Genomic DNA, 144,179 nt, shown 5'->3' with positions numbered 1-144,179 from the left:
AAAGGGACACATTCTGAGTTTCTTTTACAGGCAGTCAACAGGAAGAATGAGGGTTAAGTGTTCCCCATAAAATTCCCCTACTTTTTTCTTCAAAACCTATTAAACCTTTGGTAAAGCCTATACTCAAGCAGGAGTGTGACTGTCCTCTTTGAGGGGATCAACAGTCTATCAGAGAAATACATTAGACTGCCTCTCCATTCCCAACCACTGCTCTTTAGGAATCATCCTGGAACCACTGATACTTCAGATTTTGCTAAAATTGATAAGAACAAAGCACCATCTAGGTCTGCTCCAAGGCCACTCTGTACCCAAGGGTAAAAACCCAGTTCCTATTTAGTTTTCCATCCCAATCACAGCATCCACGTAGTATTCCAGAAATTCTGCAAGGACATCGAATGTATTCAAATAAAAATACCCTCGAATAGGGACATCCCAATGGGAATAAAAAACACTCTCCCAGTATTAAATTCCAAGGGAGAATGGTTAAATCCACTTGCAAGTTAAAATGCCCGAATATGGAAGTTCCACTGCCTATTTAGATTCAAATCATTCTGCCCTTTGGTCTGTGGTCCAAACCTCCAAATTTTTAAGTTAAGTCCAAACCCCATCATTTTCAGCAAAACGCTGGTGTGAAATCGAGGTTCTCGATTCTCAGAAAAGAGATGATGTTCCTTCGGGATCACAAACTGCAAAGCCAGTTCTTGGGTACAGTCTGGTGTTTAACACCTGAGGGAGTGAATGGGGCATGTGGGACAATGAAGAGCTGCCCCTGCTATCACCACATCAAGGAGGTGAGCCACACGGAGGCCTGGGAGTCAAGGCCCAGCAAACACATTCCCCGCCGTGCATACACGTACTTAATATGGGAAGGCCACAGCAAAGGCAGGTGGAGGTCTCCCCGCTCTCAGCCATTTGGAGATGCCAGTCGTTGGTGGATGCCCAATTGTCCGGAGTCTCACACTGGGGAGTCCATGCCCAGGTGTCTGGAGTCCCACCCTGAGGAGTCGATGCCCAGATATCTAGAGTCTCACTCTAAGGAGTCGATGCCCAGGTGTCTGGAGTCCCACCCTGGGGAGTCATGCCCATATATCTAGAGTCTCACACTGAGGAGTCAACGGCCAGATATCTAGAGTCCCACCTGGAGGAGTCGATGCCCAGATATCTAGTATGCCCAGATATCTAGAGTGTCACACGGAGGAGTTGCCCAGTACCTGGAGTCCCACCCTGGGGAAGGGAGGCTAGACCGGAGAGGACAGATGTCCCCGCCGACGGCTGCAGGGCGTCCTGTCCCGAGGCCCGACAGGCCGCCGCCTCCAGGCAGCCCTCCGGCCGCCCACGGCCAATAGTCGCGGTGCGCGCTTGCTGGCGTCCGGGTCCCACGGCCTCGCCCGGGATCCTGGAGCCTTGACGCCCGGGCCCGGAGCCTTCCCCGCCAATCTCTCCAGGACGCGGCACATGCAGAGGCCGGCGGGCAGGGGGGCGGGGGGGCAGGGGGGCAGGGGAGTAGGGGGGCAGGGGGGCACCTCCTCCCTCCCTCCCGCCTGCGAGGGCGGCGAAGGCGGCGGGTTCCGCGGGGCCCGGGAGGCTGTGAATGCGCCACGGCCGGAGCTGCGCGACTGGCCACAGCAGGAACGATGCTCACGCGTGGGCCTCGAGGCTCAGGGCGACGGCCTCGGCTGGGTGGGCCTGTAACCGAAGAGGCACCAGAGGGACGTGCCCCCTCCGTGCCCCCCCCCTGCAGCCCCCACCCTGGAACCTGGCTGGCCGCGTGACAGGTGCACCTGGGCCCTGCGCCTGGGCTTCCCGCAGCCTCGGGGGCCGCGCTCCCCGTGCAGCCGGCGCCCACCCAGCCCTCCCACTGAGTTGCCCAGAACACTTACTCAGGTTTTCTCATTTGTACCATTTCTTCACAGGAAACAATTTGGTATCCCTCGCCTCCAAGGAAAAAAAAAAAAAGGAGAGAGAGAGAGAGAGAGAGAGAGAGAGAGAAAGAGAGAGAGAAAAAAAATCCTCCAGAACCTGACTCATTTTGTCTGAACACATGGACCCCATTTGGAAGAAGGATCAAGTGGGTGAAGGAGACTTTTTTCCCATACAGCATATATTCCTTCCATTTGTTAATGCCCGTTTCCTCGTGGACATGCATGATTTTCGAATCCTGGTACTTGAGGAAGTGTGAACTCCATCCAATGACCTGGTTCTTCATGATTAGTATTATTATTACCTGCTCTTTTCTGTTCTCTTCTTTTCTTCCCTTTTCCGTTGCTGCCACTACCTCTTGAGATGGATACTTAGACCTGAGGCTTTCACCACATTTCCACAAAAGGTTTGGTTTGACCTTTGCAGATTATAGAAATTGCTATTGTTGCTTCTGAAGCTTGTGGGTAAGGAAGAGTTTCTCGAAACGCTGTCTCCAGCCCAGCAGCATCACCATCACTGAGAATTTGCTAGAAATACAAATTAGAGACCTAATGGAAACATCGGAGTCAGAGAGTTTGGAGATGAGACCTTGTAATCCGTAAATTAGCAAATCCTCCAGGCAATTCGAATGTATGTTCGAGTTTGAAACTCATTGCCCTCTTCTAGGAAAGGTGGCGAATTTTTTCTGTAAAAAGTCAATGGACTCCTACCTTCTCTGTCACGACTACTCAACTCTGCCACTGTGGAGTGAAGATTAATGACTGTGGCTGTGTTCCAATAAAATTTTGTTTACAAAAATAGCCCAGATTGACCCATGGCTATAGTTTGATGACTCCTGCCCTAGGGGATTAGAATAGAACAATACAGCCTTTTATCCCTCAAGACACTATCTTCCTTCCATTCTTCAGTTCCGTCTAGCTGTGAAATATGTTCTCTCGGGGCATAATACCACCCATAATAATTCAATCATCTCGAAATATATCCACTAATTTTTTGAGAATTATTCATTCATTCATATGTATATATACATATATATACATACACAAATATACATATACATCTCTAGCTGCATTAAAGAGATGAGATTAATTACACCCAACAGTTTTTCCTTGGCTCTGAAAATATGATAGGATTTGGAACAGTCATCTGGCATTGACTTTAAACTAGATTTTGTGAACTGTAAATCACAGAATTATAAGAACTTGGCTTCCTTAATGTTTAAATGTAACAACTATTTTATACTCACCAACACCAAGGACACAAAGATTCTCTTTTTTTCTGTAATATAATCTTTGCCACAGATTTATGTCTGTTACGAAGAGCCAAGTCTATGAATTAAAACTGGTTACACATACCTATTAGAAGCCAATCCGGACCACCGATAGCAGAGCTAAGAAGCTTTGCCCAGGCAACTCTGTGATTCCCATATATCTCTGCTTAGAACACTTCTATGTGCCATGTGCTTTTGCTGGGACTCTCTCTTGCTTTTACCAGACCCTTTTGTGTCCTTGGTTAAGGCCTACACACGAGAGTACAGTTAAGTCAGGCTTAGTCCAGCCTGCAATGTGAGAGCAAGTGGTGACAGCTAAAAACTGATAATAAGCCTCAATAATAATAAGTTCCCCTCAAAGGTTAGAACACTATGGTAACATATGAAAGCCCAGGGTCCAGAGATACATTCATGGCCTTCTCTAATATACTTTCCCTTCAGAATTCTGCTCCTTGTATTTAATGCCCCTAGCCAATGCACCAATTGTTGAAGCCTTTCAGGGGACTTAAGAAACAGCTTCCCTTCTCCCTATTGAAGTTCCAAAAACATGGAAAATTAATATAGAGAGTAACAATCCGCCTTACTGCTTATAAATGCAGGGTCAGAGAAATTAGCTTGGGTGTCAGAGCCTTGGGTGTGGGCTTTCTAACATTGATTCTCCAGAACTGTGTAGAGTTAGACAGAGTCTTGATAACTGAAGACTGGGGAAGTCCTCCCTGTGCTCACATCCTTTCCCCTTGGAGGCGAAGCCTCCCCCTGGTAGAGCAGCAGGTCTGGCTCCTCTAAAAGAAGGTCACTCACTGCTGAGCTAACATAGCCTGTTTCTTCTTCCCAAATTTACCCAACAACTAAGTCACTTCCTACCATCTGGGGCAGAATGAGTAAAAGGATAAAGAATAGAAGGAGTTTAATCAGTTGAAGTCCTTCCCCGTGGGGGGAAAAATATCAGGAGTGGGAAGTAAGTATCTCATCTTAACAGAAGTTAGGCAAGGAAGATGTGTGCGTGAGATACTGCTCATTAGCAACCATCAGTGTAACTGTCAAACCCAACTTCAAAATTTGCCCTATGAAATGAACCCTGATTTTATGGTAGGATGAGGAGATGTTTTGGTCTCAGAAAGGGAAGCTCCTACACAGGCCAAAACAATGGTTCAAATAAATCACAACATCCCTATTCCACTCAAACTGAAATTGGTCTAAGGGTGTCCAAAGACCTTCTAGACAATGAGAAGTAAGACAATATTTTTACCCCCTGAGGGCTTCCTTTTCCTGATAAAAATAAAAATATCAATAGGAAAATTTTTGTTCCCAGTCCTTTCTTGATGTGGCTGACTGGAAGGGCACCAACCATATCTTGAAAGGGAGGACAAAGTGTGAGATTTCAAGCTGAGTTATACCAGGAATGAATAATCCTATTGATGGATTTATTGTTAACAAAGTCTTTACTGAGCTTTCTGTCACTTGTGCCCAAAGCATTCCTGATACAAATGAAAGCAATATATTCAACTACCTTGACCCTATTGTTGTTTAGTTCACTATGGCTAGCTTTGACTTATAGATCCATAAGCAAATTATGTGTCTTGAAACATATGAATTAGAGATTGTTTGAGCCTCTTCACTTGAAATACTGACCCCCCAATTTTAAATTTCTTGCAAATTAAGGCATAATTTAAATACAGTGAATTGCCCTAATGCTAAAATGTAGTTTGATGGATTTTTAGAGATGAATAAACCCAGGTACCCTTATCCCTATCAAGATGAAGAATTTTGTCACTGCCCTTAGGAATATCCATCATTTACCTTTGTATTCAATCTTGGCCCTGCACTCAGAGGCAGCCACTGTTCTTATTTCTAGTACCATAGATTAATTTACCTATTTTAAAATTTCATAGAGGGCAGCCCGGGTGGCTCAGTGGTTTAGCTCCGCCTTCAGCCCAGGGCCTGATCCTGGAGACCTGGGATCGAGTCTCATGTCGGGATCCCTGCATGGAGCCTGCTTCTCCCTCTGCCTTTGTCTCTGCCTCTCTCTCTCTCTCTGTTATCACTCATAAATAAATAAAATCTTTTAAAAAAATTAAAAAAATAAAATTCCACAGAAAAGGAATCATTCATTATGTACTCTTGTGTCTGGGTTCTCACAAGTAGCATAACGTTTTTGAGAACCATCCATTTTGTACTTACCTACATTTGGAAAAGTTCCATTTTACAAGTATAGCACAAATTATTTATACATTTACTTGTTGATGAACACTTGTTTTTTTTTTTTCTTTTCTTCCTTGTTTTCCCCCTTTGCTATCATAACTAAAGCCACTATTAGCAAACATGTAACAGTGTTTTCACAGGACATGTGTTTCCCTTTCTCTTGGATAGCTAAGAGTGGAATGCTAGTCATAGCATTTGTGTATGTTTAACTTTAAAAGAAAATGTCAAGACGTTTTTCCAACACGATTGTATTATTCTACTCTTTTTCAGCACTGTATGAGAATATCTTTTCCAATATTTGGTATCCTCTGTCATTTGAATATTATTCATTCTGGAGAGTGTGCAGTGTTATCTCCTTGTTATTTTAATATGTAACTTCTCAGATGACAAACCATGTTGGGCATTTTTTCATATGCTTACTGGCCACTTGTAAATCATCTGTTATGAAGAGTCTGTTCAAATCCTTTGCTTATTGTAATTGGATTATTGGACTTCTTATTGTCAATTTGTAGCAGTTATTTATATATCTTGCAAATGAGTTCTTTGTCAGCTATATATGTAGTAAATATTTTCTCCTAGTCTGTGACTGCTCTGTTCTTTTTGTAATGACATTTGTTTTGGTGAGCAGAAGCTTTAAATTTTTGATCAAGTTATTGTTTCATCTTTTTTTTTTCTTCTGCCAGTTATCACTTTTTGTTTACAAAACCTTTTTAAAGCACCTATCATGAAAGTATTCTGTTATGTTTTCTTCCAGAAGATTAATACTTTTAACTTAGTCATTTGGGCCACTGTTCATCCCAAATTAATTTTTTGTATGGTGCAAGGTAGACATCATATGGATATGCAGGAGTTGTTGAAGAGACTTTCCTTCCGTTATTCCACTGAATCATTTTCACACTTTGTCAGAAATGGACTGCACATGAGGTTACTTTTGACCTCTCTATTCTCTTCCATTTATCTATTTTTACATCAATAACATGTCTTAATTAGTATAGTTTAATAATAAATCTTAAAATCAGGTAGTACAGATCCTCCAACTTTGAACTTCATTTATTTTACTTTTTTTTTTTTTTGGCTATTCAAGTCCTTTTCATTTCCATATAAAGTTTAGAATAAGTTTGTCAATGTCTACAAGAAAATAAGTGTGCCAGGTTTCTTATGGGGATTGAATAATACCTGTAAATCAGCATGGAGGAAATTGACTTTTGAACAATTTTGTTTTGCAAACCATAGATATGGTATACCTCTCCATTTAGGTTTTGTTTACTATTCCTTAGAAGCAATGTTTTGTGGTTTTCAGTGTAAAAGTTTTCTAAACTTACATTAAGTTTATCCTTGCACATTTAATAGTTTACCATGCAGCTACACATTATATTGATTTCATCATTTTAACTTTGTTACTCATATATAAAAGTCCAATTGCTTTTTGTATATTGACATTTATTCCATAAACTTGTTGAATTTATTTATTTGTTTTTGTTTTGTGGGTTACTTAAAATTTTCTATACACATAGTCATGTTGTCTGCATATAGAATTGGTTTTACTTCTCCCTTTCTAATTTTGATGCTTCGTGTTTATTTCACTTGCATTGTGCCATCAGTACAATGATGAATGAAAGTGGTAAGTGGCTAATTGTTCTTCCAAATTTTCCAATCTTAGAGGGAGGACTTTGACTCTCTAATTGTAATGTTAGCTCTAAGTTCTTCATATATGCGCTATTTTATTTTGTGGAAATTCATTTCCATTGCTAGTCTGTTGAGAGCATGTATCATGAATGTGGATATTTTTCCCCAAAAGCTAATTTCACATCTATTGAGATTAGTTTTCTTTTTAATTTTAAATAAATACTTCCCTTAGAATAGATGTGAGGAGAAGAGATGTGGCTTTATTATTTGTCTGCCATATTTCAGTAGGTTTTATTTTTTCTAAGTTGGGTTTTGGATCTCTTTAAATGGAACTGGACTGATAAATTAAAAGCCCAAGACTTGGTGAAGTAGCCAAAGAAAATTAGAATGATGAGAACAAAGTAGTGAAATATTAACAACAGTTTAAATGAAACAAATGACTAATCTTTGAAACAAAATATATTCTCAATCAGATTGGAGTCACCAACAGTTACTTTTTCCTTCCTTCATCTATATATTCAAGTAAAATCTATCAAGTATTTATTACATATTAGGTATAAATAGATGTATATGTGCATGTATGTGCATACTTATAGAGAAAAGATTGCCATAATGTACATCCAAATCATAACAGTTATCACCAGGTGATATGATCGCTTGCATGTGGCTTATTTTTTTCTCTAAATAACTATATTTTATGAATTCTCTTCAAATGGATGTCTAATTTTTAAAACTGGAAGAAAGTGATTATTTTTAAATCATTTGGAGATAAAGACAGTGTAACCTATGAATCTTAACATTACTCACCCATGACAGCAGTTTATATGGCACAGATTGGCAAACTGCCATGTACAATGCATAGTCTCTTCAGGCCCAAGATCAATTCATGTGGAGCAGCATTTATTATGTCAGTGCTGGATATCGCACAACAGTTTTTTTCCCTTATACCATTATGCCTGCTAATAAATGAAATGTTCAGCATATCATAAAAAACAGAATGAAGGGAAGGGAGCATCTGTTTCTAATGTCCAAACTCAGCTTCAATGCATGCTTTTCAATACGTTCACCTGATTATATATATCCCTAAGGCAAATGGACTTTCAGGGGAGAAAATCATGATGCCCATTTACTAATGTCTGATTTAGGTCAATTCCTTAGAGCCCTCATCATCTCAGTCTGTTAGATCTAATGGTAGTATTACAGGTATCAAGAATGGGTGGAAACTATTCATTCCTTCAACACAGAGTTAATACCTTCCTGGCAATATTCTAAGTATTGAGAATACATATACACCAGTGAACAGCATAGACAAGACTCTTGCTTCCATAGAGTTTCCATCTCCCGAGGGGAGAGATAGACAATTAACAACAAAAAAATAAATGGCAATGCATCATAAATGTTAAGAATAAAATTAAGCATGTAACTGAAAGTTACTGTCCTTTCTAGATTAGGAGATTAGTAAAGGTCTAAATAGTGAAACTTAAGCTAAATTATAAGAAAAAAAATTAGGCATGGAGAAATCCAGGTGACAACTTTCTGGACAAAAGGAATGTTAGATATAAAAGTACTGAGTTGGGAAAGAGCTCAGTGTGTCAAGACACAGAAAGAGAATGAAACTAAAACACAATGGACAAGAAAGAACTGGAGGAGCTATGGTTTAAGAGGTAGACAAGGGTGGCCCCATAGGATTCTAAAATTACTACAGATCATGACATTTTACTAATTTCCCTTGCCAGATTTTAAGATTCTTTACAAAAATGATCTCTCTCACACTTTCTAAATGAAACTCACGATACTAATTCTGGGAATAATTATACGAATGTATAAAATATGACAAAGGGTTACATTCATTCTAAGGTGACTTAGACATAAAGAGCAACCAATATTGGATGCTCCAGATGTCTGTTTCATCTCTCTCTGCTCTTAGTTTTAGACTGCACTGTGTGTCCTCTACTATATCATGAACGTGAGTCACTGAACCTCTATACCCTCAATTTCCTCAGCAGTTCAATGCAGATAATAGCAACTGGATGGTCATGATGTTAGATTTTAGTGAGATAATGGCTGTGAAAGAACTTTAAAGAACTGGAAGCACTAAGCCTCGAGTGAGGAACTTGATTTTAAGTAGAAAATGCTAACCTATAAAATATCTTTTATGGGCACACCTGAGTGGCTCAGTGGCTGGGCATCTGCCTTTGGCTCAGGGCGTGATCCTGGGATCGAGTCCTACATCCAGCTCCTTGCAGGGAGCCTGCTTCTCCCTCTGCCTGTGTCTCTGCCTCTCTCTCTCTCTCTCTCTCTCTCTCTCTCATAAACAAATAAAATAAAATCTTAAAAAAAATAAAAGATCTTCTATGAAACAGGAATTAGAGTTCTTTTCCCTTTCCATTGGTGGGGGGTTGTTCAAACAAATCAGTGAAATCACCCACTTGTATTACTTTCCTATTTCTGCAATAGCAGATTACCGCAAAGTTAGTGGCTTAAAGCAACACAATACAAATTTATTTTCTACATTCTGGAGATTAGAAGTCAGAAATGGATCTCACTGAGCTAAAATCAGTTGGCCAGCCTCCTTCTGAAGCTTCTAGGGGCTACTGCATTCCTTGATTCATGGGACTGTTACTCCATCTTTAAAGCCAGCAACTTTGGGTGGAGTCTTTCCGACGCTGCCATCTCTCTGACTCTCTCCTCTGCCTCCCTCTTCCACTTTTACGTATCTGGGGCCACCCAGATAATCCAGGATCAACTTTCCATCTCAAGACCAGCTGATGAGCAACCTAAATTCTAGCTCCAATACTACTTCTGTCTTGCATATAATACATTCTCAGGTTCCAGAGATTAGGCTGTAGAAATCTTCGGGGAATGATTTTTCTGCATATCATACCACTATTGATAGTTTGTTAAGGAATTCATAGGTAGACAGTGATGGTAACATCTGTTTCCAGGGAAGAAGGAAGCAATTTCCCATAGGTTCTAGTACAATCTATTAAAAAATAGCACACATTCTCTAGTGTCTAGGCTTTCCTAACAAAGGTCATATGAGGTGAGAATGAAAAAACCTGGATTCCACCAATCAGAGGTTTGTTTCCATAGCATTTCCATTCCTTTTAGACAAATGCCATGTAGTTTAAACTCAATCAAGCTCTGCTATTTCTATAAATATCTCCTTGTTTAGTCAAGAATTCTTCCTGTTGGTATTTATTTTACAGGTCATTATTAGAAAAATTATTTTGGACAGAAACATCTACAGTTGTTTTGCCTGTCTTAACATAGAGTCATGACAAAAACTCTCCCTAATGCCAAGAATGTGACAGACAAGGAACTTAAGTGTGACATATGATCTGTGCATAACTAAATTTATTAAAATCATCAGCATCCAATATTAATCATGAGCACACTACCTACAGGGCTTTCTATATTAGGCAATGAAGATAAATAGTTATGAGACATGGTTTCTACTCTTAAAGGCCTGACAAGCTCTTTTGGGTGACAGGATCCATACATAAAATGATAGGTAAAAATGCAGGGCAAAGTGCCAAGAGAGTGGTTGAGGCAATGAGTGCTGTAGAATTTCAGAGAATGAAAAGAATCCTGGAAGAGAGAACATTTATTGCAGGCTTTATGGAGCTTGAATTCAGTTTGCTTTGCATAGGTATAGAGAAGCAAATCGGTCATTCCAGATGAGGAGGATACAGTTATAGGAGTATTTCACACAAGTAAAATCATATATGATTTTTCTGGGGGGCAATGAGAAATCTATTTTGACTAGCCCAGGTGATGTGTTAGGCAATAGAGGGAGGTCAACTTGAAGCTTGACTGCACAAGACTTTCTACATCAAGGTGATTAGGTTGATCCTTAAGCTTAGACAAGAGGAGAGTTTTGATTAAGGGGATATCAGTGAGAAGAGCCAGTTCAGGAAGAAAACTAGCAGAATACATTAGCCAGAGGGTATTATTATAATAATGTGACTCTTATTATATCATCTATCTCACTATTTCTATTTTTCTATCTATGCCTATATCTGTATCCATAAGCATCACACATCTGTATAATTTCACCTATTTCTCCCATTAAATAGTCTCTGGTCCAAAGAGTGCTCTTTTATTTTATGAAGCTGAACCATGGCACCAATAAGGTACTAAGAAAAGACATTGGTATTCAATATGTTTGTATATTGTCTAATATTGCTGCAGTTGAAAACTGTAGAAACAATGCCTTCTGAAGCTGACTGCTTTACTGAAAAAACAAAAAACAAAAACAAATACTTCTCCAGTGAATACATTTAAGTGAACATCAGTCTCCTGGGAGCAAGCAGAAAAACTATATCCTTAGTACCAGGTTTCAGCTGGCTACCTGACACACTCCTCTGAATTTATGCACCTCACCATCTTCCAATGCTAATGCAGCTGTGCAGGTGTGTCAGCATGGGTTTTAATATCACAAGGATGCCTTCAGCTCAGGTGGTTTGGCTCTAGAAAAGATAGGGAGGTGGCCCAAAGGAATAAATGTGGTAAGAATCAAGCCAGCACTCAACAGTGGTTGAAAACACAAGCTGAATGTTAATGGATATCGAGAATAAATGAACAGGCAGTGAAAAACACTACAACATTTTCAGTGCCTCTGAGTTTGTGCCTTCAAATTGGAGGAAGATTATTGTGCTCTTACATGTGCCACTTCTCACCAGTACTGATGGCAAAATGAATTAGCAAAATTAGAGGAGCAGCAAGTGCACTGATGAAAACATTTAAGTAAGAGACATTTCATTTCTAGTTCAAAACAAAAGGTTTATGCTTTGCACTTGTAGCTAAGATATGGTTTTCACATCATACGTATATCTGATTTTAGGCTACACAGGGTACTTTATGCATGCCTAAGATCATCATAAAAAATCAGTTTTGTTTCATGAATGAGAAAAACGTTTACAAAGAGAGTTAATAACTCATCCAGGTTATGAGGTCATTTAATAAAATTATATTAAAGTAGATAATAAAGAGTGTGGATTTTAACATATTTCTATAGGATTCTCTTCTCAGTCCCCTTTTAGCCAGAAAACGTCCTAACTTAACCTTAAAGTGGGAGTAAAATCTGACGTATAAATTTTGGTGAAGATTTAATGAGATAATGAATATAAAGTGTCCCCCACAGAGTGTGGCACATAATAAGAACTCAATAAATGAAGATATTTTGGTTTGCTTTTACTGCATAACAAAATACCCAAAAGTCAGTAGCTTACAACAAAAAGTCATATATTATTCCTCACCAATCTGTACATTGACTGCGTTCACTTGCGTGCTTCTGGGGCAATCCTCCTAGGCTTCAGCTGGTTGGAATGTCCAAGATCACTTATTCCATGACCAGCAGTTAACGTTTGCTGTAGTAGCTCGCCTTCAACCAGATCACCTCCTCAGTCCTCCATGTGGTCTCTCCGTGAGATCTGGGCTTCTCTCAACATGCCGAAAGAGAAAATATTCACAGAGGGCTGCCAGACTGAATAGGAAAAGGAACAAACTACACCTCCTATTGGAGGATATCCAAAACTGTATAGTAATTTCTAATCTACCATAGTGTTCCCTCTGGACACAGGTTATTTACAACCTTCTCCCAGGCAAAAAATACATGCGTCTAGCATCAGTTTCCTAGGACTTCCACAAAAAAGTACCACGAACTGGGGGTCTTAAAACAACAGAAATGTTGTTCACAGTAGTTCTGGAGACTTGCAACAAGAAGTCAAGGTATTGGTAGGGCTGTGACTTCCTCTGAAGCTAGGAGTGTCCTTTATTGCCTCTTCTGGCTTCTGGAGTTTGCTAGAAATCCTGAATATTCTTTGCCTTGGAGGTGCTTCCTCACAATCTCTGCCTCCATCATCACATGGCTATCTTCTCTCTGTGCTCCTCTTCTCTTCTGAAAATATACCAGTCCTATTGGATTAAGGGCCCACCTACGCTACCCCTCTGTGACCTTAACTAATGATATATATATAGATATATATATAACAATTTTCTTGCCACACAAGGTCACGTTCTGAAGTACTGGCAGTTAGGACTTCAACATTTTCTTTAAATTATCCTTTCCTTGTTTTTTAAAACAGCTCAAGGATACTGATTGCATGAATCACTTTGTAATATTCCTTCCAAATCTATAACTATATGGTTCTGTTAGCCTATTGTAAAATTATCGGATATTTATCTTAATCTCAAGGAAATTATATGTATTCCTCTTGATGTTTGGGTACAACGTAGCATTCTTTCAACAGATATAATTGTAAAATGATAATAATAATAATAATAATAATAATAGTAATAATAATAGTTGATGAGAAACAAATTCATACTATGCTCCAGACACTGTTAGTTGCACGTACTTCGTACTAATACACTTAATCTTCAATATAACCTGTGAGATATCCGTTATTATTACTATTATTACTACTACTAGGTAGCCGCTCTTACTGTCCTCTACAACCAATGAGGTGGCTGAGCACAGGGAAGCAACACTTCCAAGCTCACACAGGTAAGAAGTGGCAAGACCAGGATTTCAAGACAGATATTATAGCTACAGGATTTATAACTATGACTAATTTTACTGAAGAACATTTCCGTGCTGTTAAACACTTTGCCAAAATCAGTAATGCGAAGGAATGATTAAACACATTTCCTACTCTCCAGGAGTTTATACACATATGAAGCCAATTTTAGTTCAGTGTATTACTTGAGGAAATAGAGGTAGACGTCTCAGTCACTTCAGGCTGCTGTAACAAAATATCATAGACTGGGTGGCTTAAACAACTGGCTTTTTTTTTAAAGATTTTATTCATTTATTCATGAGAGACAGAGAGAAGAAGAGAGAGAGAGAGAGAGAGAGAGAGAGAGAGGCAGAGACACAGGCAGAGGGAGAAGCAGGCTCCATGCAGGGAGCCCAATGTGGGACTCAGTCCCAGGTCTCCAGGATCACACCCTGGGCTGACAGCAGCACTAAACTGCTAAGCCACTGGGGCTGCCCACAACTGGCATTTCTTTTTCACAGGTTTGGAGCCTGGGAGTCCGAGAACGAAGTGCCAGCAGATTTAGTCCTGGTTGAGACCATGCTTTCTGACTTACAGATTGTTGCCTTCTGGTTGTGTCCTCACAAGGTTTACCCTCAACGTGTATGCAGAAGGCACAGATTGTTAGCTCTCTCTCCTTAGAAGAACTAATCTCATCATAAGTGCCCTGTGCTTGTGACTTCATCGAAACCTAGTTACCTCCCAAAGGCCCCCACATCCAAATACCATCAACATTGAAGGTCAGGGCTTCAGCCTATGAATTTTGAGGGGAATGCATCTGGTCCATACCCGGGGGTATAGACAGGGTTACAGAAGTACAGAAAAGGTAGGGCAAACCCTTCTGGAATAATAAGCTGGGGATTTGGGGTCAGAAAACCTTTGTATGAAAGAAATTATGTTTAAATTGAATCTTGGAGACTGAATAGAATTTAATAAGCCTGAGTGTGGTAATGAGAACAGTTCAATAAAAAAAATAAACAAAACCAAATATTATTTCAAGAGTCATGTATTAAGAATAGCCCAAATATCAATTAGCACACATCCATTCAAAAATATTATAGGAAATCATTGTAAATTATGACTCTAAACCTAAGAAACTCCATGAAAAATAGTCATAAGTGCAGTAAATTTTAAAAAATGAATGTAAAATTATACATTAATTGTTTATGAAAATAAAAAACAAATCCATGGAAAAATAGATTGGAAATAATCATTAAGTATAGAGTAAGAGACTTACTTTGCTTTTTTAAATTTAAAATGTATAATGGTGTAGTATTTATAAGGTAAAATATATACACAGTAAAAATATTGATGAGTACAGAGGAACATTGTTATATCCATCTCTCAAAAATCCCTGTTTCTCATTTACTGCAATAGTATAAACTTAAAAATATCAAGAATATTAAAATCTATTACAAAACAAAAATTTTACAGGGGGTGTGGATTGAAGAAGAAATCATAATAGAAAATTATAGACTCCATAGTATAAAACATGATACATAAGTGAAGCACTACAAAATAATGCAAATGAACACAGGATATCTGTAAAACAAATAAAACTCATTGAAGTAGTGACTTTATACCCATTACTTAAATCATATTTATGTGATAATTCCATAAGGAGCAGTGACATACATGTAAAAATAATCAATTTGAATTTTGGAGATTATAGAAACTAGTATAAACCAAATAGTATATGATTATCTTCCTACAGGGGTCAACATGAACTAAGGTTCATGTTATTCTATCAGTGATACGTTTCATGGGCTTAGAATATATTCTGGAATCTATGACATATATATGTATATTTAATCTATATTGACATAGTTGATATATGATATATTTACAAATTTATTTTACCTTTATTTAATTGTACGTTTAATGTAATTTAATAATGTAATATATAATATAACCAAATACTAAATATTTAAAATAGTAAGTTCTTTTAATATTTAAAATGTTAAATTATCAAATGTTAATACATATAAATATGCATTGAATATAAGTAAATAATAATATAAATAAAATATTATATAAATATACACATATTTTAAAAGCAATGTCTGGGACTTACTTATCTTTCGAAACACTTCTCAGCAATATCTGGACTATAATTACTTAATGGGAATTCAGTACTCCATGGGAAAGTAGTCCTTTCTTAGTCTTAGAACAACTTGGAGGATGTAGTCTTGGGCATAACATCTTAAAAACCAATTCACTCTATTTAACTAGTACTTCGGGAAACTTAAAAAATGTGGGACTACTGATAAAGGATTTATTTATGTATTTACTATGAAATGATATTAAGTCAAGTCTGGGAATTTTGAGACCAATATGTAAAACAGTATATTCCAGGAGATGGGGGGGGGCAGGAAAAGTCATGGAAGGGGGCACATCGCAAAGAGGCAAAAAATAAGTTTTGGTCCTGATGAATATGTTCACTATATTGATTGTAGTGGTGCTTTCATGGTTGTGATCACATGTGTACATTTTGCATATTTCCAGTCTATTGCCTATCAACTATACCCCAAAAAGTAAAAAATAAACTATACAGATTAGACATGCACATTTGGGTGATAAAACTAAGGAAGTTAAAGTGATTTCCATAGAAGTCAGAATGCTATAATCCTTAACAAGAGAGAGGATGTTATGCGTGAGAGGCACGTCGAGGGCCTCTGAGATTATGGATGATGTCCTATCTACTAACATGGTGGTAGCTACTTGGCATTTTTCTTACTTTAATTCATTAAGATGTACACTTTTAATGTAGCTTTTAGTATTATTTTTAAAGAATCTTAAACATACAAAATTTAAGAATTACATATATAATGTAGACATTCAATTAAATCAAGAATGTATTTTGGAAGTTTTGACGAGAATTAAATGGAGGGTGAGGGGTTTTTTGTATATTATTTTTTTGGAGTTCCATTTGCCAACATATAGTATAACACCCAGTGCTCATCCTATCAAGTGCCCCCCCTCAGTGCCTGTCACCCAGTCACCCCATCCCCCTGCCCACCTCCCCTTCCCCATCCCTTGTTTGTTCCCAGTTAGGAGTCTCTGATTTTATTTGTCACTCTCTCTGATTTTTCCCACTCATTTTCTCTCCTTTCCCCTATGATCCCTCTCACTATTTTTTATATTTTTCAAGTATTTTGGAAACATATCTTGTCCCCACATTTTTCTTATCACAACAGTTATACTATTTTTTCCTCTCTGCTTTATTTGCCATTGCTATAAGGGGTTCCAGTATTGTGAGATAAAATCTGCCTGGTCTAGAGACATGAACTTAGTTAAGCTGTCTTATTTACTTTTCTTCTATCCTGAATTTAAATTTCTTCATAATAATGTCTGTTCTATACTTAACAACATTTTCTATTGAATTAAAATTTTTAATGCATCACCAAAAGAGTCTGAGTCAAAACAGAATGTTTCTTTGGTGTGACCATTGCTCCTGAGTTTTGTTTTTTACTATTTTTTTTTTTACTTTTCATTGTTCAAATTGTTTTGAAAAATCTCAAAAGGATCAGTTTTTATGAAAAGTAATTATAAAATATACCTTCTTTCTTTGTAATTTTCAAACCTCCTATAAAGTTCCTATGACATTGATGATAATATTTGTAAAAGTTCATAAGGAAGAACATCACAGAATATTGTTCAGTTATTAATTGATTACCAATTGCCAACTAAAAGCTGGATCTGTGCTATGATGACAACTCTATAAAATACTTCATGGGCATAGACAAGATCTAGAAAACAGTATTTTGCGTATGACTGTTCTTACTTCAGAATGGGCAATTAGTTCCAAAGTTGATAAATAAGGGGAGCTAAATGCTCCACAATGTACAACTGGATTCAGGTGTTACCCTCAGAGGAATATTAATAAGTTGCCCAACATATTTTTTAACCCCAAACACCAGGCCAGCCAACCCTTGCCTAGTTTCTCCAAAAATAATGGAGAGCAGAAAGAGAGAAATTGATTGCATTATAGGATATACCATCTTAAGAGAATCCCTGCTACCACCACCACCACCACCCAGTCAGGTAAGAGTAATCTCTAAGAGGCTAATTTGTTAAGATTAGAGGTGCCTGAAAAATGAGAAGACAGACTGTCCACACCTGCCAGGAGGGTCACTGACCAGAGGTTTACAGGCCCATCATGGAGTTGTCCTTGGTGGAGTCATGGGGCCAGAGTAGGAGTGATAGTATTGTTAGAAGAGCTTGACGGTTGCTTCCAGAAGTTCAGGGCCATATATGAAGATAGAGTGTATAACATATTACTCAGCTGAAAGTTTCTAAAGATGGGAGGTTTGAGGGGATAGACCTCTGCCTTGGGCCAATAAGGAAGGGATCATAGTATAGTGGGCCCAGAAAAAGAGTTCTCCATGTTCCTAGGGTATAGAAGAGGAACTTAGTGGTCCCCATGGTTCCATGTAAAGGAGAAGAGCACAGAGTTTGAGGAGATGAAAACAATGTGGAAGATACCATCAGATATCCAACAACATATGGTTCCCATTAGTCCATAGCATGGAGTTGAGGCTGGAATATAGCCACAGATAAGGACTCCATTTCCTAACTCCTCTTGTAAGTAGTCATGTAACTGAAGTCTGGTTGATAAAATGTAAGCCAAAGTGATGTATACTTGTGCCTCACTCCCTTTAGAGGAGATTTCTGAGACTAGTCCTTGATTTGGCAAGATAGCAGTGACCATGAACACATGAACCTTAAGTCGTATATTGATGGCACATCAACCTGTGTGTCTAAATGACAGTACAGAGCTGACTTGTAATACCCACACTGAGTTACACTGGACCACTGTGTGAAAGGGAAATAAATTTTGTTGTTGTTGTTAGAACTCTTGAAGTTTCTTCACTGGAGCACCTTTTAGTATGCAGCCTTTCTAATCAGACAGCATCCACTGTAGGCCAAAAATCTGACAAGATAATTGGACTACCAGCAGGAGACAAAAAAGACATAACTGGCTGTTCAAAGTGATATATACTTTGGTGCTTCTAGCAAAGCGAGTCCACTTATGAAATCAAACAACCAAGATACACATATTCTCTTGAATATTCAAATATTCTCTTGCCTCCAGTTAATACGATTATTGTAAGAGTATCTGAAACTCTTGAGAGTATATATACCCTAAGTGCTGACTTGGTTTGCTCCACAAGATTATGGAGAATTCCAGGAGCAGGGGAGGAAGGAGAATGAAAATCTCCAGGGAGGATACCAATCATTAAACTGAGATTTTGTGTTTCCAGAGCCAAGACATAGCTACGGGGGAATACCACCAAGGAACATTAAAGAAACATCAGGCTGACTAATAATAAGAATTTCCATCCAAATCCATCTACCAAATCAAGTGAATCTGCAATAAATATAAACCCACATGCAGTAGTCTATCTCCAGGGAAATCTAGCATTTCCCCACCAGACAGAATTGTTCTGCATAGCAGCCGTTTTACAGGGAGGATGACAGCTTGTCTGTCTTTGCCTGCTGGGATCACATCAGAATGTCAGCTATGCTCCCAGTCAAGGCCCCTCTTCAGACTAACTGAGGTGACAATTTGCCAAAAGGAAACATTCTCTCAGCCATACCATCCAAGGGCAGGACAATAAGCATAAGTTCAGCCAACACAAATGATATGGGAAATTTCTCAATACATGTGTAGGAAACTTTAAAAATTCAAAGTGCCAAAGAAACACAGTGTTCAACAGGGTCATTAGTATCAAGATATTATCCTGAGTAGAATTAGGGATTAGCAACAATATTATGCTTTTTTTTTTCATTGAAGTATAATTGACAGACAATAATATGCTATTAGTTTCAGGTGTGTATCATAGTGATTCAATATTTTTATACATTATGAAATGACCCCCATGTCTCGTTACCATCTGTCACTACACAAGGTTACAGTATTATTGACTATGTTCCTCATACTGTACATTACACTCCTCATTACCTACTTCTTCCATAATTGGAAGTTTGTACCTCTTAAGCCCTTTGCCTGTTTGCCTGCCCCCCTCCCCCCCGACACTTCCCCATTCTGGTAACCAACAATTTGTTTCCTATGCCTGTGAGTCTGTATCTGTTTGTTTGTTCATCTGTTTTGTTTTTTGGATCCCACATATAAGCGAAATCATGATATTTGTCTTTCTCTGATTTATTTCACTTTTAGCATAACACTTCTAGGTCCATCCATGTTGTTGCAAATAGCCAAATTTCATTCTTTTTGTGGCCAGGTAATATTTCAGAGAGTGTGCGTGTGTATGTGTGTGTGAGAGAGAGAGAGAGCAAGCGAGATCTTCTGTATCCACTTATCTGTTGATGGATAGTAGGTTGCTTCCATATCTTAACTATTGCAACTAAAGCTGCAATGAACACGGAGGTGCATGTATCTCTTTGAATTGGTGTTTTTGTTTTCTTTGCATAAATATTCAGAAGTGGAATTGCAGATCAGATGGTAGCTCTATGTTTAATTTTTGAGGAACCTCCATAATGTTTTCCATAGTGGCTGCACCAATTTACATTCCCACCAAGGGCACGAAGGTTTATTTTTTTTTCCCCACATCCCCACCAACGTTTTTTTTTTCTTGTCTTTTTGTTGGTAGGTAATCTTATAGGTATGAAGTGATATCTCATTGTGGTTTTGGTTTGCATTTGCCTGTGTTCTGAAGAAAAGAGTCACAGCCACTGTACTCTCAGTTTCGAAGGAGAACACCTCTATTGATACTACAAAAATCTAATAGAAACAGAAAAAAAGGGAAATAAGAAGGAGAATAAGACAGAGTTACATCAAATCAGGTACTTACAACATCCACCCTCAATCACTAGGGAAGCCCTGTGGAGACAGCCAGGCTGGAGTCCTGATGGAAAGGCCTGAGCAGAGCATCCTCCCCTCAGGGGAGACTTCCAACTGATCCTCCCCATAAGGGCTGTATTTATAGGCCAAATGACGGGGTCTGAATTTAAATATTTGTTTGTTTACGTGCAATTTGGAGTGGGCTGCGTTTCTATGTTTACATACTCATGGAGCCCGGGCTAGGTGTGCTTGCCTCCCTTCTCAGATTCCAATCTGAGGGGAGCAGTCCATCCCGGAGCCAGAAGGGACGTTAGACAAAATTTACAGCTCTTAGTGTCCAGACCAGAAGGGCCAATTCTGACATGGAGGTCAGCTAATGTCAACTAGGGTGCCAAGGTCACTTAAGAAGTACAAGTCTCACAAACGACATTCTTTAGCCAGCCTGTGTATGGGCAGGTCGGGGTAGTCAGTTATGCAGGACAAATCATAGAAACCTCTATCCATACGATAACCCTGATGATTAGTGATGTTGAGTATCTTGACATTGCCTGTTGGCAATGTCAATTTTTGCCTTCTTTGAAAAATATATCTGTCGATCTCTGCTTATTTTTTAAAAGATTTTATTTATTTATTTATTTATTTATTTATTTATTTGAGAGATTGAGAGAGAGAGAGCACATAAGTGAGGGTAGGGACAGAGAGAGAGGGAGAACCAGACTCCCCCCCTGAACTGGGAGTTTGATATGGGACTTGATCCCAGGACCCTGAGATCATGATGTGAGCTGATGGCAGACACTTAACCAACTGAGCCACCCAGGTGCCCCTCCTTTGCTTATTTTTTAGTTAGTTTTTTTTTTCCTATAAAGTCGTGTAAGGACTTTGTATTTTTGGATATTTAACCCATATTGAATGTATGATTTGTAAATATCTTCTCCCATTTAATAGGCTGCTCTTTCATTTTGTTGATGGTTTGCTGTGTAAAAGCTTTTTAATTTGATGTAATCTTATTTATTTTAGTTTTTGTTGCCCTTACAAGAATAATTTATTATTTTATCACTTGGTCAGACATAGTGAGCCAGAAATTGAGCTGTAACTAATTTCCTAAAGGCTTGCAAGTTTGAATTGTTTTGTACCTTCAGCCAAGGATCTTTTTGTCTAATATAATAATAAACCAGTAATAATAGTGGTAATTATTTTGATGTTTGAGAGTTAGTTGTTACTGAAATAAAGATGGATGGCTCAACTGGTTCTTTACATTATTCATATCCACAGGACAGCTCTTCCCTTGTGATTATTCTGAGAATCTCAATATATTTTAGGTTTTCTAGATTCAACATTCATTAAAGCAATGATACAGTCATATATTGTGTGTCAATACCCTAATGGCTTGTTGTTTGTTCAATATGCCAGTGAACAAAATAAAACAGAAATTTTTAAAATAAAATAAAACTTTTCTGGAAACCCCTTTCATCCAAATTACATTGTGATATAAGGATTCAGTTAGGAAAAAACCAATTTACACTAATGTATTTCCTACAACAGTGGTACGAAGGTATCAAATTATGATGCTTTGTAGATTCTTAATTTGCCATGGAGAAGTATGCATCCAATAAGAAATTGAACTAGCATTACTATTCATTTTGGGGTTTTGCTTGTTTTGTTTTTCATAATCTTTGATGAGATGTTTTCCTCATGGAAGAACAAGTATCACTCTCTTTCAAATAATAGAAAATCATCCATCATATATACATTTTCCCCTAAGTAATACTATGAAGCAAAAACATTTGTACTAACACACTGGATCCATTGGGTACTGAGAACCTATCAATTCACTTGATTAAGTGAAGATGTGGGCAAAAAGCTAGACCTCAAGCTTAGGCAGAGCTCACTAGAGATTATATATAAGGAAAACTACATCTCATTCTGGAGAAATTTATCAGCATATGTCAATATGCTGGAATACAAAGTTGTTAGCTAATAGAAGAAGTAATATTCAGAATGTAATTATATACTTTTTAAAGTTTTCAGCAGTGTTACTAAACAAAGTAAGTTAAAAAAATATCAAACTTTTCCAAAGTTGGACAAAGTGATGACTTGACAATTGATAAGGCTATAATATTTTATTTGTATTAATACTATCCTTAGTTATATATCTCCTCCTTACCTGTCACTTGATAATGTTCGCATTCAGAGTGAATGCGAGTGGTTCTTAGCACCACTTTGGAGACACCTTTAAAATCACTCACCCACAAGGAGATTAGAATCACCTTCATTGGTGCACTTTTTCTTGGAAAACAGTCCTTATCACTTTCTTGATAGCATCCTTTGAGCACGAAACTTCTAATTTTGATGAATTCCAAGTTATTTACTGAATACTTTACTGTGGGGACTAAAAAAGTGGGGAGGAAGAAAAGTATGGAGGCCACAGCATAGCAACAAGGACAAAAAAGAACTTTAGAAGTGCCTAAATTCTGTCCTCACTTAAGATTTTGCAAATGTAAATATGACTAAGCATTTCTGTACTTAGTGTCTCAACTTTACAAAGCTCCTAGAAAAACGTTAGTATAAATGTTAATTTATGTACTCTAACTGAAGTAAATTTTGTTCATTTTTGAAAAAAATGTGAAGCAAAAACAAGCAATATATAAACAGTACAGCATCTCAAATATCTTCCACTTTGATTATTAAGACTTATGCTTGAACTGTCCATTAGAAGGAAACCCTTTTCACCTCTCCTGGTTTTCTAGAGGAGAAATTCACCAAGCATATACTTCTATCTTCTTTCTAGAGCTTTCTCTAGACCTTTCTCTATTCCCTTTCTGGACAGAATTATTGATAAATATGGGAAGAATATGCTGGCATGTTTGGCTCAGACACTCCCATCTCCAGCTATCTGCCCCTCTTGGGAGCGGTAGGGGTGCTGCCCTGCTGCAGTTGGTAAATCTGCTTAATCACAAGGTTCGGTTAACAGGTCCAAGGGCTGATACTAAACCACAGTTTCCCACTGAATCATTACCAACACTGAGAAAGCTTCCATCTACTGCTCCTGATTTTGACAACAACTCTATTTGTTTAAGATATTATTTATTTATTTGAGAAAGAGAAGAAGAGTGCAAGAGAGCACAAGCAGAGGGAGGTGCAGAGGGGAAAGTAGAAGCAGGCTCCCCGCTGAGCAGGGAGCCCAACTCAGGGCTATACCTCACGACCCTGAGATCATGACCTGAGCTGAAGGCAGATGCTTAACTGACTAAGACACTCAGGGGCTGCTACTGTTTCCAGTTTTGTTTCTCAACTTGTTCAGAGGCCTAGAAGACTACAGGGGTGCCATTTATTTGACCTTCTAAGAGATCTACACTCTTAGCTACTTTTTATGCAAACTTTCCCCACAAAGAGCCAAAGAGAACATTTTAGTTCCTTTTTAGACTTTTGGGACTGTAGGGACTTTGTCACAACTACTCACCTCTGTCTTTTTAGTTAAAAAGAAGTTATAGACAATAAACAAATGCATGTAGCTTTGTGCCAACAAAACCAAAATAAGTGGCCTGCAGATTTGGCCTATTGCCAAATTCACATTCCTAAATAAAACTGTTACTCTGTTCCTGAATTTTTAGTTTTCCTTTTTTTTTTTTTGTCTATATTATTTTTATTGAAGTAGTAGCTAAATAAATGTGATATGTAAGAAATTATAGTGCATAGCACGTAGGATCCTATCTCTTCAAGAGAAATTATACAACTCAGTTATGAGTACAAAGTTCTGCTATAAATAATTCTTGATCTAGCTGAGAGATCCAAACCCATAAAGTAGTTTGTTGTCTGCTCCATCTATATTGGACAATATCGGGCCCTAGGATGACTGATATTTCCAGGATAGGGTTATGATAATTTCAGGAAACTCTCTCTTAGCTGGCACTTACTTTCGAAGATTGGATCTTATAAAGCTGATGGAATGAGCCACCCCTCCACCTCTCTGCTTCCCTAGATAAGGTTATCTGGGTTTTCTTTGGCCAGAGAAGTCTTCCACTTTAAGCCCATTTCTTGGCCCCTGTAGAATATGCCTTTAAGTTCTTGATTTAAAGCAGAAACTGAGGGGATCCCTGGGTGGCGCAGCGGTTTGGCGCCTGCCTTTGGCCCAGGGCGCGATCCTGGAGATCCGGGATCGAATCCCACGTCGGGCTCCCGGTGCATGGAGCCTGCTTCTCCCCCTGCCTGTGTCTCTGCCTCTCTCTCTCTCTCTCTCTGTGACTATCATAAATAAAAAAAATAAATAAATAAAGCAGAAACTGAGCAAGGGGCGGGGACTACCAAAGAAAGGGAGGACATTAGTAGGGAGGTTGATCAATAGGATGGGTTGAACACATGGAGTTATTCCTAGATTTGCAAATGTTTTCTGTCTGATAGATCATCTATGTTTGCTGATTGATGCCTGCTAATTTCCTACACTCCCACAGAAACTTGGAGATAGGGGCTCCTTTTTGCATGATTACACTTCAAAGAGATGGCTACCAGGTCCATGAGAAAGACACTTCTGGGTTACAAAACTGGCAAGAGGCTGGGAGATTATATAAATTTCAAAGGGGTAGAAAATAATTTTCAATTTAAGTGTTTTAAAGTAAACGCTCTAAGGACCTACAGTTAGGAAGATGCCTATCTAAAGTTTAGTTAGGCTAAAGGGAATATTAATCTGTGGCTCTGGCCACAACAGCATTCTTAAAGAATTTTACTACATATATATCTGCCAATAGGTGAGATTTTATGTTTGTTTCCTATTTGCATAATCAAACAAATAGCTAAACAAATATATTTTGTAATTATTTCTAATAGTAATTCAATAAATTGGTATTACTATCTCCATTTTCCAAAGGAGGAAACAGAAAGATAAAGGAACATCCCAAGACTAAAGAGAGAATAATTAGAAGGATCAAAATTTAACTCAGATCTAATTTCTTATCTTCTTTCTAAACCAGGATGTTTCTCAAAGAAAAAAAAATGTGCCCTTTTAGAAACAAAGAAAAATAATACCCACAGTAATGTAAAATCAATATTTTCCAGCACTTCAAAAGAGAATTTAGAGCTGTTATGGAAATCATAGCTCTGTTTTAGAGCTGGGTTTTTCAACCACAGCACTATTGACACTTTGGGTCAGGTAATTTTTTTGTTGTTGTAGGAAACTGTCCTATCCTGTGCACCTTAGGATGCTTACTAGAATTTCTGACCTCTACCAATAAGATGCCTATAGCACTACCAAGTTGCGATAACCAAAAAAATATCTGTAGACATTATCAAATACCCTTTGGAGACAAAAGAGCCCCTGTGAGAATCACTGGTGTAGAGGAATTTTCTTGTACAGTATTTTTAGCAGTGGAATTCTATGAATAAAAAAGAATTAAGGAACATTGATTTTTAAAAACTGGATAAAAATGAGGGAGGTTCTCCAGAAGATAGAGGTCTACCCACTTCATTTTGCCCTCCCCTCCCCACGAAACACCTGAGATCCTTATATCAGTCCTAAGATTTCAACACAACAATGTAGAAATGGCTGCTCAAATAGAACTTACATCATTCTCTTGAGATGTTGCCAAACATGGTTCTCCAATACATTCTATCTACCTTTCATCTCATTAAACATAGATTTGCCAGTCATACTTTTGGCAAGGTAGATAAGCAGAGCTATTGTTATTGTTTTTGTTTTTAAGACCTCATTCTGGCCAGGAAAATGACTCCAACTGTTCAGGAAAATGGCTGTTAGATCCACTTGGGTGAACAGAGCAACTCATTTGCCACAAAGATATCTCCAACAGTAATGTTCCCAGCATGCAAGAGATCTGGCTCAGGTTTCATTAGGAGTAAGATACATCCTTAACTCAGCTGGTCCCAAACTTAGTCTGCAAGTTATGAGCATTCTAATTGCAAATCTACCTTTTCTTTGTGGTTATCGTTCTATAATGGTTATTTGTTTCATGACAATTGAAATATTCCATCACTCTGTTTAACAACTGGGAAAAATTCATAGTGTAGGTTAATTCCTATGGAGAGGATGTTTTACACTTCACCAAATCTTCAGGCAAAGTGGTATAATTGACATTTCATGCTAGCTGGCTGAAGTCAGAAGGGTCAATGATGTTTGGTAGTTAGCTAATTTTGTCCAAAGCTCACATACTTTACTAAATTCATGTTGAATATTCCTACTATGAAAAAAGAAATTATTTAAATATACCTCGTACAGACCTAAAAGTACTTCAAGCTGTATAAAGACCAGAGAATAAATATTGTGAGTTACACAGTACAGAGGTTATGTACTGTACAGAATAACATCAGCCTAGATGATGTAATTTGGGGGTCAATGAAAATGTTTATGTTGACCCCAAAACAGCAGACATTGCATTGCCAGGGTACTTGCAACCCCACCATTATTCATTAAAAGCTTCTTTCAAGGAAGGGACAATACCGTTAGTCATTAACAATTCAGAGTAAATGAATGCATTATTTTTTTTTAATTTTATCAAATACTTGATAAAATAGAACAATGTTTTAAAAAAACAAAACAGGTTGTTTTGAAAGTAAAGGCACACTTACTAAGTCCTTACAAAAGTCCTAAACACTTGTTTGAGATAAAATTTAAAATTCTAGAAAATTCTTTTCTAAATTCATCAAAAATTAAAGACCTTCATCTATTTTCCCCTATCTTTTTAAATTAAAAACTAATGCCAATTCTTAAAACATATATGCCAAAATTTGAGTCACTTGAAAATTCTTTTTTTTTTTACTTGAAAATTCTTGAGTATGATACTATTTTTGTGTTGTTAACCTAGACAAGACAGACAGAGTGGAAAAAAACAGTGAAAGAGAATGATGTTCCTCTGAATTTAGGACTCTATGCACAACATATAAATTAGCTTTTGATAAATTTGATAATATTTTTCTACGGCTACTTTTTTCTGCAAGTTTGTTGGTAAGTTGTTTTATTATTTTGATTTATTTAAATCTCAGATGTTTCAATGAAACATCTCCTATCCTAACTACTGATTTTATTTATACTAATAAAGCAGCTCTGGGTGAGACCAAATCAGATACAAAGTCAAGTCAAAATTTTATTTTACCTATTAACCTCAGAAGCTTTCAACTGTTAACCAATACTTCAGAGTCCATCACAGTTCTCATAGAACTCCTAAATCAATACATCAAAGACTTTGTTTAACTCGTTAGTGAAGGAATGAAGCAATAAACTGTTACAATTGGTTGAAACAAAAGTTGAAAATGCCATACATATATTGGCAGATAAGAACTTACAGATACATGGGAATCTGATAGATTATACAGTAGAAGTAGGAGAGGTGTTAATTCCACCAAACATAAATTATTTGTATGTTTATAGACAAGTATTATTTGCATTCACATCAGTTAATTACAACTTAAAAAGTTATAAAATAGCTCAATAATAATGAAAGCTGGAGGAGTTAGGATGGCAGAGTAGTAGGGGAGCCCTGAGCTTGCCTTGTCCCTCAAACACAGCTAGATCAACATCAAATCATTTTTAAACAACTAGAAAATTGATCTAAGGATTAAGAATACAATCTGTACAATTGGAAGGAGAGAATGTGTCAGATAGCAACATTCAGAGGTATGAACTGAGGGAAAGAAAAACCTTGGTGCCCAAAGAGGAAACCTTTTCTCAGAGAAAAGTCAAGGAGAGGCTGTCATTTAGAATAGGAGAGATAATAAGTTGCCAACACAAGCAAAAACTAAAGGAGGGCATAAACCCTAAACCAGCTCTGCAAGAAATATCAAAGGGGATCCTTGGAATGGGAAAGAGAGACCAAAAGCAACCAAAACTAGAAAGGAACAGAGGCAAAATACAGGAACACACTGACATTACAGGAAATATAACGGCACTAAATTCATATCTACCAATATTTACTCTGAGTGTAAATGGACTCAATGCTCCAATCAAAAGACATAAGTCGACAGAATGGATTAAATAAAAACAAGATACATTGATATGCTGCTTATAGGAGACTCATTTTAGACCCAAAGACACCTCTAGATTGAAAGTGAGGGTGGGGAACCATCTATCATGTTAATGGCCATCTAAACAAAGCTGGAGTACCCATATTTATGTCAGACAAACTGACATAAATTTTAGATTTTAAACCAAAGACAGTCATAAGAGATGAAGGGCACCATATCAGGAAAGACTCATAAAGGGGTCTATCCAATAAGAAGATCTAACAATTATAAATATTTATGCTTCCAACCTGAGAGCACCTAAACATACAAATCAATTAATAAGAAACATAAACTTGTTGATAATAATACAATAATACCCCACTTACAGCAATGGACACATCATCTAAACAGAAGACCAACAAGGAAACAATAGCTTTGAATGACACTCTGGACCAGATGGACTTCATAGACATATTCAGAACATTTCATCCTAGCAGCAGAATACACATTCTTATTGCTATATACACTGCACATGGAACATTCTCCAGAATAGATCACATAATGTGTCACAAATCAGGCCTCAACTGGAACAAAAAGATCGAGATCACACTATCCATATTTTCAGGCCACAATACTATGAAACTTGAAATCAACCACATGAAAAAATTTGAAAAGACCACAAATACATGGAAGTTTAAGAACATCCTACTAAAGAATGAATGTGTTAACCAGGAAATTAAAGGAGAAATTAAAAAAATGCATGGAACCAAATGAAAATGAAAGCACAACAGTCCAAAATCTTTGGGACACACAAAGGCAGTCATAGAGAGAAGGATATAGCAATACAGGCTGCCTTTAAGAAGCAAGAAAAGTCTCAAATACACAACCTAATCTTAGAGCTAAAGGAACTGGAAAAAGAACAGCGAATAAAGCCAAAATCCAGCAGAAGAAGAGAAATAATAAAGATTAGAGCAGAAATCAATGATATAGAAATCAGAAAAAACAGTAGAAAATCATAAATAGGAGCTTGTTCTTTGAAAGAATTAATAAGATTTATAAATCCCTAGCCAGACTTACCAAATATAAAAGAGAAAGGACTCAAATAAAGAAAATCACAAGTGAAAGAGGAGAGATCACAAGCAACACCACAGAAACTCAAACAATTATAAGAGAATATTATGAACAATTATATGCCAACAAATTGGCAATTGGGAAGGATTGGATAAATATCTAGAAACATATAAACTAACAAAACTGGAACAAGAAAAACAGACCAATAGCCATCAAAGAAATTGAATCAATAATCAAAAATCTCCCAACAAACAAGACTCCAGGGCCCAGAGGAATTCTATCAAACATTTAAAGAATTAATATCTATTCTGAAGCTGTTCCAAAAAGTGGAAATGGATGGAAAACTTCCAAACGCATTCTAAGAGGCCAGCATTATCTTGATTCCAAACCAGACAAAGATCCCACTAAAAAGGAGAATTACAAACCAACATCCCTGATGAACATGGATATAAAAATTCTCAACAAGATACTAGTTAATTGAATCCAACAGTATATTAAAAGGATAATTCACCATGATCAAGTGGATTTATTCTTGGGTTGCAGGGGTGGCTCAATATCTGCAAATGAAGCAACATGATATACCACATTAATAAAAGACAGGACAAGGATCATATGATCTTCTCAATAGATGCAGAAAAAGCATTAGACAAAATACAGCATCCTTTCTTGATAAAAACCCTCCACCATGTAGAGATAGAAGGAACATACTTCAGTATCATCATAAAGGTCACATATGAAAGACCCACAGCTAATATCCTCAGCGGGGAAAAACTGAGAGCTTTTCCCTGAAGGTCAGTCAGGAACACATAAGGGATGTTCGCTCTCATCACTATGTTCAACATAGTACTGGAAGTCCTATCCTCAGCAATAAGACAACAAAAATAAGTAAAAGGCATCCAAATTGCAAAGGAAAAAGTCAAAACTTCACTCTTCACAAGACAACATGACGCTCCATGTAGAAAACTTGAAAGATTTCACCAAAACAATTGCTAGAACTGATACAGGAATTCAGCAGAGTCACAGAGTATAAAATTAATGTACAGAAGCCTGACGCATTTCTATATACCAAGAATGAAGCAGCAGAAAGAGAAATTAAGGAATCAATCCCCTTTATAATTGCATCAAAAGCTATAAGATACCTAGGAATAAATCTAACCAAAGAGATAAAAGATCTGTATGCTGAAAAAACTATAGAATACTTATGGAAGAAACTGAAGACAAAAAATGGGAAAACAGGACGACTGGGTGGATCAGTGGTCTGATCATCTGCCTTTGGCTCAGGGCATGATCCCAGAGTCCTGGGATTGAGTCTCACAAGTGGGTCCCTGCAGGGAGCCTGCTCCTCCCTCTGCCTATGTCTCTACCTCTTTCTCTATGTGTCTTTCATGAATAAATAAATAAAATCGTTTTTAAAAAAGGGAAACATTCTATGCTCATGGATTGGAAGAATATTGTTAAAATGTGTATATTACCCAAAGCAATCTTCATATTTAATGAAATCCCTATCAAAATACCACCAGCATTTTTCACAGAACTAGAACAAACAAGCCTAAAATTTGTATGGAAACAGAAAAGACTGCAAATAGTTGAAGGAATGTTGAAAAAGAAAAAAAATCAGAGGCATCTCAATCCCAGCCTTCAAACTGTATTACAAAGTCACAATCATCAAGATAGTATGGTATTGGCATAAAAACAGACACATAGATTGATAGAACAGAACAGAGAACCCAGAAATGGATCCACAACTATATGGTCAACTAATCTTTAACAAAGCAGGAAAGAATATCCAATGGAAAAAATAGTTTCTTCAACTAATAGCTTTGGGAAAACTGGACAGCTACATGCAGAACAATGAAACTGGATCACCTTACGTCATACACAAAAATAAATTCAAAATGGATAAAAGACCTAAATGTGAGACAGGAAACCATCCAAATCCTAGAGGAAAAAACAGGCAGCAACCTCTGTGACCTTGGCCATAGCAACTTACTAGACGCATCTCCAGAGGCAAGGGAAATGAAAGCAAAAATAAATATTGGGACCTCATCAAGATAAAAAGCTACTGCATAATGAGTGCAACAATCAACAAAACCAAAAGGCAACCTACAGAATGGCAGATGTATTTGCAAATGACATATCAGATAAAGGGCTAGTACGCAGAAACTATGAAGGACTCACCAAAATCAACATCTCCCAAATAATTAATCCAGTGGGCAGAAGATAAGAAGAGACATTTCTGCGAAGAAGATATACAAATGGCTAACAGATACACGAAAAAAAATGCTCAACATCATTCATCATCAGGGAAATACAAATCAAAACCACAATGAGAGGTGTGTGGGTAACTGAGTCCGTTAAGCATCCAACTCTTGATATCAGCTCAGATCATGACCTCAGAGTCATGAGATTGAGCCCCCCATCAGGGCTCTGTGCTTGGCATGGAGCCTGCTTAAAATTCTCTCTCTCCCTCTCTCTCCCTCTGTCCCTCCCTACTCTCTCTCTCTAAATAAACAAATAAAAAACACAATGAAATGACCTCACACCTGTCAGAATGGCTAAAATGAACAACTCAGGAAACAACAGATGTTGGTGAGGATGCAGAGAAAGGGGAACCCTTTTGCACTGTTGGTGGGAATGCAAACTGGTGCAGTCACTCTGGGAAACAGTATGGAAATTATTCAAAAAGTTAAAAATAAAACCATCCTATGACTCAGCAACTATACTACTTGGTGTGTTTCCAAATGATAACAAATGCTGATTCGAAGGAACACATGTGCTCCAATATTTATAGCAGCCCTATCAGCAATAGCCAAATTTGGAAAGAGCCCAAATGTCCACTGACCAAAGAATGGAAAAAGAAGAGGTGGTGTACACACACACACATATGTGTGTGTACATATATATGTATATATAATTATATATACACACACGATGGAATATTATTGAAACATCAAAAAAGAATGAAATCATGCCATTTGCAACAATGTAGATGGAACTAGAGAGTATTATGCTAAACAAAATAAGTCAGAGAAATATAAATATTACATGATTTCACTCATATGTGGAATTTAAGAAACAAAATAGTTGAACACAGGGGAAGGGAAGGAAAAATAAGATAAAAACAGAGAGGGAGGCAAACCACAAAAGACTGAACTATAGAGAAAAAGCTGAAGGTTTCTGGAGGGGAGATGCATGGGAGGATGAACTAAGTGGGTGATGGGCATTAAGGAGGGCACTTGTTGGGATGAGCACTGGGTGTTTTTCTTTTTTTTTTTTAATTTTTATTTATTTATGATAGTCAGAGAGAGAGAGAGAGAGAGAGAGAGGCGCAGAGACATAGGCAGAGGGAGAAGCAGGCTCCATGCACCGGGAGCCCGACGTGGGATTCGATCCCAGGTCTCCAGGATCGCGCCCTGGGCCAAAGGCAGGCGCTAAACCGCTGCGCCACCCAGGGATCCCATTTAATGTTTTTTTTCTTTTTTTTTTTTTAATTTTTATTTATTTATGATAGTCAGAGAGAGAGAGAGAGAGAGAGAGAGAGAGAGGCGCAGAGAGAGCACTGGGTGTTATATGTAACTCATGCATCACTAAATTTTACTCTTGAAACCAATACTACAGTATATATTAACTAACTTGAATTTAAATTTTAAAAAAATAATGAAAGGCATAGAGGTCTATAGGATCAGATAACCTAAGAGGATATTCCTAGATAGCACTGAATTTTCGGTGGAAGAAAGATAATAATTTTAGTACATTTCAAATTTTTTCAGTTTTCTCCTATAAAAAAATCTTATTTCATATTTCTAGACCAGCATGATGATAATTGAAATGAATATTTGTTCCTCTTCATTGTTTTTTATGAAGAAAGTAGTTTGATTAAGCAATTAAATGTCTTGCTGGCAGCTAACAGGAAAAGGCTAGGATGACATGAGAAAGAAGAACTTTTTAGTTTGGAATCACTAAAAGAATTTTCTGATTTTTGTCAATGACTGTTTTCCATTTCTTACCTAGCCACAAGACCGACATATATCTTTCATATTTTAGAACACTAGTTGACAGCCATTGATATAAGTGAGCAGCCAAGTTTAAGAACCATTGGACTAAATCATTTGTGGTACTCAAGTTCCTCCCTTTATCATAGCGCTTTGAATCTAGAAGTGACCACATGATCCATTTCTGGTCAAGGAGACATAAAGTCAATTCTGAGAGAACAATTCTGGGAAAGCTTTTGCCTTCCTCTTTGAGGATCCCAGATATGGCTGGTATTCCTCAATCTCTTTCTTTTGCCTTAAATTCAGATGTAATGGTTAAGTCTGTTGTAGCCTTCTTATTACTGTGATAAACACAAGGATAAAAACTGATAATCCAAACATGGCACAGCAGAGACATGGAAGGAAATTGGGGCCCTCACAGCAATGCTCGGTCACTAAATCAATGCCAGAAACGAACACCAACATTCAGATTTTTTTCTTAGAACAAGCATTTCTCTAAGTCACATTTATTCTGTTTAAACAACTGTTACCGTTAACTGAAAGCATCTCTAGGTGATGCGTGCCATTTTCTACAAAGGATGGTTGCTTGCAATCTGTAATTGCCACTGACAACATTACTGCCATTTGGTCTCTCTCTCTCTCTCTCTCTCGCACTCCCCTCTCTTTATCTTCTGTCTGTATATATACACACACACAGAAATCACATTGATAAATCCTATTATAAATATCATCTTGCAACTTTTGTTTACCTTTTATTTGATATATCCCTCATATTCTTCTAAATTCTACAACACAACTGTTAACCATGCCTAGTATTCTATTAGATGGATGAATTTTAGATTGTCTAATCTCCCATAGGATCTTTGTTTCCAATTATTTTTTTTATCATTATTGCTGTGAAGATAAATCTTGTATTTAATCACTATGAGTATCTGAGATTATATTTCTTAGAATAAATTTTTAGAAGTATAATGCCTTGAAGAAAGGACCTACTGGTATCAGTTATCAAATTGAGTTCCAAAAAGTTAGGAACATTTGTATAAGAAATTTCCATATTTTCTTGATCTGTACCAATAGAGAGTAATATAATTTTCCCATCATTTTGTAACTGAACTATCTTTCCAAAAAACCTCTTTTTACAAAACTACCTAAAAAAAACTTCACATAATAAAAATCCCTATTTGCTTATTGAAATTCATTAAAAATGAGTTACTTTGGATAAAATTTTTATCTTTATAATACTTAATGTTCATGAGGGGTCCCTGGGTGGCTCAGTCGGTTAGGTATCCAACTCTTGATTTCAGCTTAGATCATGATCTCAGGGTCCTGGGATGGGGCCCATTTCAGACTCTCCACTCAGCAGAGAGTCTGCTTGTCTCTCTCTCCTTCTGACCCTCCCCCTGCTCTCTCTCTCTTAAAAAAGAATAAACCTTTAAAAATATACTTAATGAAATACAGGAACTTGTCTGTTTGTCTTTTTGTTTGTTTACTTTTATCCCATAGATCCTAAACATATTTTCTCTTGTTCATCTTTTGTTTTTTTTTTTTATCCTTTTGTTCTATTTTATATTTCAGCCTAAAGAATGTTTTGATGGGAACATTGTTTTCTCATATATTTTTCTATTTTCAGGAAATGGATTGTTTACCCCTTCAGTGCCAATGAGTACTCATCTAATCCTCTCAGAACATGAGAGATAGGACTAACAATATACATGTAAAATGGCCCTGCCACCTGATAACATCTGTAGGTACATATAGTCTCAGCAGGATAACTTCCACCACTATTTTGCATCCATAATTTTTCATCCCTTTCTTCTCAGTATAATAAAAATATTATTCTCAAAAATGTTTTTAAATTAATGTATTTGTTTGATTTCTACCAAAAAGTCTATTGTCCTAAAAATATGTCCAAACTTTAACCTCTGTAGACAAAGGATAATCTACCATAACCTGAATTTTGTTTTTCAAAATGTAAGAATATAATCTAATGCCAGAGGTTGAGTTGGAAAAGCTTGTTGACTTCACTTTTACTTCAAAGCACTGTAAGTTTTCAGAAGGCTTGCCTATCTTAAAGCTCAACTCTGTGCACTCTTTCCACATGCTAAGTACTTTTCTTATAATGCAGGTGTCATCTTCAACATTATTGATGGAAGAGCTCTATCAAAGTGAGACCTCATGAATATTTAGCAAGGATGGCATTGTAATGGAAATTGGCTTGCTTGCCTCTTCCTGGACTCATCAAGACTCATTTGAGGACATTCCTTTAAGTAAATAAGCATTCATATTGATCTCAGTAATAAAGTTTTGTTTGTTTGTATTTCTGACCGGATTTGAAACCAAAGCTAAGAGGTTTTTTATTTGTTTGGTTTTGTTTTTGTGTTTTCCCCCAAGTAATAGAGAATCATTGAAAGTTTTTGAGCAATGGAGTTGATTGCTCAGAACAACAACATATGTTCAGGACTATTTATCTGTTTTAAAAGTATGGAAAATGGATTCTCTGAGGCAGTAAGACTTATAGTAAGAAAGAATGTGTGGAAGATACTTGAAGGTTGCATTCCTCAAGACAAAGGATAATCGTGGTGGATGAGCTCCCTTGGTTGCAGATAATAAATTATATTTTAATTGTGACAATAGTTGATATGAAAAGTTTTATTAAACTAAACTGTTGTTAAAAGTGGGCATAATTAGAACTTCAGATAACAGTGTTTCTATAATTTAGGATCTGATAATTTTATGATAATTCTTTAATTCTATGTTGAAGACTGAAAGCAGGTATTACTACTTTTTTATTCATGATTTTGGAAAGCATGAAAAACTAAAGTATTAATTCCAAGATTATGAAGTTTTGAAATCATGATACAACTATTCATATTTCAAAATTAATGCTTCCTTATTTTGCACACTTCTGCAACTTGATTTTTTAACCTTAAATCGTTCCATTTTGGTATTGCCAACCTTTAAAGTTTTTATATTTTGAAGTTTTTAATACCTCGCACAAACATAAATAAGGATATGTACTTTCTCTCTCTTTTTTCTTTCTCTCTCTGTCTACCTATAAATATCTCCAAAATTCCAGTTGTGAGATTTTTAAAGGAATAAATGAGACCAGCAGACAAGATCTACTGGAATATCTACTTGCAATACACACATGAAAAGTGACTTCCTGAGGAATATTCTCAGGACATATATGAATCAGAACCATGAGTAACTATGATTAATCCACGTAGAAAGATTTACCATCAGTAGGCTGCTTGAGCTTTTTTTTTTTTTTTTTTTTTTTTTTTTTAAAGATTTTATTTATTTATGCATGATAGTCAGAGAGAGAGAGAGAGGCAGAGACACAGGCAGAGGGAGAAGCAGGCTCCATGCACCGGGAGCCCGATGTGGGATTCGATCCCGGGTCTCCAGGATTGCGCCCTGGGCCAAAGGCAGGCGCCAAACCGCTGAGCCACCCAGGGATCCCATGCTTGAGCTTTTTTAAATCTAAAATTAACAATTTCATTCCAAAATTCTAAAATAGCCCTAATGTAAAATTAAATTATTTTAGCTATCAGAAAATTCCAGTATTCTAGTTAATAAAAATATATTATTTAATTAATAATTTTTTTCACATATAGAATATATATAGCATATATACCAGCTAACTCCTTGAAGGAATTTGAAATAGTTGCACCAATGACCTCATCTAACTCAAACAATAATCTGCTCAAAACCAAAAATAAGTAAACAGGTAAGGTGATAAATTGCAAAAATGGACATAGTGTTTCTCCCCTCCCTTTTCACTGTAACTATGATACTCTCAACAAAAGACAGCCTATTGGCTTTATGTTAGGACTTACTTTGACCATAAGAATGAAGCAGAATGAAACTGTGCCAGTTCTGAGTCTAGGACTCTGCAAACTTTGCATGCTTCCTTTCTCTCTCCCTCTCCTTCACCCCACTCTCTCTCCCCCAACCACAGTCTTCTGAACAATCTCTGACTGGCTTCCAGAGAGTAAGAGACTAGTGGAACTAAGGCCAGTATGGGTCCACCATTCTTCACCCAAGCTGTCTGCTGATTGCCGATATATGAGTGAACTCAGCTGAGGACCAGGAGAAATTCATAGTTTAATCCAGCCCAAATTGCCCAGAATTATGTAAATGGTTTTTTTAAACCACTAGGTTTTGGAATATTTTGTTACACAGTAATAGCTAACTGCTATGGGAAATAAACAGATAAAACACAGAATAGATGCCTTTAAATAAAGTAGCTTTGATTCCCAAATCTATAAATTCATGGCAAATAAAGCCATATTATTAAAACACCCATGAAATTTTACCTAAACTAAGAAAATGAGATCAATTTTGGTAAGTAACCTCAAAGTTATATTCATTGGAAATTATATTTTTCTGATTCCCATTAAAAACATACTTCTCATCTCCCCAAAATGATCATTATCATTCTTTTTTGTAACTTACAAATAATATAATTACAAATTATATAAAAATGCAGGTCCAGTTTTTTGTTTAGTTTAAAAATTGTTGCAATTTTAACTATAGCAAATAGTTTCTACAGTTTAGACAATTTCACCTAAGCAAATATGAAACCAATATACAGATGTTGGAAGGAAATAGTAGATTCTAATCTCAGTCCTAACAAATGACAAGATAGTAGTAAATTCATCTTCCCTCTGTTGTCCCACCTATGAGTGAAAGAGAATGAGGCTCTACTCACTATCCTTAGAGACTGGGTAGCCATTAAGATGAGGCCTGATGCTTCATCTTAAAACACATCATAAACTATAAAGCACTATATAAATGTGAGGTGATAACACTATTGTCAGGGGAATAGCCTTTCTTCTGGGCTACATAAACATTGAGAAACAAGATAAAAAGTCTGTGATTAAAAATTAATCCATTTGTTCTGTGAGATATGGAAAGCATTTTCTTGCCTTTCCTTGAGAAGTTGAGGGAAGACTATCTGGGGGGCCCTCCAAGCATTTCACAATCAATCTCACATTTCATTAATCAACTGTGGGCATTTAACAAGGCCACCTGTCCTCTTCTCATTGTCGCTTAACATGAAAAATGCTACCCTGGATGACTATTTTCTGATTACTCTGAATATTTATGACACTATTTCTCATATTGTCATCAATCCTCCACATATATATTTTCTAAATATATAAAGTCAAAGGAGGTTTATAAAAATATTATGTTTAGTAAAGACCTAAGGGGGAATGAAGGGAAAGATAGTGGAGGAGAAAGAGGTAGAAATCGAGATAATAGAATCAGGGGAGAGAGATAAGTGTTCTGGAGTAGAAAACTTTTCAAAAGCATTTCTCCTTGTAAATCATGGCTTTAATTTTTTAGAAGAACAGCAGTAATCCTTTGTTAACTTTGTTAACTTCGCAGATTTCATAACTTACTTTGTTGTTTTTGGGTTTTTTTCTCCTTCTTTAGCATATCTACTTCAGAATGAAGTACTAATAAAATTAGGGTTTGGGGTTCTATGTCCACATGGTTATACACTGAGCTGAGAACCTAACATTAACCAGCTGTAGGGGTTTGGGTTATGGGTCCCACTGCAATGTAGTGAAATAGTCACATAAGCAGCTAAACAGCCTGTGAGTCCAGGGGTTTATGTTCTTACTCCTTCTCTTTCTCTCTTTTTCTCTGTTTCTCTCTTCCCTCCACCCCATCCCTTCCAGATCACTAAGTTCAAGATTCCTTGATTGCTTTAAGAGAGGCAAATCTTTTAGGACACACTTAAAATAACACTTCAAACTAAGACGTCCCTGAGAAGTTCATAAAATTTCATTTTGACAGTTGCTTAAGTGACCACTAATAAATCCTTTCTGAAAGAAGAATATCATAGGCTGGAGGCAGTCAAAAAGTTGTTAAATATCTCAATAGGAAATTGAGAGAAGGAAAATGATAGTAAGAAAATGATATGGGTTTTGATTTCAAAGATGGACTTAATAGATGTCATGGTTTAGGCAAAGTATTACCCTACATAGGAGGTAATGGGGATGGATCAAATTAAAACAATATCCAATAAGTCAAAAGGAATGTGCTCCTAACGGTGCTCCTAACGGTGAATCAGTCAAGCCATTTTGATTTTGAGCATGGTATAGAGCTTAGTGGCTTCTGATTTGTACTTAAAGTCCACTCGTTTCATGGCATAAACCCAGTTCTCCACCTTCAATTCCAATGGGTTAAAAGTTTGCCTTCAGTTACACAGAGTACTTTCATTTTATTTTATGAAGAAGCTGGACCTGGGGAAAAGTCAAATTGTATATTGGTCTAAAAGGTTAAATCACTAGCAGAAGATTAAAAGGCAATGGAAGAGAAGGGTCCTCTGAGGATATTTTGTGTGAGATGACCTGGAACAGATCCTCTTACTCACAATAACCAATTACTGTCTACACCTTGCTCTTTTCTAGCAGATAGTATCAGCAGGATTACTGCAGGATTCAGTCATTTCAGCAGAGACAGCCAGATGTGAAATGGGTGCTGATTATGGTAGGCATGTGAATGGGATATTCTCAAATATGACCTAAAACAATTCCAAATTCAAGGTTTGGAAGCCCATGGAAATATATCAAAATCAGACAAAAAGTCTCATCTTTGTTAAAATGTTGCTAACTGGATCACAGCTATCCTTTCTTGTGGCAGTTCTAATGGCTGCCAATTAGAAGAAAAGTGTAGCCTCCCTATTGTATCTGAACAGTAATCTACAGGGTAATTACAAGAGCCCTATGGTAAAAGTTTAGCTAACAAGCTTCTGCAGGGTGAAAAATTTATTATTTTGCTTGTGGCAAGGTCTCGATATAATCTCAAAAAATGAATCCCATGTATTCTGTGTTTGAATTAATATAACCATTTGAAACTATAATTCTGCCTGTGAAAGAAATAGGCCCTTTTCATTTACATCTTGTGATGTTTTGCCAATTTTTCATTCAACTCCATACTACAACTTTATGTAAAGCAGAGACTTTAGAATAATATATGGACTGTCACTTCACTTCAAAAAGGGAATGATTAAAATAGGCCCCAAAGAATTAATCATCTCTGCCCGTAATAAAACCTTATGTGCAATTTTTGGTAAATACTGACATATTTTGAACTACACCAGAAAGTTGACTTGACAGAAAATAAGTAATATTTCTTAGTAGATCATTAAAAAAAAAAAGATTGGGGGGATGAAGATGTGTTTACTTTACCTACAGTCACTTTGGTTTCATAATCTGTTCTTTATAATTCACATAGAAAAACGGACTTACCTTAATACATGGTTCCATTGACACATGGATAACTCTGCTATCTAAAAGGTACTTTGGGGGATCCCTGGGTGGCTCAGCAGTTTAGCACCTGCCTTTGGCCCAGGGCATGGTCCTAGAGTCCCAGGATTGAGTCCCACATTCGGCTCCCTGCATGGAGCCTGCTTCTCCCTCTGCCTGTGTCTCTACCTCTCTCTCTCTCTCTCTCTCTCTCTCTTTGTCTCTCATGAATAAATAAATAAAATCTTATAAAAAAATGTTTAAAAGGTACTTCGGGCCAATTGAAAATATTTGAAGTTAGAAGTTAAACCTACATTTCAAATTGGGTGGTGTCAAAACCAGAGAATGTCCTTGTGTTCAAATGCCTCATCTGAATAATGAAAAAAAAAATAATGCCAGAAATGTTGTGGGAAGTAAATGGGATATCTTTTAAAACATATTTTAAAATTAAAAATGTAATATAAATATTGGTTAAAATGTTAGTGATATCACTTTAAAAAACACAATATTCTTTTGATGAAAAAAGGAACAAGCAATCACATTTCTTACCTTTTAACTGGAACATACATCATGCTAGAGTTCACTGGATGACTATACTCAATAACAAACAAATGCACAGCCTCTGTGTTCATATATTATACAAGAACATATTCTTTGAGTAACTTACATATCACAACTACATTTTGAAAACAAATTTCACCATTCTGTTCAAGTCATGATTAATTAGACAAAGGATGGGCACCCTAGCAATAGCAGCCATTATTAAGTTTACCAAGGGCACAAGATGACTTGACATTAGAAATCTGCCCTGTTTAGGTTTCTCTATATTACATAGAAACCATTAGATCCATCCATACAATATTAAAAAGAGTTTGAAATGAGTCATGGAGAAACAGGTCACAGAAAAATGACATGGAAGCTGAGTGATGTATATTAACAGAGATCAGAGGCAGTAGAAGGTACCTGTCATAAGAAAATTGAAGCCCTAGGTTAGCAAAAGTCAGATGCTAAGAAAGGAGTGGAGAGTTCAGTGTTTGACAGTGAGAACATAAGCCATGAGATAAATGTAAATGGTTGTAGGAAAAAAGAAGTGGAAGCAGAGATAGAAAGTTATCATTGTGTAACAGAATAAGGGGTTACAGATTCTTGGTGCTAAAGGGCCAATAAGGTAACTTTTTTTTTTCCAATAAGGTAACTTAATTCAAAGACCAAAACATATCATAAACCATGTCCAATTTAATCTAATAGGATGGCTTTTGAGCCAATTCATTTTTCTTCATTGTTACTTTCCCTTTGTCTTCTAGTATTAGACAATTATCCCTGTAAATTGAGGCAAGGTCTCCATTTTTCTCCAATCTGTTAAACTTAGCTTGACACAATGGAAACTTAGCAGTGATCTATATTCTTTCCTCTGCAGTCAGACAATTCACAAGTGGTAGAAACATCAGTTCATGGCTTTTCCAAGACTCTTGTCTTCCTTTTAGTTAAATTAAAAAAAAATAACTGAAGCCTCAAAATATATAATCCAATAATATCTAACAACAAAATATCTAATCTATAAATTCTGAACTGATCTTTCAGTTTATGGATTTTCTTTCTCTCTCTTTCTTTTAATTTCTCACTAATCCGAATTCAGACCACTACATTTTGGAGAATGGAAAATCAAAAAAAAAATATGATTTAAGCCTAATTTCCTGCACCACCAAACTGACAATTATTCAAAAGTAGTCTTTTCAAAGTGTTAAAATATGGATCAAGCTTGAAAAATATAATGTCTAATATTTATATCCCATTATATTATTTCAATGCCAATACACACACCCACACTATACACACCCACATACCCACACTCTCATACACATATGCGATATTTGACCCTTATTTGCTTCTCACAACCTATATAAGGAGACAGATTGGATTACCTTTATTGTCTAATGATGAACAAAGCAGCATAAGTTTAAGTGCTCTGTCCAAGGTCTTAGAACAACTCAGGAGAAATAGAATTAAGTCCAGTGTCACACACAGCAGAATCCTTTATATAGTGTCACACTCCTCAGTCATGCTTGCAACATATGTGCAAGCTTTAGAAGGACTTCAGAGATTTATTGGTCGAAGTATAGTGTATTTGAAGATGCCTGGATTTGGGGAGGTAAGTGAGAAGACACTAAGAAAAGTGTAATGTGTGGGAGGTGTTGGAGACACAGTGCTCTGTGGGATGGGAGATAAAAGGTTCTGCTCTCAAAAATTTCCATCCCTTTACTCACTATATAATAGCCACTGTGCTGTGGGCTGGCTGCACTTTCTTCAGATTAGTCATTCTAAGTCTTGTGGGTGGTGGTCTCAAGACTAGGGCAGTCAATCAATTTCAGGCCTGGGGATATTTTCCCAGCCCTCAACTAGTGCTTGTTTCCCAAAGGCAGGAAAAGAATACAATTTATTATTGAAAAGACAATCAAGTATATTTTTCACAGTGATGTGACTTTGTAGATGTAGACTACTGTCCAGGAATCACAAATAACTACTGTGAACTGATGATGAGAAACCTTAGGAATCAAAATAAAATGCTAAACTACCATTCTAGACAAAAAAAACTCACAGCATAATATTTAAAAATAGACACCAGACATGAATTTTTCATTACTTTTGAAGGCAACGGTATAGATTTTTGGCAAATGAATTCTATTGTTATAATTTCACTATCTTTCAAATACATGAATGGATAAAAATGTTAAATTATTTTGTGGATGAATGATCAAGTTATGTGAGATTTCTCTATGAAAAGCTGAACTCTAAACATACAGGAGACTGGAATATTCCACCAAATCAACATGTGGTGTGGAGAACTTTTCTTGAGCCTTACTAGTCATCAAGCAGTCTCTCCAACATGGGGTAGTGAGTTGATGTCTGGATCTGCTATAAAGCTACTAACTTAGACCTTCTTTATCATCAACCTGGAGCTTGTCTTTACCTTTCTGGTATTGGATCCTGAGTGGGTTTTTGTTGTTGTTGTTTTTGTCTGTTTGTTTTCCTTAGTTACTCTCTTACTGTTGTCTAATCGCTTCTTGAGGAAGTATTCTTGGGAGGTAATGCTTTAGTTCTTTCATATATGACAATACTTTAATTCTACTTTATGGTTATTTCTGCTATCAATTATGATAAGCAAGGTATGTTAAAGTGTTATATGACACCAAAATCTTGTTTTAATGTGAGTCATTCTGGCTTGTTAATTTTCTTTCTTCCATCTCTTTGTCTTTAACTGGTACTTTTTGCAAGACCCCAAAACTTACTGAATACCATTGAATTTTTCACATTTGTCATCATATTTTTTATTTCCTACAGCTCTTGTTTATTCTCTTATTAATGTTCTTTAACAGCAGCCTGGCAAACTGTTCTTGATTCATGGATACATTTTCTCTTATCTCTCTGAGGATATTAATAATTTCTTTTAGGTTTATTATAAATTCATTGCCTGCATTTTTTCACAGTGTATTATTCCGCTTGTTTGCTTTGGTGTCTGACTTCAATATTACAGACCTTCCTCGGGATCTCTAGTCCTTGGTTGACTACTAATACTGAAGAAGGGATATTGAAAAGTTGTACTGGAAAACTGGAGTGCTCCATGAGTTTTGTCAACCATGGGTCTTTGAGAGGTGATTGGAATAAAAAGTATGTATGTACCACTGTACATAGCTGTAGGTCTTTTTTCCTTGGGCTTTTTTAATTTCCCAAGGTTTAATAATAATAATAAACACTTATCATATGCTTATTGGGTACTAGTTCTAAGTACTTGTAACATATTATTTTATTTAATCCTCACAACTCTATAAGAAATGCACGATTTTTATTTTAGTGTTACAGATGAAGGCATTGAGACAAAAAGAAGTTAAGTAACTTGTTTAAGGTTACACAGCCAACTAGTGGTACACAAAGAGGCAGCCTAGTTCATGTTCACTACATCATATTGCCTCTTGAATTCCTACTAGAAAGATAACACTGTGTGTTACATGGGTAAAAAGAACTGTGATATCAATATTCCGCATGTACACACTTAATCTGTTTTCCATGAAGTATCCCTGCCTTTAACACTGTCTCCTCTTATACTCACTCACCTACTCACCAATGCTTGCCTTGGGAAATTTAGTTACAAGATATCACATCACACCTGGGATTTTGGAGGGAGAATTATTATTCACTAAGTATTCACCTATATACTGGCAACAGGATAAACAATTTAATCATCCTCACCAATTTCATTCATTCATTCATTCATTCATTCAATAAATATTTATGTTCCAGGCATTATGCATGAAATTCCAATAAACAGTAATTTTAACTGTGGGGGGTATTACCTCAGGAGGCACTTGCCAATGTCTGGAGACATTTTGGTTGTCACAACTTTGGAGGTAAGGGGTTTCTACAGGTGTCCATCTAGTGGATATAGACTAGAGGTACTACCAAATATTCCACAATGCACAAAACAGTCCCCACAACAAAAAATTATCTAGTCCCAAATGTCAGTAGCACCAAGGATGAGATACTCTGAAATAAAGTCTTATGAAAATTCTTACCAATTGAAGTTATAAAGACCTATCTTCTTGTACCAGCGCCTATTCAGCTCTTTTGATTCTTGTGCCTTGGTTCTTGAGCCTCAACTACATTTCTGTTAGTTTGCTAATTTCTCTACATGATCTTTTGGGTGAAAGGAGGAAAATTTTTCTTGTTTACTTTATTTTTCATTATCAGCTTTTATCAGAATGGAGTAGAAGACTGTTCTCCTATAGTTAAAGATTGGCCACAGCAGTAGCAATAAAGATCTAGAAGAACAACCAAAGATAGTCTACCTCTAGCCTCGAGAACACCAGCAAAAGGTGCAGGGAGTGACTACAGTCATACTTCTGTTCGCAGATATGGGAGGAAGCAGCTTTTTTCACAAAAGAAAGTTGACTCTCCACAGGGATGTGAATGTCCATGTTCCCTTTGTGAATTAAAAAATTGGTCTCATTGTGCCAAAACTGTAAAACTGATCCCATAACTGAAGGTTTCTAAGGTTGTTACACTTTTTGAAGAATATCTCATAGGAAGAATTTTATTTAGGAAAAAAAAATACAGTTTTCTTGAGGCATAAAAGATTTATTGCATGAGGGTATTTGTTATACCAGAGACTGAAGATACTGTAACAGAATTCATCTGCCATAAAAATGTACCACTACTCTCAAAAATAATAAAAAATTCATAGCTCAATTTTTTTCAACAGAGTTGGTATCATTTCCAAGAAGAGTGAGAAGTCATGTTCTATATTACCTTCAGTTTTAATGTGGCAGAAAAGAAGGTTTTAGTTTTCTGTGAAATCAGATGACAGTTTGATTGTGTCTCTTCACCATTTTGTTCTGACCAATCTTCCCCTTCTATTTCACCTGCATCCTAAAGGCCTTCTAAGCCTTTACTATTATGACTTTTGGGCTGTGTGTCTTCATCACAAGCTTGTGTGTGTGTCTGTGTGTGTGTGTGCACATGTGTGTGTTGGGAGGGGGAAAGTGTTTCTTTCAGAATTTTAAAAAGACCAGGAACTAAGTGTTGAAAAATTACAGCTTTGTCCATGTTGTCCTATTTCTCTTAGGTTTTAAAATAGAGGCTCATTAGATTGACCAATTTTCACAATACTACCAGCAATTTTCAAAATAGTGTGGTCACTTTTTTTTTTTTATGAGACCTCAATTAAAGTAAATACTTCTATAATTATGTCATTCACTTTTGGCCCATTTTCTAACAGAACTATAAAAATGAACATGAAATTACCTTCTACTATCTTGTCTAAATCTTTATATTTTTAACTGAATATACTACTAATATTGTGAGTGCTTTTGCCCATTTAAATATGATAAGAAGTAGTCAATTTTCTCCCACAGAATAGATATTTAAAATAACACAATGGATACTTAGACTGAGCCCATTATGTTCTCCAAGTTGAACTAGAGAGTTGCCAGACCCAGCAGGAAACAAGAAAGCAGATTGGTGAGCATTTATGCCTCAGTTCAAATATACTTAAATACTTAATCACTTCAAAATTTCAGCTAATTCTTTGAAAAGGAAAAGAATTTCCTGGGGTCTTTTATAACTGAAGTAATACAGCCTTTCTTAAGACCTTTTGGTACTTAAGTGAGCATGAACATTTTCCTCAAATATTTTATAAACTTCAATAAGGCTCAGTTAAAACTTTCCATAAAATTAATAGAAGTGATCCCAAGGGTTCTTTTTATATAATTAGAATGTCTTATAATCATACTTGAATGGCAAGATACCTTGTTTTACCACTTTTGTATTATATGACCTTGAGAATCATTATTCTTTCTCATCCCCACTGAGGTGACTGGCATGCCAATCACCTTAAAACTTGTGGGTTTTGCAAGTTGACAATTGAACCAATGACACTGCTTTTGGCTTGATTAGTTTTGTACAATTCACGTCTATTTCTTCTCTACGGTTTATAATGTTAAACTCAGCCTTTGTGATTGCTTCATTTAAGAGGGAGTCTGGAATAATTACTTTGTCAACCCTAAGACAAGCAACCCAACCACTGAGTAAAAATTCTGAAAGACACACATAAGATGTCGAGATGAATTAAATCTTTTTCTGAGAAAAGTGGTTGATTGAATATAAAATTAAAAATAGCAACAACAACATAAAATTTCCAAGGGGGAATAAGGTAAATTGACAATAAAAGCTCTGAGATCCTGCTCAGATCCTCATAAGAAGGAATAGGGAAGAAACACTGAATGTGCTTCCTTGATAGCAATAATCTTATGCGTAGGAGCACAGATTCTGAACCTGGGGTTAAATTTCCATTCCTACTACTCAACTAATTATGTAACCTTAGGTGAGTTAATTTAACCTCTCTTGGCTCAGTTTCTTCATTTAAAACATGAAGAAGATAATAGGAATACTTACTTTGGAAGTTCTTGTGAGGATCAAACATGGTAATATATGTAAAGTGGATAGAACAATGCCTGGCACAGAGCACAAGTCCTGTGAGTGTTTGTTATTATTATATCAGCTTGAGGTGAAAAGACAAAATGACCAAGGGTCTGGCTGATGCAGTGTGCACTGGTTAAGCCTGGATGTTTCAACTCCCTGAGTGTTTTTACAGTATGGGTAAGGGGGGGGGGGAAGAAAAAGAAAAAGAAAGAAAAAGAAAAAAGAAAGAAAGTGGATAAGACCAGGAATGAAGCAATAGAGCAAAATACACTTGTTGAATCCCAATACTGAGGCTGTTTGCCCCAAGGACAATAACCACCTTCCATGAGACAATACTTCCTCTCCCTCTACCACAAAGCTATATAAATCCAAACTCTCTTATTAATTTTCTTTAAACATAGGAAGCCATAGTATTTGATTTATCCTTTTTTAAGTGCCAGGCTTTGGGGAAGTTTCTTGGTTATTTATTTTCTCTAGAGAGTAAAATAGAGTTAAACAATGCCAGGTGAAAATAATCAGACCAAATTGGCCATAGTTCCAGATTTGTACTCAATAGCTCTGTGCCTTTGGGGAAAGTACTTATCCTGCCTGAATATTTCCAATACCTATGTCATAGTTTGTGGGGAGGATTGAATGATTTGTTCTACATAAAATACCTAATACAGGGTCTTTTTGAACAGTGCCTGGCACATAGGAGGTACTCCATAAATATTAAATGATCTTTACCTTCAGAAAAAAAGGTAAGGCAGGGTTTTTGTAACCTAGAGTAAAAGACTGGAGTTCCCTAAGCTCAGGATTCCTCAGCTGTGATACAAAGCTACCTCTGTGAGCAGCATATACCTGGACTGCTCTACTTCACTCCCTGGGGAATTAGGGATGGAAAGGCAACCAGCCCAAACATGAAGCTAATTACTGTGCTATAAGTAATAAAGTCCTTTCTTTCTGGCCCATGAGTCTCATGTCTTTTTCCAGCATCCATAAAATTGTGAAAATTGAGCTCGTTAGGTTTCAATTATGGTAAAATCTCAACAATTTTCAGCTCTTGATGACAATTTGCCCTTTTTCGGTAAAGAAGTCAGAAGAAACCTACCTCATAGTCCCTGCCCATTTTGAGTTCTAGAACCTGGGTCAGGGAAGCAGAAGCTTTGAATTAGGTGACAGGTTGAGGCCCTGACATCAGATTGGAATTGACTTCTTAGTTTCTGAAAAAGAAACTTTTTTTATGCCTGAAATTGCCTGGGGAAGTTATGGGATCTACCTAAGATATTCTAAGGGCAAGAAAGGTGGCTTTTACAGGTCATGGTTGAAATTTAGCAGGAATACAAGGGTTTAGGTTCATGCCTACCTTTCTATCTAATCCAGTTTGTTCTAAACACTGATAACATGCTTATAACTGTAAATATATGTACAAATAGCTAATACTTATCAAATGACTAATCGAGGATACACACACATACACACACAGAAGGTACTGTTCTAAGAGTTTTGCACACATTGATTTATCCAACAACTACATAAACTAGGTATGGGTGAAGCATAGAACAGTTAAAATACATAATCATAGTCATGCAGTTAGAAGATAGTGGAGCCGGTGTCTGAACAATTTTATTTAAAAAAATTTTATTCTACAAATGTGGCTTTATAATAAAGATATTTCCCTTTAATGAATTACACTTGTCATCAATAACATTTTTTATAACTTAAAAATAATCTTATAACGTCTTTTTGAGTTTAGTTAACCTTGATCCTATTCTTGTTCCCTCCAACCTTTAAGGTTTTACTTTTCTTTTAAAATTTTATTTATTTATTTATTTATTTATTTATTTATTTATTTATGAGAGAGACAGAGACAGAGAGAGCACAAGTGGGTGGAAAGGCATAGGAAGAGGAAAAAACAGAATCCTTGCTGAGTGCCCAACAAGGGGCTCAATCCCAGGACCCTGGGTTCATGACCCAAGCCAAAGGCAGATGCTTAACCTACTGAGCCACCCAGGCACCCCAATCTCCATGGTTTTAAGGAAGCAGTTGATCAAGGCAGGCTCACCAATAGAATGCTAACTACATTACTATTATATATTATAGTAACCCAAATAATACATTACAAAATTATCAATGAATTGTGAATGAATGTTTCAGCTATTTTTTGCCACCTAATACACTACTATAAAACTTATTGGCTTAAAACTGTACATTATCACTACCTTTTGCAGTATGCTGGATTGACTGGGCTAAGCTGGATAGATCTTGCCTGATGTCTCTCATGCAGGTACAATCTGATAATGACTAAGCTGACATCATCTGAAGACTCCACTAGTCTGGACTTCCAAAACAGCTTCTCACATGGTTGACAGTTAATATTGGCTGACGTGTGTGAGCTCATCTGCAGCTGTTAACTAGAATGACCTTTTGGTTTAGCTTGGGTATATCATAGACTGGTGGCTGGATTTTAAGATAGAATATCCCAAGGGCAAATATTCCAAATAGCAAGAAGCAGAAGTTTCCTGGCCGATTATGAGGTGGCATTATATTATTTCTTCCAAGGCTGAATTATGATTTTAATGAGCCCTTGACACTTTTGCTTTCATGGGCCTCTTCTTCCATAAAATAAATCAACAAATGAACAAAATTAAATATATATATTTTATGTGATGGCATTAGTAGAAAGATGAATATATAAACCTATGTTCAAACATTTTCTTAAACCTAAATATTCATTTTTTATTCTGATTTTAAAAGAAATTAAAACATTTTCATGGGCTCCTAAAAGTATCATGGCCCCAGATGTTGTGCTAGTTGTATGTGATGGACAAGTTGACTTCTGCCATTGTCTGTCTATTGGTCAAAGCAATCACGAGGCTCACCAGATTGAATGGGGTAGAGAGATTAACTCCGCTTTTTAATGGGAGGGGACTAGGTTACATTGCAGGAGAATATGTACGTGAGAGATAACATTACAACCATCTTCAGAAAATAAATTCTGTCTAAATGAACAAGCTTCTGAAAAACATAAGCCATTTTTGCTTTCTTTCTTGAAAAGTGTGCATGCAATAAACATTAAGCTCTATTACTTCAACAGTCACTGGGAAGGCTTAAAGTAATATTTGTTATAATTCAGAGTTTTTAAGAAATTGTAAAACAGCCACACTATTTTCAAAATTCTGGTGTAAAAATATAAAGAATTGTAGGGTAAGGAAATTGTTTTTGAAGCAATGATAACTTTGCAGAAATTTTCAAGAAATGTAAATGGGTTCATGAAGAAATATTCACCTCTATGGGCAAATCAAAAACACAATACTAAGGAAATTGATGTTACACTAGATTGTTTCAATTTCAATGCAAGGTGGAACCTAATGGAGTAAACATGTATTCATACCATGACATCAAATGAATAAATGAGTTATGAGCGAGTATCCATGTTGGTTTAATGGACCCAGTTGTTCTCTACCTCAAAGATTGATATACTTTGGTGCAGAAGGCAACTCCTGCCATGTTCTGAGAAATTTCTCTGTCACACACACACACACACACACACACACACACACATCTATTATACCAGTTTGAGTTTCAGTAACATTTTCTAAATAATAGAAGTACCAGATGTAGGTGACAAAGTGCAAATTCAGTGTAGTTAAGATTAGCCAGGATATTTTTCTCTTTCTTCCATAGAAATATGAGGCCATTTTTATGCTGGTTAATATACTAGACTGCAGTCTTAGAAGTCCACTTACTCAAAGCTATTTCAAAATACCAATTATAGCAGCACAGGGCTAGCTTGAAAGGCTAGAATGAGTAGATTGCCTGGTCTGTGGAAGATTGATTTTACATGTATAAGACAATAACTCTTTGAATCAAATGAGAACGAGACAATTTCATACAAAATAGTTAATGCAAAAACAAAACATATAAGAATAGACCAGACTACTATTCAATTTTTAAAACATTATGAAACATAAGCTAATGCTTATACTAGTAGCTGTGAGTTATACACAAATTTTGATATTACAAATGTAGGAGAAATCAGTCTTTTACCTATCCAGAATCCATTCTTTTGGAAATTTCATCCTGACTATTGTTTGTGGGGAGATTGAATTCTCCATCAACCCCTCTAGCCCTCAGGATATCATTCAAATTCAAGTTTTCATCTTATCACCTCACCTTTCCTACCATAGAATTGGTCTCTTGTGGAGCTCAACTCCAACTGATTTTACTTAGGGAATTTTCTGAAATAAATCTAAGGAAAGGATAATTGCAGTGAATATGTGTTAGTATTGTATTATGTACCAAATACTGTCCTAAAGCATTCTGTACATATTAATTCATTTAATTTTTCCAAAACCTCAATAGGAAGCAACATTATTAGCCATATTTTACAAATGGGGAAAAGGAGGCACAGAGAACATATAACTTGCTTAGGAATTCACAGCTAGTAAGTGTAATATTCACATCAAGATTAAAACCAGACAGCCTAAGACCAGAGCCTGTTATCTTTATTATGTTATCTTACCTTTGTGGCATCAAAATTGGAAAGAGCACACATGGTTCCAGGAAATTTCCAGGGGGACTATTAGCAATGGTTACTTTTAATTCATTTAGGAGGCTTATGTTCATTACCAAAGATACAAAAATAATGCTTATAATAATTAAGTCCTTATAATTACAAATATATTCATAAAGGTAAAGTTCAAATTTTCAAATATTTAAAAGATACAAATTGCACATCTTTCTTGAAGTCATTTACCATATCCATACATATCATGAAATTTTTATTAGAAACTTATCCATAAAAACACCACTTCATTGTACTAGAATTATGATAGAAATTAGTTTCTAAGCTTATTATAAAAGTTGTATCTTACTTGCTACAAAAGTACTATAGGGATCTTCAGCATTCATTAATGGCAGATCTATGTCTGATTCTAGCCCTTACTAGACTCTAGGATTTTGGGAATGGACAACCTCACTTGTCTTCAAGGTTCTTCAAAATAGAAACCACTCTAATTTCTAAAGGGCTATTTTGAGAGTGGCCAGAGGCCTACACTAGTTCTGTCAATAAATCTCAAGCCCCAGTCTCCTGGTATATCAGTCCTGTGTCTTTCCCAGCTTCCACATTCACCCTAAGTGATAAATCAATAGGCCTATCCTAAAATGTTTCAGCTGCTACAAAAAGCAGTGTATTTGTTGGTGCCAGACTTTGTGCTCCTTGCAGGCTCTCTGGGTACAAATAATAGAGCTCTCACTTTGATATGTGAGGTTAAGAGAGAATACCCTGTAAGTATATATGACACATCAGAGTCTATAAAATAAAGTTGTTTCTTTCCTTGAAATTGGTCCTAAAATTCAAGTTGTATAGTCAGAGTGCAAAACAGTCTATAGGTCCTGAATAGCCCAACTCTGGTGCCTCTTTTGATCTTTTTATTCCATAAGGCTTTTTATATTGTATATCACACCTACCCCTTTTCATTGAGGTCAAACTTCTTGACCCTTGGCTGAGCTCCAAAATTGCAGACTGAGTCAAGGAATGATTAAGATTGATTTTTTTCCCTTATGATTACCTTCCACATTGAAGATACTTGGAATTGTTATCCATTGTTATACTTGAAAGGAATTAAAACATAAAATAGTTCTCTGAAACATTTTTCCCCTCTAGTTGCCCATCTAAATGTTCAATTTCACAGTGGCTGTACATAGTTGCAATTCTCCTTAGGCATCTAGGTTCTTGAAAAAGTGGCTTGTCTCTCTAGAGAAGAATTTTCTCTGTAATTTTAAATGTCATATACAAATATCCTGCTAACAAAAACAATACAATTTATTTTTACAGTACATTCTGAATTCAGACTAAAATAAAAAAAAAAAAAAGAGGGTGGGGTGGGGTAGAAACCAAAGAGAAAGCCTTTAAATATTAGTATTTCAGAGTAGGGTTAGGGACAGGCCAGAAGAGCTAGAAAACTGACCAACTGAATATACTGATGATTATAAGAGGCTTTGTTCTGAAAAATCTATTCTTGGCCTGTCTTATCCAAGTGATTTCTGTAGGACTTTATATCTTAAATTACTTCGATAACATTAGTAAATAAAGTACATCCCTCAAGATACTCATATTTGTCATCTGTTTTAAAGGTTTTTCTTCTCAGGTCTAATCAGGGAAAAGCAAGGAGAAAAGAAGTTGTCCTCTTTCCCCCTTGGTTGTCAGTAGCAAAGAAGGAAGAAGAAATGAGGAAGGAAAAGGAAATAAGAATGTAGATTGATTGGTAAATATATCCTTCTTCCTCTGCTATGTAGTACTGGTTGGATTGCCACTAAGAATTATGAACTGATATTATTGATATGAGCCATACAGAAAGAATTGAGACATAAATGAGGCCTTGGGGTTGATTTAAAAAAAAGTCACTTTGAAACAAAATCATGTTCTAATAGGGAATGAGGATTTGTTTTCACAAACACAGGATACTGAAAAAAGGCATGTTTAGCTGGTTTAATTTAGAAGATCCTCCAATAAAGCAATCAGAAGGAAGCTTCCAAAATGACATTATGATTGTGACAATGCAGGAAAGTCAACATTAATGATGGGTACAAAGATGAGCTTAGTATGAATATATCTATAAAAATTGATCAATTTCAGGTTCAATCAAGTGATTCTATGACCAGTCACCAACTCCCATCAATTAATTGATAATTAGGCAATTAGTTCTTCAGTTATTATTATTTGGGGATAATTGTATCATATACTCTAGGAAGACAGTGGAGATATCCAGAAGGTAAGTATAGGTAACATCGCAACAAAGAATCTTATATCCTATCATTAACCTATCCTTTTTGTATTGAAACTCTCCTTGACGTTAATGCAACTTTTTGCTTGATGAGAACATAGCGGGATTGATCTTGTTTGTATGAATCATTTACTGGCACCTCATCCATTACCATTAATTTACTACATAAAACTCAGAAGAACACATTCATGATTTGATTTTTATCTCCATATGTTGAAATCGATCTATTTCTGGCAGGTTATATCCAGGCATAAGTGTTATGGATCAACTAAGCTCAATCTCTAATACAATAGAAAAAAGATAATACCTCATCATTCCGCATGTCTGTCAAGTACTATATTTTGCTATTTGCTCTCTTCAGCACAAACACAGAGCTATTGTAGGCAAAGTAACTGTTTTTCTCTCTTTTACTTTTTCAAAGTAACTGTTTTTGCTCTCTTCAGCACAAACACAGAGGTATTGTAGGCAAAGTATCACTTCATATTCAAGTTTGCTTTATTAATACAAAATTATATTTCCCAATTCATGGTCATGCCAGACAAAGCTTCAGGATGGACCTTTTTTTTTTAGGGTATGAAAATTTAGTTCTGCATGCTAAAAGTAAATACAATTCACTGCCAAATATATTAAAATAGTCACTTTTAGGGGGTTCTGAAGAGTTTGAAGTCTACATGGCTTGGAAGACATGCAAGCCTTAGATAAACATGTTTAAGATAATATTTATTATTTTAAATAGCATCTTGCAGCTCTTATGTTCATGAATCAAAGCATAGGATTTTATAAATGGCTATTGAAAATCTTCTAAAATATAAGAATGATAGTGATGCTGTTTTTAACTGCCTACACATTTAGAACCTGGCATTTTGCAAAGCACCATACATAACAACCTTTGGAGTTTGTTATCTAATAGGAAACTGAGTCAGAAAGGGCTCATGGGCAGTATAAAGTAAAATCAAGATAACAGTCTGGCTCCAGAGTTTAAACTAAATTTTTATGATGCAAAAATATTAACTAATATTTATAGAGTGGTTATTATGTGCTGGTTCTATTCTAAGTGATTTACATGTATTCACTCATTCAATCCTTACAATAACCTTACAGAGATAGGTAGTACTATTATTTCTACTTTACAGATGAGGAAACTATGGTGAAGAGAATTTAAGTAACCTGCCCAAAGTCAGACACTTAGTAAGTTGTGGTTTCAGAACTTAGATCTAGTTCTGGAGCCCCGAAGCTTAACCACTATGCTCTACTGCCTGAACTTTTCTAAATTTCCTGCAGCTCAAAGCCATCTAGCAATTTTGGCACCACAAGAATATACATTGTTGTATAATTGGCAATGTCCTTGTTTTTTCTTAAAGATGAAGGGGGATATGTTTCATCAAACCCCACCCAATAAAGTGCAAAAATATAAAGGAACAAAACTAAGGTAATTCAAGGAGTCTCACCTCTTCAAAACTTCAGAGCAATGAGCAGTTTATGGGTGCCATTGCCATTGGTCCCCAAAAGTTCTTCAAATTAAATGACTTTGAATTTTGATTAGCACTCTGATGTCTCTTCCCCAGTTCTAGGCCAACTTAATGATCAGGGCCAATCATTCTGCCTACCAGAAAGGTGAAACCCTCATCAAATGTCTACCTAGCTATGAAGTAGCCTTAGGCTTGGTGTATGCTGACATTTTTAAAATCATACATGTATAATCATACAATAGCTTATAATCATATATCTGTAAACTCTCTTATCCAACAAATCTTCCAAGTATATATTGAATTAATGTCCCTATTCTTTGATGTGCAACTTAAACACACACACACACACACACACACACACATTTGCACACACAAATTCTCTCTCCCTTTTGATTACTTATTTTACTTTTCCTTCCTTCAATTCCAGTGTCTCTTCTATGATGCTAACTCACAGTTACATCCTACATACAATTTGTTTTGTAGTTTTGGTACTTGTATAATTTCACAATGTTGTTTTCCAGGGATTCATATGTACTTTCATATTCCTGAAGGCTAATACAATTCCTATAAGATAAAGCACACAGTAAAGAAAAAAGATAGTCGATCGAGAAACTATCCTTTCCTGAATGTTTTTAATCAGATCTCCTGTTTTTATTTCAGTTTTCAAACAAATGATTTTTATTTTCTACATACCTTAGAGAGTGTTAATTCTCTTGCCTATTAAAGGCATTTTTGAAGTGTTTCTGCATAATTCATACTGAATGTAGTGCTCAGAAGCTGGCATTATTGGGGTATGCATATTAATTATTCATATGTAAATTAAGAACCATGGGACCCAGCACAGCTGGAATATATAACTCTTGCTGCCTTTTCTAAAGTAGTACATTTCTTGTACCCTTGTGTTATCATTTCTTTATATAACATTTTCCAATTCACCCAAACAAATGTCTAATCATATTAAGATCTTCACTTTTGCATTAGCTAAAGCAATTATGAAAGTGAGAAGATGGAAATTGTTAATATAAAACAATTACACTTTATGGCTCATCTTTTGCAGTCCACAGAAGCAGAAATATATGCCTTTTGGATGCTGTCCTTTATGAACCGTGTATTTCCAACACTTCACCTTAAGTCTATTTTTCTCATACTTGAACATTTTTTATTTATATTCATTGATTTCCCCCTAAAGCAATATTTAGAGAAACATAATTCCAAACTAAAGATGCAATAAGAGTTCACTTGATTATGACCTCCATCCTGACAATCCTCTTTTCCTCACTTGTGACTCCTTCACTGATATAGATAAAGGGAATAGATACAGAGGCAGAGGGGTAATCATTAAAAGCAGTGGTCTCAGGATACATTATATTTCAAATATCAAAAGCATCCTTTAAAATAGATTCAGGGGTGAAACTATTTGCTTGAACTTTGGAATCGGCACAATCTCTCATTCTTAATATAACAAGTCATCCTAGACCATGGATCCCTGAAACAGGGAGAGATGTCACGAGGTACTTTAGTCTTGTAGCCCCTGGAAGGCTTACATGACAATTATCAAATTGAAGTCAAGGGTGACAGAAAAAGAAACAAATCGTGAAAACATCAGCCATGGATCTTCTGTTTCAAGAAGACATACTTAGAAAAATGCTGCCATTTTTCTGGATTAATATCTGAGATCATAATTCACTTCTGACTAAAACTATATGGAATGAATAAATCATGGGAATAAAGGGCACCAGCATAGGGGATGTAGTCAATGGTACTGTAATAGTGTTGTATGGTGACAGATGGCAGCTATACTTATGGGGAGCATAGCATAATGTATAAAGAAGTTGAATCAATATGTTGTACAACTGAAATTGATGTAACATTGTATGTCAAGTATACTCAAAAAATTTTTTTTAGAACTATATGGAATTTTAAATTGAAAAAAAGTTGGTCTTTGGCAGCGATGCTGCTGTCACTCCACTTGGTATTCATTTCCTCTCTTCTCAGGGTGCCTTTGCCAATTCCCCAGGCCTCCAGCCATTTGTTTCCTTTCTCCCACCACCGTTCTCCTATTAAAAGCTATACTCCAGAAAGATCTACACTTAGACATTTAGAGTAACAATCAGATTGAAATGTATCACATCTCTCAGACCATTTTCACAGAAACAAAAGGCAAAGCCTTAAGAAGAGAAAAATATCTGCGCTGCTAGAATTCCAAGGAGCAACATGCGTATGAGAGATATGTGTTACTCAGGTAGAGCCTACAAAGCTGCTTCCCACAGGATGGATGACCACCTACTCACTCATAAGACGTGGTCTGTTTAGGAAAAAAAAAGAATTAGTCTTGTTAATTGGACATATGAAGATGAAGACCAGTATCTCCAGATTCCTAATGGCCTACATGTGTTGAAAAGTCATACCATTAAATTTGGGAAACAAATGTATTAGTTATAGGACATGAAAGCAAGAAGCTAAACTTAAAAACAAAAATCTAAGCACAAAGATTATCCTATCTTGTCTCTTAACTACTACGTCCTTATCTAACACTGGGAGTGTCTTCATACCTGATAAGGCGTCTTCTCTTTTTATTTAGAGTTATTACCTAGTCTAGGCTTTTCTTCATCGCTTGAGAGTTAGATCCTATACCTGTCCTTACACTGGTCTCCTTGAGCCCATTCCCTGAACTTCAGCAAGCAATTCCAGAGTATGGCTCTTTAATAGAACAAAAATAAAAACAAATAACAGAACCACAAAAAACTTAGGTGGAAAGAGAAATTGAAAACAGGTAGAGGTGTACTAAACTGGAATGTACATCTCTCATTCCTGCTTTCGATTGTGCCATTGGGAATGAAGATTTCAAGATCAAGATCTGGAATTCCTGGGCTGATTCTGGTTTCTGTTACTATCTCCCAACACAGCCATTCTTCAGGAGGCTTGACATAAATTTTCTGAAGTATCATGTTCATCATCATCTTCCCTGGATTAGGTGGTCCTCTGTTTCCATATATTTTCAAGCTGTTGATAATGCAAATTTCCCTAGTCAGTTCATGCTTCTCCACAGGTCCCTGTACTTCTTCCACAACAGACCCACTGCCACTCCAGGAAGAACAATCTCTTAATGAAATCTGAGAGTTTTCTGGGATCCCAAAAATTCTTTTCTTTCACTTAAATTCTTTTTCTTCCCTTTCTTTTAAATTCTTATGCACTCTTCAGAAAGGATTATATCCATACAATTTTCTACATTTATCAGGGCCCTGGCAAAACCCATAGTCTAGCCGGTTTTTCTATATTGCCTTGACTTGTTTCACATTTTGGGGTCTTCTTTCTCTAACTACACTGAAAGTTGAATAAAGCTCTTTGGACAAGTTATCTTGGGAAACTGAACACATGTCTTTATCTCTATTTTCTTGAAGCCCATTAAATTGAAATTAGACAAATTAAAGAGATACACACTCATAAGGATAAAGATGGGAGAAGAGGGGGGCAATCAAGAACTTTGAAAGATGGATACATAAAATTTTGAATTGCCAGAATGGGTAAAACCAAAATCTGAGTGCTTGCACCAGAAAAAGTTAAGAAAGGAATTGACACATGGTATACAAAGAATTGGAGGCACCAGGAAGCTTGAGAGAAGGAACTTAACAGGAGCATAATGGATTACATTCTGGATAAGGAGTAGTAAGATACATCAGACATCCTCTAAGGCCCACATCACCAGGCAACTCCCCTTCCCCATCCCAAATGGAGGGAGCCTGGAGTTTTGCTCATGGCAACAACTGAACCAGAGATACTCCATGCTTATGATTGCCAGACAGTAGATGATGGAAACAAACACTCAGTTAATAAAGGAATTATAACAAACACTGAAATGAATCATGACCTTCTTCATCACCTTCCACAGGTTAGAATCCAAATTTTTTTATATCCTCCTCTTCAGCACCTGAAAGTATATATTTACTATTTCTCTTTAATTTATAATGCCTCCCCCAAATACAACGACATTTAGAGATACAGCAATGAAACAGTAATTTTCTCAGTATCTTAAAAATTTCTTAAAAATTAATCAAAAGCCAAGGAGAATTTGAAATTTTGAGGAAAGCCTTCCGCATCAAAGACAGGCACCAATAAATAAATAGGAAAACAAAAGAATGATTACAGCAGAAACAAGAAGAAAGCAGAATTAAACATCAAAACAAAATTATAATTCATGTACTAATTTTTATACAGAATATTACAATAAAAAATTAAGAAATAGGATAATTCTTTGGTCTCTTCTAATTATAATTATCTTAAACAAATAGTATCTTACTTTGTTTATCAAGTAAATGAAAGGTAAATTATTTCTCTTTTATTTTTATTGAATTAAGTCTGCTATATAATCTCTTGCATATCTAGATTTCAAGGAATTGTTAAGGGTCTTATTTAATACTACTACGAGCTTCCTTGTAAAGCAAAACTCCTGCATTTTTCTAAGCAATGCTCTGAGGTCTCTGAAGCAGCTTCATATCTGTTTTCTTTTTCTTGCTAACCAGCTTTACTTCCTAGAAGACCTGTTTTAGACAGTGCTATTATTACCTGAGATCACTCTAACAACACTTTTTCAACCCTCTGTTCAATCATCTCTTGTAAACTGTTTTTTGATGGAATATTTCAGAACAAATATCATAAGTTAAATACAGTTAAACCATATATTTCTTTACACTGACACCCAGCTGTCCCACCAGTAACTTTACAGATGACATACATAATCTAACTCTGGTTTTTCTTCAGGAATCTGGTAATTTAGACATCATCCTGAATTAACAAGCCCCAATTTTTTTGCTCATCATAATTATATATAAGCCTTGATCACATAAAATTTGGACATTTTCAGTTCATTGTCAATGAACTTTTTAATAGACACTGGGTTGAATTCTAATCAAACCACATTATGTTTTTGTGATTTGGTTAATCAAATTGTAAAGGAAAGAACAGTTTAATGTTTAGATTTCTTCTATGAAAAATGGCTATCTTCTTCAAGTATGAGTGGGCTTAGGTGAGCAGCTGCCATGGCATGTAGGCTTTCATGGAATTACACATTTACTAACTGGAGAGTCCGAGCTTTGTTTTCTGATACAAATTTAATAGCACTTAAATTCCTGGGGTTTAGTCATCAGAATTTGGTGTTTATGGTCAAAACCTGAGCAGCTAGCTCATTAGGAGAATGAATGAAAAGGCTTTACCTTGAATTTTAAAAAATGTCAATACTTGCAAATAAAATATCTAAAAAGCAAAAACAAAACAAAAAAAATGGAGGATGTAAAAAATGTATTTTTATTATGTTTAATGCCCGAAGTTATTGTCTGATTCTCATCAGCAGATTAGCTTCAACACTATTTCTTTAGCCAACTAAGATTTTGGAGTTTAAGATCAATTTTAATTAACAGTTGAAAAGTGCACCCAAAACATACAAAACAAGAGATGCTCTGAGAGGATTTTTCTTGTGTGTAGTTTCCAATTTGATATCTCAGATTTGTCCTGACATTTTGTGGGGTTTATTTTATTTTATTTTATTTTATTTATTTTATTTTATTTTATTTTAATTTTTCAGGAAGCAACACTAAAGAAAAACATTGCTGGTATCAAAATTCCGGCTGAGCTTTATTCACTTTGATTTACCCCATAACTAGATTCCATGTCTGCAAGCAATTTGAACTGGAGAGTTGAACAATTAGCTACTAAATACTGTCCCTGAAGCTACCTTTCTCAGAGTTGTTTCTTACTGTCATGATTATCAGAGCAATTACTTCCTCTTTTCTATTGTAAGCTGTAGCCATATCTCAGTCCCTGTGGCACAAATATTTAATAAAATGGTCTTGGTGTGTTAGAATTTCATTGCTGGGAAAACACAGCATCTAATCAGGCTACTAAAATAAAGGCATTAATTTTATGTATATAATATCTTGCTTGAAAGCTACAACAGAGGAGGCGTGCAATTTCTGACAAGAGTTTCAAGTTATGTCTCTGAATGTATTTTCGGTGGAGGATATAAAAGGGTTTGAATTTATATTTTAGTCACTTTGTAAAAATGAGATAGAATCCTTACCATTCACAGTTTGGTTCAGATGGCAATACTGATGACAGCATACATTCAAAATAGGTATGAAAAGGTTTAATGCTTACATAATGAGCTTTCTAGGGAGAACAGGGTGGCTCCTAACGAGGTCCAAAAATAGGTTGAAGGAGACTGGCTTGGGTTTTCATGGTGGTTCAGGATGGTGGATGGGGTGAGGGGATTGGTGTGTGCCAGCAGAGTTTTTGTGGTTTGAATTTCTTGTCAGAGGAAGCACTGTGCTTTCTTATCCACTTATGCAGATGTGGGGCAGAAGGGGAAGAAAGAGGGGTATAGCTTAAAGGCGTCCAGCAGCCAAACATCAAAATGAAATCAAACTATTTCTTGTAATTTCATATAACATTCCCTTCCTAATGAATATTTGTTATCAACTTACTGATCATAATTCGCAAGGTTCCTACACTTCATTGGTTGTTGATTAAGACTGATACATTTTTGGGATGCCTGGGTGGCTCAGTGGTTAAGCCTCTGCCTTCAGCTCAGGGAGTGATCCTGGGGGTCCAGGTATTGTCTCTCATCGGGCTCCCTGCAGGGAGCCTGCTTCTCCCTCTGCCTATGTCTCTGCTTATCTCTTTGTGTCTCTCATGAAAAAATAACTAAAATCTTAAAAAAAAAAAAAAAGACTGATAGTTTTTCTTAAAGGTGAGTGCTTCATTAATATGGCTTGTCAGATAGAATGACCAATCCAGAGTCTTTGAAGGTTTTTTTTTTGTTTGAACTTTCGGGTTTTAATAATTTGTTTCCCAGAATCTTGTCCCTTTGAGGGTTTTCAGCTCTTTGAGTATCATTGAATAATGAGTTTGGGCTGTTCATATTAAAAAGCAAAGGCCCTTTTAACAGCTAAAGAGATATTTTGTTACTTTCTAGTGTAGATGTAGCCCATGCTAGAACAGCCTCCTAATTATCACTATTTTATGATTTTTTATATTAAAATATAGTATTATAGCTTAATAAATGTAACTGTGACATTGGATAAATATTCATAAAAATTATATGATCTGTGGCATTTTTTCTGCAGTAATACTGAAGACCGCATAATTAAATTGAACTAGTAGCTCTTGGAAACTTTAGTGGAACTGAATAAATTCCATGTGTTCTTGTAACTACTTTCTTCTTATCACTTTTGGATTTAGTCTTCAATTTCAACATTAGATTATTGGACTTAGTGAGATAGGATGGTAGAATGAAAACACATGAAGCTAAAAGTCAGGAAATACAGATTCTGGACTAATTTTTCCACTAATTTTTCATGTGATCCTGGGAAAACTATCTAAACTAGTTGGCAAATTTTTCTGAAAAGGCAAGATAGTAAATGAAATATTTTACACTTTGAAAATTACTTGGTCTCTGTCAAAATACTCCACTCCAGTCCTATAGCACAAAAGAGCCACAGACAATTATTTATTTTAAAAAAATGAGTGTCTAGATTTAGTCCTGGGTATAATTTGCCCGCTTTTAATTTAATCACAGTTTTTTTTGTTTTTGTTTTTGTTCTTATCTGTGAAATGAATAGGTTGGATTAGATGGTTCTTTGTTCCTCTTTAGCAGCAAACTTTCTGTGGTACTGTAACTTGTGAGCCTTGCTCATTGCTTACAGATTCTATTCTCACCCAACAGAAAGAAGCACTTACTTATCAGACTCACTCTTTGTATAAACTGCATCATCCAACTGGAAAGGGAAATTTAAGCTATCGTTTCTGATGGAGACAATGCCTTATATTCCAACTCAATCTAGATGGGTAGACAACAGTAAAACATAAAAGTAATTAGAAATGGTTATAAGTAGATAGAATATATAATGTCAGAAAATGATACTATTTTATCATTTATTAACTATTAGCTGCTATATAATTATTTTTATTGTTATAGCAGAAAGTTACATGAGGGTTACTCCATAGAACTAGAGATTGGGTTTGGAGTAGAGAGGAGTTTTTGTTGTTATTTTTTAATATGATCTCCTATGACTGAACAGCAATATTTAGAGTCTCAGAAGAAGAAAAAAAAACAACACACCAGTAGCATTTCAGCAAAGAGCGAAAGTAACAGAACTGGAAGCCATTCTTCAGAGCCAGTGTCCAGATGTAGAGATTGGTTCAAAGGGGGCATACACATGCCACATTTTACCTAGAGAATGAATTCATAAACAATACAAGTACCAGAATTTAGAAATAAGGAATTGGAACAACTTCTCAGATGAATTCCTATTGGAAAGTAGAGAGTGATGTGAGGAACTGGGGTATAACTGTTGGATTTCTTATAAGAGTTGCCTTCTGTCTACCTCTACTGGTTTCAAAGATCATTTTACATATGGTACATAAGGGTTAATAAATGCTTGAATATGGGAAGTAATGAACCACGCAGTGTGCAGCCTGTGACCTCTGAAGAAGAGGCATTGTCTTCTTCAGGGTGCTCTATGGAGTCAACTCCATTTTAATACCTCCATGTCACTTCCCTACCAGCCTTCTCTATTCTTAGCAAAGTAGGCCTTTTATTTTCTATCTACACTTCCTTTAATGGTACAGGAAAATATCTATCTCTCCTCTGAATTATTACTATTATTATTATTTTAAGATTTTATTCATACATTCATGAAAGACAGACAGAGAGAGAGAGAGAGAGAGAGGCAGAGACACAGGCAGAGGGAAAGCAGGCTCCCTGTGGGGAGCCCAATGTGGGACTCGATCCAGGATCCCAGGATCACAACCTGGGCCCAAGGCAGGCTCTAAACCGCTGAGCCACCTGAGCTGCCCTCTCCTCTGAATTATTAAAGACATTTACAACTTTAGGTTCCTATCTTTTATGTATGTGAGAGCCAGTAATGTGCCTTAATTTTTTTCATATATATAGATATTATAGACATATAATATCTATCTATCTATATCTATATAGATATAGATGATATATAGATATAGATATAGATATAGATATAGATATAGATATCCCGTGTATCTAACATAAAACCCAGTATTTCATAACTGTTAATTAGCTTGGTCAAATGTTTTAAATTATCTTAAAAGTCTTGATAGGGTAACTGGGTGATGGGCATTAAAGAAGGATGAACACTGGGTGTTACACTATATGCTGCCAAATTGAATTTAAATTTTAAAAAGTTTGTGAATTAAAGTAAATTGAAAGGTGCATTTTGCCCTCTCTGTCCAGCATTCCTGCATTTTCACTTTGGCCTTGGTTTGAACCTTGGGTTAGTCTTGTCATCTGCCATGGAAAACATAGCCTGGCAGCCTAACTTGTTATTCTCTAGAGAATCTTCCTTCACCCCCAAGATTTAGATGTCTGTTGCAGTAGTTTTAGCATGAAACATATGCTGAAAAGGAAGGCTTTTCATCTGATACTCTAGTTAAATTAAAACGGAAACATGTTTCTTCACGTTGTATAGAATTCATTCGATTATTTAAATATATTTTCTCATGATGGGGCAAAATGCAATCCAATTTATGTTAGATGACAAAAACTTTGGATCTGCTTTACAAATCCATTTCTACTAAAATATGAGGTAATTACATATAATTGATTTTTAACATAAAGCTCTCTAATTCCAGATCCTGGCACGATCTACAACATGGACCTAAGAATGATTAGGTTCCCATGGAAGGCAGGTTTAGAGCTAAGAATGTTTGGCATTAACCTAAATATAATCTGTGTAAATAACAATATCAAGTTCATCTAAGAGTCAATATATCGTAGATTTTAAAAGTCATGGTTCAAAAGAGGAATTTTTTCCCAGTTTCCTTAGTTTCCTTGCTTCTAGCATGAAACCTCAGCAATTTTTGCCAGAGAATTCATTCTGGCTTGATAATGTGATTTTTTTTTCTTGACCAGCATTTTTCAGTGTTTATACATTGCCAAAAAAATAATGTCCAGATAATTTTCACATTATTCAATGCTCTTCACGATATAGCTTCTGTCTCTGTCTTCATTCTCCTCTCTCACCATATTCTGTCCCCTTTCACTTCATAAGAGAAGAATCTGCAACTACTTCCCATTCACCAAGGAACCTGCTCTTTCCAAATTCCTTTGCAATGGGCATATTAATACTTCTACTTGAAATGCTCTTCATATCAACCAACTTAGATATTTCTTAACCATTCTTTCTATTTCAGTTCAGATATTTTGCCTTCTGTGGAACACTCTGATTTTCACTAACAGACTAGAATTTCTTTTTTCCTTTGTTTCTATGGTTTTAGTACAAATAAACATTCAAAATAAGTATCTCAAATTTTGATTATTTTAATACGATATATAGAAATATAGAGATCGTTTTTTCTAGTAGTTTATGTTGGGAGAAAATTCTCTATGGCTTAACCATATGCCTGCCTCGTCAGATCTGAGCAAAGGGCACTGAAAGGATGTTTGCATAACAAACAGCTAGTTTGTGCCCTTCCAAAGATAAAATCTCCCTCTCTAGAGATGTCTTTTCTCTCTCCTGCAGAGATTTGTTTAACAGATAATCTCTTTCTCTGGGGCAGAGGATGGGCATGTGTGTCAGCAGCGTATAAAAGCTAACAGCCTCCTAATTTGGAGATCCTCCTCCTGTAATGAAAATCCAATGCATGCACAGATAAACACTGGCCTTCAACACATTGTCCTACAGGGATAGTGGCTTTGGTGCCAGAGTTAAAGTATTGTTCTTGTTATTGTTCTTCATTGTGAGTAATATCTGTGCTTTTGACACAGTGCAGTGGTCCACAGTGCATGGTGGTCCCCATATATATATGAAACTGTGGCAGGTCAACATTTTAGTTTGCATGAGGTATAAAATCATATTGTCTTCACAGTTTCTAACTTTATAAGGTTGAGATCTGGCACAGTGGCTGCTATGTAGCAAATTCTTAATAAATATATACTGAATGAGTGATTGGGCTGGTCAATGAAGGCCAGACGAAGGTTTTCATCGATAAACCCAGTATCAGTAAAAATTATGAATGACATTGCAATTGACTATAAAGATCCCTGATGTACTATTTAGCATATACTCTTCTGGATATCTGCACATTTCATCATATTTGAGCTATTTTATTAATCTGAACTGAAAATTGATAGAAATGCAAATGATTCTTCACCCATTAAAAAAGCAAATGAAATCTGCCTTGTGGGTATTGACCAGTTTTACATATATTTGTTAATTCATGTCAGCTTTGTAGGTTGCCTAAATTACCTACAGTATGTATTGCCTACATACATACATACACTTGTTTGGATTTTCCTTTGAATTGGTTTTAACATTTGATTGGCTCCATCATTAATGTGTTAGAAAAATTCTGGATGTTTGTGTTTATAGTTATATTAAAGTTATGATTTAAAAACATTATACTCTAATACCAGTGAGATATCCTGAAACATCATGAAGTATTGTGCAAGAATTTCCAATGTGTGTGTGCATGCTTGTGTGTGTGTGTGTGTGTGTGTATGGGTGTGTGTGGAAAAGCTATTCTATTTTGCTGTTTTAGACTTTCTCCATTTTCCTATCTTTCCTATTTTTTTGGCATTTTCCAAATCATGGAATACCCATAGTCATTGCAAAATCTAAACTACTTTGTGTTTTTAGTATGGGCCACAGATTTTGAAATATTTAAAAGGTGCTGGAAAAAATATAGTGGTAAGGTAGACAAAGGAATCTCCAAACCTGACCAATCCTCTGCTTTATAAGTTATTTAAAAATAACAGATTTTAGGTTTGTAAAATAAATAAGTGAACTTTTATTATTATATTTTATAAAGGGAATCTAAATATAGCCAGCATGGGAAATACCTTGGTAGAACGAGTCATACCCATTGCCATGCCATGACCAAGAACCCAGAAGGTACAGCCGCTAAGAAGATTCACACTGTTCACTGAACATCTTGCCAAAAGTGAACTTACCTCTAGGAAATTATGAACTTCTTTAAATCAAGTTCCCTTAAATAGAAAACTGGAAAACTTTTATTCAGAACATGAAATTAAAGTGAAAATGTCCTTACTTGGTATCACCTATTCAGATTTACCCTTCTACGTACAAGAAATCAATCCACAAAAATAGAAATCCATATATACAGAAAAATTCTTATATTGCAAAACAATAGAAACAAGCAACAAAACCACCTTTAAAAAAGAAACTAGGACTTTATTCAGATTTCATCTGTTTTTTTTTTTTCACTAATGTCCTTTATTTCAGAATCCAATTGAGGATCTGATTGCATTTTGATATTTTGTTCCCACAGCATCCTCTGAACTCTGACCATTACTCAGTCTTTCATGATTTTGAGGTATCTGAAGAGCCCTAGTCTAGAATTTGGAGAATGTCCCTCAGTTTGGGGTTGTGTGATGTTTTCTCGTGATTAGACTACACCTGCGCACAGTAACACCTTATTGGGAAGAATACCACAGAGGAGACTTGACTTAGGTTCATCACATCAGGTAGTTCACCATGATGATATGTTTTCTTACTGGTATTTTTAATCTTAATTACTTGTCTATGGTGGTGTCTCCCAGATTCCTTCACTGTGTAGTTAGTATTCCTCTCCTTGTAATTGGGGAGATAAATAGTGGAAGAGAGCTCATTTAAGACATGCAAATATCTTGCTTTCTCATAAAATTTTGGCTCACTAATTTTAGCATCTACTGATATATCTTGCCTACAGCCAACATTGCTGGGGTGATTTTCTATTTTCCTCATTCCTTCTACATATATTAATTGGAATCCTTTTCTAAGAGTTGGTCCTTGTCACCCATTTATTTCTTTATATAGATATTTTATACTTTGAGTTAGAATCCAAAACCATCAAAATTAATTTAGTTGCTCAAATGGAGCCAGTTTTGGCCATTTGGAGCTCTATCGAGTTGGTGTCTACACTATTCAACTTATTCTCATTTTTTTTCTCCTAGCACAATATGCTCCAGGATCATTTCATATTTCCTCTGCCTCAGCCTGAAATCAATCACCTCTCCAAAGAGCCCTGGTCCTTTTATTAGAGCGTAACAGCTACCATTTCTTAAACTAAAAAATTTGATAAATGATTGTCTACAAGGTTTTAGGCCAGAATTCCCTAGTATTTCATAATGGGATATGATCATACCGAATGCTTTTGTATATTTCCATTAGAAAAAATGTAAATAGGCTAATATACATGAAGATGTAACTGATTTCATGTGTGGTCTTCTGTGAGGCAATGTACTCCTCAAGAAAAAAAAAAGCAATAAAAAAAGAAAAGAAATTACCAGTTTCTAGAAAAGCAGTCAATATTTATTGAATTCTAACTTATAAAGAATACTGTGCGAAGTGCTGCAATAAGGAAAAGATGTGGCCGCTGCCCTTAAGAAGTTGTGCTCTCCTAGTGAGACGAGGAGGATAAACATTTAACAAATGAACAAGTGCTAGTGTACCATGGGATCACATAGGTCATATGCTACATTGTATTCCAATGTTTCAACATCATATTTCTCCTTCAATTACTTTTATTAGATCTCTTCTCCTATAAAATAAATCCCACTATTTTTAAATACCATGTAAAATCGAATTCCTTCAAGAATTTTTTTCTTTATGAGTCTTACTCCTTAGAAAGTTATTGAACATCTACCATCTGCAACGCAAGCACAAGATAGCAACAAGATAACTAAGTCATCTTCCTTAATTCTAAGAAATTTTCAATTCAAAGGGACCAATCCCCCATGACCTCTCAAGTCCACATCATATTGTTTCGTTTTTGGATTTGTTTTGCATCTTAAATTCTGAAAAATGTCTATGTACAGTAATACATCTCTGAGAAAATGTGTAATATTTTCAGTTTGCAATATTTTTAGTTAGCTTATGTGGGTTTATGCTGTTCTATCATCATAGAGGTTTAATTTGCTTGAGTGAAAGGTCTTTAGCATCATTTCATTTATCTTCACAGCTCTGTCTAGGGTTTCAGATTATAGATATAAGATACTTAATATCATTGTCAACATCAAATCCATTTAGTAAACAGAATACAAGTCTCCTAGATTCCAAGAACCACTCTACTTTCCTCATTGCTGAAAAGTTGGCCATATTTCATAGGGTTGTGATGTAGAAGAAATGAGCTCCTACATGTAGCATTTAGACAGGAACTTGGAACATAGTAAATGCTTGATGCTATTAATTTTTAACATGAGTTTATGAATAATATTAATATTGTATGTGATAAAGAGCATTGAGTATTTACGATGCAATAGTAGCACTGAAGAGGAGAGTAATATAGTCAGATTTGGATAACTGAAGTTTAAATTGTGGACCACATGCTAACGTCACTCTTCTTGACTGACCATTCTTCTGTCTCTGTTCAGCATCCTCACACAAATGTAACTTTTCTTGCTGTAAAAGCATTTGAAGAAATGAATTTTCAAATAAATTTAAGTTGATTGCCACCCCTGAGCTCCATCTAATTAGTGAGAAGTCAGTGCTGTTAGGCTCAGCAAATAAACTGCAAATGCCTTCATCCTTTCAGCCTCCTCTCTCCATAAGTGTTTGGATCCTTTTGTACAACCCATGTTTTCACAGATGCACTCAATGGTATTCAAGTTTAAATAATTTTCAATTACTATTTAATATTAAAAGATACAAATAAAAATGTTTAAAAGTATTTATCAAGGATACATAAAGGATGAAAAATGCCTACTAACTGCCTCAGTTAGGTAAATAATAAATTATAATTTGGTAAAGTCATTCATACGATCATCAAGCATTACATTGCTTCCCTTCTCTATTATTTCTAAGTTGTGTCTATTCTTTGGTTGCTTTTCCTCATAGTTTTACAAATTAAATCTGTGTGCCTGAGTTTGTCAAGTTCTGCATCTTCTTTGATCTTGTATAAATGAAAACACTGTACTATAACTTGCACATTTACTAAAAAAAATAATGTCAAAATTTATCCATTTTGTTGTGTGCTGCTATATTTTATTCATTTTCCTGAGGTATAAGAAATCTAATGTATGAATATACCACAGTTTATTGTTCCAATCTACTAAAAGATAGAGACTCTGTTTTTAATGTTTTTTTTTTTTTTTGTCTTGTTTTAGTTTTGGCTCATCTGCTTATTGCCTTACTTCATGTGATTTTAGTACTCACAGGTTAAGAGTTTTAGTGTGAGTGTGTAGAAGTAGCACAAAATTAAGTTATCCACATCTTTGACTTTACCATATAATGCCAAATTCGTTTTGGCATGCCAATCTGCAATACCAAAAGTAAAAAATAATTATTTCTGTTATTCCCCATTCTTGTCATTAGCATCTCATTTTTGTCAATATGTGAAGTGTGAAATTATATTTTATGTTATTTTAAATTTATGCATAACTAATCATGATGTAAAGAAAGTATGTTTATTGGTCAATCAGATTTACTTTTCTATGGATGATTCAAAGTTTTTATCAGTGTACGAATTTCATTAGAAATGCATTTAAATAATAAATCATTCAGCATTCATATTGAGAATTTATCTTTCTGGGCTGCATTCTAAATAATTAACTCAAATTTATATTTTAGTTTATCAATTACGTATTCAGCTGCTTTTTAAAAAAGATTTTATTTATTTATTCATGAAAGACACACAAAGAGAGAAAGAGAGAGAGAGAGAGAGAGAGAGAGAGAAAGAGAGGCAGAGACACAGGCAGAGGGAGAAACAGGCTCCACGCAGGGAGCCGGATGTGGGACTCGATCCCGGGTCTCCAGGATCACACCCTGGGCTGAAGGTCAGTTACTAGGGGATCTCTGGGTGGCTCAGTGGTTGGGCATCTGCCTTCTGCTCAGGGCGTGGTCCTGGAGACCGGGGATCGAGTCCCACGTCGGGCTTCTGCATGGAGCCTGCTTCTCCCTCTGCCTGTCTCTCTGCCTCTCTCTGTGTGTCTCTCATGAATAAATAAAATCTTTAAAAAAATGTTGTGTACAATTTACTTCTATTTTCACTCACCTCTAATATTTTGTTAAATCTATTAAACAAATCAATTTTATAATCTTTGTCTAATTATTCCAAGGTGCAGAGTGTCCATGGGTTTGATACTGCTATTTGTGGCTTTCACTCATGGTGCCTTGTTTCTTTGTGTTTTGTGATTTTTATTGTAGTATCATGGTTTTTGAAACTTTGTGGGGATTACTTGAGGTCTGATTTGAAGGTGAGCATGTCAGCTTCTGCCATGGAGACCAGCAGTCAGAGGCCATCTCAAGCCAAATTCTCTACGTGAGCTCCCTTAGGCCACTCAGGTAAGGTGAAAAAAAAAATGCTGCAGTATCTTTGAAAGTCAGATTATAGTTATAATTTTTCAAGGGAAATGCCCTTTTTTCCATTCACTGAGCACCAACACAGGGATTTCCTCATTTGGAGGCAAGTGTGGGTTTCACTGTGGTTCATCCCTCTAGGTCATTTCTACCAATGAACCCACTTTGGGTAGCCCTAAAAGGAAATGAAAAACCCAAGCTCAAGTTTCTCTGCTTTGGCAAAGGCCAAAATACCCTCCACAGAATATCTATTTCTGCTTTAGGTTTCTCCTCTAACTTAGTTTGGCGCCTCTGAGATTTATCTTACTTATGTTCCTGTTCATGTAAAGGCGTCAATGTGTGCCTGTGTGTAATATCTACTCCAATATTACTTGTTTTCAGTGGACAAGTCTTCCAGCCTCTTAGCAACCATAGTAGGAGAAATGGAAGACTCTTCATTATTTTTCTAGCGTGGGTGGACTTGTATTCAATTCAAAGAGAAATTAGCTCTGCTGCCCCAAAGCACAGATCCACATGTCAGTAAAAAGAACTGAAATGAGATTGTTGCTGACAATTTGACACTGAGAAAAAAGCATGTTTCTAAAATATTAGGATCAAGATATTGGATTCCAAACTAGCTAGGCTCTCCTGCTGCTACCTGTTCCCATGCAATGTTTACTTAGAGTCTTAGGGAACAGTGAGTGATGTTTATTATGGGAATCTGTCCTATTATGAAATCAGTGTTTTCCTTTGCTCTGGATCCCTTTGTGTGGGAGTAGCTTTTATTCCACTTCATTCCCCTGCATGTTTTCTATTTTTTTTAAAAAAGATTTTATTTATTTATTCATGAGAGGCACACACACACACACACAGAGAGAGAGAGAGAGAGAGCAGGGGGTGGGGGGCAGAGACATAGGTAGAGGGAGAAGCAGGCTCCATACAGGGAGCCCGACGTGGGACTCAATCCTGGGACTCCAGGATCACACCCTGAGCTGAAGGCAGGCACTAAACCGCTAAGCTACCCAGGGATCCCCCCTGCCCCCTGCATGTTTTCTAAAAAACAGATTAGAGAGTTAGTTTTTGTGTGTACATCTTTTGTCTTTACCTAAACAGAGGGAAACCTGCTGAAATTACACCATGCAATGAATATTAAATTTCTAAATGCTTTCCAAATTATCTGGAAATAATAAAGAAGAACAGATCAAAAGAGTTTAATATCGTTCATTAAAGACCTCAAGGTCGTTTTCTTAAATACTTCATAGTCACAAGATAAAAATCTATAATGACTCAACCCCAGTAAGAAACCAGAAGATTCTCTAGGCAGTGTCATGGCAAAAATATCTGACTCTATTAATAAAAGATGCCGTGTAATAGGCATTATCTTAAATGGACACTATGAAAGACATTGAAACTGTCTCGCCAGCATCCTTCACTGATGGTCATGATTTGTTTTTTTAAAAGGCTATGTTAGGGGACGCCTGGGTGGCTCAGGGGTTGAGCATCTGCCTTTGGCCCAGGGTCTGATTCCCAACTCCCAGGATCAGGTCCAGCATTGCAGAGAGTTGACCTCTCCCTCTACCTATGTCTCTGCCTCTCTGTGTCTCTCATGAATAAATAAATAGATAGAGAGATAGATAGATAATAAATAAATATATATATATATATATTTTTTTTTTAAAAAGGGCAATGTTAGATTTTTACAATGGTCATTACTGAGTTTTAGAACAGTAAAGGACTTGGAGGCCAATTTTCTCCGTATCTGTCTGGCTAATCATTAGAATTAACTGGCAAGACTTCTGGGAATTCAGGAATTCAGATTTCTGCCCTTCCCCTCCAAATATTATTGTAATAGTGGGACAAGGCCTTGGCATCTGTAGTTTTAAGTAGCATCCCAGTAAATCTTGGTGAAGAAATGATAAATCGTATCTAGTTATCTAACTACCAATGAAGAAATTGAGGCCTTTGTAGAATATTTGTAGAGGCCACATATTTTTCTTTCTGCATGCTAAATTGATGCTTTTTCACTGCTCATATGACTTGTAATATTGTTCCTAGTATATCACTATAACAGGCATATTCAAAAGATGACTTGGGAGAAATGGGTTTTAGTCCATTGGCAGTAGTTGTATTTAAAAGTTTGTATTACTGTTAAGTCTAATTTGTCCCATCTTAGTTCTTCTGAACATGAAAAAGCAAAAGATAATAATAGGGTTGAGAGTTGCCCTTTATTACAGAGCAGATTCATTTTCAAAATATTATAGAACTAAAAAAATTATATATATATTGTAGAACTGCTTTGAGTGTTAACACTTCTGGGAATGTAATCAATTTCTTAGACACCTGTTTATTGTGATTCAGGTCTCTAACATCCACGGTATGTACGCAGAAAAAAACTATTAAGATTGCTTAAGTTTATATTACATTCAATATCTTCAAATTATAACCTAAATGATCTAAATTTTTATAAGCTCTAAGTTTATTAGTTATTTTGTTCCTTTCACAGATGTAGTCAATTTAGTATTAAAAGAAGATATACACTTTTCATTTTTGTCTCTGATAAATTATTGATTTTTAAATTTTAACAGATTAAAACTGCTTAACAAACTAGGTCTTATTGGGATGCCTGGGTGGCTCAGTAGTTGAGTGTCTGCCTTGGCCTCAGGTCTTGATCCCAGGGTTCTGGAATTTAGTTCCACACTGGGCTCCCATGGGGAGCCTGCTTCTCCCTCTGCCTATGTTTCTGCCTTTGTCTCTGTGTCTCTCATGAGTAAATAAATAAAATATTTAAAAAAAACTAGTCTTATTTGTATGTATAGTTTTACTCTTGTGAACATACTAAACATTCTAGATTTAATAATACATTAAAATTTTTAAAAAGCATTTTTAACAATTGCAGGGCAGCCATAATAATCTAACAATCAAGTGCATCCTAGGTCTTACTGCAGTGAATCTATTAATTAAAACTGAACAAGGTAATATAACAATTTCTCGTACACTGTTAAACACAGTGAACCAAAATGATCAAGTCCTCTTGCATCTTCCAAATTAAAATCAACAGGCTGAATTTTAAAAATAATAATACTTAAAAAATTAATAAATAATACTAATAGATTATCCAAAAATGTTAATGTTATGAGTTTTGATTATTTCATCATCTATTATTTCCATCCTTTTTTTGATTTGCAAAATTATGCATCCACTTAACCAGGAGCAATTTTACTACCTTAGGCTAGTTGAAATTACTGGGTGACAAGGTGAGCCAGCTACAAAGTTATCTGTATGTCAAAGGCTTCCATTTAGAACCTGGGTCTGGGCAGTACAGACTGGACTTTTTTTTAGCGCACGTGAATGTGCTCAGTACCTTTCATAGCAAAATTCTGATCGTCATGTCATGTAGAGGTTCCAAGCCAAGATTTTAATATGGGATTAGTTTCGCATTCACCCAGATGCCAATCTTCTTTTTTTTTTTTTACATTTTATTTTTTATTTTTTATTTTTTTAATTAATTTTTATTGGTGTTCAATTTACCAACATACAGAAAAACACCCAGTGCTCATCCCGTCAAGTGTCCACCTCAGTGCCCGTCACCCATTCCCCTCCAACACCCGCCCTCCTCCCCTTCCACCACCCCTAGTTTGTTTCCCCGAGTTAGGAGTCTTTATGTTCTGTCTCCCTTCCTGATATTTCCCAACATTTCTTTTCCCTTCCTTTATATTCCCTTTCACTATTATTCATATTCCCCAAATGAATGAGAACATACACTGTTTGTCCTTCTCCGATTGACTTATTTCACTCAGCATAATACCCTCCAGTTCCATCCACGTTGAAGCAAATGGTGGGTATTTGTCGTTTCTAATTGCTGAGTAATATTCCATTGTATACATAAACCACATCTTCTTTATCCATTCATCTTTCGATGGACACCAAGGCTCCTTCCACAGTTTGGCTATTGTGGCCATTGCTGATAGAAACATCGGGGTGCAGGTGTCCCGACGTTTCATTGCATCTGAATCTTTCGGGGTAAATCCCAACAGTGCAATTGCTGGGTCGGTAGGGCAGGTCTATTTTTAACTCTTTGAGGAACCTCCACACAGTTTTCCAGAGTGGCTGCACCAGTTCACATTCCCACCAACAGTGTAAGAGGGTTCCCTTTTCTCCGCATCCTCTCCAACATTTGTTGTTTCCTGCCTTGTTAATTTTCCCCATTCTCAGATGCCAATCTTCTTAACCATTGTTATTGGTTAAATGAGTCTCTTTGTTACTTAAATAGATCTTCTGTTTTTTTCCCTATCTTCTCTCTTTTATCAATCACTATTCTATGCTCCCTTTACTTCTATTTTGTACTAAGCACTGGCTTGAAAATCATACCTTGGTAGGATTGCCAGAAGAACCATTGAAGAGCCAGTTAAATTTACATTCCAGATTAATGACAAATAATTTTTAGTATATTTCATGCAATATTTAGAACATACTTACACTAAAGAAAAGATTCATTGTCTAGCTGGAATTAAAATTTAATTGGATATTCTGTATTTTTATCTGCTAAATCTAGTAATCCTGATACTTGACACAGATTTCCAGAAGCTACTGTGCAAATTTTGCTTCTATTAATAATAAGTTATTCCTTTACCTTTTCTGTAGACTCAGTGAGGTTAAAACCCTGTCATTCTTTCCCATTTCCCTCTGGCAGAGCACACTGCTTCAAGTAGATGTTCAGTGAATATTTGTTTTATGAGGGCTTCATCTCAGAATCTAAATGATGTCAATCTCCAAATCAGCTTGGAAAGTGTAAAACTGTTGTACTGGCTGATATGAGCCCGTAGAAACAAACATACATACAGGATGGGAATTCACTGGAAGGTATGATGTACCCTCACATCTTCTCAGGCAGTAACACAATGTGACAGGGAGGAGAGATGCTGCCTTTTACTCAACAAAAGTAACTAATTGGAGAGGAGTCTTTTTTTCTTTCAACAGATGAGATATTCATATTTTTGTGTTACAATTGGTTTATACACCATTGCTCCTGAAGGCCCATTTAAGACCTATTTTGAGCAAGGCTTGCTGTTAAGATGTTCAGGAATCTGTTCATTCTCTTCTCCAGGCAGGTCATGCTCTGCTGGATGTGGTTTGCAGGGACTCTCATCAGGGGTTAAAAGTCATGCTTCATTAGCAGGCTTGTACTGCTGGGGCTCTCACCTCTGCTCTCTCCACTGTAAAATGCATGCAGGCTATCCAGTGGCTCTGATTCCTGAGTGGCATTTATATGCTTGATTTAAGAGACTAATGACAAGGAGAATGATCTTTAGAATACATTACAGATAAAATGCAGGACAGTCAAGGAGACAGCCCCCAGAATGCCCAAAGCTGAATGAGAATCTCAGATTTGGGGTATTTAGAAGACTTTTCCCCTATGCAGTTTAGTTTGAAACTCTTCGGGGATCCCAGAGTTACTTCTCTTGGGATTTCAGAGAATTGAAGAGATGGCCTGGGAATCAACATTTTTTCTAGAAACATCCCAGATCACAATCAAATGACTGTGTGGATCAGTTTGACACTATAACAATTGTGGGGATGGAGGGACTTTTATGAAGTTATAAAATCCTCACTATGAAAAAAAAATCCTCACTATGGAATTTATAATGAGAGAGATCACAAATATAAGTTAGAAAAAGTGTCTAACTATAAAAATGCTTTTTTCTTCATTGTCCAAGTAGAATATATTAATTGTGGAGTAACTTAAATTTCAGTGAACAAATAATTGAACCTACTCCAACTCCATGTATGAAGACACAAGCACACTGCTAACAAATTTGGATCATTTATCTTTGCAGTTTGTATACACACATATGTATATATTAAAATATACATATATATATATATATATATATATAACAAAATGGGATCATCCAACATGTGCCATTTTATTATGCAATTAGTAGTTATGTAAGTGTCATTAACATTTATACTTAAAATTCATTTATATATAGACAAATATAAATATGTATTACCAATTGCCTAGAAACCATTTTTTGATTTTTCAAGACTTGTTGAACCAATCCGAAGTGGTGAAACATTAGGATTTTTTCTTTTTTCTCAATGTGTAATTAACATTTCAAATAATATTTTTGTGTTTACATCTTTGAACACATTTCATTTTCTTAAGATAAATTCCTGGTACATGCCCTTAAGTTTTTTCATACATATTTCAAAATTGCCCTGCTGAAAGTCTGCTCTGAGTAATGCTGACACCAGAGTGTGAAAGAGCCTCTCTCCACAAAGGAAGATTTTAAGGTAAGAAGGGAAGGAATTCTGTGTTTGTAAGTGGGAATGGAAAGGTTTGTGGAGAATATGGATGTTAATCCAGGATTAAAGAATAAGCATTTCATGAGAAAAGAGGAGATGAGCTGTAGTTAATGTTTTAATATTGTTGTTATTCCTCTTTGAAATCACATCTGAATTGAAAGAATCTTAGTGTGCAAACTGGAGAGAAACCTTATGCTTTTCACTGCAAAAATCACTCTTTCAGGGGCACCTGGGGGGCTCAGTCAGTTAAGCATTAGACTCTTGATTCCAACTCAGGTCATGATCTCGGGGTCATGAGATAGAGTGGCAGCAACACATCAGACTCCAGGCTCAGTTTGGGGTCTGCTTGAGATTCTCATTCTCCCTCTGTCTCTGCCCCTCCCTCATTCTCTAAATAAATAAATAAATAAATAAATAAATAAATAAATAAATAAATAAAACCTTAAAAATAATCACTCCTTCATTTCTCCAGGGACACCATGAGATGGACACCCAACTCTCCTGCAGATTCAAACTCCTGCACACAGTTTCTGGGCCACATTTTCATTTCTACAACTGTAATTCATCTATTAACCAAATCAATTTAAATGACAAAAACAAGCGTTTTCTCATATTCAGGTAAATGAAATAAAATGATCAGCTCAAATGTGGTTCTCCTGGGCACTCATTCACAGTAGTACTTCATGCCCACATTCTGTCCCTTGCTCTTATAGTTTCTCTTCTCCTTGCCTGTCAGCAGTACAGACTTCCCTGACTTTTTGCATAAAGAAAATGCACTCCTGGAAAATGAGAAGGGTCCCTGTGGTAATAATAGTTCTCTACTAATTACAGATTGGTCCTGTCCCCAATACATGTTTCCTTCTATTAAGAACCAAAGAATGTGTCCCAAGTGGTATTTGATTGGGAGGGTGAAGAAGAATATTTTTTAAGCCTAAATAATTTTGCCATTTCTGGTTTCCTTTTTGTACCAAAAATGCCGTTACTTGGTGAGTTTCTAAAAGTCTCCTTTCTCTACTGGCGGTATATTCAAAGAAAGTAGAACAACAGACAGCCTTTGCAGCTCTTTTGCAATTTTAACAAATTGCCTTTTGTATGTGTCTAGGCAAATGCAAAACTCCTCCTTCTGCAGTGATCAAAACCTAAAAACAGAGGCCTGTTGATTGACTAAGTTTTTCAATTTCTAATTAGCAAATTTTGTTCTTACTTTTGTAGACACCATAAATCAACCCCTTTCACTTCGAAGCTAAAAGGCAAAGATCCTTTGAATCTCTAAGTTATGACACATACTAAACAAAGACAGGCTGGGCTTTGATGTTTTCTTTGGTTTAAACTTATGCTGCCAACAAGAAGAAATAACAACTCAGCCATCAGCTCCTGAATCTTTCAAAAGGAAATTAACCCCTCTGAAGAAGGATTGCCATTTTCTTCCAAGGGAATGTTTTATTAAAAGCATGTTAACAAACAACAACAAGAAGCAAAAATCAAAACAAAACAAAACAAGAGCTTCCATTAAAGAGGATCTACTACGGTCAAAGCATAGCAGATGGTATAGCAGATACATAAAGAAAACAAGTTTCTCATAGAACTCTTACCATAATTCAACAAGTTGACTTTTATTAGCCCTCATTTTAAAAATAATAAACTGAACATTAAAGAGACTTAGAAATTTGCTCATGGTCACAAGTGATGAGGCCAATATTTGAACTGAGATATATTTCACTCCAACATCCTTGTCCTCCCTACTATGTACATTGGAATTTTATAGAATTGGGTATAACAGAGTGACTTCAGGCTCAAGATGACTCAATGAATTCATTTTCCTCTGGGCAATTTTTAGGGAAAGAGAGTAAAGGTGAATGGAAGAAACTGAGGCACTTTCTTTACATGGTAAAACAAAAAAGTGCTCACTCAGGTTATCGGAGAATGTTTTATCAATGCTATAGAATAATGATTTATTCTTGAACATGACAACATGGTGAAAGTTGCATTTTAAAATGTTGATCCTTATCCTATGCAAGATGAATGTAGTGTGTCAACAAAGTAAGAAGGTTCTAGACTTGGTCTTGGTAACGGGAAGCAGTTGGGAATCCAAGAGATATATCTCAGGAAAATAGAATGGGATTTGATGGTAGATTAACTGGGGAAGTAAAAGAAGATGACATAATTAAATATGAGTTTTCTATTCTTAAAAATCTAACAGAATGTGCCTGTCACTATTAGAAGTCAGGAGACAATAGACCAGAGAATGCATATCTCTGGCAGTTCTCACCAGGGAAAATCCTAGGGCTTGATATCTCAAGGTAGTTGGGAAATATTATTTAGGTATTAGTACTTGAAATTTGGTGAGAGGCTGTGGGATTATTGACAAGGATCTAAAGTTAATCCATTCTAGAACAGAAGGTAAAAATTATAGTGCTCTTATTCATGGAAACTCTGCCTGCAAGGATTTCATCTGTATGTCCTGCAAATGTGTGAAAGTGAAGTTTGTCTAGAAGAACAATCACTTTCTTATCAGAAGTCCAACACTCTGCTATATACACTCTGCTATTATTTCATAAGATGAGGACTTTTCATTCAATCAATAAAAGAAACCAATCTGAACCAGTTAGGATCCTAACCCTTTCTTCTTAATTAGCAGTGTCAGCTTGCCTTCATTTATCTAGATAAATATTGAGGTCGACTGCTTGACTTAGGTTAGGTTCCAGAAGTGACAAATTCATCCATCTTTGTTTGTCCCTTTATATTCCATATTGTTGGCAAGTTGACTCCAAAGTAGTGATTTCAATCACATTTGAATAATTTTAGATGAAATGAGAAGAAAGGAAAAAAAACCCCAATGCTCAGTCAGGTCACCCCTGAGATATATTAAATCAGGATCTCTGCTGATGACATCAGGACATGAAATTTTAAAAATGCTCTCCAGGTGATAATGACCTATAGCCAGAGTTGAAAACCAATACTTAAGGAATAATCATTCTGAAAAAATATTCCCCATATTTTTTAATCCCCCCTTTTTAACACTCATGACTGTGAGTTAATGCATTTTCATTTACATTTCAATAGGGCCACCATGTTTTGTTTTAAAAAACATTTAACATGGAGTTTTATGTTTTGCAGAATTGAATCTACAGCGTGGATCCATCAGCAGGCTGCCCCCACCTCCTGGGGTTTGATTGGCAGGAACATGTTTTCCTGTGGAGTTCTGCCAATAGCATTTGTGTACAACAAACAAGGCCAAGTTTCGGGAAAGGTTTGGGCTGGATAACATGACAGACACTTTGGCAGAAGCTTTCATTATTTAGCACACTCTCTCTGCTCCCACTATTGTGAATTATTAATAAAATTGTATTGTGAGGACCTAGAAAAGTTGAAATGGTACTGTGAGTTTTACAAATGATTAGGTTCAATATATTATTAATTAGATCATTAAATAATATAATATGCAAATATTGTATTGGAGTTAGTCAACCAAGGCCAACCATAGCAAACTTTACTTGATAATCTGCATGTTATACACCAGGTGTAGAAATAAATAGATCAGGAATGGCTGGCCTTGCTACGCGAGAGAAGATTTCAGGCACACAAACCCTAAGAGCACAACAAGCATTACTCCTAGAGCTTCAGAATGACCTTATAGGGAACTCTTCTTGAAAAACGTCAAAGCAGGCTCTGATATGCCAGTATGGACTTCTTATTCACTATGTGTAATTCTGATTTTCCTCCTTTCTCCTTTTTAAAGCAAAGGAACAAAATGTGTCCCAACCTAAGGTTTCCTTTCCTTCTATGGTAATATTTTCATCCAGGCCTCTGTTCCAACTTCACCACAGACCATTAAAAAGCAATGACCTGAAAGTCTAATGACCTAGGCTTTTGCCACTGATAAATGGTCTAACATCTTAAGCCTCCATTTCCTCATGTGAATAAATAGATACATTCCTTTTTTCCACTGCATATTATGCAATGTAGGTGTGAGTATAAAAGGAGTCAAAATGTACAAACATGTGACTCTTAGCATATGTATGAACCTAATTCAGAGGTATGTTCCCTACTGCCACTTCCAGACTACTGCTCTCCTACATGCTCACTGGAATTCTCTCACTGGTATTCGAATATGCTCAATCTCCCTGACTCCAGCATACACTTTTACATACACCAATACTTCTTCAGAAGTGACAGCCCCTGTATCTGTTACCTCAACTCCTTCATCCCCAATTATAGTCAAATTTATTAGAAGTTGGCTATATGTATTGAATCCACACTTCCTACTCCAGTCTGGCTTCTGCTTCCATAAGTTTGTTGATACTGGTGTCACTAGGGATTTTTATGTCATCAAATCTAAGGAATTTTTTTTTTTTGGTTCTAGTCTTAATTCTTAGATTTTAATGCTCGAGACCATATATCTTTCTTCTTGATATCTCTCTTTCTTTGGATTCATTTTCTGACTTCTTCTTACTGTCTTGAAAGATCATCATTTTCATTCTAATTTAGATGCCCACCCACTTTCACCTGTCTATTAGCTGTTGACATAGTGACAAATTTGGGATACTCGCATTTTCTTTACTGTAACATATTATCATATATGAGATAATCATATATATTGTCAATCTTCCTACCTTACCCTCTAGACATGCAATAAATGTATTATATGGTCTGGCTTTCAGATACATATCCTCAGCAGACATACCTTCTCTAGTTCATACCCACAAAACTAACCAAAATGATCTCAAAATCTTCAATGCCCAATTTTTTTTTCAATGCCCAATTTAAACTCATAGGATTCTCCCTAAAATCCTTGCATAGTCTTCTATCTCAATAAATGGAACCCTCTTCATCCAGTTCCGTGGATCAGAAATTATGATCACATCTGCTACCCTGTTTCTTTTATACTCTATATTTAATTCATTTTGTTTCATTTAAACTTCCTAAATCTCTGGATTTCATCCACTTCTCTGTATTCTCAGGGCCTATACCCTAGTCCTACATACTGTCCTTTCTCATCTGAATTATTAAAACAGTTTTCAAAATATCCCCCCACATCCACTCTGCCATCCTGTTCTCCATTCTCCATATTGCAGTAAGACTGATTTTATCAAGATATTATTCTGTTCATTTTATTTTCCTCTTTGCTTAACATACCTTAATGTTTTCACATTATGCTAAAGATGAAAATTCATAAAATGACCTAAAAGACCTATATAATCTGATCAATTACTATTTTTTTCACTGTTATCTGACACCATCCTCACCTTCATTTCCTGCCCATGACTTATTAGCTTCCATTCAGTCTTTTTGACTTTATTTTTTAAAGAAGTTTTGGGTTCATAGCAAAATTAAGCAGAATGTATAGGGATTTCCCATATATTACTTGCTGTCACATATGCATAGCCTGCCCAGTTGTCAGCATTCCCCAACAGAGTGGTACATTTGTTCCAATTGATAAACCTACATTGACCTTTCATAATCACCCAAAGTAAACAGTTTATATTAGGAATGATTCTTCTTATACATTCTATGGGTTTGGACAAATGAATAGTGATAGACATCCACAATTATAGTATCATACAGAATAGTTTCACTGCCTTAAAATTCTTCTGTGCTCTACCCATTCACTCTTACCTTCTAATTCTTTGCAACCACTGATCTTTCTACTGTCTTCATAGTTTGCCTTTTCCAGAATATCATATAGCTGCAAATATACAATATTGTAGCCTTTTCTGCTTGGCTTATTTAATTTAGTAATACGCATTTAAGGTTTCTCCATGTTTTTCCATGGTTTGAAAACTCATTTCTTTTTAGCACTGAATAATATTCCATTGTCTGGATTTAGCAGAGTGTATGTGTCCATTCACCTACGAAAGACATCTTGGTAGCTTCCAAGTTTTGGCAATTGCAAATAAAGCTGGTATAAATATGTTTGCAGACTTTTGTGTTAATAGAAGTTTTTAGCTCATTGGGGTAAATACTAAGGACTGTGATTGCTGTCTCAAATGATAAGAATATGTTCGGTTTTATATGAAAATAGCCATAGTGTCTTCCAAAGTATCTGTTCTTTGTATCTTGCATTTTGCATTTGCACCAATAACGAATGAGGACTCCTATTGTTCCACATCTTTGCCAGCATTAAGTGATGTCAGTGTATAGGATTTTGGCCCTTCAAATAAATGTGTCGTGAATATCTCACTGTTGCTTGAATTTGCAATTCCCCAATTCCATAGTTTAGTTTTGCCTTTTCCAAAATGTCATGTAGCTGGAATCATACAGTGTGTGGCTTTTTCAGACTGGTTTCCTCCACTTAGTAATATGCACTTAAGTTTCTTCCATGTCTTTTCATGGCTTGATAACCTCATTTACTTTTTTCCCTTGTCTGGAATAATCCTTCTTCAACAAGAACATTTTTGTACAAGCTTTGGATCAGATTTCAAGAATTCTTTCCTCAGAAAATTGTCCTGTTATTCTCAGTTTTCTTTAAAAATATTCTAAAAAACTCTCTTATTTTACATTTGCCATTATAAATTTACCAGTGGTTATTTGCTTAATGTTGATCACCATAGTCCACTATGGAGGGCACAGATTTCTCTTGTTCACTGTTATTCTCCCAGGATCTACGCAGTGTGACCCATATAAGGGGATCAGTAGTACTGGTTGAGCAAATACACATATAAAAGAATGAATTACCATTTGGGGGATAATTCAATGTTCAGAAAAATAATATTTAAATAAAGTTTGGGATATTTTATGCTAAGATTTTATAATAGCACATTAGATTAAGAAAATAGTGCCATTTTATAAACACTAAAATTATAATAAAGAATGCTAACTGTTCTTTATCTGTTGAACTTTTTATGCTAAGTTAAAATATACAACCCATTAAAGACAGTGTCAATGCCAGTTTATAAAATTCAAATTAATATTGGGGTTAAATATTAGTTTTAATTTGCCATTTTTTTACTAGAACATTTTAATCTCTCTCTGCTCAGTATTTTAAAGAAATGCCTTTTTTTTTAAGTCTTCCTATAATTAACTAGGAAAATGCTTTTCTGTTTTTAGTCCACATCTAAGTCTTTGGTTTTTTTCCTCGTTTTCATTCGCTTGGTAATGAAATCAGGCATTCCAACACATAGCTCTAATATCTTTGCTTTTTTTTTTTTAAGATTTTATTTATTTATTTATTTATTTATTTATTTATTTATTTATTTATTTATGAGAGACACACAGAGAGAGAGAGAAAGGCAGAGAGAAAGAGAGAGTCAGAGAGAAAGAGAGAGGCAGAGGGAGAAGCAGGCTCTATTCAGGGAACCTGACATGTGACTCGATCCTTGGTCTCCAGGATCACACCCTGGGCTGAAGGCGGCGCTAAGCCGCTGAGCCACCCGGGATGCCGTATCTTTGCATTTTTGTCTCCAGTATGAATTTCAGATTTTTCAATATGTGGAAACTACTGATGGCTTGGTTATTTTTACTATGAATAATTTAATAAGCTTTTGGGGGAAATTATGTTTCTTGCCCTCTTTGCAATATTTTGTAGTATATGGGCTTACTTATATGCTCAGGGGCTATACATTAAAATATTGTCATACAATTTAATATTTATTTATAATAGGTCATTAAATGAAAACAATATTGAACTAGGGAGAGGGTGATATGTTATTAGGGAATAGCTAATTATCTAAAAAGAAAGGCCTTGCATGTTGATTGGTACCTTATTACATTTACTATGTTCTGATCTAGAGCTGTTCAATAAAACTTTCTATGATAGAGAAAACCTAGTGTTTGCTGTCCCCAAACAGCCACTAGTCATATGTAGCTACTGAACAATTGGAATGTGGTTAGTATGACTGGGGAATTGCATTTTAAAATGTTGCTTAAAATGAAATTAATTTCAATTAAAATAGCCACATGTAATATCCATAGTATATGCCTACTCTTTAGTGATGCACAACAAGAGCTGAATTTTTGTAGAGTTGCTGACATTATCTACAAGGCTGGTAATTTGGCATTATGTAAGCATAACTAGGGAGTAAAGCCAGAAAAAAAAAAACAAAAAACAAAAAGATGGTCTTTATAACCAGGTTGAGATTCAGGGGAGGTTTCAGAAGACTGCCTAAATCCAGTCCTTAAAGAAATGAGTTAAATAGGAGAGTCTTATTCCAAATCAGCAGAAGAATAGAAATGAAAAAAAAAAAGGGAAAAAAAAATAGAAATGTACTGGGGAACAAAAGATAGTATAGAAAAATAAAGGGCAAGCTGACCCCTGGCAAGAGAATGTAACGTATAACTGAATGGCTACAAAACATAAGAGCTCCACCTCCTCCTGGTCTACTAAAAAATAATTTTGTTAGAGGAGGCAAATATAGCAGAGAGAAAGGGAACAAGCTAGAACCAAGATTATTAAATGGGTGTAATCATTTCCTAATGTGCAAAAGGTAGAAAAGATTGGAGATTTGCATCACTATATATCTTTATTTTAGGAGGTTTTGAAAAGTAGTGAAGGACATCATTGACACTGAATACTACTATTTGGTTTTTAGTTAATTTTAACAAAAACTTTTTAATAGATTTTGTTTTTTTAAAGCAGTTTTAGTTCACAGCAAGTTATTTAGGTTTTTACTAATCAAAATACCAAATCAGAAATTATCAAAATTATATATAGTTTACCATGTGTCAATAGTTTATTACTAAAATGATCTCTCTTTATTAAATGTGATACCTTAAACACCTAGCACAGTGTCTGAAACTTGCTAAGGAAATGCTTAAACAAATCACTGCTAAATAAATGCTATTTGAAATTTAACTGTCTACACATCAATAACACCATTTTTTTTCAGATAGGAATTAGATAATTTTGAAGGCCCTTAGCTTTAAATCCTTTGTGAGTTTTCTTTTCTTTCAATGACTCTCTTTTAAATAATTATTCCATTATTCTCAGACTTCAATTATCCAAACAAAACAAAACAAGTAAAGCATCTTACAGTGTCTATACTATAAAATATGTGTTTCCCAGAATTTTACCAAGTAGAAACAGAAAAACCCAAGCACTTGTGTAGCATTCAAAAGTACACAACTGGGCAACCTAATTTAATATATAGATTTATATTTTTTAAAGTTCTCATCCTTTCTTTCCTCTTTCTACTCTTTCTGTATATTGACCTCATTATTTCCAGTTGATATCTTGGTGCCTGGAAGTAAGGCTATAAACATCTCAATTCTTAAAGTTTTATCACCAGAGAAGAAATGATCCTTTACTTCCAGGTCAAATTAGAAAATCCCAAGGAGGAATACCAACTTGCCTTTAGTGTTTTATATGCACACCAGTTGTTCTCACCAGTGTAGCCAAGGCAAGGGTTCTATGACGTGCTTGGCTATGGTCAAGTCTCTATTCTTCTTTCAGTCCAATGGTGATAGCCAGGGAGGTGGGTTCCTTTAAGAGGCTATTTCTATTTAGAACATATATTTGGTGAGGTAAAGGCGAGTGAATTATTGCCCCCAAAAATGAGTTTAGTAAAATACAGCTACTTCAGAGGGATCAGAGGAACAGAATACCAATCCACTCAAGTCCATAATCGTTTCTAAAAACATTAAGCAAGTGTCTTTCCATTCCTATAATAATATCTTACTATATTTTAAAATATGCCACATATGGAGGAGATGTATTGCTTTTACTTAAGTTTACTTATACTTCACAGTACACAAAAATCTTATGTGGGTTTTGACTAAATCTATATATTAAATTAGGCTGCCCAGTTGTGTACTTTTGAACATCCCGCTGATTGCCTTTTCCCTATCTCACAGTTTGGTTCTTAAAGCTTCCCACCTCCAACGTGTATCATGTACATTTTCGGAATGCCCCACGGATGTTCCTAACCAACTGCCATAATATTTTACATACGGAGAGTGTAATTTAGCTTTCTTTCCTCCAGTAATCTGTTAATGGATTATTTTTATTTAACTCCATATAAGGCAGTCTTTTTTGCACAGTGGAAGAGAAGCAGTAAAGCAAAATGAATGCTTGATTTTGATTGTATTCTTAGCACCATTCCCATAGAGATCTACTTAGCCCCAGGGAGGAAATACTGAGCAAGAAAATGAATGAGCAACAAAAAGAACTGTTAGATTTGGAGCAAGACTCTATTCTCCATTAGTCTGGATAGAAGCAAGCCAACCAAGACTCCTTGGTCTAAAATAAAGCAAACGGTCTCTTCTCTGGTCTTATAACCACAGTGGTCTCCAGTGTTCTACTTTTCCCAGTGAGTATATGGACAAAGTTCATTAAATGGATTCCATTATACCTTTAAAGCTGGAAGAATTTTAAATATCTGACTATATTTGGAAAAAAATCCCACTGTCCATTTAAATAACACCTAGAAAAGTAGTCTAGTCAGGCTCTGGCTGCTTGTTTTAGAAGAGCAAGTGGATTTTTGTGGATTTTTGGCTGCCTATTAGAGAACAAAGCTAAATGTTTTTAACCTGTTTCAGACCTGGTTCATATGGAATTCAAATAGAATGTGTAGCTCCACAGATATATTTTGATTACTAACAAGGGAATGAAAAGTGCCTAAATGAAGAGAAAAAAGGGCAGCTCTGGTGGCTCAGCATTTTAGCGCCACCTTCAGCCCAGGGTGTGATCCTGGAGACCTGGGATCAAGTCCCACGTCGGGCTCCCTACATGGAGCCTGCTTCTCCCTCTGCCTGTGTCTCTGCCTGTCTCTCTCTGTGTCTCTCATGAATAAATAAATAAAATCTTAAAAAAAAATGAAGAGAAAAAATGTGGTCCTTTTGACCAAATCTGCATATGCTGAGTGACATAAAGAATTTAAGAATTCTTTGGATCATTTAAGTGAAAAATATTTTTCTCTTGTAGCCATTAACATGATGTTTTCAAAGACCATTAAATGACATAGGAAATATTCACCATATATTTTGAAATGGAGAGAAGCTATACTAAAACTCTATTAATGAGACTTAATTTTGAGATAGACACACAAGCATAAATAAAAGTAAGAAAAACCCACGAGCATGTTACATTAAAATATTTGGTGGTAGATTTAAGGCTGATTTTAATTTTATCCTTCTTCATTACCTTTATCTTCCAAATATCCTGCATCAAACTGATCTTTCAGTATAATGATTAAAAGCTTGGGTTCTGAAGTTAAGATGATTGTTTTTGAAATCTAATTCAGACTCTTACGAGGTGGTTAATACTAAGCAAATTACATTTTCCTCATTTTTTGAAAAGCAATGGTATCCATAACATTGTAACAGGATACCTGTGAGAAACTGAGCACTTGTAATGCCTAGCCCATAGTAAGCTTAATAAATGTTAGCTATTTCTGTTGTAATTTTTTATAAGAAAGCTATTTTTCAAGTGATATTTTTTACCTATAAATAAGCATACACATATATATACACACATATACATATATATGCATTGCTCAATTTAAAACAAATCCCTTTGTCTTAAATTTATGGGAAATAAAGCCATTCGATATTAATTAAGAGCCAAAACTCTGCTAGGGGCTCAGTTGAATGCAGAAATTCCATTCCTGTATAAAACTTAGCTGGGACCTTAGATTTAACTGATGATATTTATGATGGGTTCTTACTAGTGACTGTAAAATAAACATCTGATTGCAAGCTGTACTTATAAGGAGCAACATGCCCTTTGAAGATAGTGTTCAGGGTTCCCACTTGTTTCAGAAAAGAGAAAAACAAGGCATTCATTACACTCCTAAAAGAACACGAAGTAGCTTGACAATCTTTTATGTAATGAATCCCACATGTGAAAGACACAATGTCCAAAAGAAGAAAAAGGGAAAATTTAGGAAGAACCTGAGTTCTGGAGCTGTGAATAATTCATTTTGTTTTTATGCTCACACATTTGAAGTTGGAACAAGGCCTGAATGACTGATAATCTTGTAACTCTCAAAAGGTCTGGGGAGAAAATATTGATTAATTCTTATTGGTAGGACCATATGCCAAAGTACTGCTATTGCTGTTTTGATTTCAACTCCAATAATGAAATAGGGTTCTGTCAAAGAGTTTCTTTAATAAACATTTTTAAATCTTATTTTTTTTATTGAAAGGTAGGTTCGTTTCTAATATGCTGGATGTTTATTCCTTAGGGAATGTGGGGAGAAAATATTTTTAGATATCTTTGGTTAAAGATTTTAATATGCCTTGTGACTTTTTTGTTGTTGTTGTTGTTGAAAGCCAGATATGATGTACTAAATAAAAGGAACTCCTGTAAATAGACTTTCAATGGTGTGGTCCAAGGGAAGGGAAGTGTTCTATTTGCTCTATAATCAGGCCTCAGTCTTTTAGGGAGTCTGCTGTCTGGACTATGAGCTCAACACATGCTTCTCGGCTTCCCCCTGCTTTCTCGTCTTTAGGCAGGACAATATGGCTAGAGTGAGCTGGAGTTGAGTATGTCCCTTCCCTCACCTTGGTCAGGCTTTGATAAAACTCCAATGGGTCAGATTCTGATTAATTAGATTCTCCTACATAAACATGGGTAAGAACAGAATGTCCTGGCAAGTTTCAAAATGGCACTTTTCCCTCCCCCATACTGAAAGCACAAGGGGAATTTTATTTGAACTTCACTGTGAAAAACTGGTAGAGCTCCTGGAGGTAAAAAAAAAAAAAAAAAAAAGTGGGCTCCCTTCCCCTTAAGACTGGTTCCACTCTGACTTGTCTGCACTGAGGCTCCAGCAATTTGTCAGTTACTGTTTAGGTTTTCCTACACTCAGACTAGCTTCTGCAGAGGTTTCAGTTCATGGGTTTCTGTTCCAGTGAGTTGTGACTCATTATACTCATTGCCGATCTATCTCCTCAATTTGGGGACAGTGTTTTGCCTTGTGTTCCTACTTCTCTGACAGATCTAAAAAGAGTTTTTGATTTTTCAGATTGTTAGGATTTTTGGTTCTTGTTAGGACAGAATGATGACTTTCAAGCTCCTTACATGCCAAACCAGAAGGCAGAAGTTTGTACTCATTAGTTTTTAAAAATGAAAGACATATATACACATGTTGAAAGAGTCAAGTGAAACTCTAAGGCTTATAATACAAACTAGTAGCTGCCTCTCCTCCATTTGCCTCTAACCCACCACAATCTCAATTTCCTGAGCAGACAATTTCCCACTCTTCAAGGTGTTTCTTCTTGAATTTACCTCCATTCTTCCGAGTTATTTGTTCAGATATGTTTTATTTTTAAAGTAACCTCTCTGCCCAATGTGGGGCACAAATTCACAAACTTGTGTTCAAGAGTCACATGCTTCACTAAAAGGGCAAGCCAGGCACTCTGTCTTTTTATTTTTTTAAATTTAGATGATCCCAATTAATTCGGAAGATATAAGATACTATTTATTGGCTGTGGGGAAAAATAGATTTAGCTCTAACCACCCCAACACTCCCACATTTTCAAACTCTCCCCTTACCACTTAGGAGCTAATATATAATTCCATAATCAAATGTGGTTGAATTAATGATCTTTAGTCTATTGTAATTTTGTAGATGTGGTTCAGAGCAGGGCCATCCTCCTTCTTGACTTAAATATATTCTTGGATTCTTTGCATGCTATTGTTGCTGGTGTCTTCCTTTGAACCATGGTGATCTTGGGATGTCAACTCCCACTTAAGGGTGAGGCATGAGGTGCTGAGGAGGAATTCTATATGATGCGCTTGGCTTTCAGATTTTAAACTTCATTGTAGAGTGACTGGATAGCACTCAGCTCTTTTTTTTGGCTCACCCCCAAGTTTTAATCTCTATGGATTTTTTTTTTCTCTTGGCCCAGTTTCTTCTGAGAAAATTTGGCAGTTGGTGTTTTAAGAGACAAGTGGTAGAACATGCTTGAGAAGCTGACTGTTTAACATTTGTACTTTCACGCAAACCCTTTTCCCAGTAAAAATGCCTTGCCTTTTCACCCTGCTTTTCACTGTGTCTCACATCTTAGAGATTTCCTTTCTGGTGAGTGGTTTGCTTGACTTCTCCTCCCCCTCAGTGATTTCAGATTATTCACAAAACTTGGTTCTTTTTATTCTTTCTTTGTACCTCCCTCCCTTCTTTCCCTTTCTTTATTTATATTTATATTTATTTCTAAATGTAATTTTTCTTCATATTTTGTAAATAAGTGGTTAAAGCTTTAAAATGCATACACACACACACAAGCAAAAAACTCTAAGACAAATTAAGGACATTAGTTTGAAAATATCACAAAGAGTAAAAGTAACTTATGCTGGTCATGCTATTCGGAAGCAATAGTATTGATAAAAGGATCTAAGAATTCTCCTTTGAAAAATAATGAAACCTCCATGAATGCACCAATTTTAATTTTAGATTTCTAATCAAGTCTTAATTGTAAAGGTGGTAAAGTGCCTAAAGCTTCAAAGAGTAAGGATGCTGTAACTGTATTTTAAAAAATACAATAATTAACTTTTAATTCATTAATGCATTTCTGTAGCAGAACTATTCCACTTGTATTCAGAATATTCCTAGAATCTTTTCTTCTCAAACAAAAGAAATAATATTTTGCTGCAAATAAATCAGTGCTATATGTTTTATTTTAAATTTTAGCTTGTACCTATTTCATGATATTACAATAACATCCTCACTGGGTGATTTAATAAGTTAAGTTTATATTTCAACTTCCCTAGAACTTGAAATATTTGCATCTTTTAAAATCGAAAAAATTCAAGTTCCATTCTCACTGTTCTGTGGCTGATTAAATCCCAAATATTAATGAAGAAGCTATTTTTTAACTTGAGCCACTTCTTTAATACATTTTTGTTGGTTCTCAGACTTAGCCTTGTCATTAGAAACCAAGATAATATTCCTCAGCCAGGAAGAAATACCACTGAAGAAGTAGATATTGATTGTAATGTCCCTTGGCAAAATTTCTGTAAATGAAACATTTTTGTGGCACTCACAGTTTCTGGGGATTATGGGCCTCTGCCTACTTGTCCTTAGACACCATTCCTTCATGTGTCCAAGAGGTCTCAGACTTCAGAATGAATATCTGGCGCTTAAGTCCTGCTAACTGTCAGGGGTTGCCAATTTCTCCTTAACAGATTCCTTTTTTATTATCCTATTTCTCCATATCTTTAGCCCTGCCTTATCTTAGGTGCCCAGTATAAATCTTCTCATCTTACTTTCTGACTCTATCCCTTTTCTCTTGAAATCAATTCTGCATTTGTATGCCTTAGGATCTTCCTAAAGAAAGCTTCTATTAAACTATTCTTTCTTAAAAACATAAGTTTCGTATTTCATCCCTTATTTATTACATGTTAAGCCTGAGCATCTCTGTGTGACTTTCAATATTCCTTTCCTATTATAGCCACATGGATATCCTCACCATTCAAACATCATATGTATTTCTTCACTATTTGTTTTTTCATTGTTTAGGAAACCCTTTACAATTCCCTTGAATTTTTCAAATCTTACCTGTGTCAAATCCAGACCAGTATCTACTTCTCTGTTTCTGTGTGTGTGTGTGTGTGTGTGTGTGTGTGTGTGTGTGTGTGTGTCTATAGCTACATACTAGCTATAGTTAAAAGTATCTTATATGTATCAGGTTACTTGTTCCAAGTATTTCTCAAAACAGTCTGTGAAATTGTTATTGTTTTTCTCCAATTTTATATAAGAGAATGGTGCCCAAGAAATATTAGATCATTTTCCCATGGCCGTATAGCTGGTAAGATGAGAGATGGGATTTGAACTTGTTAACACCAAATCTAGATCCCAAACCCTTAACTACTGTGCTGTACTATTCAGTAAAGGCATTATGTCCCTTCCCATACCAATGGAACCAAGCCACACAGGCAATTAACTACCCCATCTATAACTCCAGGTCAGAAAATGTATCTGTAAGTAAAACACTGCAGTAAAAGAAGTTTTACAGAAACACCCTTGGATATAGCAAGATGAATGCTGGGAATGCAAGACAGGAATTTCATGTTTATTTGAGGGAGAAAAAAATTATATTAGAGAGAATTTTTATGGAGACATTTTTCAGGTTTCCATTTTTGTTTCGCAAACATTATACCTTAGATGGTGATTTAGTTGGTTTGGGGATTGAAGGAGTTCAGAGCATGCTACTCAAAAATATGGTGCTTGGTATATTGATTATTTGAGCTAAAGACACTTGAAAGACAGCACATGCAGAGAGAAGCTTTTTCTGGACTCCTATATTTGCCTAAAGATAGATCTTTAGGAACTCAATTGTCATAAATCCCTCCCTAGGAGTTTCATTAACCAGGGACAATTGATTCTTATCATGGAAGAGGAGAATGGAAGTCAACACCATACCCAGACAAATACTGTCATGAACTCTCATATCTCTCTTCTATGAAGGATTCATTTACCTTCCCCCCCCCAAAATTTTTTTTTACTTTACCCTAAGTTGCATACTTCTCCCCTCCCCCTCCCCTATTAACATGATACATAAGCTCTCAAACCTTACTGCTTTTTTGGGTATTCACTTTTTTTTTCCAGTGATGCATGTAATATCAAAAATCAATAAATTTGTATACCTTGTCTCCTGTTAGTATATCTTTTATTACCTTTTTTGATAGGCCCAGCAACTGGAAGATTTTCTCTTTCCTCCCCTACAGTACCATGCTATGGGCCCTTAGATATTCAACTCCCTTTTGTTCTTCCAAATAACAAATTTCCATTATGAATTGATACATTCACAGGGGCCACTAGACTTAGAACATAGCCCTCTCCTGACAAAGTTGTCATTCCATAGATTCTCATTGTTTGCTATTTAAGCAAACTGTGTGTGTGCTTCCTGACTAAGGGGAAAGCCTATAGCCTTTTCTTTCCCTAAATGGTGAATGTCAAGATGCAACCATGTTGTGCATAGCCAACATTCTGGTTCTATAATCATTTTTTCTACTTGAGTTCAATCACTCCATTTGGTATGTACAATCGAACTCTTTGCTGTAGGAAATTGGCACTATATAGTGGACTAGATCACATAAATGGCTATTTTAATGTAAATATTACTTGTTTAAATTTAAATTTAAAATTCAGTTCCTCATTTGCACATGCTACAGAAGTAAGTGCTCAACATTCATAAGAAGTTAGTAGCCAGTGTGTTGGATAGCACAGAACATTTCTATCATTATATATCATGAAAAAAAAATTTTGACCGTGTTACTCCAGAGCTATGTTTTTTTATTATTATTATTTTGTTTTGTTTTGGTCATGGCTACAATTTAGAATTGGCTGAGGAGCTTTAAAAAATGCAGAAGTTCTGTTACCACCTTAGACTGATTTAATCAGATTGTCTCAGAGTGGAACCAAGGTATTGGAAACTTTTGAAAGTGCCTCACATTTAGTGATTTTAGGCAGCCAGGGTTGAGATTCAGTTCTATAAAGTAAAATTTATCTTTCTAGAATCAACAGCTCCCTTTTGAAATGTGTCTTTTTAATCAGCATTTAAGTATGATAAAGATCTCTCTTCTCTTAAAAACAAACAAAATCTTTCCCCAAAATAGCAATAACTCTAGTAGCAACAACAATAACACCTCTTCTTAATCCAGGATCCCATTTTATCCACCACTTAACTTTCTTATTATTTGCAATAAGAAATTCTTTAAATGTGTGCCTTAATCCAGGGTGTCAATTTTCTCACTTCCCGCTTAATCCTTATTCCAAATAGCCTGGCTTCCATTTCTGGTAAACCACCAAAGTGATTCCTGGTAAGTAGACCAATGACTACCACTTTACTCAGTACAGGCAATATTTTTGAATGTTCATTTTAGCTGACTCTCAGGAGTCCTTAACACTTTTGGCAATTTGTCCTTGATACACTCTCTACCTTGCCTGTTCTGATGCAAGGTCTCTGAAGCCTCCTCTGTTCTCATTTATTTAAGAGTTTCTCAAAGTTTCATTATAGGTTTTCTTTACTTCTTGTTATATTCCCTTTTCTTAGTAAAATCAGTTACAGAGTATATTACAATCTATATAATAAATAATCTTGAATTAACTTTTAGCCAAGATCTTTTCTCTAAGCCAATATCTAACTGTCGGAGCAAGATCTCTATGGGGATGTTTTAAATAAATGTAAAGTGTCTGGCAAGAGCACATTGTATGCTCCATTTCAAATGGGTTCTGCTTCTTGTATTTTCCGTCTCAGTCTGAGCCATTGAAATTCTCCCACTGTATAAAACAAGATGCTAAATTGTCTTTGAAATCTGTTATCAATAACTACTACATCTCCAGTGGATAACCTCAGAAATGTCTCTCATATATATGTTTCTTTTTCTCTTTGCTACCTCCATCTTAGTCCAACCTACTACAATCTATTTCTCCTAAGTGGCTTATTTACATTAATGACAGACAACCTCCAAGCCCCAACCTATCCAACCAGAGTGATCTAAGATGCAACAAGAGTTATGTTCCTCACCTGCACAAATTGTTTCATAATTTTTACTTTCAGGATACAGATCAAAATCTATTATTTATGCTTGCAAAGCTCTTCTGATCAGCCACCTCCTACCTCCCCAGCCATACAGTATTCCGTTCTTCTCCTCACTCTAAGTGCCTTAATCAAGTTGACCTTTTTTGAGTTTTTCTTATCTAGATATCTTTACATATGCCATTTTCTTCCGGGAAAGGTTTTCTTTTTCTTTTTTTTTTTTTTTAATTAATTTTTATTGGTGTTCAATTTACCAACATACAGAAAAACACCCAGTGCTCATCCCATCAAGTGTCCACCTCAGTGCCCGTCACCCATTCCCCTCCAACACCCGCCCTCCTCCCCTTCCACCACCCCTAGTTCGTTTCCCCGAGTTAGGAGTCTTTATGTTCTGTCTCCCTTCCTGATATTTCCGGGAAAGGTTTTCCATTTTACTTATTAAATACTACTTACATTTTAAATTCCAGCTCAGATATTGAATTCTCAGGAAAGTTTTCCTTGATTTGATAAACTTAGGTTTTCCTATTATTTACTCTCAATACCTTAATTCAGCACAATTAATCACAATTTTAAAAGTATGTTAATTTGAATGATCATTTAATCAATGTCTGCCTCCTCTAGTCAATAAGTTTCTGGACATCAGGCTCTGTATCTCTATTCTACTCAAGAGTTTCTGTCTGGTGTTCACACTAGGTATACAGTAAATATTTATTAAATAAGTTAAAGAAAAATATTTGAGTGTAATATACAACTTGGTTTTTAAGCAGTAAGAAAATAACTCATAAAATATTAGAAACATGGAAATATTAGTTACATGGATCTTGTGATGTTCTTGGGAAAATGATGATCCATCATCAGAGGTAATTTTTAAAAATTTTTTAATGACATGATCAATCTGATTAAAAAGTGAATAATTCAGAACAACCCTATCATAAGCAGTTTCATTCTTACAAACCCACGCTCTGTGTCTAGAATGAAAATGAAGGGAGTTATTATATCAGTACAAAGTGTGTGTTGGAGGAGAGTCTGCGGCAGAAAAGATGAACATGATCCTTTTTCATATGGATCAATTGCCTGAGCATTCAAAGCATTTCCCTCTTATCCAGTCTGTCATGTACACAGAACTGACACCAATTTAATCCCAAGTAGATTAAAAAATAATCTAAATATACAGCATGGTTAATTCTTTTTATTTTTTTGGTTTCCAAGAGCATGTGCAGAACTATTTAGGACCATGAATTCTTCTTACAACAAAAACAACCAAATAAGAACAGAATGGGGAAAGAACTGAAATTTTGTTCTGAAAAATGTCATTGTTTTAAATATGAACATTTGTTTATTATACAAAAATATGAATGAAATCTGTAGCTGTTTAAAAACCATTAAAATAATAATAAAAAAATGCCCTCTCCTTGCTTTAAGGGCCAGCTTTTGGTAGTAGGGTACTGACAGTGTTCTTTTTTGGCAGAGGAAATAAATAGATGAATAACATGTGGCCTGAGGTTATGGAGGTAGGAAAAGTCAAGCATGATTTCAGAGACATGCTAGGACTTTATTAAATTCATTTATATTTCAGGGAATTTTTTGATATTGCATTGGTTTAAAAACACCCATGAATTCTTGCTTGGATGAAGTCATGATAAAAATATGGCCCAGTCCTAAAGTAATCTAATACTATGGGATAAGTAAGAAGTATTTTGAAATCATTGTCTGGTCCTAAATTCCAGATACAGAAATAACAACAGAATTCCATTTCTTAATGAGATACTTGAACAGATGTTTGCCTACTTTTCTGAATGAGCCATGAAGATTGAGGTTATATGAAATGAATTCTTGTTACAAAAATCAGTTAAGAAGTCAGTAACATTTGTATATGGACACCAATTCCTTTAGGTCATTTTTTACCCCATGAAGAGAAAGGCTTACACCAATGTAAGTAGATATTCTTAAAATGGCTCTAACATAGGGCCAGCTGGTTTATTATGCAGTAAAGAAATTTTAATTTGCAGAGTACTCATATTCTTTCAATACTTTCAAAGAAATGAACCTGTGTCCTGGGAAAAATATATTTGCATAATTATTCAATTTTTTTTAGTTTCCATATATATATTTAAAATGTATTTCTTTTCCTTTAAAAATAATTTTCATCTATATAAGCAATTTGTGGTGAATCCCAATAAAATTAATGTCCTGAAAAGGATATATATTAACTATCAAAGAATGTCAGACAGTTTCTTTGAGCTAAGGGATCCCATTTATTTTTAAATAAATAGAGTATATCCTACTTTTTATCATTTCACGAAGGGCCACTTGACAATATTTATAAAGCCATATGTATAAATAATATCCTTTGTGTTTAAATATGATGGAATTTTCGGTTTAAATCACTTGGTAATAATGCTTTGAATATTCCCTGGAAATAGATTAGAGTCTCAGAAGATTGGACTATGAGGGTGGTCAACTCTGTGTCAGCCTTCCAAGAAATTTTAATGAAGATGCTTTTTTTCCTTGACTTTAACCAAAACTGTTGTTGAGATGAGGTAGTTAGAAACAGGGAAAAGGTCAAGCCAGAGACATTTGAATAATAAGACAGAAATCCCAGAAGAAAACAAAACCACTGTGGATTTGTATTCATCCAGTGATAGTATCTTTAAAAGCTGTCATGAAGGAAGCTAATTAAAAAAGAATAATTTACCCATTCAGAAAGAGCACGGAAAGAACATGAGAATGTTATTCTTGAAAACATGTTAGTGCAATATGAACTGGCAGATGAAAATGTTCTTTTGATATCTGGTGGTGATTGCTCATTCTACCTCATAACCAACATTTATTTTCACTTCATGTTCCATCTTTATTGAGCACCAGTGCTGGGAAAAGCCCAAGTTTTAACTTATTAGTGATCAACAAGGAGATGAGAAAAACTATAGCAAAATAGGACTGGATCAAAGTAAACCAAACTCTACAGCATTCTACACAGATTTGACCCGGGTTCTAATTCGTTATTCTACTTTACAGGGAATGCAGTCCTCAAGTAAGTCACTTGAGCTCTTTCTGTACTAATTCTCTTATCTGTAAAATAAGTGAATGATTTCAGTGAAATCCAGAATGCTTTCCAGCTTTAAATGTTCACTACTGAAAGGGCCTTGTCCTAGTAGCTCCCCAGCAAGCATGGTTATTGATGCAGCTTCTGGAACTCTTTCAGTATTTTAGTTTTAGTTCATTATACAATGATTTCTTAATGCTCAATTCACACTTGAATTCAGTAGGGATTTGTACCTATTTAGACTCAGATCACAGTTTGAACAATGTTAGAGAAATAACAAAAATATCCTTCCATACAAATATAGAAGGAAGAATGCAACATATATTACTAAGTGTTAATTGGCCTCCATACATGTAAGGAAGCACAACAGTGACTATGAAGTTCAGACAAAATGTCACACATTTTATACAGCAACGAAAAGGAAAGAAAAAAGAATTCACTATCTCCTTGAGAGACTTGGGGCTGTACCTCCTGACCATCCCTGACCATCTCCTACATATCTCATGAAAAACTCCTGAGCTAACTCTGGAGGTAAATTTCAACATATTTAGAGGCTTTTTGGAAGAACTTTAGAGAGATCTCTACATTGTAAAAACTGGAGAATAGGCTTAATCTCCATAAAGATTTATCTCGATTTCAAATATTATCATGGGGACTCAAATTTACTGTTTCCAAGGAAACACTATAACAGGGGAATAGGAAAATTGACCTATTTGCCTTTTATTACAGAATTATTTCAATCACTCTTAAAGTATAAAGAACCTCATATGGGTTTAATTACTTGAGCCTCAACAACAACAACAACAACAACAACAACAACAACAACAGCAACAAACTAGATATCATCGATTTCTGTTCTGAGATTGGAATTTTAGTGAAAACACTATGTATAACTACAAAGAATAAAGTACAAAGAGAAAAATAACAACCTCAGATAGAAACTTCCACATAGGAATCAGTTGTAGACACTGTATAACAGTGCCATTGATTACTATATTTCATGCTCTTGATTTTTAAAAAATTACACTTGCCCAAGAAATTCCAGGTATTGTCATTATGCATGCCTTCAAAAAGAATAGCATTTCTTTCATTGTTCTAACCTAGTGCTATTCAGTTAAAATAAAATGCAAGCTTCATGTGGAATTTTGACTTTTCTAGTAGCTACATTTAAAAAGTAAAAAAAAAAAGCATGTAAAATTAATTTTAATAATACATTTTATTTAATTCAAAATTTCCTAACATTACCAAGTTAGCATAGAATCGATATTAAAATTATTAAAATATTCCCCTTTTTCTAACCAAGTCATTGTAATCTGATGTGTATGTTACATTTATGACACCTCTCAATTCAGGCCGCTCCCATTTCAAATCTCAGTGGCCCTGAGTGGCTAGTGGTTGCTATATTGGAAAACATAGTTCTATCCAAATTCATAGGGAAAGTGCTCTCTGTGATGGTGGTACACATATAATTTTATACTGAGATTTTAAGTTATAGACCAGTGGGATTACTTTTTCCAATTTCTACTGCTGTGGTTTGTGGGTAGTAATTACAAACATCTCTTTCTAGTCCTATGAGTTTCAAAATGATTAACAATCAGGCACAAGTTTCATGCAGATATAGATAAAAATATCAGCTTCTTTTTTTTTTAAAGATGTATTGTGTAACATGGCTTAGATCTGTGTCTACACTACACTTCCTAATTCTGTTCTCTAGGTCTAGCTTTGGGCTGCCTGTCTATATGGGCAGGTGTTGAATAGACTTAACTCTTTATCCAAGTGTGCTTCCCTTAGAGAAGGGGATGAGTAAAGCAGATTGTACTTTTCTGCAAGAGCTCAGGAAGAGTTGTTTTTTTTTTTTTTTCAACAATTTGATAAACATTTTTTCTCCCTTTTTTGGAGGATAAGAGGGAATGTGGGAAAATGCTTCTCAATATTATTGCACCCTGGGGAACAGAATGGGCAATAAAATGGTAAGTCTGTACAGTTACTCCTAAATTCCCAAGAGGAATAAGATTTTAATTATACTAAGGAAAGCTATGTGGCAGTATATTAGAAGGAGGTACACTAAAAAGCTTTTAACTAGAATTATGGGTGATTTTATTTTGCAGAATCAGAATAACCTACAGATCTATGTTGGGAAAAGAATGCTAAAAAAGCTTTTAACTGAGATTATGGGTGAGTTTATTTGAAGATTTGCCATACTATGCCAATTAAAAAAGCAACAAGGACTTGCAGATAGCCTATCTTTCTTATCCATCTTTCAAGATCTCTGTTACCTGCAGCCTTCAGGAATCTGGCAAAATCTGACTGATTAGACTTTGGCAATAAATGCCCTGGGCCAGATGTACGTGGTTGGCGTGACTTACCTATTGTTGATTACAGCACAGTGAAAAGTGGCCAACATTTCATGCCCCAACACATAAACATGGAAGTGGCCTTATTCAAGCTTGCTTATTCATTAATGCATTTATTTGTTTGTTTATTATAAACAATCTTTGACAAATTGGGATGAATTAACAAAAACTGGTTTCTCCATCTGAACTCTCTCTATATATATATAAAATTTATAATATATATATAATTATATAATATATAAATTTATTTGACCTTTATATATATATAACATATATAATTTATTTTTTGACATATATATTTAAAAATATATTAAAAGCAGCCTTCTAAATCTAAATTTGGCTTTGCATAACATTCCCTCCAAATGATAACACATAATTTTCAGGTGCAGTCACCAAAAAACCTGAAATGGGAAGAAAACAGATGCATTTGTTTACTCTTTACTATTTTTCTTTGGTTTCCAACTTTATTCATTTTTTAAAAAATTTAAAACAGTTTTTTATTTTCAGAATGCCAAGAAAGAGAATAGGACATGATATTCAATCAAATCTGAGGGTGTCTGTTTTGAAAGATCATAAGCAGTTAGGGATTGAAAAACAGTAGTTTACGAGAATCTAGATGATAAATTATTAGGGCTCTGTGTAGCCAAAGCACTGAGCTCTGAGAGGAGAAGGAGGCCTAAAAGACCATGGAGGGACACTGGAAATAATCTTTGTGACTATACAATTTTTATAGGCAATGACCTTGTCAAGATCACATATTGTTTCTTCCATTACTTTATGTCATTATATAACACCCTTTTTTATGCCTTTTTTCCATCTCTACTAAACACTACACATTTATTCAAAATCATTTGCTGTCATTGTCCCTGAAATGGGAATAAAAATGCCAGCTGATATATATGACTGTCTGAAATAAATGGTACTGCCCTTTCCAAAGCTGGGAAAACATAGTGATCATCAGAGAGAGAGGATTAGGGTACCAAAATGTGAACAGGGGATCAGTCTTCTCTCACCATTTAATCTTTATTTCATAAGTAAGTATTGCATTGCTTTGTTTTGTTTTTCTTTCCTAAACATACACCAGAGATGGAGATCAGGAGATCAATGTGAAACTCATGAAATATTTAGACATAATTTTTAAGGATATTGAATTATTTTAACAGCTATTTGGGATTCCTACTATGTGACATATACTGCTAGAGGCACTAGTGTTACCAATATAAAATATTCAGTCCTGACTTCAAGGATTCCAAATTATATCAGGTAGACTATAATAAATAATGTGGATGCAATATTCTGCTAACACAAATGAGGGAGGACATTCTTCTCACAAAATATCTTCAGAAACTTCCTTTGGAAATTTGGAACAATAAGAAAATTTTACTACTTCTCAGTGTGTCACAGAAAGAATTGAAATTAAGTCCAAAGTAAATCTCTGGAAAGAAGACACCAATAGGAGGTTTCAGGTAATGCCTTATACAATCTGCCTAAATATCTGATTAATTTAATGAAAAAAATTCACTCCTGTCTATTCTTTGCTTGATATGGACAAAGCTTAAATATCTGATAAACTCAGTGTCTACAAATCATCTGATGCCTAACAAATCATTTTAAAAAATTCCAAGGGCAGCCCTTGTGGCACAGCGAGCGGTTTAGCGCTGCCTGCAGCCTGGGGTGTGATCCTGGAGACCCAGGATCAAGTCCCACATCGGGCTCCTTGCATGGGGCCTGCTTCTCCCTCTGCCTCTCCCTTTCTCTCTCTCTCTCTCTCTCTCTCTCTCTCTCTCTCTCTCTCTATCTCTCTCTGTGTGTGTGCCTCTATGAATAAATAAAGTCTTTAAAAAATAAAATAATAAAACATTTAAAAATTCCAATATTTAAATCACATGTAAAATGTACTTGGACAGATTTTTTGAGTAGGTCAGTGGAGGTATTATTAGGGAGAGGAATGGAAAGTTCAGAAGGGCTGGATGGTAAGAGACAGAAACATTATAAAACATTTGCATTGCACTACTCCAGGAGAGTGGTTCAGATATTAATTAGCATTTTAGTGGGGAAGTAGAGAGTCTTTTGCTATTTATTTCTATTGTGATATTGTAATAGCACTCTAGCAGGTGTTAAGAGTTAACTTGCTTTAGGCTGGCACACTCCTTGCTTGCTGATCTAAGGCTCTCGATCTGCAATAGAATTAATTTACTTTCTTTGAGATTTGCAGACCACTGGCCTTGGGGAATGAAGGTCCAGAATTTTCCCAGTCTGTTTGAAACTTTCCATTAGCCCAGCAAACTTTTTTAGCAAAATGATTTTCTTTTTTAAGGTCATACAAATGGCTTTATTGACCTCCCTTTGTGCATCTGTAGACCTTGCCCTCCTGTGCAGAAGGATCATAGTACTCTTGCACAACCCCAGGTTACCAGACCTTCTTGCAAAGGCACCCCTGGGTACCAAGGAACCGGACCTTCTTGCACAACCCGTTCAAGCACTACAGAACTAGAACTCCTTCTACAACTTCCAGGCACTGAGATAACTCTAGCTGGCATCATTGAGTCTGCACATAATCAAGAAATGTCACAGACCACTGTACTCCCTTAACTGATTAAACCCTTTTAAGAATCTCTGGGCCAGGCAGGAACCTCAGAGTTGGCCTGTGGACAAGAATCCACGTTTTCCCCAGGTTGCTGGCCTCTTGAATAAAGTTCATGTTCCTTTCCAATCAAAACCTGTCTGTTGAGTGCTGGCAATTCCAGCAAAGGGCAATGGAATGTGGGTTTTGTAACAGTATAGCTAATGAAGAGTAACTCACACCAGAAATTGGTTTCCAGGAAACTAACACAGAAGATAAGCTAACTATGCTGAGTAATTTTCACTTTCCCCCTGCTTTCTAATTTTTTTTCATGGTATCCCCGGCTATATCACATTGGAATGAAACTCTTCAAGCAGAACTTGAGAGGTATACTGGATTAAACACTCAAAATTTATTTTTAGTACAAATTAGTTGCAGATACTCGATGTTAGGTCTTAACATTAATTTGGGGATGAATTACTACAAAGGCATTAACTCATGTTTGTAAGGATAACCTTAATTCTTCCCAATATATGACTCTGGAAATAACTGTAGTGTACAGCCTATTTAATTTTTGCTTGCTTGTTCTTTCTTTACACATAAGTGCATCTACATACAAAATTAGACCCTCATAGAAGCATTAGACAGCTCCCATTAAATGGACATAAAGTCATGGAGAAAGGCCCTTACTACTTGCCTGTGGCAACAATATCTTAACTGCCAGATTGTGAGTAGTTCTTGAGCATATGCAAACTCTTAAAGTAAGATGTTTTTCATTGCTTCCTTAGTTTTTCTGAGTGGGAGGGCATCAACCACACATGAGCTAATTTCTATTCCTCATGGTTTAAGACTATGACCTTCTTTCAAATGATTTCAGAACTTCATCTTCAGAGAAATCTAGAGGCTACCTGGCCTGGATGAGGAGGTTTCAAGGACCTAGGAGAACTATGGGAACCACGACAAATTACTGGCAATTCTATAATTCCAGTAGTTTGGTCCCAAAGTTTGGAGTCTTTTATCCTTGGTATGTTTTCTCCCACATCTCATATCCAAGCTATGTTGACATTTCCTAGTGTCCTACTATTAACGCCTGACTTAATACTGAATCTGCCTCAGTCTCTCTTTTTTCATAGCACATATCACCTTCTAATACATTAGAATTACCTTGTTTCTTGATCAACCACTATTTCTTCTTCACTGCTAGAATGCAAGCTCTTTTTTTAAAGATTTTATTTATTTATTTGAGAGATAGTGCACAAGGCAGAGAGGGGGCAAAAGGAGAAGGAGAAGCAGACTCTCTGCTGAGGAGAGAGCCTTCTGCGGGGCTTGATCTCAGGATTCTGAGATCATGACCTGAGCCTAATACAGGTACTTAGCCGAATGAGCTACTCAGGTGCCCCAAGAAGCTGGCGACCAAGAACATTTGTCTGTTTATTCCCTGATTTATTTGAAGTTTGCAGTAGTAGTGCTTAATGAATATTTATTGATTGACTACATGAAACCGACCTCTGAACAAGGACATAAATGTGGTAAGGGAGTAAATCATGTGGATATCTACAGAGACCTTGTTCCAGAAGGGGGAAATAGAATGTGCAGAGTCAAGATAGGAATGATAGGCAGCAAGAATGCCAGTTTGGCTAGAAGAAGTGAGTGATGGGGAGAGTATAGGAAATAAAGTCATAAGGCTAATAAGTGATGGACCCTAAATTTAAATCCAAATACTCTGGCTCAGAGCCTATGATCTCAACTATTAAATTAAAGCCAACTCTATCACTAGTAGCTATATAATTTGGAGCAAGATTCATGAAAACTTTCAATCTCAGTCCCCCAACGAGTGATATAGGGGTAACTAACTCATAGGAGTATTGTAAGAATTAGGGGAAATATTACATGGTAAGATGCCTTACAAATGAATTGGTAAATAGTAGACCTTCTTCCATTCCAAGTCCATTTTCTGACTTGCTGGTTATACCACTATTTGTTTGGGTCAAAGAAGAACTCAAAAGAAAAAAAAAAAGCCCACTAGTCCCCAGATCTAAATTGGAGAACCATTAGCAAATCTAACCCACCAACCTAATGTCAAATAATACTCTGAAGGATTATGAGGCAAGAATAAATTCTCAAGAAAATTCAGGTTAAAACCAGCTGGCACTCAATCAATTGTCTAATCAGGGAATTACCCAGGGATGGACAATGAATTTTGAGTAATGACTTAGCTTGCTGTCAGCCTCCAGATAGCTGAGCTTCCCATTTAAGAAGAGTCTGTGGTGAGAGATAAGGACCCAGGGCAAAGATAATCCTAATTACAATCCTAGGCAGGGGACCTTCACTTTTATACTAAAGGGTTATACCAGTTGTATTCCTTGTGCCTTTTTTTTTTTTTTTAACTTACATGGAAGAAATTAGTGAGCATTTGCTTACTGTGCTGGAGATGAACTTTACAACATAGAGCATGAACCCACCAACTTCAATATTTAAAGGATTACAGGCCTTTATAAGAAATTTTAATTTTCAGTAACTCAGAATATGTCCATATTATAGTAATAATCCAAGATTATGGTCAACGTGGGAGGTATTTAAAATCTTACATTTAAGGAGGAGATCACATTTAAATATTATCTAAAATGTTAGGGATTCAGAATTGTTAAATTGGTTTCTGTACATAAGTCTTGCTCTCCAATTGAAAATCAGAGTCATTAAGTACAATCACTTTGCTGCCAAAGCTGCTCCTCCTCCTGCATCAACACTTAAAACTTTGACACATCAATCACAGTCCAGATAGGTTGGAAAAATGTGCTATTTGATAGATTCTAGAAGGAAAAAAAACTATATTTTAGGTAAAAATCCAGAAGAAGAGGAACTATAATCATACAATAATAATTAGGACTGACATTCATTGGACAAGGCAAGGTAGGCTATCCCTAAGAGCACAAAAAATGCTTTCAGGAACCCACAAAAAAATCTTTTAACTTCTTTTAAAATCAGAAAGAAGAAGAGTGTTTTTAAACTTCTTTTAAAATAAAAAAGAAGAACAGTATTTAGGATAAAGGAAATATTTTAATATATAGTATTAATATATTCTTTATACCACTGTGATTATAAAATATAATCTTTAGGGGTACCTGGGCAACTCAACGCATTAAGAATCTGCCTTCGGCTCGGGTCTTGATCCCAGGTTCCTCCCTCTCCCTCTGCTCCTCCCCCTGCTTGCACTTTCTCGCTCTCAGTCAAATAAATAAAATTATATATATGTGTGTATATAATATTTTATTTCATATATCTCATTAAATATATATTTAATAAATATATAATAATAAATGCATATTTTATTATATATATAAAATAAAAAATATATTTTTTTTTATGGGGCAAGGAGCCCATGAAGGGAAACATGTTTAGGACCCATGTAAGTCATAATGTGACTCTGAACTCAAAATATATTTTACATTTGGAATATAAACATAGCCACAGGTGATCTTTTTAAAATGTACCTCTTTTTTTTTTTTTTTTTACAGTCCATTAAGAAGGCAGGCAGCCACATGCCTAAGGATTCAACTTGGAGGCAGAGTCATATTGGCATAAACACCAGCACAGGAAACCAGAGACCCTCTCATCCTACCCGCGGCCCTGCCTTCTCAATCCTAGCTTTTCCAGTGTGCACATCTGGGGTCTATCATTTCCCTTCTGTTCCCAAATTGGTTTAGTAGTCTAGTTCTTCTATGCTGAGATTTTTTTTTTTTTGGTAACTTCACTGTAATTTACTGGCTTTGCTTCATTCTAAATTTGTACTTTTAATTCAGAGATGTGATCTTCAGGCTGGAAAGCAAAGCCATATTGGTTTTGGAGGAGTGGGTCATGCTCCAAGTCCTGAGTATAAGAGAAAACATCGTCCCCACAAACTGATGCAACTGTAACTATAAAACAAAACTATTTCTTTGCTATTATCTCCAAAACTCACAAAATTTCTATTCACCCATCACCAGAGGAGAGATAAGGATGTTATGTTTTCATTGTTAATGTTTTAATTACTATTATTTCAAAATCCTAGCCCTTGCTGTGCAGCAAGTGAGTAAAGAATGACATATAGTATTTGCTTAATATGTTTTCTTAAAATAGACATAAGAAATCTGCCCTGGAAAGGCTAAATTCTTGGACGTGGGCCTTTTTTTTTTTAAAAGATTTTATTTATTTATTCATGAGAGACAGAGAGAGTGTGGCAAAGACATAGGCAGAGAGAGTAGACTCCTCACAGGGAGCCCAATGTGGGACTCCATCCCTGGATCTCAGGATCACACCCTGAGACAAAGGCAGAAGCTCAACTGTTGAGCCACCCAGGCATCCCAGAGGTGGGCCTTTTTTATTTCATTATTTCATTCATTGATTCATTCAGTCAGTCAGGTATTTAGTGGAAAAAATTCAAGATATATTCTATGCAAGTATGGCTCACATTTATGTTGTATTTATTTTGCACTGTTTTGATTCTATATGTACTCATTTCCTATTGATGACTGATATTTTACATCATAATTTTGAACATACCTGATATCAAGAACATCATAACTTTAAACATACCTGATATCAGTCTGAGGAGGGCCTTCTTGGACTTGATGGATGTTATAAATAAGATCTATTGATTTTAATGTATTACTTTTTCCCTGTTCCTCTAGGATGAAGCTAGGATACTATGTTACTAAGGAATCAACACTGTGCCTGTGGGTGCAAGCTTGTAAGGGAAGATTCAGAGAAGAAAATTCAAGATACTACAGATAAATCAGAAAAACATAAGGCAAACATTGGTAAATTGGAGTGTTTTCAATCCTTTGAGAATCCATGGATATTTTAAGGCATGCAAGGAAGGGATGTTAATAAATAACTTATTGCATTTTCTAGAACAAAACATGTTGTATAACCTCCATGTTGTTGATCATAGAAGAAGAGAGAGACTAGAAAATTGTGAAGGGCTTTCTAGAACCTCAGTTGGGAGTTGACACACTATTTCTATTCACATTTTACTGACCAGAATTGGTTAGTTTCTGGGGCCCGGGAGCATATTTAGCATACAAGGACATCCAGTTGAATTTGAATTTTAGGTAAACAACAGTAATTGACTTATACTAAAAATTGTCCTAATGTATCTGAAATTCAAATTCAACTGAGCCTCCTGTATGTTACCTGGCAACCCTCTCAATAAGGAAAGAGACATTGGTGGACATTTGCTTTTGTCTGGAGTAACATATTCCTTCCCTTGGGGAATTCTTTTGGCAACCCTCAAAGCATGCTATGTTAGTCCTGTCTTGGGTGATTGAAGAAAGCTATTCACTATTTTTATTCCTCAACTTATTCTTTTCTAATAATAGGGTTTTTGTTTTTCTGTAAAAATATGGCTTACAAACTAGCATTAGAGCTACCTATATGGTAGTAGAGAAAATTTAGCTTGCTAAAGTATGTCCTGAGGTGTCTGCAGATAGTACCTATTGACTTTTGTTGAAGGGCAAAGTTTGACTCACAGAAATAGCACAACTTGCCCCTAAGGCTATATTCCATGAACAGAGCAAAGTTTAGAATGGATGAACAGCTTTAAAGTTACACTGGAACAGAAACAATAGTCCAGGGAATCAAACTTTTTAGAAACTAGCTTTAAAAGTTGGTCTGAGTAGATGTGCATGAATGTGAATTTTAAGAGAGATAATTTATGCAGAGGAAGAAATGTCTGGGGGAAAGAGGTGAAAGGACAGGTCATATATTCAGGAAAGTGCATACCAAGACCATTTCTGTGGTTTGGAGAAAGATTAATTCCTAAAATCCAAAAACTAGGTGAGAGACAAAATGGACAAAATGAGTAAGACAAGGCGAATGGGACAAAAGATATGGTGTACAACATTAATTGAGATAGTGTATACAATCTGCTTAAACTAGTTCCTGATTTATGAAGGCTTAATAATTATTAGCCATCATTATTCACTTCCATAGATTTTTATGTAGAGTTTTTCCATAATTAAACCTTTCTTAAACTCAGGAGTACTTAAAATACTGCCAGGTGGTAGTTGTGACTTAGGGGTATAAAAACCCTCCTTGACAACTTGAGTAAGATAAAAAAAAAATATGGCATTATTATTTTTTAATAATAAATTTATTTTTTATTGGTGTTCAATTTGCCAACATACAGAATAACACCCAGTGCTCATCCCGTCAAGTGCCCCCCTCAGTGCCCGTCCCCCATTCACCCCCACTCCCCGCCCTCATCCCCTTCCACCACCCCTAATTCGTTTCCCAGAGTTAGGAGTCTTTATGTTCTGTCTCCCTTTCTGATATTTCCTACCCATTTCTTCTCCCTTCCCTTCTTTTCCCTTTCACTATTATTTATACTCCCCAAATGAATGAGAACATGTAATGTTTGTCCTTCTCCGATTGACTTATTTCACTCAGCATAATACCCTCCAGTTCCATCCACGTTGAAGCAAATGGTGGGTATTTGTCGTTTCTAATGGCTGAGGAATATTCCATTGTATACATAAACCACATCTTCTTTATCCATTCATCTTTCGATGGACACCGAGGCTCCTTCCACAGTGTGGCTATTGTGGCCATTGCTGCTAGAAACATCGGGGTGCAGGTGTCCCGGAGTTTCATTGCATCTGCATCTTTGGGGTAAATCCTCAGCAGTGCATTTGCTGGGTCGTAGGGCAGGTCTATTTTTAACTCTTTGAGGAACCTCCACACAGTTTTCCAGAGTGGCTGCACCAGTTCACATTCCCACCAACAGTGTAAGAGGGTTCCCTTTTCTCCGCATCCTCTCCAACATTTGTTGTTTCCTGCCTTGTTAATTTTCCCCATTCTCACTGGTGTGAGGTGGTATCTCATTGTGGTTTTGATTTGTATTTCCCTGATCGCAAGTGATGCAGAACATTTTCTCATGTGCCTGTTGGCCATGTCTAGGTCTTCCTCTGTGAGATTTCTCTTCATGTCTTTTGCCCATTTCATGATTGGATTGTTTGTTTCTTTGGTGTTGAGTTTAATAAGTTCTTTATAGATCTTGGAAACTAGCCCTTTATCTGATAGGTCATTTGCAAATATCTTCTCCCATTCTGTAGGTTGTCTTTTAGTTTTGTTGACTGTATCCTTTGCTGTGCAAAAGCTTCTTATCTTGATGAAGTCCCAATAGTTCATTTTTGCTTTTGTTTCTTTTGCCTTCGTGGATGTATCTTGCAAGAAGTTACTGTGGCCGAGTTCAAAAAGGGTGTTGCCTGTGTTCTCCTCTAGGATTTTGATGGAATCTTGTCTCACATTTAGATCTTTCATCCATTTTGAGTTTATCTTTGTGTATGGTGCAAGAGAGTGGTCTAGTTTCATTCTTCTGCATGTGGATGTCCAATTTTCCCAGCACCATTTATTGAAGAGACTGTCTTTCTTCCAGTGGATAGTCTTTCCTCCTTTATCGAATATTAGTTGATCATAGAGTTGAGGGTCCACTTCTGGGTTCTCTATTCTGTTCCATTCATCTATGTGTCTGTTTTTGTGCCACTACCACACTGTCTTGATGACCACAGCTTTGTAGTACAACCTGAAATCTGGCATTGTGATGCCCCCAGCTATGGTTTTCTTTTTAAAAATTCCCCTGGCTATTCGGGGTCTTTTCTGATTCCACACAAATCTTAAAATAATTTGTTCTAACTCTCTGAAGAAAGTCCATGGTAATTTGATAGGGATTGCATTAAACGTGTAAATTGCCCTGGGTAACATTGACATTTTCACAATATTAATTCTGCCAATCCATGAGCATGGAATATTTTTCCATCTCTTTGTGTCTTCCTCTATTTCTTTCAGAAGTGTTCTATAGTTTTTAGGGTATAGATCCCTTACCTCTTTGGTTAGGTTTATTCCTAGGTATCTTATGCTTTTGGGTGCAATTGTAAATGGGATTGACTCCTTAATTTCTCTTTCTTCAGTCTCATTGTTAGTGAAATACGGCATTATTAAATGGAAAATTGCTAGATTGCTTGTAAGGTATACGTTCATGTTGGGGGAGAAATTTTTTTAAATGGTCACATTTTAATCTAAGCAATGTTCACTCAATGATTCAGTTTTAGCCCTTCTCTCAAAGTTTCCAGTGCTTTGGGGAAAGTGCAGATAATCAATAAAATAGATAGGAGACAGATAATTAAAGTTTGAAGCTAAGAATTCCAGGAAGCTAGAAAATGAGACCTTGACTGAGAGTTGACTGTTTTTCCTTGTGCTTCCTTCACTACTGCCCATTTCAATTAAACCAAAATGCATAGTTTACTTACTAACTGTCGTAACAATATTTTTAGTGATCAACATAGTTTGAGGCAATTATTGGAGAGGGTTATTGTGCAATATAATTGAGATAATACATATAAAGCACCAAGAATGTGGTCTGCCATAGCATGAGTAGCTGTTACTATTTTATTCATTTATTGTATCAGTATCATTTTAATATAATGGCTCCCCTAACCTAGTATCACAGAATCAATAAATATTTACTTACTTTCTCTTCCTCCCTTACCAGCCTACACAAACCACTCTAGGCAAACTTCTAGTCATTATCACCTGATGATTCTATTTGCATTTTTCTCTTTTTCCTTTAATTGGGCCCATCCTTATTCTTTTCACATAACTAGGTTTTATTTACACTTTGAGTGGAATCTAAATTTCACAATTTCTGAGCACTATCCTAAGGGTCTCCCAAAGATCTCTGTCTTCTCAATCTCATTTGATATATGTTATAATATAAATATGCTTGATGCATAAAGTACTTATTAAATGTTAATTCCCACCACAACTCTTGGTGCTAGATGTTAACTCTGCAAATACATGTACTTTGTACCTAACTGTATTTTCAATTCCTTGAAAAACAGCCAACATATTCTTATATATGTATGTACCTATTTTGGTTCCTACTACCATGCTTTTCACTTAATGTATTAAGCCCATACTTTTAAGACCTCTTGATCTGAGGAGTTTAAATGCACTGAATGGCCAGGGGTGTTTGTGGTGATGGAATTATTCTGTGTCTCGCCTATATCAATATCAATATCCTGGTTGTGATTCTGTGCTATAATTTTGTAAGGTACCATCATTGGGGGAAACTGGTAAAAGATATGCAGGATCTTCTGGTTTGTTTCTTACAACTCATTTGAGTCTACAATTATCTCCAAATAAAAATAATTAATTATTTTAAAATAAACAAATAAAATAAGTGATGATTTTAAAATATGTTGCAAATTGACTATAGTTGTTTGTTGTTTCTTTTCTTTGGCTGTGGCATTATCCTGTTTTTGTTTTACATAAATTAAATTATCCTGTTTTTGTTTTACATATATGTTTTACTGCATATAAAATTATCTTTAATAAAATGCACTCAAAAGAATAAAGTAAAAAATGATTTATTTTAAGTATTGACCCACGTTAGTACATTTGCCTCTTTTTGTAAACTATTAAAGCCAGTTAAGTCATTTAAGATTGTTGGGCGCTTGGGAGTTGTATGTATTCAGTGGCTCCAGTTAGTTTGTGTGTTTTAATTTTCACTTGCTTTGCCAATTTAATGCCTTATTTGCCATCGCCTGCTCCTCTCCTCAGGAGTCAGTTCACCTCCCCTAGCATTTTATCACCTCGTACACAACCCATCTGTGTTGTTTCAGGCCAATTGCAGCAGAAGAGAGCCATGCCAAGTCCTCTGTGGATTCAGGAACCTTCCTCTGCCCTTGAGCACCTGGGCCTTTTTGAAATGACTTTATTTTTTCTTTCTTTCTTTTTTTTTCTTTCTTTCTTCCTTTCTTTCTTCCCTTTTTCTGAACAAAATACAAAATGTTGTATTGTGTTGAAGATCTGTACAAAAGAAGCCGAAGTGATTAGAAACCATTTGACCAGGATCTCAACTGTCATTTCAGACAGCCAGTGGGGAGGACCCTAATTGAAGCTCAAACATGGGAGATGTCCCTCTGAGACTGCTGTGTCCCTGAGATGGGGTCAGGTTTCATAATCCCAACACTGATCCTATGGCATTTCTGGTATTATTTTCTAAAGCAAGTGTACCCACAATATCCAGGACTTCAATACCAGGTAATGCTCTATGTGTTTGGATATACGTGGAAGGACTTGTGGTTTTATAATGTAGTGTCAGATTCAAGCATTTTACTAAAAGATGTTCTTCAGTGATTTTGGAATTGTAACAGGATTGCGAGCTTTCTTCCCTGGAGAATAGTTCTCCTGTAATCACCATCATCATCATACCAAATATCCAAAGAGACAGAAAATATTGCCATATACAATTATGTATATATATACTATTTTAGAAGCTTTTTTATTCCCAGGATGTTCCAAACTGAGATAGAGGCTTGACTTTCTGAAGACTACTCTACCAGAATTATGTAAAAATAGGAAAAGAGGAATAGGAGAAGGAGGAAAGAATTACATATGTTAACCTCCTTCCTTTCCACCTCAACTACTCTTACTATTGGGAAAATAAAGCATAATACTCCATATTCTCACCAAACTATAGAGCATCCTTCTGCAGCTTATTTTCTTCTTCATTGAGCTGTGTGTTATGTTACACTTAAATAAGCTTGGATAAAATAAGGAATGTGGCTGGGTGCACAATTTGAATTGCCCTAGGCTGATCTTTCTTTAGGTGACCTGGATAATGGAAAGAATATTAGAGTGGATATACGTGTGTGGGTTTAGGGCTTAGAAGGATGTCTGGAAGGATACACCCAATTTGATAACTTTATAGAGTGTAAGTAAGAGAACCAATAAAATTGGGGGGAGGAATTAAAGGATTTTAAGTTTTCTTTATTTATAGAAGAGAATAATTAGGTATTCTTTTGAGAAAAAACAGTTTATATGAAAGATATTTCCAAGGCAGTCTTGCTCTGATATACCATGGTTATACCCAGACTATGGGCAGATAATCCCAGAATGCACTTCTGTAGAGGTGTGCATATGGGAAATATTAATGGTGTAGTTAAGAGATTACCTTCATTTTTTTCTCAGATCCCAGATTCTAGCAATGAATCAGGCCAGCTTGCAGATATTTAGTCAAATGAGTTGATAAAGGCATTTGATTATGGCCATTTAATTCTCTGTTTGGTTGTTTTTGAGTGTTTTTGTCATGGCCTCTTTCTTTCCCTTTGTTTAATCCTTTTGTTCACAAACTGAATGGGCTTCATCTATAAATATAACTTATTATGTCTGTGATAGTCAGGATTTCTACACTACATTATAATAAAACAACTACAACATTGTCAAAAGGCAAGAAGAGCCATGGCTGTTATTAGGCAATTTATTTCTTGCAAAGGGGTTCTTTTAACTATTTCTAAAACCTTTTGAGAGATAAAATAACATAAAGTGATTAAAAGGAGAGAGAGAGAATAGAAATTTGGGACTTAAGCTAATCAATTTAGCTCTTTAAAGTTGGAAAAATTAAAAAATGGAAAATAAGAACATATCAAAAAAATTTCAGAATTATCTCTTTGTATTTTCTTATGTTTCCCAAATGCTTTGATCCTTTCTTGCCTGTGATGCAAGACAATCTAAAATATCCTGATTAAATTATTAATTTATCTAAGACAACTTTAAAAATTACCTTGATCTTTCACCTGTTGTTGACACTCATTCAGGTAGAACCATGATATAGAGAGTAGAGGTATGTTGGAAGAAAATATTATGCTTTTTATTGTTTTTTTCTTTTAGTTTTTTGTTAATTGCTTTCTGAAATACTTGGATACTTCACAGCAAACAACATACAGGCAAAGAGAGAACAACAGTTCAACTTCTCTCTTCCCTTCCATAGGTAGTGATCTCAAGAATATTACCTAATAAGCTTCCTACATACCAATACCTATCTCAATCTTTATGCACTTCCTGAGGAACTCAATCTGCAAAATACCATCCAGATAACAATCTGGAAGATAATATTTGTAACATTTATCACAAATAAAAGACTAATACATCATGTAAAAGAAAATTTTTTTTTAAATATTGGGGACAGAGGCACCTGAGTAGCTCAATTGATTAAGTGTCAGATTTGATTTTGGCCCAGGTGTGATTTTAGGGTTGTGAGATCGAGCCCCATGTCTGGCTCTGTGCTCAGTGGGGAGTCTGCTTGTGATTATTTTCCTCCCCCTCTTCCCCTCCCCATGTCCCCCTCCACTCACTCACTCACTCGCTCTCTCTTTAAAATAAATAAATAAATCTAAAAACAAACCAAAACAAATGTTGGGGCCAAAAGCAAACCCTAATTAAAAAAAAAAAAAACAGGCAACAGACACAGACCATTCATATAAAATATATAGAAATGGCTCTTAAACCTATGGCAAGATGTTCATTACTCATTATTTTTAAAAAATACAATTTAAAACTGAAGCAAGATATCATTTCTAAGCTATCATATTTTTAAAAAGATTTTATTTATTTGAGAAAGAGAGAGAGAACAGGAGTCGTGGGGAGGGGCAAAGGGAAAGAGGGAAGCAGACTCCTCACTCAGCAGGAAGCCTGACTTGGGGCTCGATCCCAGGACCCTGAGATCATGACCTGAGCCAAAGGCGGACATTTAACTGAGCCAAGCTGAAGGCAGACATTTAACCAACTGAGCCACCCCAGGCACTCCTTTAAGTTATCATATTGACACAAATTAAAAAGCTTGACGATACATTATATTAGTGAGGCTCTGGAAAAATAGATTCATATATTGGTGAGAATGCAAATTGGAAGGACTATATGGAAAGGAGTTTTGCAGCATCTAAGTGAAGATACATGTGTATTTACTTTTTGATCCAGCAATTCTATTTCCAGGAATTTACCATGAAGATCCAACTCTAACAAAATAAAAACACATACTGAAGTGTTTTTTTCCTTATCACTGTTTGTTATTGCAAAATATTGTAGATGACCTACATGCCCAAATATGAAATATTGGTTAAACAAACTATAGCATAGTCACACACTCTTAGTACAATGTATTCCTAAGAGAAAATGGGGAAGATCTCAATGAAGTGATATGGAATGATTTCTTAAATGTATTAAGTACAAAAAACAAAGTACAAAATAGCATATATATAGTATGCTACTTTTTGTGTAGGCAAAAAGAAATAGGCTATGTGTGTATTTGCTCATATGTGTAAAAGGAAACACAAGAAGGATGAAACAGATTATTAATGAAAGTGGTTAACTCCAGAGGTTAATAGGAATGAAGTTGGAAGGATTTAGGGGGTAGGGTTACATTTCATTCAATAAAACTTTTTGCATAACATTGACTTTAGAAACCAATGGTGTTTTATATACTCAACAATGAACTTAATAAAAGAAAGGGAACAAAACAGAACCCAAACAGAAATAAATTAATTTAATTCTATTTCAGATGAATACATAACCACCCTAAGGGGTATATAGAATTAACTCAACTGACTTGAACATAGTTTTGATGATTTTGGGGGAAATGTAATTGAAGACAAAATCTTCTTCTAACCCCCAAACCCTCCATGAAGGTAGTGGGGAAAAAAGAATAGTTTTATTATTGAATAAGCATTAAATATGAATGTGATATGCATTTCAGGTAATCCCCTAAGACACTGCAAAAACAAAAAGAAATTTTACCTTTTTAAATTACCAGGCAGACACAGCCCATTTCATATATGTTCTCCAGATAAACAATAACTAGTCCTCAAGTAAGGTGACTTGACAGCACAGTTTATCACATGCAGTTTATCACATTTACCAGTTTATCACATACAGTCCATCCTACATTTAATTGGGATAACCTTCAGTGTTAGTTAACTGGCCTTACACAAAAGAAGAATAAACTTTTTCGTATCTTTGTGAAAGCAGGTAAATTTGTAACTTAGAGCAAAGTGCCAACTGAGGTTAGGATCCTACCCTTCCAAAGAAATTGGGAGATAGGAACATTATTTCCATTGTTATTGGTTTATAGTCCCAGTTCCTTGAGAAAAATGTTCCTGTATTGTGAAACTAGCAAGAACCTTAAAAAAAAAAAAGATTTACGTATATTTACAACTATTAATTTATAAAAGAAAATATTCTAAGAAAAGGGAAGGCAGGTGTTGCTGTCCTTATTTTTATCAGGGAGAAGTAAGCCTTTAATATTTTTTGTCTTTACACTATATAGTATCTAAAGACCCCCCCCCCAAAAAAAACCTGTAAACTAATACTGAGCTATGGTTAGTAGGTTTGTTTTCACAGTAGTATGAAATAGCAATTCCGAAAGCATTTTATGTGTTTTCCATTGCTGAGAGAATAAGGACATGTATTAAGGATAATGGGTGCCAAATATTTTCACTATTTGGGAAGGGAGTTACAAATATGAAAAGGGGAAAAGTTAAAATGCATGCTATGGTGTTGGGTTAGAATAGGAAGCATCTGTATCAATTCCTGGTTTTAGTATATAAAGGTAGATACGGAGGAAGAAATAGATACACACTTGCATCTGTCTTCACACACGCACACCTTTCTAGCTCTACCACTGAGAAACAATGCTGCAGTAATAATGACCTGTAGCCTTGATCTGGACTATATAATTTCATTTTGTCTTAAAGGTGATCTGGTTTCCTTGGAAAAACTGCTGATTATAGAGATGAAATGGGAATGTACAGGATAAGGCAGAAATTTTTTTTTTTTTTTTGATTCAGAAAGAAGGGAAGTGTTCAACGACTGTGAGAATAAGTGGCCAGTGGATAAATTTTAGATAACATGAAAATCAAAATTAATACTGAATATAATGGATTATAACCCATCGAATAAAATGCTAATCTATGTGTCCATATTGGTATGAATATATAAATGAAATGTTAGATAAATACATAGTGAATGAATTCAGGAAAGGTAGAAAGAATGACTGAGATAAGAAAATCATCATTTGGCAATTATCAGAATAGTTACTTATCCTGGAAGGAATAATTCAAGGATGCTAACTAAAACTAACAGGGGAAAGCTTTGTGAAGAACAGAATTCTCAAACTATTTTCTCACAGATTTTTTATTAAGTACAGGAGAAAAATAATAACTGTAAAGTGAAAAAACCTGGGAGACACCAGCTTAGCCTAGGGATCAAAATTAACATAATCAATAATGGGACACACATCACGCACCTGTAAAGAGGGAAAAGCATCAATTCTGCAGCGTTCCTGGCAAAAATGTATAACAATCTAATCATAGGAAACTTCAGAACTCAAACTGAATGACATTCTACAAAATAACTAATCTTTACTCTTCAAAGTGGTCTGGGGGATCCCTGGGTGGCTCAGTGGTTTGGCCCCTACCTTTGGCCCAGAGTGTGATCCTAGAGACCCGGGATTGAGTCCCACTTTGGGCTCCCTGTATGGAGCCTGCTTCTCCCTCTGCCTGTGTCTCTGTCTCTGTCTTTCTCTGTGTGTCTCTCCAGAGACACAAAGAGAATAAATAAAATAATGAATAAATAAATGAATAAATGAAAATAAAATCTTAAAAAAAAAGTCCAGGTCTATAAACAAAACATCAAAGAAACAAAGAAGAACTAAACTATAGTTCCAGATGAATGGAGGCCACAGAGGTTCTTAGACTGGAGAGTGTGAGAGGTGGATTAAAATAAAAACTGCAAGGATATTCCTGGGACAAGAGATACAATTTGAACACCGAGTATGGATCAGATAATATAATTGTATAAATAGTAAACCACTTGATTTTTTTTAAAAGATTTTATTTATTTATTTATGAGAGACACAGGCAGAGGGAGAAGCAGGCTCTGTGCAGGAAGCCCAATGTGGGACTCAACCCCAGGACTCCAGGATCACTCCCTGGGCCTAAGGCAGACGGTCAACCACTAAGCCACCGAGGCATCCCAAACCACTTGATTTTAATTGCAATTTGGTTCTGTGAGAGAATGTTCAGGTTCTTAGGAAATAAACATTATAGCCTTTTGGGGTAATGCATCACAATGAATGCAAATTACTCTCAAAAGGTTTAGGAAACAATTATACAAATGTTATATAAGTACTTTCTAAACTACTATTACATAAATATTATATATAACTAATAGTTACACATAAAATAAATAATACATTATATATAATTATTTTCTAAAAATATACATATTCATACATGCAAAGACAGAAAGAGAAAGAATCATTAAGCCAATAGGGCAAAATACACACAACTGGTAAATCTGAGTAAAGTGTATATGATAGTCCTTGGTACTGTTTCTTGCCAATTAACTACAGATTTGAAATTATATTAAAATGAAGTGTTATGCAATATACCTAGGCCTGTGTCTTCCAGTAGATGATAGTTAGATGATAGATGATAGATAGATAGATAGATAGATAGATAGATAGATGATAGATTTAGCAACAAAATGAAGTAATACCGTAGCAGCTGTCTGTTCCTGAGAGCCATTAAGAATAATAAAAATATTAATGAGCACTCATTGCATACTTAGCACAGAGCAGTCACAATTCTCTCTTTATTTGCATTATGTAATACAACAATCTTTTGATACAGGTAGCATCTTCATTTTACAGAAGGGGCTTAAAAGAGGTTAAATCATTTTCCACAGGTCGCTGAACCAGATTGACAGAAAGATTTGAATTCTCAGGCTTAGCTCATAATTATAATGCTTCTTCTTTTGCTTCTTTCTAGAATCGATTTACTTTTCCCACTAGGGTAGCACAACAAAAATAATTTGTAGATCAAGTAGAGAAGGGGTGTGATTAGGTGAGGTATATTTTTTAGTAGTTGATCTTGGAATTCTGGTGAGCAATTTTGGAAAGGATCTAGAAATACTTACATGGTAGCAGACTAATGATTATGTTCTGAATGCTTTTTATTTTTTGTCAAAGAAGAAAAGCAGATTATCTACATCTGAGATATCCAAATAGCAAATTCTCAAGGAGGTATCTACGTACATTTACCCACCAACATCTCAAGATACACAGAAAACTACCCTTACAGGGTACAAATTAGATGTATTAGAATTTGTTTCTTCCATCTCTCCTGTTACATCTCCTAGTATCCGCACAGTGCTACGGAATAAGTGATCCCACACCTGGACACTAAGTCATTATTTAGAACTAGAAAAGTATTCTAACAACTGGAAACATAACTATGATATGAAAACAAAGTTGTATATATTAGTAGCAAGATCTATTTAATCAAGAATGAGAGGTTAGGGGTATTTGGGTGGCTCAGTGGTTGAACATCTGCCTTTGGCTCAGGTTGTGATCCTGGGGTCAAGCGAGCGTGCTTGTCCCTATGCCTATGTCTCTGCCTCTCACTCTCCTCTCCATCTCTCACGATTAAATAAACAAAATCTTAAAAAAAAAAAAAAAGAATGAGAGGTTATGAGAGGTTAGAGGGAAGATAAATGTCCACATATGTTAGTAACAATTATACGTGCTATGTACTATATTTTGAAATTTTTTGAATTATGTTTTGAAGAAATTATCTTGTAATAACATTAAGAGTCATTTCATTTATTCATTATTAACCCATTCACTCACTGTGTCTTTTTTTTTTAAGATTTTATTTATTCATGAGAGACAGAGAGAGGCAGAGACACAGGCAGAGGGAGAAGCAGGCTCTATGCAGGGAGCCTGACGTGGGACTCAATCCTGGGACTCCAGGATCACGCCCTGGGCGGAAGGCAGGCTTTAAGCCGCTGAGCCACCCAGGGATCCCCACTCACGGTGTCTTGAGCACTTACCATGCCTCCTTCTCTCCTTTGAGTATCACTTTATTCAGTTCTATCAAACAGGAAAAGCAAACTTTCAGAATTGTCCTATCTGGTTCTTTGTATTTTTCTAGGCCTTCCAAATGCTTTTGCCTCATGTTTTTCTCCTTACACTCACGTTCACCTGACATTGCCTGACAGCATTTCACGGTCAAAGGCAAGGAATGAATCCTGAAGACCTCCTGCTCTAGTTGGGAATATTCATTCCTAAACATATATTATGACACTATTAAATGGGCTTGCTTTGATTTAGAAGTGCAATGATGAAGAGTGGGAATAATCTTGCTATCACATAGAGTCTGGGCTTAAGGCTGAGTAGACAGTCAAGAAATGGATGGAGAAAGAGAATGCCAAGAGAAGGGATTCCTAACCTGAGGGATACAGTTAATCCTTAAATAGGATTCCAATTCAAGGATAGAGAAAGAGACCATAGGAGGTCTAGGTCTCAACAATAGTCACATTTGGATACAAATCAGATGGTTAACCAGGGCAGCAAGCTGGATGTTATTGAGGAAGACAAAAGAGAATATTCACCACAGATGACAGAGATATCTGACAGGAAGCATCTAGATGCTAAAGATGGAGAACAGAGAAACCCCAATATTAAATATTATGTTAATATATCAAATTATTAATCAATAATATATTAATATATGCTAATATATTAAAGGACTGATCCTTGCAGTCCTTAAGTGATGAGATTGCTGCCGTGAGTTTAAAGCTGCACCACCACTGTATTTCCAAATTCTACCTATTAATAACCAAGACCTAATCAATTAAGTGACCAATATTTTTTTTAGACATACATTATTTAGTGTATGTCTAACATATCACTACCGACATGATAGTGATGTGTTAGAAAGGATTAAAAGGAAAGGTCAAAGATTCATTTAAATTCTCTGTGTTCAAATATAAGAACTAGCTGCAAATTTGGGTCAACTTGCCAAAATCCTTCTCAAAATACAATTGAATGAAAATTATCATAAAGAATGTAAATCTTGGCAATCAGTAATGTGTTTGCCCCACTATAGTAAGTTTACTGTAAAAGATACCACATTTTGAAAAAAAAAAAAAAGCAGAATGGGACACATCAATTTGCAATCATTCTTATTCATGTATTTCTCATAAACAGTATCTTGAAGAAGTAAGTTTCTTGTAAATGTCATCTTTTCGGAAAGGGAAAAATTAAATTCGAACTTTCTTAAGCTCTGTATGGCATGTTGTGATTTTCATTATGACAATGAATGTTTTTTAATCCAATCACTTTATATTAGTTATGCTTCATTTTCATCCGTAACTCTTGAAACTTGGGTCCAGCTCAGTTGGGGGCCAGGAGAATTCAGTACAAAATGTCTCAAATGACAAATGGTCTAAGGCAAACTATTTTACTGATATGAGAAACCATGTAAAAGAGCAAAATTAACTTTCTGAATATGCCCTTTTTGTTCTGAGCCTACAAATTCTAAACTGTTTCTGCATATCATATTGAAATAATTACATAATTATAATAATTCTTCTGGTACTTACAGTGACAAATTTATTTCTAGTTAATTCATTTGTTTTTATGTAGGGACTTCCATTGGATTGTGCTGTAATTCAGTATTAACCAGGCTATTATTTGAAAGTGTTTCTAACTCAGCAATAAATGTGGTGATTTAGTTATAATTAAATAGAAACGAGTATATGAAAGCCTAATGAAGTTCAGAGAAATATTCATTATGTTTCAATACATTTATATTATCTACTCACCCAATAACTTGTCACACCTCCATTGTAATTAACTAGGAATTAGCTCATTTAATTTTTGTAAAAAACAATTTCTGGCCTCAGAATTCTTACTTTGTTATACATCCATTGAAAACCTAATTGAGAGTGCAGGAAACATATCTTGTAATGAGTCAAAACAAAAAAGAAAGTAGTTTAGTATTGCAAATGAATTATAATTCATTACAACTGTTTATGGAATCATGATGGATCTGTAGCATCCAACATTGTTCTACACTGACGTCTCTGATACTAAATGTCTTTACATATTTTGGAGTTCAATGCTTGATCAAATACTGTACATTCTATTTCTTTCCTGTCTTTTGTTATCTGATATGAAGGCATTATCACATTACGTCTTGTCACTGAGTTGTTTTCAGGTTTTATTTTTTCTAAGATTTTATTTATTTATTCATGAGAGACACACAGAGAGAGGCAGAGACATAAGCAGAGGGAGAAGCAGGCTCTCTGCGGGGAGCCTGATGTGGGACTCCATCCCCTGGGATCATGACTTGAGCTAAAGGCAGATGCTCAACCCCTGAGCTACCCAAGCGTCCTTCATTTTCGGTTTTTGAAGGATGAGGTCTTTTCCTTATTTCATGTTACTGTGTTTTAATGCATTTGCCTTGCTGGGCAGGGAATGACTTTCTTTCCCTCCACCCCACCCTATCAGCACCAAAGTGTGAGTGATGTTAGGAATTAACTGAGTGGCTACAGATTTTTCTTTTGTCATCATCATCTTCTTCTCTCCCTCCTCCTCTTCCTCCGTTTTCTGCTTCTTCAGCAGGTTTATTGAGATATAATTCCTATACCCTATAATCGCTTATACTATTTAAAATATACAATTCATTATTTTCTAATATATTCACAAACAGGGGCAACCGTCACCATAGTCAGGTTTAGTTCATTTTTATCACCCCAAAAAAAAAAAAAACATACTTTTTAACTATCACTTCCCCTAAGTAACCACTAATCTACTCTCTGTCTCTATGGATTTCTCTATTCTGGACCTTTTATATGAATGGAATATCATATTATATGTAGTCTTTTTATGAGTGCCTTTTTTCACTTAACCTAATGTTTTCAAGATTCATCCATATTGTATCATATATTAATCCATTATTCCTTTTCGTGGCCAAATATTATACCATTACATGGATATACCATATTTTCTTTAAACCACTTGTTAGTTGATGGACATTTAGTTTGTTTCTATCTTTTGACTATTATGAATAATACTGTTTATATACATTTACAAGCAAGTTTTTATGTTTCATTTCTCCTGGATATATGAATAGGAGTATAATTGCTGGATCATATGGTAAGTCTATATTTAACATTTTGAGGAAATGCCAGACTGTTTTCCAAAGTGACTGTATCATTTTATATCCTCATTAGCATGGTAAGAGGATTACAATTTTTCCACATCTTCAACATTTGTTATTATATAACTTGTTGATTATAGTCATCTTAATGGATGTGAAATGGTATTTTGTTGTGTTTCTGATTTGCATTTGTTTGATGACTAGTGGGGTTGTTTCATGGGCTTACCAGCAATTTGTATATCTTCCTTATAAAAAATGCCTATTCAGATCCTTTGACATTTTTTAAATTGAGTTATTCACCTTTTCCTATTTAGTTGTAAGGATTTCAAAAAATTTTTTTAAAGATTTTATTTATTTATTCATGAGAGAGAGAGAGAGAGAGAGAGAGAGAGAGAGGCAGAGACACAGGCAGGAGGAGAAGCAGGCTCCATGCAGGGAGCCTGATGTGGGACTCGATCCTGGGTCTGCAGGATCACCCCCTGGACTGAAGGCAGCGCTAAACCGCTGAGCTACCAGGGCTGCCCAGATTTCAAATATTTTAAATATAAGTTCCTTATCAGATATATGATTTCCAAATAATTGAAAACTGTAGATTACTCTTGCTCATCAACAATTAGCATATAGTGCCAAGGTTAGATTAAAGGTCAAAATCCTCTAGTGACACTTCAGTATATATTCTGAACACAGTTACTAGATGAATTCAGTCTTCACTTGGCATTTATTTCTTGTGTTTGCAATACATTTTAGAATAAAATTTTAAACAAGTGATCCTTCTTAGACTTGTAATTACACATCAATATAGGGCCCTTAAAAAATCCTAACTCTAATATTAAGCCCCTGGCATTTTATATAACCACAAAATCCACTGAAAAGACGAGAATACTTGGGGGATTACAGTCTCCAGAAATGGATTTTCCTCTTTTCTGTTTCTTCAGAGACCTAGAATACTTGGGGGATTACAGTCTCCAGAAATGGATTTTCCTCTTTTCTGTTTCTTCAGAGACCTACTGCTGACGCTCATCGTCAAAGCAGGAACTTGAAATGTTGCAAGAAAAAGAAATATTTCACATTTCATAGCAATCAAATAGTCTTCACAGTTATTTCTCACATTTAACTGAATTTATATGTATGTATATTACTTCTATATATTCACTCACAAGTACAAATTCTATTTAAAATCTCTTCTTTGTAAAAAGCGTTCTGCAGTTGGATCTGAAGATAGATTCTGAAGCAGGGTGCTGAGCTTACATCAATCCATCCGTATAGCTTTATTTTGTTTCCTATCTTTCTATAGGATTTAGTGAATAGGAATGGAGGCTTTTAGCTCTAGGATACATCAGTACAGACTGGGTGACACTGGTTTTTCTCCCATTGCCTCTCTGGCATCAACAGATGTCATGTCTATTGCTTTCCTATTGATCAGTTGATTCATCCTAATCATGGATTCTTTGCTAATGGTTATTTTGAAGGCATTGATCAACCACCATAGTTGAGAAAGTCCCAGTATATTTTTGGCATTCTTCATGAGGCTTTATTTTGCCACCATTACATAGCTTGCACGAAGCTTTCATAGACATGTTTCAATGGCTTGCTCTGTCTCCAATGTGCTCAAACTAGGCCTCATACTAATGAGCAAATAACTCTCTTTGATCTACATGGGATTCTCACTTGCTGGTCCCTACATTACCACTCTTTATCTTATTGGGCAGCCCCAGTATTTCATCCATCCACACTCACGGATAGCTATATTTACAGAAACAACTTTCTTCACGTGTACACTTTCTTCAGTGACAAGCATTCAGAGATGCTTAATCTCGTTTTCTAGTTTTGCTTTTCTTAAAAAAATATATCTCAAGTTCAGGTTTAAATGAGACAGATTTGTATAATTTCTAGCTTAGATGACACATGCATCCGCTTATAAAGTGAAATCCCACAAATGGGAACTTAGCATACCAACTGTAACATTAGATGTATATGTTACTACAAATAAGGAGATAATATCAAGAGTAAGACAAGAAAGGCCAGTATCTTTATCTCTTAGGATGTTGTGGTATCATCATAGAAAATAAGCACTGACATTCAAAATATTTTCTGAAATTTCTGTGAGCTTGTTCACTTTGTAACTTGTCACTGCACCTACTATACCTTCTGAACAAAAAGATCTTCCGAAGGTCCTCTGCTGACTCAATAACCTCCTTTCTGCAATGTTATTGATTTTACAGTGCTGCATTTTAGTTTCCTCCAGGCCATTTACTCCAGGCTACCCTTTACTTCCTAAGGCAATAACCATTTTTAATCTTGCCAACGAAGCAAGAGATGGTTTGCTGACAAGAACCCAGCTGCCAAGCCCCTAGCACTCTCTCAGTTCTTCAACTGCGCTCAAAGAAAAATGTGACAGGTCAGCAGCAAGTTTCTTGTTTGTTTTCAGATTGACCTGCTACTTATATTGCAGGGAAAGAGAAATATGTTCATATTTGAAAAGATGGAGTATGGAAACTTTACCTAAGATAATTTAAGTTGCTTCCCCAGGAGTCAAGTGTTCCAAACCACTCATTTTTCTCCCTCAAACTTTTTTCTTCTTCAATTCTCACCACCTGTGTGTCCTTATGCTATTTCTAACAGTGAAGGTGGAACAGTCCTGCTATAGCTTGAATGGTAGTGTTGCCCCAGAATTCATGGGCTGAAAACCTAATCCTCAAGATGATGGTATTAGGAGGTGATTAATTCATGAGTGCAGAGTCCTCATGATTGGAATTAGTGTCCTTATAAAGGAGATCCTGGAGAGGTCATCACCCCTTCCATTTGAGGACATAGTGAGAAGTGGACAGTTTGTAAGTAAGAAGAGGGCCTTCACTAGAACCGAACTATGCCAGCACCCTGATCTTGGACTTTCAGCTACCAGAATTGTGTTATAAGCACCCAGTCTGAGACGTTTTATTATAGGATCCCAAAGCTACTGAGATAGGTCCTCAGAATTACCTTCCTTTTTTAAAAATAGGGACGCCTGGGGGATCCCTGGGTGGCGCAGCGGTTTGGCGCCTGCTTTTGGCCCAGAGCACGATCCTGGAGACCCGGGATCGAATCCCACATCCGGCTCCCGGTGCATGGAGCCTGCTTCTCCCTCTGCCTGTGTCTCTGCCTCTCTCTTTCTCTCTCTCTCTCTCTCTCTGTGACTATCATAAAAAAAAAAAAAAATAGGGACGCCTGGGTGGCTCAGCTGTTGAGCGTCTACCTTCAGCTCAGGGCATGATCCCGGGATCCGGGATAAAGTCCCACATCAGGCTCCTTGCAGGCTCCTTGCTTCTCCCTCTGTCTGTGTCTCTGCCTCTCTGTGTGTCTCTCATGAATAAATAAACAAAATCTTAAAAAAATGTTACTCTACTATATAAAAATAGTTTGATTTTAAATCATTTCTTACATGACATGTGGCAATATTTGCTGGAAGGACTGAGAGAGTATAGGTATCAGATAAATAATAAGGGCACAATAAAGATACATAAAGATATCCTATTACTATTTAATAAAGACAGTAAAGCAATTAATTTATACTTGGTTGAATCTTCACTGTAGAAATGTAACTATGTGGTTTATGATGCAATCAGCCTTTCAAGAAAAAAATCCTTTTTTGAAATACTTATAGATTCACAGAAAGTTGAAAAGAAATATATAGAGTAGTCCTTTGCATCCTTTTCTAAGTCTCTCCCAATATTAACATATAATATAATATAATGTAATGTAATATAATATCTAAACCAGGTAATTGGCATTAGTAATATCCACGGAGCTTATTTAGATTTTATCAGTTATAAATGCACTAATGTGAACAAGAATATACATTTTTATGTAATTATATCACAAGTAGCTTCTTATAAATACCATCACAAGCTCCCTCCCTACTCTAAACCCTACCAACCACTACATATACAATTTTATGATCTGCAAATAGTTTTATTTCTTCCTTTCCAATTACATGCCATTTCTTTCCTGTTTTTGCCTTACCGTACTGCCTAGAGATTCCAGTGCTATGATAAATAAGAATGGTGAGCGCAGAAGTCCATGGAAGTCCAGTGTCCAATCTCAAATTGAGAGGTAAAGAAGTCTATCACTATTAGATAAGATGAAGTGAACTGTAGGTTTTTGATAGATAATCTTTATCAGTGGAGCAAGTTCTCCATTATTGATAGTTGGCTGAAAATTTTTATCAGAAATAGGTATTGGATTTTGTGAAATGCTTTTTCTTTTTCTTTCTTTGTTTTTTTAAAGATTTGCCTGACGTAGTGCTTCATCTCATCCCCCTTAGATCATGATCTGAGCTGAAATCAAGAGTCAGATGCTCAACCAATTGAGCCACTGGGCACCCTTGTCAAATGCTTTTTCAGCATTGAATGATAAAATCATTTAAGTTTTCTTCTTTAGTCTGTTGTTATGGTAAGCCATATGATGGATTTTCAAAAAAAAAAAAAAAAAAAAAAAAAAGAACTTTCCTTGCATACTTGAGATCAACCCCAATTGGTCATGGTGTTTAACTCTTTATACAATGATGGATTCAATTTGCTGACATTTTGTTTAGAATCTTGGCATCTAAGTTTATGGGAGCTATTGGCCTACAGTTAGTTTCTTTCTTTCTTTCTTTCTTTCTTTCTTTCTTTCTTTCTTTCTTTCTTTCTTTCTTTCTTTCTTCTTTCTCTCTTTCTTTCCTTCCTTTCTTTCTTTCTTTCTTTCTTTCTTTCTTTCTTTCTTTCTTTTCTTTCTTTCTTTCTTTCTTCTTTCTTCTTGCTTTCTTGCTTTCTTTCTTTTTTTTTTTTTTTTTTACTGTATTTGTGTGGTTTTGGTATCAGGGAATATTGGCCTCAAAAATGAGTGGAAGGTCTTCCTTCTTCTTTTTACTGAGATAATGTAAATTTGTGTTAATTATTTAAATTCTCCAGTGAAAATATGTAAGCCTAGAGGATTTTTGTTTTTTTAGTTGTTATTGTTTGGTTTTGTTTTGGTGAGGGAGGAGCTTTGTAACAACAATTAAATTTCTTATATACAAATTAAATTTAATGATTATACCATTCAAATTAAGTAAACTATTGATCTTTCATCAAATTTACTGATTTTATCCTAGGTAGTCTCTACTTTGAAACAATCCAGGGAAGTTTTTGCCTTTTTTTTTTTTTTTCAATTATAACATATTTTTCTAAGATTTTCTCTTTTAGTTTTTTCATCTGTTTCAAGAGGATCTGTAACTGCTTCTTAAAGAGTTTTCATAATGATTATTATAAAATTCTTGTTAATCTCAGTGTTGGCATCAATTTCTATCTTTCAAGTTGTGTTTTTGTTAGTTCATTGTATTAGAAGAGACTTTTTGTTATATCTTTGACCTTTTTCACATTATCAGAGGAGACACCTGATCCCATTTAAAATTTCTGCTTTAGCATGTAGCATGTGCTATTAGGCACAGCATGTAGACTTCTGATTACTTTTGTAAGCTGTAATTCCAATGACAGTTTCATTCCCAGAGACTTGGCAGTGGTTATTCTGGTGTGTTTTGTTCTTCTGTGATGCCTACAGTTGCCAGTTGGGCTTCCCAGAAATGAGCTGGGGATACAGCCCTCTCAAGCACTGCTGATGCTGCCACTGTGTGTGACTTGGCCCACCTGCTGTGTCTGTGGTGTGACAGTCAACCTGCTGATGTCGATACCATGGCAGACCAGGCTTGTCATCCTAGGCATGTATCCTGTGGGTCAGGGGTTCTGCTGCTGCTGTTGCTGCTGCTGAAACAAATTAAGATGCTATTGTTACAGGTGGAGGGCAAGAGAGGTCTCTGCCTAGGATTCACTTTGTCCTTGTGCACGGGCTATCAGAAGATGTGGTGTGAGGAATGGGTTTGCCTGTTTAGCTCTGCTGTTGTTACCACTGTGGATAGAGCAGCCTCTACTTCTGGTGGGTGAATAGTGGGGAGGGGTTGGCCCAACTAGATTTTGCCAATGTTATTCATACAGTCAGATCAGGTACATGATTATCTTTTAAACACACATTGTGTAGAGTAAAATTAAATAAATATGTAGCGGAATTCTTACACTATTTAAAAAAAATCCTCTATATTAACATTGTGTAATAAACTTCAGCCAAATACAATTTGGAAATTTGCTCTTTTCTGTTCTGAACCAATATTTTCTTTCCATGTTTTTCAGAACCTTCTGATTCTCTTCTCCATTGTCACCCGATATTGTTGTCCTTAACAATCTGTACTAGGAGAGCCACACCTTTGAATATAACCCTTTTTAAAAATGTTTTTAGAATTTCATGATCTCAATATCATAGTTAATTTTAAATATAATCTTTATCTGCCATATTAATAAAGAAGCTTCACTTTTCTTAACTCTGTTCTGCAAATGTTTATTGCTGCTTGTTACATTTTCCTAAATGTATCTTGATAAATTTTATCTCATGCCCCAATATCTGCTTCTGTCTACCTATTATTTAGTAATGGAGGGGTCATTTGGTATTCAAAGTAACTTTCTGGTTATAGTCAAAAATTTGCTCTCCCTTCTTTTTTTTTTTTTAATTAATTTTTATTGGTGTTCAATTTACCAACATACAGAACAACACCCAGTGCTCATCCCATCAAGTGTCCACCTCAGTGCCCGTCTGAACAGAGATATATATGCCATTGTCTTTTCTCTTTTGTCACTATAAACTATCATGAAACAGGAGCTCAAGACATTTTAAAGTGGGACCATTGTATATACAAAGAGAAATTGGTTTATAAGCATATATGTCTAACTATGTGGCCAGATAGATATGACTATTAATCAATGTCCATTTTGCATTATTTTTGCTTTCTTCTACCTTTCCTAAACATGACTATTCGAAATTTATTTTAAGTGTTTGTGTCCCTAGTTTAACCAAGAACAAATTAAAGTTATATAAGCTAATTTTATTTATTTTACTTTTTTTACTCAGGTTCTAAGTGTTATAGTACTTTTATCCAATTTAGTATTAAATTTAACCCAGACTTTTCTGTATTTAACCATTTATTTGACTCATCAAGCCTGCAGTATTTTTTTATTGGTAATTCAGGGGATATGTTATTCTAGTCCACTGTATAAAACAACACAGATAATTAAACCATAAATCAACTCAATTATTTTTCTAAATAGGAGAAATTTTATAATCATTTTTGATTGTTCCATAATGCTTTTTTTCAAATTGCTTGATCAATCTAAGAGTCAAGGTAGGAGAGCTTGATGAGTCAATCCTAATATGCAGTTTTATTTTCATTTTTTTAATCTATAAGAAGATACAGTTTAGAGGAAAGATGGTACTGAATAAATTAAAAAATGATTGACATTTCAGTTTATACATCTCAAATCTGGAAAATGCTGCATCTCTTTGTTTAAAAATAGTTTAAAAGACCTAAAGGAATTAAAGAATAGAACAGATTCTTTGTCATCCATGTTTGTGGTATTTCCTTCTCTTGAGCAACTAGCCGTATGATATACTATGACTTCCCTCACTTCTGCACCTCCTTTGGCAACTGTACCTGGCTCTGAAATCACCTTTTCAGATCCAGCTAAAGTGCCATGCACAGATAGAGATTTCGTTCAGCCCAGCGGAGTGTGAACTCTCTCTTCCACTGGATCATTTATTATCTGTTTCTCTTATTTTGGCCCTTCATTGAAGGCCTATGTCATTGTTTGTTGCTTACCTTTGTAAAATGGAAATACTTAAATGTTATTGTTTTTATCAACTTTAAGAAGCCTTTACGCACTCACACACACACACACAAGCATATATATTGCTTTGGTGTAAATTATCATACACTAATTTCTATCTTCTAATTGCAAGCTTCTTAGTAATTATTTAGCACTGAGGCTGACCAGATAAAATTTGAAAACTAATGTACATTTCAGACTTATACTAAAGACTATAAGGTACTGTATGTGAAACATAACAAAGGCACATACTACATGTTCACAAAAGTATGTGTTAGAATAATGAAAGACATTGAGTTCTATCATGTGGCCTGGACTTATAGGCTGGTCATAGAATGCTGGACTATTCCACAAAAACCAGAACTGTGAGTAAGCACTATTTGACCTTTGAAAGGTTACAACATTCCTCCTCTTTGCTGGCACAGTTATAAAATTGCACTATGATGTGATGGTTAAGAGCATGGATCTTAAAAAAAGCTTTCCCTTTCATTGGAAAAATTGTCAAATATTATTGTGTCGGAGCACTTGGTGGCTCAGTTGGTACCTAGCACTTTTCTAAACCTCTCTAGGCCTTAGTTTCTTCATGGGAAGACATTCAACATCACTTGTCATCAGGAAAATGCAAATCAAAACCACAATGAGATATCATCTTACACCAGTGAGAATGCCTAATATAAAAATGACAAGAAATAACAACTGTTGGTGAAGATGTGGAGAAATAGAAACCTTTGTGCAGTGTTGATTGGTTGCAGATTGGTGCAGCCCCTGTGAAAAACAGCATGGTGATTTCTCAAAAAATTAAAAATTGAACTACCGTATGATCCAGTAGTTCTACTATTGGTTATTACCCAAAGAAACAGAAACGCTAATCCAAAAAGATATGCATACCTCTATGTTTACTGCAGCACTATTTATAATAGCCAAGTTATGGAAGCAACCTAAGTGTCCATCAGTGGATGAACGGATAAGGAAATTGTGGTGTGTATGCATCTATGTCTCTCTCTATATATAGATATAGATATAAATATAAATATAGATATAGATATAGATCTTTCTCTGTGTGTGTTACCCATGTTATATAATGGAATATTATGCAGCCATGAAAATATGAGATTGTGCCATTTGAGACAACATGGCTAGACCTAGAGGGTATGAGGATAAGTGAAATAAATCAAACTGAGAAAGACAAATGCCACGTGATTCCACCCATATGTAGAATCTAGAAAAAAAAACCCAAAATGAACAAATAAATGAATAAACAAAAAACAGAATCAGACCTATAAATACAGAGAACAGACTGATGTTTTCCAGAGGGAAAAAGGGTGAAGACTTAAAAATGAGTGAAGGGGAGTGGGAGATAAACGCTTCAGGTCATGGAATGAGTAAATCACGGGAACAAAAGTCACAGCATAAGGCAAAAGGATAAAGAGTATATTTGTTACTGCTTTCACAGAAGAAATCTTCAGAAGGGTTAATAAGATGTGATTTTATTTACCTTCTCCTCTAAGATTCAGTAATCACAGATACCATTATCTAAGTCCAACTAAATATCTGCACAACTTTATTAAGACTCTTGAAAAAGGTAAAATGTTACAGGATTCAATATTCTAAAATATTTGTAGAATATTAGAAATAGTTATATTTAAAATGATAATATAACATTTAGAAATTGGAAAGAAATAGCACAATTGCAGAAATATATTGGTTAATATACATAATTTTAACCTGTCAGAAATACAGTTCCTGGGATTGCTTTTCAAGTCATGTTAGTATATTCTCTCAAATGGAAAGATAATAGATAAGGGAATTTCAGACCATTAGTGGGAAGATCTGATTTGATCACTATGCCCATTGGATATTTCATGAACCCTTAAAAACAGGTCATCCCTCTAAAATAATTTCATCAGCTGATCCCCTGATGTATGTTTGGGAGAAACTAAGTTGGCAAGAATGAATTATTAAGTCACTTTTTATATTCTCATCTCGAGTTTACTGTGCATTTTAGATTTTTAGTCAGAAAAAGAATTTGAAAGGTATAATATGGGTAACTCATTCAACAAACATGTATAGAATGAGTACCTAAGTATAAAAATTATTATAGGCCTGAGGGATACATGGATGGCAAGGCAGACATAAATTCTGCTTTATTAGAGCTTATATTTTGGAGAATGAAGAAGGAAAATAAATAATTTAAAAAGTCTAAAATAGCAACACCTGGGTGTCTCAGTGGTTGAGCATCTGCCTTTGGCTCAGAGCATGACCCTGGAGTCCCAGGATAGAGTCCTTCATTGGGCTCCCTGCCTGGAGTCTGCTTCCTCCTCTGCCTGTGTCTCTGCCTCTCCCTCTCTCTGTCTCTCACGAATGGATAAATAAAACCTTCAAAAAAATAAAAGTCTAAAATAAAATATAGGTAGCAATAATACAAAAAAAAAAGGAGGAGGAGGATGAAAAGAAAGCACTTAATGTAATTGAGGGTAATTGGGGGAATGATGATAAATTATATTGAGATGGTCAGGGAATACCACAGTGGGGAAGCTGAGATCTGAACGATAAAAAGGAACAGCTGAGGATTTGCCTGGTAACGGAACATCTGTACAGAGAAAGCAGTAAATATAAAAGTCCTAAGGTGGACATAAGATTGCTTTGGACGACCAATGAAAAGGTGGTTGATGTCATAAAGAGCTCAGATCAGGGACAGCATTTTACGATGCTAAAAAAGACTGAATTTTACACTAAGTATAAGGAAGTACAAACAGGCATATGAATTTATTAATTCAGTAAACATTTTAAAGCATTTAAACTATGAAAGATACTGTAGCTGGTGCTGTAAAGGTTGTGGCTGTGAAATGAAGACATAGGAGATGTCATACAGAGACACATGCAGTGTGTGACAATATAGAAAGTAACTCCCACATTAAAAAATAATGTGAGCAGAGTACCCGGAGTATTCAGAAGAGTATACGTGTAGTTAAGCACTGAGATGTACTTAATTGAAGAGATGATATTTGCATTGAGTTTTTAGTATTTGTAAGACTGTTAAGCTGAAAAAGACAAAAGAAAGTAGAAGATGAAGAACAGTTTCAGAGAGCAGAAGAGACTACTTTTTTATACAACAGCTGTTATTTTCCCCCAATTTATTGTAGTAAAATTGACCTAAAAATTGTATATATTTAAGGTATACAAGTTGTGGCAATTATTTTATAAAAGAGAAGCTTTGACTGCAATACAATGTAAACTGAGAAATGTAAAATGAAGCCTGGAGAGGTAATGGGACTGTATCAGGATGACTCTTAAATGTCAAGTTAAGAAGACAAGGATATTTTTCTTGCAATGATGCTGGAAGAACATTGGTGGCTTTGAGTAGAAGATGGCACAATCCAAGATGTGCCTTAAAGAATGATGACAGCAGCAGTTTGAAAAGGAATGGCAAGGCAAACGAGGAAGAAATGTGAGTGAGGGATGGTGTGGCACCGTGGACAAAACCTGTGCTACTGAACCTAATTATAAAATACCTGCCGTGTCACCCTTTCATTCCATTTCCCTCTGTCCTGTATCAGCGCTTCACAACTGGGACATTATTCCCAACTGTCTCTTTACTTGATGTCTCTCTCATCACAATGTCACCATAAAAACAATCCAAAAACACAGACATTTTCATATTATGCAATAGGTGGAAAACAGTACATTTTCTAAGACTAGCAGAATAAAGTCCAACTTTAAGGTGGTTTTAAATATCCTCTAAAATCTTGTTTCTTGCAATTTCATCCAATCTTTTCACCCATTGTTTACTGGGTTACTTATGGTTTTTCATAAATACAGTATGAGCTTCTGTTCCTATTGGTCTTTGTTTTTCATCTCTATAGCCTGTGATGTTTGGTACTGTTTCCTTCACCTGTTGCTAATCGGCTAATGTTTCAAAGATAAACTTATTTCACATCAGCTCTGGTAATTTCTCAAACCTGTCAACCAAATGTACATGTTCCTTGCTCCTGTTACCTCGATACTTTGTTCAGAGAGCTACTATACACCAACCCATATTGCTCTTTAAAAAAATGTTACCTCTGAGGGTCCCTGGGTGGTGCAGTGGTTTAGCGCCTGCCTTTGGCCCAGGGCGCGATCCTGGAGACCCGGGATCGAATCCCAAGTTGGGCTCCTGGTGCATGGAGCCTGCTTCTCCCTCTGCCTGTGTCTCTGCCTCTCTGTGTGTGTGTGTGTGTGACTATCATAAATAAATAAAAATTAAAAATAAAAACTTAAAAAAATGTTACCTCTGGCCCAGACTCTCCTCAGAATATCAACAGGGTTTTTGATTGGGATGATGAAAAAGTTCTGGAAATAGATACCGCCGATGGTGGCAGAACATTGTGAATGTACCTAATACCACTGAACCTTACTTTTAAAAATGATTAAAATGATAAGTCCTATGGCATGTATATTTTACTATAAAAATAAGATAAAAATCTTGCATCAAAACAAAAAAATTGGTGAAATATATTAGCATTTTCATTAGGAACACGAGAAGAATACTTCATCACCAGTAATTATCAATATTGCACTGGAGGTCTTAGTGAAAGAAGGAAACCAAGAAAAATAAATGAGGCATATGTGTTAAAAAGAAAATAATCATTATTTTCAGGAAAAAATGGTGCCCACATATGTTAAGCATCCAAGACATACCACTGGCATATCTGAAATTTCTTATTTAAAATTTCTTCTTAATAAAAACACTGAAGGCACAAAAGAACAAAATTGCAAAATATAAATGAATACAAATGTAAATTCTTTTGGCTGCTAGTAAATATATAATTATTATAGTGTTCTGTTATTCTGTATGTTTACCTTTTGCCACGGGAAGGGGAAATGGAAATCAGTTCATGGTAGTTTTATGTGTAAATTGTTTCAAACATTCAAAAAATCCCTCAAAATCATATGCATGCACTATTTATCACATTCCCTAGCAGACAGAAAAAAGAAGATTCTATAAAAATTTCCAAAAAAAAAAAAAAAATGGCAAAGATAGTACTTTAATACAAAATTTAAAAACCTAAATAAGTTGTACTACAAGAGTATTATGACCAAGCATTATTCTCATCAGAATTAAGAGCACAACATTAAGAAGTTTGTTAATTTAATCCAATATATTAATAAATTAAAGAACAAAAAAACATGTATTACTGTCTTGAGAGCTACTCAAAAGAAAGAGCCAGTTAATGAAAACCAGAATTATTCCTTTTTTTTTTAATTAAATTTATTCCTAACTAAATACTAAGCACCAAAATGAGAATTAATGAATATTACTATGCTCATTATGAAAAACAATGCCTAAATTCTCAACTTGTGGTAAATGCTCAATTATCCCATATGAAAAAGAAGAGGAAAAAAGCCTCTATCATTACCATTAACATTTTCTTTGAAAAGTTTTAGACAATTCATGAAGACAAGATATCAAAAAAAGAGATAAGTATTCTTAAAAAAAGAATTTGCTACTGATGTCATTGCATACCTAGAAAATGCAATCAAAGCAACAGAGAAAACATTGTGAATAAGAGCATTAAACAAGGTGACTGCTACACAAAACAAAAAAATCAAAAACGTTTTTATACACAAATATAACGGTGGAAATATTCTATTTGTAACATTCAAAGAAAAATAAAATATCACAAAGTAGGTTTAACTGGAAAATTACCAGACCTATGTGAAAAAATGTCAATACTATGGAACAGAAAAAAAAAAGAAATTTTGTCCTAATGTTAATTAATATTGATTAAAAATGATTGGAAATATTGGTCAATTTCTCCTAATATTTTGTATTTTTATATGTTAGTTATGATTTGGGGGTAGGAAATATCCAAATATTATTTATTCAATAAAAACAGGTACAACAGTAACAAAAACAAAACCAGAAACAAATACAGCATTATAAATTGTAAAATCTTAAAGATAGTTTTTTTTAATTGAAAATCCACAGCAAATAATGAAATTCATTTTAGCTCTTTATACACATATCTACTGTTCATCAAACTTCAGAAGACAGTTTACTTATGTGGCCTTTGAGTAGAATTTAATTTTAAAATAGCATCTGATTAAGTAACATTTTTATTTACATCAATTCCACTTACATTTCAGGTGAATTCTTAATAATCTCATGGCGGTACTAAGAAGGGGTAATGTGATTTAAAACATTTTATTATTTTTCAACAGTTTTAGTATATGCAACTGAGGAGAGAACAATGTGTCCTGTTTACATGTCTTTATATGTGGGCGGTGTTTCTACACATTTTGTTATAATCTTAAAATAAAATACTTGAAATTTCATTTCTTTTTAAGCTTATAAATTGAGTTTGCACTTTTTTCCAGAAATGAAACAAAAAATATAAGGCTATGACTTTTTGAAATCTAAGTAAATTGAACTGTGGTATATTGGGACAACATATTCTTGGGATCAAATTATAATTGAGACATCACTCTGAATTAATCCAAATGCAGGATGTAATCAAACAACAAATTCAGTCCAGAGTAAATCTTGTCTTATTATGCATAATAGATTCTAAGTACTGTTAAGAATTAGAAATGATACAATTGTTACTCTATGTATTTTTATGGTATTTATCTATCAACCTTTCTATAACTTATATATTTATGTTTTCCTTTTTATAATAGATGCACTCGTGATCCCTGGGTGGTGCAGCGGTTTGGCGCCTGCCTTTAGCCCAGGGCGCGATCCTGGAGACCCCAGATCGAATCCCACGTCGGGCTCCTGGTGCATGGAGCCTGCTTCTCCCTCTGCCTGTGTCTCTGCCTCTCTCTCTCTCTCTCTCTCTCTCTCTCTCTCTCTGTGTGACTATCACAAATAAATAAAAATTAAAAAAATAATAGATGCACTCTATTACAACATGAAAAGCACTGAGTAAAGTTAATCAATGTAATAAATATTCTATTGTTGAACATTACAATAAAATATATGTACAATTTTCAGTGACATTGGAATAGTGACATTCTAAATTATGCATTATTTTGACTTGTGTGAATTTATGAGAATGTTCTTAAGTAATCAGTGTATACTGCTGGTAATTTCTGTTAGTAAATTGTCTAAACAAGTAATTTTAATATAATAACTGACTATTCAACAGGCTTAGGAGAATGTAATACAACTAAGTTTAGAATGGGCATCAAAAGGTACAAAATACATAGAATGAAAGCTAAGATAATTGAAGGGAGAAAAATAATTTAACAATAATTGCTGAGATTTCAATACTACACTTTTAAGCATGGATAGAGCTACTAGGTTGAAGATCAACAAGGAAAGAGAATACTTAAATAGCAGTATGACCAGAAGACATTTATAGACCACTCCACAGAACAAGAGAAGGTACATTTTCTTATGTGCACATGGAACATTCTCCAAGATAGATCATAAGTTAGACCATAAAACAAGCTTCAATAAAGGTAAAAGGATTAAAATTATACGAAGTATATTATGCAGCTAAATGCTACTAGAGGTAGAGTTAAAGTTTAGCAATGTTGGAGGGTACAAAATCAAAGTAAAAAATCAACTGTATTTCTATAGGCTAGCAATGAACCATATTAAATAAAAAAAATCCATTTGAAACAAATGAAATTAAAACTATTTTTATAAATTAAATTAAAACAATTTCATTAAAGTAGCATAAAAAGAAATAAAATGCCTAAGAACAACTTTAACCAAAAAAAGTACAAAACTTCTGCTCTGAAACCTAAACAATATTGTTGAAAAACATTTTAAAAGACCTAAATAAATGGAAAGCGATCCCAAAGATATTCTCAAATACATTGATGGGAATACTTAATATTGTTAAAATGATTAATATTTCTCAAAAAAATCTATAGATTCAATTTAAGCCCTATCAAAATTATATCTAATTTTTGAAAGAAATTGACAAGTTGATCTTAAAATTCACATGCAGGTATAAATGACAAAAAATAGTCAAAATGATACTTAAAAGGAAGTACAAAATTAGATGACTTACAGATCTTGATTTCAAAACTTACATCAATTATATAATTATCAAGATAGTGTAATTCTAACATACAGATGAGAATATAAATTAATGAAATAGAACCTGGAATCCAAAAACAAACTCTCAGATTTATTGGTTAATTGATACAAGCGCCAAGGCAACTCCATAGGAAAAGAATATTTTCAACAAATGGTGCAGGGCCATTTGTTTATCTACATGCAAAAGAATAAATCTATGTCCATAATTCTTCACCCTATATTTTAAAATTACTGGAAAGGATTCATAGACATAATGAAAAGTCAAATCCACAATTTTTAAAAGAAAGGAGTAAATCTTCATGGCCTTTGGTTAGAAAATTTCTAAGATATGAGAAGTAACCACAAGCAAAAGCAACAAAAGAAAAAAAACCCTAAAAATTTGTGCTTCAAAAGATATCATCAAGAAAATGAAAAGGTAACTCACAGAATGAGAGAAAATATTTGCAAATTAACATATCTGATAAAATACCAGTATCCAGAATATATTAAAATCTCTTGTAACTCAACACAAAAAGACATATAAGCCATCTATAAAATGGCTACAAGATATAAAGAGGCACTTCTCCCGGGAAATGAACAAATGGCCTCTAAGCACTTGAAAAGATACTCAGAATCAATAGTAATTAAAAAAAATGAAAATCAAAACCACACTATCACTTCACATGCACTAGTATGACTATAATCAAAAACACATTTAATAGCAAGCGTTGGTGAGGATATGGAGAAAATTCAATCTTACCCTTTGTTGGTAGGTCTGTAAAATGGTGCAGCCACTTTGTTGTTTTTTTTTTTTTAATTTTTTACTTTTTATTTTTTTTAGCCACTTTGGAAAGCAGTCTAGCATGTCCTCCATTGGTTAAATGTAGTCTCCAGTTCCACTTCTAGGTGTATATGCAAGAGAAATCAAAACATATGGATATATACAAACACTTGTATATGAATATCATGCTTGAGTGGCTCAGCGGTTGAGCATCTGCCTTTGGCTCAGGGCGTGATCCCACAGTCCCAGGATCGAGTCCTGCATCACATTCCCTGCATGAAGCCTGCTTCTCCCTCTGCCTACGTCTCTGCCTCATTCTCTGTGTGTCTCTCATGAATAAATAAATAAAATCAAAACAAAACAAAAAACGCATGAATAAAATATGGCATATACAAAAAATGAAATATTCAGCAAAATAAAAAGAATGAGGTGCTGATACATGCTACAGCATGGATGAAACTTGAAGAAGAAGAAACCAGACCCAAAAGGCCACATATTGTGTAATGCCATTTATACAAAATGTCTGGAAGATGTAAATACGTAGAGACAGAGAGTAGATTTGTGGTTGCCAAGACCTGAAGAGGTGGGTGGTTGGGGTGGGTTGAGCCAAATGGGAAGTGACTGCTAAGGAGTACAGGATTTCTTTTAAGGATGAAAAAAATGTTCCATAATCAATTGTAGTGATGCCTGTACAACAATACATTAAAATACATTGATTTGTATCATTTAAATGGATGAGTTGTATATCATGAATTTTTTTTTTGTATATCATGAATTTTATTTTAATGAAGCTGTTACAAAACAAAAAAACAAAAGATTACAATAATCAAATAAATTCTCTTGAATCTAATCCCATCTGAACTTTCTAGTGCTATTTGCCAGGACTTGTGGTAAAAAAAAATTCATTCCTCACAAACTTTGTTTTCTCACTGATATTTTTTTTAAGTCTGGAATGCCCCTGCCCTTATTTCCACAAATTCTGCAAAGACTCACAGCCTTTCCTGATCACATCCAAGCTTCTCATTTCTGAACTCCCACATACCTCTATCCCCTCCATCTACTAATGTACCCACTGTTTACATTCTATACATATATGATAACTTATTTGGAGTCTCTATGAATTTCTAAAGCACAGGATTTGAGTGTTTCTCATTTATTTAATGTCCTCATTGTTAGCACAGTGCCAGGCATCTTGTAACATTTCAACAAATGTGTGCTGAGCGAATGAATTAATTTTTAGACCAACAGTTCCAATGACTCTAAACAATAACGGAGGTGGCACAGGCCTCCTATCACACACACAGTCTAGGATGATCCACCAAGCTGTATTCACCCTCACAAGCAGTATCTAATTTAATCTGTTAGCCAGAAACCTATGTAGAGTTCCCCCACCAACCAGAATTCCCACCTTGGGCCCCTAAATCACCCATTGAATGGATTAGTCCACAGACAGTTGCCTGAAATGGAACACCCATTCCACTGAATAGTTTCCAGGGCTATCATGGGGAACAGCTGCATGTTATCTAAGAGGTCACAGACTTTATTGATTAGATTCATCTTTACATCATTAGTGACTGGAACTGTGTTATATGCATAGCAGCCCTTTAGCAATTATTTCCCGAATGAATAAAGTATACAAGGCAACATGGGTACAAGGTATTCCCCCTACCTATGGTGGCTTTTATCAGAAACAGTGCTTAGCTAAGGTCACAGTTTGTGTGATATGCTGTATAATGCTTTATGACAACAGTTTATGCAATATGGTGTATAATTTTTTGAGAGCTCATCTTGATTATTTCTATCAATGTGATGAGATGTGAGCTGCATATGTTGGTAATTTAAACGTTTTATTTTGAGGTTAGAGAAGGTTCCTGGCTTACTCTGACTTAAATTAATGAAGGGATTTTTTTTTTTTTTTTTATGATGGAGAGAGAAAGAGAGAGAGAGAGAGGGAGAAGTAGGCTCCATGCAGGGAGCCCGACGTGGGACTGGATCCCAGGTCTCCAGGATCCAGCCCTGGGCCAAAGGCTGGTGCT

Source organism: Vulpes lagopus, chromosome 5 (genome assembly GCF_018345385.1).
Source record: "Vulpes lagopus strain Blue_001 chromosome 5, ASM1834538v1, whole genome shotgun sequence".
NCBI lineage: Eukaryota > Metazoa > Chordata > Mammalia > Carnivora > Canidae > Vulpes > Vulpes lagopus.
The sequence above is the reverse complement of the archived record's forward strand: the minus strand, read 5'-3'. Positions refer to the sequence as shown.